This window comes from Melanerpes formicivorus, unplaced genomic scaffold, assembly GCF_026170545.1.
Source record: "Melanerpes formicivorus ecotype bairdi unplaced genomic scaffold, bMelFor1.0.p_v2 SCAF_37, whole genome shotgun sequence".
NCBI classification, from domain to species: domain Eukaryota; kingdom Metazoa; phylum Chordata; class Aves; order Piciformes; family Picidae; genus Melanerpes; species Melanerpes formicivorus.
In genome coordinates this window covers 7,235,849-7,379,613 of record NW_027142389.1, presented here as the reverse complement: position 1 = coordinate 7,379,613, position 143,765 = coordinate 7,235,849, and the positions used below count along the sequence as shown (strand labels likewise).

At 49.8% G+C, this 143,765-nt stretch overlaps 4 long non-coding RNA genes across 4 annotated transcripts; all 4 read right to left on the bottom strand.

Annotated features, from left to right (window-relative positions):
• Positions 1–12,321: 12,321 nt before the first annotated feature.
• On the bottom strand, positions 12,322–15,372 carry LOC137450683 (uncharacterized). The gene is made up of 4 exons (XR_010989618.1): positions 15,194–15,372; positions 14,913–15,069; positions 13,388–13,549; positions 12,322–13,294 (listed from the first exon to the last, which is right to left on the bottom strand). It is a non-coding gene; the product is annotated as an uncharacterized lncRNA (long non-coding RNA).
• Positions 15,373–38,373: 23,001 nt separating this feature from the next.
• Positions 38,374–47,604, bottom strand: LOC137450781 (uncharacterized). Its single transcript, XR_010989636.1, has 3 exons — positions 47,566–47,604; positions 47,337–47,462; positions 38,374–38,825 (listed from the first exon to the last, which is right to left on the bottom strand). It is a non-coding gene; the product is annotated as an uncharacterized lncRNA (long non-coding RNA).
• A 25,265-nt stretch (positions 47,605–72,869) lies between these two features.
• On the bottom strand, positions 72,870–81,442 carry LOC137450780 (uncharacterized). Its single transcript, XR_010989635.1, has 5 exons — positions 80,503–81,442; positions 80,196–80,378; positions 79,714–80,025; positions 79,308–79,433; positions 72,870–78,931 (listed from the first exon to the last, which is right to left on the bottom strand). It is a non-coding gene; the product is annotated as an uncharacterized lncRNA (long non-coding RNA).
• Positions 81,443–86,158: 4,716 nt separating this feature from the next.
• LOC137450682 (uncharacterized) lies at positions 86,159–88,547 on the bottom strand. Its single transcript, XR_010989617.1, has 3 exons — positions 88,419–88,547; positions 87,712–87,897; positions 86,159–87,055 (listed from the first exon to the last, which is right to left on the bottom strand). It is a non-coding gene; the product is annotated as an uncharacterized lncRNA (long non-coding RNA).
• Positions 88,548–143,765: the final 55,218 nt, after the last annotated feature.

Genomic DNA, 143,765 nt, shown 5'->3' with positions numbered 1-143,765 from the left:
GCACTCAGCTGCTCCCCACACACAGGGGCAAGAGAAGCCCCTAACTGGTCAGTGTTGCCACCCCTCTTAAGGGGATCGGTTGGCACCTAAGGTGCACCTGGGGGTATCAAAGGGGAATTTGGGGGCACATAGAGGGATCAGGAGGGCCTCTGGAGAGTCTCCCAAAGGATTAGTTGGATATTTAGGGTTATTTGGACCCCCGCCACAAAGGCCACTACTGCAAAGCTTTCCCCCCACCACCACAACTAACCCTAACCATCCAACTAAAATACCCACAGGAGACCTTCCATTGGGCCCCACATGCCTCTATATTCCCCTTGACTTCCCATTCAAATTAAGAAACTAAAAATAAAACCAGTGATGTTTCTTTTGTGTGTCTTGTGGGGTTTTTTAGTTTGCAAATAAGAGTCATTTCAAAGCCTTTTTGCATCCACATTACTACTGTTCTGCAATCTCTCGATTAAGAGCACAGCTTTTTCTCTGCTGGAATACCTCAGACTAACATTTTTTTCATGGGTTTTCATCCCCTCTGAGAGCATTCAGGCAGCTTTTTTGGGCAGCATCCCCCGCCCCTCACTCACCTGCTCCTCTCCTGCATCATCACCCACCCCCATATGGTATCATGGAAGGAAAGAGACAGCTGAGGGGCTTTTTATCACCCTGACCCACGGACACCCTTCTGGGTAGGATTTGCACCTTCAGCACACAGCTGAGTTTTTGCTGCGCTTCCCTCCTCTGTGACAGCTGCTGCGCAGGTCTGCATCTCCAAGCGTGTCACACCTTCTGGGATTTACTACCCCAAAATCACCTTGCAGTTGGTGCATTTCTTGCTGGCAATCAACCCATCTCTTCCATCTGTTGCTCTCATTGTTTTGTTTCAGCTTTCTGAGCCTGTGTCGGTACAAGTCCTTCTCAGGGCACCGCAAACAGAGACAGACAAAGCTTCCTTTTCTCCAATAGTTCCAGGAAGATTTCTGGCATTCCTAGGCAAACACCGACAGAGTGACGGCTGTGAGGTGACATCAGCCTGGCACTGGAGCTGGGCATTCTGAGCAGATGAGGAACCCTGGGCAACACCTGCAGAGAAATCTTGGTTCCTCTGCAGAGAAGCACTGGCCTTAGAGACAAAGCTGTCTTTGATCTGGGCACCAGCTGCAGCCCAGAGTTCCAGGTATCTCTGGGTACAGTTGAGGCAGCAGCCGCCACCCCCACAGAGCCCCGCCAGCCGAACCCGGACACCCCCCGCCGGCCGCCACCTCCCCAAAGCCCCGCGCTGCCCCGCTGGCAGCCACCCCCAAAGCCCCGCGCAGCTCCAGCGGCTGCTATAGAGAAACCCCACAAAGCAGCAGAGACTAGCACTGACCTGGGACACAGAGGAGGAGCTCCGACCTCTACCAGCCACAACCCTGCACTGAGCCGTTTTAAAGCATCCGGCGCCATGTTGTTGAGGGCGGCGCTGCCACGCTGGGGGGGGCGGTGCCTGCGTTGTCACCTCACGCTCAGCTTTCCATGGGTTTTATTCCCCGCCAAGGCAACATGTTGAGTTCTGAGCACCTGAGGAGCCCTGGGGAACACCTCTACAGAAATGTTCCTCCAAGAGCTGTCAGAAAAACATTCGTTCCCCCAGCAGGCAGCTCTGGCTTCAGAGCAAAAGCCTTCTGTGATCATTCTGTTTAGCTCAGCACCAGCTGCAGCCGTCAGTATTACCAAACTACACAGTAATGGCCTCCTCTCGGTGCCCTCCCGGTCCCAACAGTTTCCTCCCACCAAAGGACTGGGAGAGAACTGGAAGCAACTGGGAAGAAACTGGGAGGGACTGGGAGGGCACGAGGTGGAATCTGGGAGGGAAGGAGGAGGAAACTGTCAGAGACTGAAAGAAAACTGGGAGGAAACTGGTAGAGACTGAGAGGTAGTGGAGGCTCAAGTGGGAGGCACTGGGGAGAACTGTGAGAGAGCTCCGAGGGAACTGGTAGGGACTGGGAACAACTGGGGAAAAAGTCCCAAAGAGGATCCTAAATGGGCCCAAATGGCCCCAAAGTAAACAGAGCCCAAACTGGGGCGATCTGGACCAATGGAGCCAGTGGAAGCACTTCCCACCTAAACTGTACTGACCAAAGGGAGCGCGGCTCTGCTTTCCCACTCCGGGAAATCTGCCATGCTGCAAGATGAGAAGGAGACTGGGAGGGATTGAGAGGAACTGGGAAAGGACTAGGAGAGACTGGGAGGGGACTGGGAGTGACTGGGATGGGACTGGGAGGACACTGGGAGAGGATTGGGAGGGATGGGGATGGGGACAGGACTGAGAAGGGACTGGGAGAGACTGGGAAGGGACTGGAAGGAGATTGGGAAGGACCGGGAGGGACTGTGAGGAATTCCAAAGGGAATGGGAGGGAATGGGAAGGAAACGGGAGGAACTGGGATGGAAATTGGAAGGACTAGGGGTGACTGAGAAGGACAGGGAAAGAACTGGGAGGGACTGAGATACCACTGGGACCCTCACAAGTCTATGGCACCAGATGGGATCCATCCCAGGGCAGAGAGCTCTGGCAGATGAGCTCCTAGCCACTGTCCAACATTTGCCACCAGTCCTGCCCTAAAGGCTCGGGCCTCTGATCTAATCCTCAACAGCCACCAGTGACACCAGAATGGTGAGAAATGCTATTTCCCCAATAGATGGAGTCACCTGCTCAGACAGCAAAAAGCAGTCTCGGGGACAGGAGGCTCTTGGCAACAGCCAGCCTGCTCTTCTGACCCGAGTGCCACAGAAGGGTATAAGAGTAGATCACCTTGAAGGCCACCGCACGGACCGCAGAGGACATTCAGGTGCTCGTGCCTAACAGAAAAGATGTGTGAAAAGCAGGTGTTGCATCACTAACCTAATGTCCCTCTGTGACCAGGGGACCTTCATCCCAATCCCATCATGGGGTGGAAAAGATTTCCTGCTGGTCGCTGTAAGGCAGGACTTTAACGCTTTCCCTAGCAAGTTTCTCTGAAAAGAAAATGGGGAATGAGACTTGAAGGAGTAAGGAGGAGATGAAGAAGATGGACTGTAGCACAGGCCATCTCACCAGCTACAGACATTTTCCCCTGCCCATGTGCTCTGTGGACTAAGAAGAGTTCCCTTCTTTTGGCGTGAAAGCACTGGCTTCAATGAAAGAGCTGGCTCCTCCTGAAGGGCAAGTATGAATGGAGCTCTCAAAGTACCACACTTCAGAGCCTCCTACTTGCTAGCACTAAGACAACTGTTCATGTAGAATGACTGGCCACTCACTTCAACAAACCCCACAGAACTGGCTCCTATCAACTCTCCAGAAGACACTGCTGCACTAGCTTGGCTGCCTGACCGGCTCAGTTCAGGTGGCTTAGGATCTCACAGAGGGTACCACAATGTAGTGGTTTGAGCCTTAACTGAGAGTTAAAAGCTCAAATGGGGAAAAGGCTGAGAATCTCTTCCCCACTTCCCCCCCACCTCCTCCCTCCAAACAGGGAGAGGAGGGAAAAAAAAGGTAAGGAGCAAACCCACTAAGCAACAATCTGGAGTCAGCTTGGAAGTAGAGAGGCAAGTAATTTTTTTTTTTCCTTCAAAATATATATATATATATAGCAATAACAGGGAAAAAAGGTTCACAAGGGCAAGGAACAAAAATGGATGGGAGGGGGATAGAAAAAGAATAATACAAAACCAGTCTGTCTCTGAGAAGGCGCAGAGGCAGCAGGGAGAAGGATCAGGTCCGGCCACGTGGCTGAGGATCAGGGGAGCAGCTGCAGTAGCTCTCATCCAGCAGAGGCAGGAGCCAAAAAGGAGATCCAACAGCTATGAGGTCCTGCTTTTTTATACCCTTGCTGGGCAGGGAGGGGGAAGTGGAACATACTCAGCTTTCCTAGGGGGAGACGCCCTTCAGGGAGTGTAAAGTACCCGCAAGCTCTCCACCCTGCTTTCTTCTTTTGTTTTCAGAAAAAGGTGTTAACCCACCACAATCCACCCCTCTGTTCCACTTCCTCTCTCCTGCCACAGCCCCTTTATGTGATTTTGACACATGGTATTTGAATCCTTGGTGCAAGTCTCTTGCTATCCCGGCTTGCTCTCTCCCAGGGCAGTCTCTCTCTCTGCTGATGGTCACTGTAGGTGGTGCTTGAACTGGGCAGGCATGTGGAGAAGAATCAGGAATCAGTCTGTCTTTGAAAGGGAAAGGAAAAAGTCAGGAACAGTCTGTTGCTGTATGGACATAGGGAACAGTCCGTTGCTGTAGGGACATCAGGAACGGGTACAGGTGAGATGATGCTCTTTGGGTTGGTGTGCAGTGGGTACGTTGGGTCCTGGATGCTGGGCTGGTGTTAAACTAGGATGGAGAAACTTAGAACAACTTATAACTATTCACATAATTACATTGATGAGTGTTGCCTCCTCTGAGTTCATCCTCTCTCAGCCAGAGTCACGTTCTGCTGTGGGATACACTGAATGTCCCCAGTTTCTAACATAACCCAGTACGTGTGACCAGGCCCCTCAGCCGAGACCACCCCTCAGGTTGGTTTGCCCCCACCAGCAGCAGGGAAAACCCACACTGACTTCCCCAGCAGGTTCTTCTCAGTAATCACAGGAACTCCATCTCCATCCACTGTTTGCAGCAGGTCGGACTGGGCAGGACCAGCTCGGTTCACAGATCCTCTGCTGTTCATTAACCAAGTGGCTTGAGCTAGGTGCTTTTCCCAGTTCCTGAAGGTTCCACCCCCCATGGCTTTTAGGGTGGTCTTTAGCAAGCCATTGTAGCGCTCGACCTTCCCTGCAGCTGGTGCATGGTATGGGATGTGGTAAATCCACTCAATCCCATGTTCCTTTGCCCAGTCCCTTATGAGATGGTTCCTGAAGTGGGTTCCATTGTCTGATTCAATCCTCCCGGGGGTGCCGTGTCTCCACAGGATATGTCTCTCTAGGCCCAGGATGGTGTTGCGAGCAGTGGCATGAGGAACTGGATAGGTCTCCAGCCACCCTGTACTTGCCTCCACCATGGTCAGTACGTACTGCTTGCCACTGTGAGACCGAGGAAGGGTGATGTAGTCGATCTGCCAGGCCTCTCCATATTTATATTTCGACCATCTCCCCCCATACCACAAAGGCTTCATGCGCTTGGCCTGCTTGATGGCAGCACAGATGTCACACTCATGGATGACCTGTGAGATGGCCTCCATAGAGATGTCCACAGCTCTGTCCCGAGCCCACCGGTATGTGGCATCTCTCCCTTGGTGGCCAGAAGTGTCATGGGCCCAGCGAGCTAAGAACAGCTCACCTTTGTGTTCCCAGTCCAAGTCTATTTGGGAGATCTTAGCAGCCAGGTCTGCTTGGTGGTTGTGCTTGTGCTCCTCTGTGGCTCTGCTCTTGGGGATGTGTGCATCGATGTGCCGTACCGTGGTTGGCAGCCTGTCCAGGCGGGCGGCGATGTCTTGCCACAGGTCAGCGGCCCAAACAGGCTTCCCTTTTCTCTGCCACCCGTTCCTCCTCCATTCCTTCAGCCACCCCCACAAGGCGTTGGCTACCATCCAGGAGTCAGTGTAGAGGTACAGCACTGGCCAGTTCTCTCGTTCTGCTATATCCAGGGCCAGCTGGACAGCTTTTACCTCTGCATACTGACTGGATTCACCTTCTCCATCCCTTGCTTCTGCCACTTGCCTTGTTGGGCTCCAGACAGCTGCCTTCCATCTCCGCTTGCTTCCTACAAGCCGGCAGGACCCATCTGTAAATAAAGCATAGCCCTTCTCGTTGTCAGGGAGATCGTTATATGGGGGAGCCTCCTCAGCACGGGTCACTGTCTGCTCTGGTGGCATTCCAAAGTCAGCACCCTCTGGCCAGTTGGTGATCACTTCCACTATGCCAGGGTGTTCGAAGTTCCCCATCCGAGCTTGCTGAGTTATCAGGGCCATCCACTTACTCCAGGTAGCATCTGTGGCATGATGTGGGCTTGAGCCTCTCCCTTTGAACATCCAGGTCAGGACTGGAAGTCTCGGAGCTAGAAATAGAGGTGACTCAGTCCCAATTACCTCAGAGGCAGCCCGGACGCCCTCATAGGCAGCTAGGATTTCCTTCTCTGTCGCGGTGTAGTTGGCCTCAGAGCCTTTGTACCCCTTACTCCAGAAACCTAGGGGCCTGCCCCTGGTTTCACCAGGAGCCTTCTGCCACAAGCTCCATGTAGGACCATTCTCACCAGCCGCAGTGTACAGCACATTCTTGATCTCTGGCCCAGTTCGAACAGGTCCCAGAGCCATAGCATGGACCACCTCTCGTTTGATCTGGTCAAACGCCACCTGCTGCTCAGGTCCCCACACAAAATCGTTTTTCTTCCTTGTTACATGGAAGAGAGGCTTCACAATTTGACTGTACCCGGGAATGTGCGTTTTCCAGAAGCCCACAAGCCCCAAAAACGACTGTGTCTCTTTCTTGTTCGTGGGCTGCACCATAGTGGCTACCCTGTTCACCACCTCCTGAGGGATGTGGCGACGGCCATCCTGCCATTGAACACCCAGGAACTGGATCTCCCTGGCAGGCCCTTTCACCTTGCTTCTCTTGATGGCAAAGCCAGCCTCCAGCAGGATGTCAATTATCCTCTTACCCTTCTGGTAAACTTCCTCTGCTGTCTCACCCCATACAATGATGTCATCAATGAACTGCAGATGCTCAGGAGCTCCACCTTTCTCCAAGGCAGTCTGGATCACCTCATGGCAGATGGTTGAGCTATGGACCCAGCCCTGAGGTAACCGATTCCATTGATACTGTGCTCCCCTCCAGGTGAAAGCAAACTGTGGCCGGCATTCTTCTGCAATGGGAATGGAGAAAAAGGCATTAGCAATGTCAATTGTGGCATACCACTTGGCCGCCTTCGATTCCAGCTCGTACTGGAGCTCCAGCATGTCTGGCACGGCAGCGCTGATCGGAGGAGTCACTTCATTCAGGCCACGGTAGTCCACAGTCAGTCTCCATTCCCCATTTGCCTTCCGCACTGGCCATATCGGGCTGTTGAAGGGGGAGTGAGCCTTGCTGATCACGCTATGGCTCTCCAGTCGTCGAATCAGTTGGTGTATGGGGTGCAGAGAGTCTCTGTTGGTCCTGTATTGCCTGCGATGTACTATGCGAGAGGCAATAGGTAACTTCAAATCCTGCACCTTATGGCTGCCCACTACGGAGGGGTCATCTGAAAGCTCGGGCATGGTGGACAGCTGTTCTTTGCCTGCAGTCTCCACAGCTGCCACCCCAAACGCCCACTTGTGCCCCCTAGGGTCCTTGAAGCATCCCTCCCGCAGAAAGTCAATGCCAAGAATGCAAGGTGCATCTGGACCAGTCACTATGTCGTGCTTTCCCCATTCATTCCCGGTCAGGCTTATCTCAGCTTGCAGTACAGTCAAGTCTTGTGAGCCTCCTGTGACTCCTTGAATGCTTATGGACTCAGCCCCTTTGTACCCCGATGGTATCAGGGTGCATTGGGCCCCTGTGTCCACCAGAGCTCGGTACTTCAGGGCTTCTGAAGTGCCAGGCCATTTCACGTACACATCCCAGTATACTCTGTTATCCCTGGCCTCCACCTGGCTGGAGGTAGGGCACCTCTAATGCTGGCGGCAATGTCCACACTTGTCACATGGTCCTGTGTTACTAGGGGAAGGGTCTCTTGAGCGAGAGCGACCACTCCAGGAAACTGGGGCAGCTCTTCTCCTAGATGAGTTATCCCCGTGGTGCCCACCTTGCAGTTCCCGCACCCTGTTCCAGAGGGCAGAGGTGGGTTGGCCATGCCAGGTGTCCATGTCCTCTCCATGGTCACAGAGGAACCTCCACAGAGACCCCCTTGACATTCCCCGATTGGCTTGGGGTGATCTCCTAGGGGAAGGTCGCCTGTTCCTGATTGCTGAAACCTGGACCCATTCTGAAGGAGAAGGGGAAAAGGAGGCATCGCTCCCCTTTTTCAGTTCAGACATGGAGGTCTTGATCTCTTTGACAATGTCTTTAGCCATAGTTTCTATGGCTGAGATCAGGAGTTTCTGATTTACGCTGTCCTCATATTCCCTTAAATCATTGGCAAACTCACAGACAGTTTTAGGACTTCCATCCTGTCCAGTCAAGAGTATCCCTCCTAATGTGTGAGCATATTTCTGAGGAGCAGTCTGGGTGAGTTTCTTTACGAAGGGCCGTCTCATGGGCACCTCATCTGGGTCCGAAGGGAGCTGGCCATCTCCATAAATTATTTCCATCACGGCCATCTGCCTCAGATACCGAATGCCCTGTTCCATAGTTGTCCATCTAACTGGGGCCCAGGGCAGGTCATCTCTTGAGCGGTACCGGCTCTTGATGGCGTTCAGAATCCGGGCCCAGAGAGTGTGTATTCCATCAAGTTTGGCTAACTCTTTGTCCAGACCAGCATCACGAGTCAGGGAGCCTAAAAGCTTTGCCTCCCTCTTATCCAGGTCCACTGTGTCCACCCCCTCGTCCCAGCATCTCAGGGCCCAGCTTAGTATTGGCTCACCCTCTTTCCTGGCGTAGTCCAGACGAGTTTGCCTTAGTTCCTTTCTGGGCAGCGATGTAACAGTTATTTCCTGGTCTGAATCATCTTCATCCACCGCTGGATTCTGTGAGGTGCTGGGGCCTGCTGAGATTCCTTCCTCACCATCCGTGCTTGGCGATGATTTTTGATTTCTTTTCCTGTGTGTGGTGACCGGTGCTAGAGAGACTGCATTGGCAGGAGCATCAGGGGTCAACTGTGGGACTGCTGGTGGTGGGGCAAACCCTTGTGCCTGGGGCTCAGGCTGAGAGCTGGCACAGTCATTACAACCCGACCCCTCCCTCTTTATGTCTACAGAGTGCTTACAATGCCCACAACAGACACGCCCCCAGTCATTAAAGAGCACAAAGGAGTGTGTTATCACCCTCCAAACAGCTCTTAATGGGTTAGCTAGTCCTCCACCCAACACGGTCCCAGCAAATGCCACTATAAGGATTACATTTAGGCATATGGAGCATATTGCAACGTAGAGCAATTTTCCATCACAGGCACTTTTATCTACACCATTGGTTTCATAACTTGCTTCAGGAAAGTTTCCTATGTTAGAAAAGTTACCACTGACAGTGAAATTCAATGGATTCAAGAGATACATGCCTAACTTAATTGGTAAAGTTTTTATCCACTTGATCAGCATCTCTATCATTAACCACACCACGTGGTAAGTTATTAATTTGTAGATGTGGGTCCAAAAGATCCAGCCAAAAGCCCATGAAAAGGCTTGGACCATCAGGTTCTTTAAAATTGCCATTTCTACTTCAAGCTCCTTTTTCAGAAAAAAGTATTGCTTTCCCAATACAAGATCAATTTCCAAGCCCCACGTTGGAGGCGCCAAAAATTGTAGTGGTTTGAGCCTTAACTGAGAGTTAAAAGCTCAAATGGGGAAAAGGCTGAGAATCTCTTCCCCACTTCCCCCCCACCACCTCCCTCCAAACAGGGAGAGGAGGGAAAAAAAAAAGGTAAGGAGCAAACCCACTAAGCAACAATCTGGAGTCAGCTTGGAAGTAGAGAGGCAAGTAATTTTTTTTTCCTTATATATATATATATATATATATATAGCAATAACAGGGAAAAAAGGGTTCACAAGGGCAAGGAACAAAAATGGATGGGAGGGGGATAGAAAAAGAATAATACAAAACCAGTCTGTCTCTGAGGAGGCGCAGAGGCAGCAGGGAGAAGGATCAGGTCCGGCCACGTGGCTGAGGATCAGGGGAGCAGCTGCAGTAGCTCTCATCCAGCAGAGGCAGGAGCCAAAAAGGAGATCCAACAGCTATGAGGTCCTGCTTTTTTATACCCTTGCTGGGCAGGGAGGGGGAAGTGGAACAGACTCAGCTTTCCTAGGGGGGAGACGCCCTTCAGGGAGTGTAAAGTACCCGCAAGCCCTCCACCCTGCTTTCTTCTTTTGTTTTCAGAAAAAGGTGTTAACCCACCACAACCACAAACAGAGACAGACAAAGCTTCCTTTTCTCCAATAGTTCCAGGAAGATTTCTGGCACTCCTAGGCAAACACCGACAGAGTGACGGCTGTGAGGTGACATCAGCCTGGCACTGGAGCTGGGCATTCTGAGCAGATGAGGAACCCTGGGCAACACCTGCAGAGAAATCTTGGTTCCTCTGCAGAGAAGCACTGGCCTTAGAGACAAAGCTGTCTTTGATCTGGGCACCAGCTGCAGCCCAGAGTTCCAGGTATCTCTGGGTACAGTTGAGGCAGCAGCCGCCACCCCCACAGAGCCCCGCCAGCCGAACCCGGACACCCCCCGCCGGCCGCCACCTCCCCAAAGCCCCGCGCTGCCCCGCTGGCAGCCACCCCCAAAGCCCCACGCAGCTCCAGCGGCTGCTATAGAGAAACCCCACAAAGCAGCAGAGACTAGCACTGACCTGGGACACAGAGGAGGAGCTCCGACCTCTACCAGCCACAACCCTGCACTGAGCCGTTTTAAAGCATCCGGCGCCATGTTGTTGAGGGCGGCGCTGCCACGCTGGGGGGGGCGGTGCCTGCGTTGTCACCTCACGCTCAGCTTTCCATGAGTTTTATTCCCCGCCAAGGCAACATGTTGAGTTCTGAGCACCTGAGGAGCCCTGGGGAACACCTCTACAGAAATGTTCCTCCAAGAGCTGTCAGAAAAACGTTCGTTCCCCCAGCAGGCAGCTCTGGCTTCAGAGCAAAAGCCTTCTGTGATCATTCTGTTTAGCTCAGCACCAGCTGCAGCCGTCAGTATTACCAAACTACACAGTAATGGCCTCCTCCCGGTGCCCTCCCGGTCCCAACAGTTTCCTCCCACCAAAGGACTGGGAGAGAACTGGAAGCAACTGGGAAGAAACTGGGAGGGACTGGGAGGGCACGAGGTGGAATCTGGGAGGGAAGGAGGAGGAAACTGTCAGAGACTGAAAGAAAACTGGGAGGAAACTGGTAGAGACTAAGAGGTAGTGGAGGCTCAAGTGGGAGGCACTGGGGAGAACTGTGAGAGAGCTCCGAGGGAACTGGAAGGGACTGGGAACAACTGGGGAAAAAGTCCCAAAGAGGATCCTAAATGGGCCCAAATGGCCCCAAAGTAAACAGAGCCCAAACTGGGGCGATCTGGACCAATGGAGCCAGTGGAAGCACTTCCCACCTAAACTGTACTGACCAAAGGGAGCGCGGCTCTGCTTTCCCACTCCGGGAAATCTGCCACGCTGCAAGATGAGAAGGAGACTGGGAGGGATTGAGAGGAACTGGGAAAGGACTAGGAGAGACTGGGAGGGGACTGGGAGTGACGGGGATGGGACTGGGAGGAGACTGGGAGAGGATTGGGAGGAATGGGAATGGGGATGGGGACAGGACTGAGAAGGGACTGGGAGAGACTTGGAAGGGACTGGAAGGAGATTGGGAAGGACCGGGAGGGACTGTGAGGAATTCCAAAGGGAATGGGAGGGAATGGGAAGGAAACGGGAGGAACTGGGATGGAAATTGGAAGGACTAGGGGTGACTGAGAAGGACAGGGAAAGAACTGGGAGGGACTGGGATACCACTGGGACCCTCACAAGTCTATGGCACCAGATGGGATCCATCCCAGGGCAGAGAGCTCTGGCAGATGAGCTCCAAGCCACTGTCCAACATTTGCCACCAGTCCTGCCCTAAAGGCTCGGGCCTCTGATCTAATCCTCAACAGCCACCAGTGACACCAGAATGGTGAGAAATGCCATTTCCCCAATAGATGGAGTCACCTGCTCAGACAGCAAAAAGCAGTCTCGGGGACAGGAGGCTCTTGGCAACAGCCAGCCTGCTCTTCTGACCTGAGTGCCACAGAAGGGTATAAGAGTAGATCACCTTGAAGGCCACCGCACGGACCGCAGAGGACATTCAGGTGCTCGTGCCTAACAGAAAAGATGTGTGAAAAGCAGGTGTTGCATCACTAACCTAATGTCCCTCTGTGACCAGGGGACCTTCATCCCAATCCCATCATGGGGTGGAAAAGATTTCCTGCTGGTCGCTGTAAGGCAGGACTTTAACGCTTTCCCTAGCAAGTTTCTCTGAAAAGAAAATGGGGAATGAGACTTGAAGGAGTAAGGAGGAGATGAAGAAGATGGACTGTAGCACAGGCCATCCACCAGCTACAGACATTTTCCCCTGCCCATGTGCTCTGTGGACTAAGAAGAGTTCCCTTCTTTTGGCGTGAAAGCACTGGCTTCAATGAAAGAGCTGGCTCCTCCTGAAGGGCAAGTATGAATGGAGCTCTCAAAGTACCACACTTCAGAGCCTCCTACTTGCTAGCACTAAGACAACTGTTCATGTAGAACGACTGGCCACTCACTTCAACAAACCCCACAGAACTGGCTCCTATCAACTCTCCAGAAGACACTGCTGCACTAGCTTGGCTGCCTGACCGGCTCAGTTCAGGTGGCTTAGGATCTCACAGAGGGTACCACAAGAACTGAGTGCCGCAAGAAGGGGCCGCTTATTCGACCAATTTGATCAGCGGAATCCAACTTTATTGAGCATCAGACACATCTTATATACAGTCTGCTATAATTATGCCCACTTGGCAACATACTATTGGTTGCTCTCTAAAAGGTTACATCATTGTTTTCACAACTCTGTGGAATTCTTCTATCCGGTCTAATTGCTCTCTTCCCCAGATCTCGCCTCCTCCTTATCTTGCTTGCCTCCCATCTCAGAGGCAGCTGGACTTCAGCATACCAAGCAATCAGCACTTTCTCACATCTCTTACTCCGCCACTATATTATCACAGAGAATTCTTCAAGGCCTGAATTGCACAGGCGTTCCTGGCACCCAAGGCCCCTCTTGCTCAAAACAATCCTCAACAACTGAGGGGACTGCAATCTTTGCAGCTTCAACTTTCCTTCTCTGCTACTTCTTTTTTCAGATGGATTTTTTTTCAAAGGGACTGCTGGACAGCAGAACAGGATGGATGGCTGGGCCCCAAGAGCAGTGGGGAACAGAGTTAAACCCAGCTGGTGGCTGGCCCGGCAGAAGTGGTGTTCCCCAGCACACAGAGGTGAGAGAGTGTCCCCAGAGAAGGGCCACAAAGCTGGTGAAGGGTCTGGATAACAAGTCTTATGAGGAGTGGCTGAAGGAACTGGGACTGTTTAATCTGCAGAAGAGGAAGCTGAGGGAATTAAGGTGTGGTCTGGCTTCAGCTCTCAACTAGTTCCACGTTGAACAAGAACAGCTTGTACTCACAGAAGGCACTGGCTGCTTGGGTTCAAGGTTCCTGTAGAGCTCAGGCTATCTCTCTTCTTTAGTGAGGTCATTCTCTCACCTAGGCAGAGAGAAGAAAATGCAGCTATAAAATTAGACCACTGGAATCGTGAGACTCGTTCTGTGTGCGACTCCAGGAGAATCCAAACCTAACCTTGGAGCTGCCCTTAAGAGCTCCTCTTTGGAAAACTCTCGCTGCCGGGCCCCACAAACCCCACACCCTCTGTCAGCAAACCGGATGTACGAGCTGAAGAGTGTCAACAGAAACCGTACGTGGACAGCTCAGGAAAATCCTGCCAGTCCCAGCACACCAGACCTGGAATGATCAAAGAAAGTCTGTTAACAACTGTCTGTGTGTCTGCTCATAGCTTGAGGAGTAACAGAGCAGGAACAATTCTCAAAAGGTTTTCACTGCATTCCTAGGGCACTTGAAGGATTGCCCTGGCTGTAGTTAATACCTAGAAATTCCTATCAAAATCTTTGCAGCACAGCAAGGAAACTAAAACAACCAACAAAGCACAGACTGCTTTATATTATCAAGCAGGAACTTGAAATCCTACAGGAATTGTGGGGTTTTTATGACAAATTGTGATGAATATACTGGTGATCTATGTTTAAAATTATAAGACTTAGAGTGCCCTGGGATTAAGGGTCAGGATCTTGTGAGGCCTGTTTTGAGAGCAAAGGGAAAGAAACATATCTTGCAGACTTGCAAGGATACTGTCTGGTTAGTTGGAGACATCACGGCTGAGGCGGAGCTTATCTTAAAGATAAACATTCAGACCTAGGAATTTGTTTTCTTCAGATAAGAAGCCTGCAAAATTGCGCACGTGAGAAAATGGATACATTGACCCTTACCACCCAAATGTGGGGAGAAGGGATTTGACCGCCTACTCTAAGACTCATTATCACATGCCTGCCTTCTGTTTAGCATAAGTTTGCTTATGTAGATGATGTAACTATAGAAGATGAAGAAAACTATTGTAAGGCTGCTATGGAGGTGGAGTTTTGTCCCCTCTCAAGCCCAGCGCGCTGCTTTGCTTGCCTTTTATTGCACTTTATTCCCTTTTTATGATCTTTTAGTGCCAATAAAACTGTTACCAAAAACTTTTACCTGGAGTCATCTATAACGCAAATTATTCCTGTTCTTTTTTCCTTCTTTTGGTGTCGTACCACCTAGTACACATTCACCACCTAACCGAACGTCACAGTTGTGATTCAAAGCCAAGCAAGACAAAGTGTATCGAGGGAAAGAAAAGAGAGAGAAAGCTAAAGAGTTCTCCTCCTCTTCACTTTTCCCCTTGAGAGATCCAACACTACAGGAAGGCAGGCCTGAATTTCATGAGCTCTGGGATTCAGATGAGCTCAGGAAATCATTTGGTTTGCACTTCACGGCTGTACACACACAGCTGTGTTCAGCTGTAGAACGACCTCCTTGCAACATGAAATACAGGCTTCCGAAACTGGAGCGTCTGTCCCACTGAGACTTCCACGACCCTCTGTCCAAACCCTACTGACATGTCAATTCAATTGTTCACAGCTTTTACCACAGGTCACTCTTAGCACCTGAGTTTCTGAGCCTAGATGAGACATCCTGCTGTCTGGCTCTGAGTTCAGGAGAACATGCCAAGCTGCTGGCTACCTGCAGACATCACATTGCTAGGACTGAATTGGCTCACCTTTATCTTTCCAACAGGCAGCGCCTCTCTGAATGCTGGATTCACATGAGTGTGCCTAAGGCAGATGACACAAGCAGGCTCTGTGTCCGGCACAGCCCTGAGGGCACTCGCCAGCTAGCAAACAAGCATCACACAGCAGGATGTGGGGGGAAGACAACTGGAAGGGGGAAAGTGAGAAAACTCAGGGGTAGGAATAATAGTAATACCAATAATAAGAGCAATAATAACAATAGCAGAAGTCCTAAGGAGGATAAGGAATGGAAATTAAGGCTATTGCTCACCATCAGCTGAGTGAGGTCAATCCAGTCCTGGAGAGTAGTCCACCGGCCAACCTGCCCTCCAGTCTTCTGGCTGAGCATGTGACATAGCCTTGCTAAATTAGAAAATCCTTGCTGAATATGCAATGCGCTCAGTGGGAATTAAAACGTCCCTGCATTATCAACGCTGTTTGCAGCACAAACCCAAACCCACCCCGAGACACCCCCAGCTCCCACGGGAGCCTGCAGAGACCTCCCAAAGGGTCCGTCGGAGGTGCCCAGCTGCCTCTCCACGACCCTTGATCCTTTCAGATGGCCCCACCAGAACTTTACATATCCCCAGACCCTTTGAGGTGTCCCCAGACCTCCTCCGTCACCCCCAAAAGCCCTGCCGATGGCCCCAGACCACCTTCAGATGCCGGAAGGAACACACCTGGGAGTCCCGGGCCGGCAGCGACACCGGAAACCGCACTGCAAGCTCCCCGAATGCGCCAGGACCCCTTGCCCCGCCAAAGGACGGCGGTTCGCAGGCACCCTGGGGCACAGAACGGCATCATGCGCCGAATCAGGGCTCTCCGCGACCGGTCCGGCTCCAAAGCTGCTCTGCGCGGCGCCCGCCCCCCCGGCCAGAAAAGCGGGGCGCAGCCCGCGAGGAGGGCGCGTGCGCGGGACCAGACCCGCTGCGGCGCAGGCGCCGTATCCATAGCGACCACCGGGACGCTGCCCCCCTGGCGCGAGCAGAGCCGGGCTAGGGCGCAGGCGCCGTATCCATAGCAACCACCGGGACGCTGCCCCCCTGGCGCGAGCAGAGCCGGGCTAGGGCACAGGCGCTGGATCCATAGCGACGCTCGAGTCAAGCTCTCCGCTCACCGCTCTTCCCCTAAGAATTTTCGAGCATTCAGCGCAGTTAGGCTGCAGAAATTAGCTCCCCCGGGGCGGCACACGCCGCAGCACGGCTGCACTGCCGGCCATTACACACCGGGTGGCAGCATTGAGATCCCCCGGGGCGGCACACACCGCGGCACGGCAGCACTGGCCTTAGAGACAAAGCTGTCTTTGATCTGGGTACCAGCTGCAGCTCTCAGCAGTGCCTAGCTGCAGAGCAATGGCCTGCACCTTCATCCTGATCCAGGTGGAGAGAGAACTGCCAGGAACACAGCTTCTCTGCTCCGGTTGCAGCATCCCCAGGGGCCGAGCGCAGCCTTGCTGTTAGTGAGGAACACAGCCCCTGTGAGAAGCTTCTGGGGTCAGGGGACAAACAAGGGGTTTTCCACACTGGAAACAAGGGAAGTCTCTTTGCCACCCCCTTTGCCACCACCCCTAACCCTAACCCCCTAACCCCAACCCCCTAACCCTACGTCTGCCGGCCCCTGCACCCTCACCCTGGTGCTGTCCACGACGCAAACCCTAAACCCCCTGACCACCACACTATCGTTAACCCCGACCCCAAACGCAATCCTCACCCGGACCCTAAGTTGCCCATCCGCCCCTTTGCCCATCCGCCCCTTGCCCTAATCTCCACCTGAATAATCTCTCCTCCCTACCTCCATACTCACAAATGCTATTACTGGGCATTTAGAAAGCTTTAGCTAGCACCCCTGTCCTTCTCCTCACTTACCTGCAAAGGCTTCTAGCATGTAAAAACAAATTGCACATACTACAACACACAGTTTAGAAATATGCCATGTTCTTCCCTTAGGCAGGGGACCTTCCTTCATTTGTTTTCAGAAGGATGTTGCTACTTCCTTGCCCTGCTTTTGTTTCTTAGTTTATTAGTACTAGAAACCATATACGCATCCTACACCAAACCACAATGAAGTGCAACAAGCACTAATGCTGCAGATTCCGTGACTGGCCGTGCTCCCATTGACACCTTTCGCTTCGTCCGTCTCTGGCCACGCTCCTCAAGAAGACGTGGAACCGCAGATCGGGACTCCCACTCGCTTCGTAGGTATTATCTACGTCTCAGTCTTGCACACGCTCCCACTGACATCTTTCGCTTCGTCCGTCTCTGGCCACGCTCCTTGCGAAGACGTGGAACCGCAGATCGGGACTCCCGCTCGCTTCGTAGCTATTTTCTACGTCTCAGTCGTGCCCGCTCTCACTCGCACGCTCAAAGCATCAACAGAGTGTCAAACATAGGAGGAACCTCCCCTGCCTCCACACAAGCCATCCTACAATTCATTACGTCCCTAAGGGACACAGGGTTTAGGACCAACACAGTCAGTTTACAAGGTTCAGCGGCAACACTGTCAGTTCACAGGGTTCAACAGCAACACCATGAGTTTACAGGTTTCAGCAGCAACACAGACCGTTTACAGAGTTCAGCGGCAACACTTTCACTTTACAGAGTACAACGGCAACACAGTCTGTTTACACAGTTCAGCGGCGACACTGTCAGTTTACAGAGTTCAGCGGCGACACTGTCAGTTTACAGAGTTCACCGGCGATACAGTCCACTTACAGAGTTTGGCGGCAACACAGTCCGCTTACAGAGTCCAACAGCAACACTGTCCGCTTACAGAGTTCGGCAGCAACACTTTCAGCTTACAGAGTTCAGCGGCAACACAGTAGACTTACAGAGTTCGGCGGCAGCACAGTCCGCTTACAGAGTTCAGCGGCAACGCTTTCAGTTTACAGAGTTCAGCGGCAACACAGTAGACTTACAGAGTTCAGCGGCAACACTTTCAGTTTACAGAGTTCGGCGGCAACGCTTTCAGTTTACAGAGTTCGGCGGCAACACGGTTTGTTACCGCTGAGCGTGGGAAGGAGCTTAGCCAGCTTCTGTTCAGATGGCTTACCATTCTAATAAAAGACAGAAAACCAGAGACGCCCAAGTCAGTGAATACTTAATAACCCTACAACGCATGCAAAGGAAAAAGCGTTCCTTGCATATTAGACAGACACGCTGCAAGCTTACGTATTCCGCAACCCCGTGGAGCTCGTTTCGAAGCCCCTTTTCGGGCAGATGAATACCACACTTCCACACCTCTTAAACAAGAGGGCCGTGGAGTTGGAGGAGAGGGGTCAGGGTTAGCTGGCCTACTAGGGGTCATAATCCCCTCCAAGAACATACAGGCATTTCAAACCTTCTAGGTTGATACAGAAGAACCCCAGAGAGCAGAAGAGGCTTGGACTTACCTGGAGGGGAACCCAAGGACATCCAAAAAGCCGAGCAGAGAGCCGACCTCAACGGAGCCGCCGAGGGGAACTGAGCCCGGCCGAGCCCAGTCTAAAGTAGCCGGGCTTGACGGAGCCGACATCCTTCTAGGGAAAGAAAATGCTCTCTCTTTACTGACCAGTCCTACACATACAATTACTAGCCACACACCCATTCACAACTTTCGCTTCGTCCGTCTCTGGCCACGCTCCTCACGAAGACGTGGAACTGCAGATCGGGACTCCCGCTCACTTCGTAGCTATTTTCTATGTCTCAGTCTTGCACACGCTCCCATTGACAACTTTCGCTTCGTCCATCTCTGGCCACGCTCCTCGCAAAGACGTGGAACCGCATATCGGGACTCCCGCTCGCTTCGTAGCTACTTTCTACGTCTCTGCCGTGCCTGCTCTCACCCACACGCTCAAATATCAACAGGGTGTCAAACATAGGAGGAACCTCCCCTGCCTCCACACAAGCCATCCTACAATTCATTACATCCCTAAGGGACACAGAGTTCGGCAGCCCCACAGTTTGTTAGCTTACAGCGTTCGGCAGCCCCACAGTGAGTTTACAGCATTCGGCAGCAACACAGTTTGTTACCGCTGTGCATGGGAAGGAGCTCAGACAGCTTCTGTTCGGAAGGCTTTCCAGTCTAATAAAAGAAAGAAAAACAGACACGCCCAAATCAGTAAATATTTAATAACCCTACAACACACGCAAAGGAAAAAGCACTCCTTGTGTATGACACGGACACGCTGTAAGCTTACGTATTCCAGAACCCCGTGTAGCTCATTTCAAAGCCTCTTTTCAGACACATGAATACCACACTTCTACACCTCGTTAAACAAGAGAGCTAGGGAGTTGGAGGAGAGGGGTCAGGGTGAGCTGGCCTCCTAGGGTTCTTAATCCTCTCCAAGACCATGCAGGCATTTCAAACATTCCAGGTTGATACAGAAGAACCCCAGAGAGCAGCAGAGGCATGGACTTACCTGGAGGGGAACCCAAGGACATCAAAAAAGCTGAGCAAAGAGCCAACCTTGGCAGAGCTTGGCACCACCAAGCCCCACCTAGCCCGGTCTAAAGTAGCCAGGCTTGACGGAGCCACCATCCTTCTAGGGAAAGAAAATTGTCTCTCTTTACTGACCGGTCCTACACATACAATTACTAGCCACACGCCCGTTGACAACTTTCACTTCGTCCGTCTCTGGCCACGCTCCTCGTGAAGACGTGGAACCACAGATCGGGACTCCCGCTCGCTTCGTAGCTATTTTCTACGTCTCAGTCGTGCCCGCTCTCACTCGCATGCTCAAAGCATCAACAGGGTGTCAACCATAGCAGGAACCTCCCCTGCCTCCACACAAGCCATCCTACAATTCATTACGTCCCTAAGGGACACAGGGTTTAGGACCAACACAGTCAGTTTACAAGGTTCAGCGGCAACACTGTCAGTTCACAGGGTTCAACAGCAACACCATGAGTTTACAGGTTTCAGCAGCAACACAGACCGTTTACAGAGTTCAGCGGCAACACTTTCACTTTACAGAGTACAACGGCAACACTTTCACTTTACAGAGTACAATGGCAACACAGTCTGTTTACACAGTTCAGCGGCGACACAGTCTGTTTACAGAGTTCAGCGGCGACACTGTCAGTTTACAGAGTTCACCGGCGACACAGTCCACTTACAGAGTTTGGCGGCAACTCAGTCCGCTTACAGAGTTCAACAGCAACGCTGTCCGCTTACAGAGTTCGGCAGCAACACTTTCAGCTTACAGAGTTCGGCAGCAACACAGTAGACTTACAGAGTTCGGTGGCAGCACAGTCCGCTTACAGAGTTCAACAGCAACACTTTCAGCTTACAGAGTTCAGCGGCAACACAGTAGACTTACAGAGTTCGGCGGCAACACAGTAGACTTACAGAGTTCGGCGGCAACACAGTAGACTTACAGAGTTCGGCGGCAGCACAGTCCGCTTACAGAGTTCGGCGGCAGCACAGTCCGCTTACAGAGTTCGGCGGCAACGCTTTCAGTTTACAGAGGTCGGCGGCAACACGGTTTGTTACCGCTGAGCGTGGGAAGGAGCTTAGCCAGCTTCTGTTCAGAAGGCTTTCCATTCTAATAAAAGGCAGAAAACCAGACACGCCCAAGTCAGTGAATACTTAAAAACCCTACAACGCACACAAAGGAAAAAGCGTTCCTTGCATATTAGACAGACACGCTGCAAGCTTACGTATTCCGCAACCCCGTGGAGCTCGTTTCGAAGCCCCTTTTCGGGCAGATGAATACCACACTTCCACACCTCTTAAACAAGAGGGCCGTGGAGTTGGAGGAGAGGGGTCAGGGTTAGCTGGCCTACTAGGGGTCATAATCCCCTCCAAGAACATACAGGCATTTCAAACCTTCTAGGTTGATACAGAAGAACCCCAGAGAGCAGAAGAGGCTTGGACTTACCTGGAGGGGAACCCAAGGACATCCAAAAAGCCGAGCAGAGAGCCGACCTCAACGGAGCCGCCGAGGGGAAGTGAGCCCGGCCGAGCCCAGTCTAAAGTAGCCGGGCTTGACGGAGCCGACATCCGTCTAGGGAAAGAAAATGATCTCTCTTTACTGACCAGTCCTACACATACAATTACTAGCCACACACCCATTCACAACTTTTGCTTCGTCCGTCTCTGGCCACGCTCCTCGCGAAGACGTGGAACTGCAGATCGGGACTCCCACTCGCTTTGTAGCTACTTTCTACGTCTCTGCCGTGCCTGCTCTCACCCACACGCTCAAACATCAACAGGGTGTCAAACATAGGAGGAACCTCCCCTGCCTCCACACAAGCCATCCTACAATTCATTACATCCCTACGGGACACAGCGTTCGGCAGCCCCGCAGTTTGTTAGCTTACAGCGTTCAGCAGCCCCACAGTTTGTTAGCTTACAGCGTTTGGCAGCCCCACAGTGAGTTTACAGCGTTCGGCAGCAACACAGTTTGTTACCGCTGTGCATGGGAAGGAGCTCAGACAGCTTCTGTTCGGAAGGCTTTCCAGTCTAATAAAAGAAAGAAAAACAGACACGCCCAAATCAGTAAATATTTAATAACCCTACAACACACGCAAAGGAAAAAGCACTCCTTGTGTATGACACGGACGCGCTGTAAGCTTACGTATTCCAGAACCCCGTGTAGCTCATTTCAAAGCCTCTTTTCAGACACATGAATACCACACTTCTACACCTCGTTAAACAAGAGAGCTAGGGAGTTGGAGGAGAGGGGTCAGGGTGAGCTGGCCTCCTAGGGGTCTTAATCCCCTCCAAGACCATGCAGGCATTTCAAACATTCCAGGTTGATACAGAAGAACCCCAGAGAGCAGCAGAGGCATGGACTTACCTGGAGGGGAACCCAAGGACATCAAAAAAGCTGAGCAAAGAGCCAACCTTGGCAGAGCCTGGCACCACCAAGCCCCACCGAGCCCGGTCTAAAGTAGCCAGGCTTGACGGAGCCACCATCCTTCTAGGGAAAGAAAATTGTCTCTCTTTCCTGACCGGTCCTACACATACAATTACTAGCCACACGCCCGTTGACAACTTTCGCTTCGTCCGTCTCTGGCCACGCTCCTCGCGAAGACGTGGAACCGCATATCGGGACTCCCGCTCGCTTCGTAGCTACTTTCTACGTCTCTGCCGTGCCTGCTCTCACCCACACGCTCAAATATCAACAGGGTGTCAAACATAGGAGGAACCTCCCCTGCCTCCACACAAGCCATCCTACAATTCATTACATCCCTAAGGGACACAGAGTTCGGCAGCCCCACAGTTTGTTAGCTTACAGCGTTCGGCAGCCCCACAGTGAGTTTACAGCATTCGGCAGCAACACAGTTTGTTACCGCTGTGCATGGGAAGGAGCTCAGACAGCTTCTGTTCGGAAGGCTTTCCAGTCTAATAAAAGAAAGAAAAACAGACACGCCCAAATCAGTAAATATTTAATAACCCTACAACACACGCAAAGGAAAAAGCACTCCTTGTGTATGACACGGACACGCTGTAAGCTTACGTATTCCAGAACCCCGTGTAGCTCATTTCAAAGCCTCTTTTCAGACACATGAATACCACACTTCTACACCTCGTTAAACAAGAGAGCTAGGGAGTTGGAGGAGAGGGGTCAGGGTGAGCTGGCCTCCTAGGGTTCTTAATCCTCTCCAAGACCATGCAGGCATTTCAAACATTCCAGGTTGATACAGAAGAACCCCAGAGAGCAGCAGAGGCATGGACTTACCTGGAGGGGAACCCAAGGACATCAAAAAAGCTGAGCAAAGAGCCAACCTTGGCAGAGCTTGGCACCACCAAGCCCCACCTAGCCCGGTCTAAAGTAGCCAGGCTTGACGGAGCCACCATCCTTCTAGGGAAAGAAAATTGTCTCTCTTTACTGACCGGTCCTACACATACAATTACTAGCCACACGCCCGTTGACAACTTTCACTTCGTCCGTCTCTGGCCACGCTCCTCGCGAAGACGTGGAACCACAGATCGGGACTCCCGCTCGCTTCGTAGCTATTTTCTACGTCTCAGTCGTGCCCGCTCTCACTCGCATGCTCAAAGCATCAACAGGGTGTCAACCATAGCAGGAACCTCCCCTGCCTCCACACAAGCCATCCTACAATTCATTACGTCCCTAAGGGACACAGGGTTTAGGACCAACACAGTCAGTTTACAAGGTTCAGCGGCAACACTGTCAGTTCACAGGGTTCAACAGCAACACCATGAGTTTACAGGTTTCAGCAGCAACACAGACCGTTTACAGAGTTCAGCGGCAACACTTTCACTTTACAGAGTACAACGGCAACACTTTCACTTTACAGAGTACAATGGCAACACAGTCTGTTTACACAGTTCAGCGGCGACACAGTCTGTTTACAGAGTTCAGCGGCGACACTGTCAGTTTACAGAGTTCACCGGCGACACAGTCCACTTACAGAGTTTGGCGGCAACTCAGTCCGCTTACAGAGTTCAACAGCAACGCTGTCCGCTTACAGAGTTCGGCAGCAACACTTTCAGCTTACAGAGTTCGGCAGCAACACAGTAGACTTACAGAGTTCGGTGGCAGCACAGTCCGCTTACAGAGTTCAACAGCAACACTTTCAGCTTACAGAGTTCAGCGGCAACACAGTAGACTTACAGAGTTCGGCGGCAACACAGTAGACTTACAGAGTTCGGCGGCAACACAGTAGACTTACAGAGTTCGGCGGCAGCACAGTCCGCTTACAGAGTTCGGCGGCAGCACAGTCCGCTTACAGAGTTCGGCGGCAACGCTTTCAGTTTACAGAGGTCGGCGGCAACACGGTTTGTTACCGCTGAGCGTGGGAAGGAGCTTAGCCAGCTTCTGTTCAGAAGGCTTTCCATTCTAATAAAAGGCAGAAAACCAGACACGCCCAAGTCAGTGAATACTTAAAAACCCTACAACGCACACAAAGGAAAAAGCGTTCCTTGCATATTAGACAGACACGCTGCAAGCTTACGTATTCCGCAACCCCGTGGAGCTCGTTTCGAAGCCCCTTTTCGGGCAGATGAATACCACACTTCCACACCTCTTAAACAAGAGGGCCGTGGAGTTGGAGGAGAGGGGTCAGGGTTAGCTGGCCTACTAGGGGTCATAATCCCCTCCAAGAACATACAGGCATTTCAAACCTTCTAGGTTGATACAGAAGAACCCCAGAGAGCAGAAGAGGCTTGGACTTACCTGGAGGGGAACCCAAGGACATCCAAAAAGCCGAGCAGAGAGCCGACCTCAACGGAGCCGCCGAGGGGAAGTGAGCCCGGCCGAGCCCAGTCTAAAGTAGCCGGGCTTGACGGAGCCGACATCCGTCTAGGGAAAGAAAATGATCTCTCTTTACTGACCAGTCCTACACATACAATTACTAGCCACACACCCATTCACAACTTTTGCTTCGTCCGTCTCTGGCCACGCTCCTCGCGAAGACGTGGAACTGCAGATCGGGACTCCCACTCGCTTTGTAGCTACTTTCTACGTCTCTGCCGTGCCTGCTCTCACCCACACGCTCAAACATCAACAGGGTGTCAAACATAGGAGGAACCTCCCCTGCCTCCACACAAGCCATCCTACAATTCATTACATCCCTACGGGACACAGCGTTCGGCAGCCCCGCAGTTTGTTAGCTTACAGCGTTCAGCAGCCCCACAGTTTGTTAGCTTACAGCGTTTGGCAGCCCCACAGTGAGTTTACAGCGTTCGGCAGCAACACAGTTTGTTACCGCTGTGCATGGGAAGGAGCTCAGACAGCTTCTGTTCGGAAGGCTTTCCAGTCTAATAAAAGAAAGAAAAACAGACACGCCCAAATCAGTAAATATTTAATAACCCTACAACACACGCAAAGGAAAAAGCACTCCTTGTGTATGACACGGACGCGCTGTAAGCTTACGTATTCCAGAACCCCGTGTAGCTCATTTCAAAGCCTCTTTTCAGACACATGAATACCACACTTCTACACCTCGTTAAACAAGAGAGCTAGGGAGTTGGAGGAGAGGGGTCAGGGTGAGCTGGCCTCCTAGGGGTCTTAATCCCCTCCAAGACCATGCAGGCATTTCAAACATTCCAGGTTGATACAGAAGAACCCCAGAGAGCAGCAGAGGCATGGACTTACCTGGAGGGGAACCCAAGGACATCAAAAAAGCTGAGCAAAGAGCCAACCTTGGCAGAGCCTGGCACCACCAAGCCCCACCGAGCCCGGTCTAAAGTAGCCAGGCTTGACGGAGCCACCATCCTTCTAGGGAAAGAAAATTGTCTCTCTTTCCTGACCGGTCCTACACATACAATTACTAGCCACACGCCCGTTGACAACTTTCGCTTCGTCCGTCTCTGGCCACGCTCCTCGCGAAGATGTGGAACCACAGATCAGGACTCCCGCTCGCTTCGTAGCTATTTTCTACGTCTCAGTCGTGCCCGCTCTCACCCGCACGCTCAAAGCATCAACAGGGTGTCAAACATAGGAGGAACCTCCCCTGCTTCCACACAAGCCATCCCACAATTCATTACGTCCCTAAGGGACACAGGGTTTAGGACCAACACAGTCAGTTTACAAGGTTCATCGGCAACACTGTCAGATCACAGGGTTCAACAGCAACACCATGAGTTTACAGGTTTCAGCAGCAACACAGACCGTTTACAGAGTTCAGCGGCGACACTGTCAGTTTACAGAGTTCAACTGCCACACAGTCCACTTACAGAGTTTGGCGGCAACACAGTCCGCTTACAGAGTTCAACAGCAACACTTTCAGCTTACAGAGTTCAGCGGCAACACAGTAGACTTACAGAGTTCGGCGGCAACACAGTAGACTTACAGAGTTCGGCGGCAACACAGTAGACTTACAGAGTTCGGCGGCAGCACAGTCCGCTTACAGAGTTCGGCGGCAGCACAGTCCGCTTACAGAGTTCGGCGGCAGCACAGTCCGCTTACAGAGTTCGGCGGCAGCACAGTCCGCTTACAGAGTTCGGCGGCAACGCTTTCAGTTTACAGAGGTCGGCGGCAACACGGTTTGTTACCGCTGAGCGTGGGAAGGAGCTTAGCCAGCTTCTGTTCAGAAGGCTTTCCATTCTAATAAAAGGCAGAAAACCAGACACGCCCAAGTCAGTGAATACTTAAAAACCCTACAACGCACACAAAGGAAAAAGCGTTCCTTGCATATTAGACAGACACGCTGCAAGCTTACGTATTCCGCAACCCCGTGGAGCTCGTTTCGAAGCCCCTTTTCGGGCAGATGAATACCACACTTCCACACCTCTTAAACAAGAGGGCCGTGGAGTTGGAGGAGAGGGGTCAGGGTTAGCTGGCCTACTAGGGGTCATAATCCCCTCCAAGAACATACAGGCATTTCAAACCTTCTAGGTTGATACAGAAGAACCCCAGAGAGCAGAAGAGGCTTGGACTTACCTGGAGGGGAACCCAAGGACATCCAAAAAGCCGAGCAGAGAGCCGACCTCAACGGAGCCGCCGAGGGGAAGTGAGCCCGGCCGAGCCCAGTCTAAAGTAGCCGGGCTTGACGGAGCCGACATCCTTCTAGGGAAAGAAAATGCTCTCTCTTTACTGACCAGTCCTACACATACAATTACTAGCCACACGCCCGTTGACAACTTTCGCTTCGTCCGTCTCTGGCCACGCTCCTCGCAAAGACGTGGAACCGCAGATCGGGACTCCCGCTCGCTTCGTAGGTATTTCCTACGTCTCTGCCGTGCCCGCTCTCACCCACACACTCAAACATCAACAGGGTGTCAAACATAGGAGGAACCTCCCCTGCCTCCACACAAGCCATCCTACAATTCATTACGTCCTTAAGGGACACAGAGTTCAGCAGCCGCACAGCTTGATAGCTTACAGAGTTCAGCAGCCGTACAGTTTGATAGCTTACAGAGTTCAGCAGCCACACAGTTAGTTTACAGAGTTCAGCAGCCGCACAGTTTGTTAGTTTACAGAGTTCAGCAGCCGCACAGTTTGTTAGTTTACAGAGTTCAGCAGCCGCACAGTTTGTTAGTTTACAGAGTTCAGCAGCCGCACAGTTTGTTAGTTTACAGAGTTCGGCAGCCGCACAGTTTGATAGTTTACAGAGTTCGGCAGCCGCACAGTTTGATAGTTTACAGAGTTCGGCAGCAGCACAGTTTGTTTGTTTACAGAGTTCGGCAGCAGCACAGTGAGTTTTCAGAGTTCGGCATCAGCACAGTGAGTTTACAGCGTTCGGCAGCAACACAGTTTGTTACCGCTGTGCATGGGAAGGAGCTCAGACAGCTTCTGTTCGGAAGGCTTTCCAGTCTAATAAAAGAAAGAAAAACAGACACGCCCAAATCAGTAAATATTTAATAACCCTACAACACACGCAAAGGAAAAAGCACTCCTTGTGTATGACACGGACACGCTGTAAGCTTACGTATTCCAGAACCCCGTGTAGCTCATTTCAAAGCCTCTTTTCAGACACATGAATACCACACTTCTACACCTCGTTAAACAAGAGAGCTAGGGAGTTGGAGGAGAGGGGTCAGGGTGAGCTGGCCTCCTAGGGGTCTTAATCCCCTCCAAGACCATGCAGGCATTTCAAACATTCCAGGTTGATACAGAAGAACCCCAGAGAGCAGCAGAGGCTTGGACTTACCTGGAGGGGAACCCAAGGACATCAAAAAAGCTGAGCAAAGAGCCAACCTTGGCAGAGCCTGGCACCACCAAGAGGAGCTGAGCCCCACTGAGCCCGGTCTAAAGCAGCCAGGCTTGATGGAGCCACCATCCTTCTAGGGAAAGAAAAATGTCTCTCTTTACTGACCGGTCCTACACATACAATTATTAGCCACACACCCGTTGACAACTTTCGCTTCGTCCGTCTCTGGCCACGCTCCTCACGAAGACGTGGAACCGCAGATCGGTACTCCTGCTCGCTTCGTAGCTATTTTCTACGTCTCGGTCTTGCACACGCTCTCCGCACGCTCATAACATCAGTGTCAAACATTTAAAGTACTCTGAGGAACTTCCCCTGATTCCACACAAACCATCCTACAATTCATTAAGATCTCAAGGGATCCATTTCACAGAGCGCACCACTGTTTCACAGAGCGCACCACTGTTTCACAGAGCGCACCACTGTTTCACAGAGCGCACCACTGTTTCACAGAGCGCACCGTATGAGCCGCCACAGGGAACCGAGACACGCTGCCCTCTAAGACAAAAAATCAAAGTGAAAAAAAAAAGCCCTCTCTTTATAGATAGTCAAGAATGGTATTAATTGCTATGACAAAAGGCTTTGAAATCACCCCCACTGGATCTCTTCCATTAGATGCAAAAACTTCTAGAGTTGTAGAAGCACATTCTAAGTAGAACAAAACGGATATTGCAGACATACCTATAAAAGGTGTATGAATTAAAAACCAGGGACCTTCCCTTGTGTGTAATCAGGAAGGCATTTGTCATTTTTTTTTTTAATTTGTCGTGGACTTACTTGCTCTTTTGTTTTTATTTTGAACGCAAAGCCCTCTGAACAGAGCCCAGCAAAGCTGCTTCCCCATGCACGAAGGCAGGAGAAGCCCCTAACTGGGCTGCCACAATACCTTTCAAGGGGTTCTGATGGCATCTGAGATAGCGCCGAGGAGCCGAGCCGCCGAGCCAAGCCGAGGAGCCGAGCAGCCGAGCCGAGGAGCCGAGCCGAGGAGCCGAGCCCAGCCGAGGAGCCGAGCCGAGCCGAGCCCAGCCGAGGAGCCGAGCCGAGCCCAGCCGAGGAGCCGAGCCGAGCCCCGCACCATTTCACTTCAGAGGGCCCCGCACCATTTCACTTCAGAGGGCCCCGCACCATTTCATTTCACATCAGCATTGCAGTGCTTCATCATTTCAGAGAGCCCCACACCATTTCATTTCAGGTCAGCATTGCAGCATTTCACCTCTTTTCAGTTCAGAGAGCCCCACACCCTTTCATTTCAGGTCAGCATTGCAGTATTTCAGCATTTCATTTCACAGAGCCCCACACCATTTCATTTCACTTCAGCATTGCAGCATTTCATTTCACAGAGCCCCACACCATTTCATTTCACGTCAGCATTGCAGCATTTCATTTCAGAGAGCCCACCGTTTCATTTCAGGACATCGTTTCATCATTTCATTTCACAGAGCCCCACACCATTTCATTTCACATCAGCATTGCAGCGCTTCATCATTGCAGAGAGCCCCACACCATTTCATTTCACTTCAGCATTGCACCATTTCATTTCAGAGAGCCCACCGTTTCATTTCAGGTCATCGTTTCATCATTTCATTTCACAGGGCCCCACACCATTTCACTTCAGGTCACCATTGCAGCATTTCACCTCTTTTCAGTTCAGAGAGCCCCACACCATTTCATTTCAGGACAGCATTGCAGCATTTCATTTCACAGAGCCCCACACCATTTCATTTCACGTCAGCATTGCAGCATTTCATTTCAGAGAGCCCACCGTTTCATTTCAGGACATCGTTTCATCATTTCATTTCACATCAGCACTGCAGCGCTTCATCATTTCAGAGAGCCCCACACCATTTCATTTCAGGTCACCATTGCAGCATTTCACCTCTTTTCATTTCAGAGAGCCCCACACCGTTTCCTTTCAGGTCAGCATTGCACCATTTCATTTCAGAGAGCCCACCGTTTCATTTCAGGTCATCGTTTCATCATTTCATTTCACAGGGCCCCACACCCTTTCATTTCAGGTCAGCATTGCAGTATTTCAGCATTTCATTTCACAGAGCCCCACACCATTTCATTTCACTTCAGCATTGCAGCATTTCATTTCAGAAAGCCCACCGTTTCATTTCAGGACATCGTTTCATCATTTCATTTCACAGAGCCCCACACCATTTCATTTCACATCAGCATTGCAGCACTTCATCATTTCAGAGAGCCCCACACCATTTCATTTCAGGTCACCATTGCAGCATTTCACCTCTTTTCAGTTCAGAGAGCCCCACACCCTTTCATTTCAGGTCATCGTTTCATCTCGTGACGTCCCACACCTGAGCCGCCGCATGTCGTCTGTTTCTTAGTTTTTAAATAGAAACCCTTTTCCCCTCCAAACGCACACCAAAACCAAATAAAACAACAATGACCGGTCCTAAACACACAAATAGTGGCCACGCTCCCATTCACAAGTTTCACTTTTAGGTTCTTTTAGCAACTTCCCCTGCTTCCCCACAGACAATCCTACAATACATTACGTTGTTACGGGATCCCCCGATCCCACACACTTTACCCTTATTCCTCTTTTCTGCCGAGGGGAGCCGAGCCGCCTCTCGCGTCTCTCAGAGCGCTGAGGCAACTCACCCCAAGACTAAAAATCGAACTGAAAATCTCTCCCCTTTATATTGATAGACAATAATGGTATTAATTGCTATTTGAAAAGGTTTTGAAGTCATCCCCACTGGACCTCCTCTATTAGATGCAAATGCTTCTGGAATGCAGAAGCAAATTCTAAAGTAGAGCAAAACAAATGTTGAGAACATACCTACAAAAGGTGTATCAATTAAAAACAGGGGACCTTCCTTTGTGTGTATCAAGGGACATCTGTCTTTATTATTTCTTGTTTTATTTGTTGTGGAATTATTTGTTCTTTGTTTTTAATTTGAATGGAAAGCCCTCTGAACAGAGCTTAGCAAAACTCCTTCCCCCATACACAAGGGCAACAGAGGCCCCTAAGTGGGCTGTTAACACGCCTTTTAAGGGGTTCTGATGGCAACTGAGGTGGGTCTGGGGGTATCACTGGAGAATTTGGGGCCATATGGAGGGATGTGGGGAGCCTCCAGAAGGCTCCAAGAGAATCTTTTAGTCGGACCTTTAGGGTTACTTGCCGACAGCCAACCACAACAACCAGAACAGCTACTACTACTACGGTGCCTGCCACCAGCCAACCACAACCACGACAACCACCACCACAACAACAAATACTATGGCACCTGCCGCCAGCCAACCACAACCACCGCAACGGTGCCTGCCGCCAGCCAACCACAACCACGACAACCGCCAGAAAAACAGCAACTGCTACGGCGCCTGCCGCCAGCCAACCACAGCAACCACCAGAAAAACAGCAACTACTACAGCGCCTGCCACCAGCCAACCACAACCACGACAAATACCAGAACGACGACGACTACTACGGCTCTTGCCGCCAGCCAACCACAACTAGCCCTAACCATCCCACTAGAATACCCACTGGAGACCCTCCATTGGCATCCACACGCCCCTAAATTCCCTTTGGGTAGCCCCACACCCACCACAGATGCACAGAGACCCCCTTAGGAGAGGTGGCAACACTGACCAGTTAGGGGGCTATCTCATGCTGCTGTGCATGGGAAGCGCCTCAGCCGGCCTCTGTTCAGAAGGTTTTTCATTCAAATTAAAAAAAAACAAAAAAAACAAAAAAAAAAACCAACCCACACACAAACAAAAAAAACCACAAACAACCAAGCCAATGAATATTTAAAAATCCTAGAACACACACAAAGGAAAATCCATTCTTTGTGTATTATAGACATACACTGCAAGTTTACGTAACACAGAACCCCATGTAGCTCATTTCAAAGCCTCTTTTGAGACTAATTCTGTATTTCTACACCTCGTTAAACAGGACAGCTATGGAGTTGGAGGAGGGTCAGGGTTAGCTGGCCGCTTAGGGGTTTTAATCCCCTCCAAGAACATGCAGGCATTTCAAATGTTCCAGGCTGATACAGAAGAGCCCCAGAGAGCAGAGGAGGTTGACACTTACCTGGAGGAGAGCCCAAGGAAGCCAGAAAAAAGCTGAGCAAAGAGCCATCCTCAGCAGAGCCGGGCACCACCGAGGGGAGCTGAGTCCCACTGGGCTCAGTCTGAAGTAGCCAGGCTTGCAGAGCCACCATCCTTTCAGGGAAAGAAAATGCTCTCGTTTTGCTGAAAGGTCCTAAACATACAATTAGTGGCCACGCTCACATTTAAAATTTTCACTTCGTGTGTCTCTGGCCATGCTTATCACAGAACTGCAGGTCAGGACTCCAACTCGCTTTGGAGATTTTTTTTCTACATCTCAACCGTGCCCACGCTCAGCTGCACGCTCCACACAAACTACGTTTCTAACATTTTAAGGTCTTTTAGGAACTTCCCCTGGTTCCACGCAGATAACACTACGATACCTTAAGTTCTCAGGGGATCCCCCTGTTCCCATATGCTTGGCCCCAGCTTCCATTTTGTATAATGCAACACGGTACCACCTTTTCAGCATAGAAAATAAGCAAAAAGCCCTATTATACACACAAAAGAAAATCCACTCTGTATTACGGAAGCACACTGTATACTTATATATTTCAGAACCCCATGTAGCTCATTTCAAAGCCTCCTTTCATACAAATCAATACTATTCTTCTACATCTACTTGAACAGGAGAGCTATGGAGTTGGATGGATTGAGACTCCCTCTCGCTTCATAGTTTTTTGGGTTTTTTTTCCTTCTGTGTCTCGATCGTGCACACTCAGCCACACGCTCTAAACAAGGTTTCTAACATTAAGTTCCTTCGGGAACTATCCCTGCTTCCCCACGGACAATGTCTACAATACTTTAAGTTCTTAGAGGATCTGCCGACCCCATACACTTAACATCTGTAATACTTCAAGTTAAGCAGTACCTGTAATAAAAGAATAACAGAAACAATGCTTATAGTACTTTTGGAACTCCCTGGTTCTGACCCAAGAGCTCTTTTACCTCGGACAGCAGTTTGCCTCTCCCGTGTAAGGGGTCCCGTTACAGCTTATGCATTGCCCCTTTCCCTTCAAAGCATACGTTTTTCTGCCTGGTGGCCCTTGTCCGTTCCTGCGCTGACCTGAGAGAGTTTAAGGAGCTCTGCCCGAGAAGCCTCGGAGGGGGCACCCGGAGAGATCCCGTTCCTCGGCAGGTCCCGCTGCGGTGGCAAGAAAATGATCTGTGGAAAAAGACAAACTCCACAACTCAAATAAGTTGGAGTTTTACATGCTTTATTACAGTGCTGGACAGACGTGGGATCTCTCCTGAAGCCATGTGCCAAACAACTTCACATGCTCAGGTTATTTCTATAATACAGGAAGTGGTAGTGTTTCAGTGCCAGAAATCTACTGCCTTTTTTTGTGTTTTCTGTGGGTTACTGCGTATGTTTTTCATCTTTTTTTTAAAATCAGTCACTTAACTATCGCTTGTTGTTATTTTGCTCCTTTGATGCTCACAGTTTACCATTCTTATTTCATATAAAAGGTTAATCTTTTCCCATGTTAATTCTTATTTTATACAAAAAGGTTAATTTTTCTTATCAGGCTCAGCCAGCCTCCGTTCAGAGGGTTTTCCTTTCACATAAAAAACAATCGACAACAAAATCGATACGTTTTAAAAAGCCACTCTTTGCATATTATAGATACACACTGCACATTTATATATTTGAGAACCCCACGTACCCCATTTCAAAGCCTCCTTTCTTACAAATTAACACTGTAGTATAGATGTTTTACTTACTTTGAGCAGTGCTTTCTGGGCCAGATGTAAGCAGCTGAAGACATTTATTACATTATACAGCAAAGTTATATAGTCTAATCAGAAGGCACACGTGGCACATCTCAGTTGGGCATTTTCTGCTGGCATACGTGTAATTAAGGCATACAGTAGGTCATAACAACAAAACTATTTTAACACGTCCAACCAAACTCTGCCTAGTTTCTCTCCTTCGGTTCCAAAGTGTTTACATTACTCTCAGAGTCAAAGGCAAAACATAGCTTTCTCTGACTCGAGCAAAGGCAAATCTTCCCCGTAGTCTTCCAAAGCTATCCCAAAACACCTTCCCACATCATACTATTCTTCTACATCCACTTAAACAGGAGAGCTTCTGGAATGTAAAAGCAAATTCTAGGGAGAGCAAAACAGGGTTTCAAAGCATAAATATAACATGTGTATCACATAAAAACAGTAGACCTTCCTTTTTGTCTGTCATGGGAGGGGGGGTTGCCCTTCTTTGTTCCTTTGGGGTTTTTTTCTTTTTGTTTCTTAGTTTTCAATACAAATGGAAAAACCTTCAAAGAGGGCCGCACTCAGCTGCTCCCCACACACAGGGGCAAGAGAAGCCCCTAACTGGTCAGTGTTGCCACCCCTCTTAAGGGGATCGGTTGGCACCTAAGGTGCACCTGGGGGTATCAAAGGGGAATTTGGGGGCACATAGAGGGATCAGGAGGGCCTCTGGAGAGTCTCCCAAAGGATTAGTTGGATATTTAGGGTTATTTGGACCCCCGCCACAAAGGCCACTACTGCAAAGCTTTCCCCCCACCACCACAACTAACCCTAACCATCCGACTAAAATACCCACAGGAGACCTTCCATTGGGCCCCACATGCCTCTATATTCCCCTTGACTTCCCATTCAAATTAAGAAACTAAAAATAAAACCAGTGATGTTTCTTTTGTGTGTCTTGTGGGGTTTTTTAGTTTGCAAATAAGAGTCATTTCAAAGCCTTTTTGCATCCACATTACTACTGTTCTGCAATCTCTCGATTAAGAGCACAGCTTTTTCTCTGCTGGAATACCTCAGACTAACATTTTTTTCATGGGTTTTCATCCCCTCTGAGAGCATTCAGGCAGCTTTTTTGGGCAGCATCCCCCGCCCCTCACTCACCTGCTCCTCTCCTGCATCAGCACCCACCCCCATGTGGTATCATGGAAGGAAAGAGAGACAGCTGAGGGGCTGCCCCGCTTTTTATCACCCCGACCCACGGATGCCCTTCTCAGTAGGATTTGCACCTTCAGCACACAGCTGAGTTTTTGCTGCACTTCCCTCCTCTGTGACAGCTGCTGCGCAGGTCTGCATCTCCAAGCATGTCACACCTTCTGGGATTTACTACCCCATAATCACCTCGCAGTTGGTGCATTTCTTGCTGGCAATCAACCCATCTCTTCCATCTGTTGCTCTCATTGTTTTGTTTCAGCTTTCTGAGCCTGTGTCGGTACAAGTCCTTCTCAGGGCACTGCAAACAGAGACAGACAAAGCTTCCTTTTCTCCAATAGTTCCAGGAAGATTTCCGGCACTTCTAGGCAAGCACCGACAGAGTGACGGCTGTGAGGGGACATCAGCCTGGCACTGGAGCTGGGCATTCTGAGCAGATGAGGAACCCTGGGCAACACCTACAGAGAAATCTTGGTTTCTCTGCAGAGAAGCACTGGCCTTAGAGACAAAGCTGTCTTTGATCTGGGCACCAGCTGCAGCTCCCAGCGGTGCCTAGCTGCAGAGCAATGGCCTGCACCTTCATCCTGATCCAGGTGGAGAGAGAACTGCCAGGAGCACAACTTCTCTGCTACGGTTGCAGCATCCCCAGGGGCCGAGCGCAGCCTTGCTGTTAGTGAGGAACACAGCCCCTGTGAGAAGCTCCTGGGGTCAGGGGACAAACAAGAGGTCGTCCACACTGGAAACAAGGGAAGTCTCTTTGCCACTCCCATTATACCCATCAGAGGACTTCTGCTTGCTTACCTACCTGCTCGGTTGGAGTCTACACTGGAAGAAGTTTCAGCTCCTCGGTAAAAGCGTGGACTGAGCAGTTTCTTTTTCAGCCTTTCCTTCCTGACTGACAGATCAAACCCTACCTGGAGCCCACACAAGCCAAGCAGGAGATCCCCTGCTAGGCTGGCAGGGCGAGGCTGTACCGTCACAGCAGCCGTAGCCCTTGTGCCGACCGTGTCACTGCTGCACGTCTTGCTTGCTCAGTTAATGAAGTGGAAAGCAAAGAGTCAATCTGTAAAGAATAAAGCAAAAAGCAAAGAACAGATCTCAGTTACTCACATTGTAAAGCTGTGAGGAGGTTAGCATGCATTCAATAAAAATACCACAAAATCATTTGTTCTCCCTTCAGCGTTCATTTAACTCACAGAGCTGTGAACTGATGCTGTCCCAAAACACACAGTCAGCATCTGGTGGTACTTGGAGCACCAAGAAGAGAGTTTGGCATGCTGGGAGAACACTTCCCCACTGAGGGAAGATCTGGGGCCCCACTGGGAGACTTGGGAAGGCACTGGGAGCACTAGAAAAGGATTTTGGAGTTACTGGGAAGAAGAGGGAGAACACAGGGGCCATGCTGGGAGCAATCGGGAAAGCAGAATAGAATACAGACTTAACCAGGTTGGAAAAGACCTTCCAGAACACTGAGTCCAACCTATCACCCACCACCATCTAATCAACTAAACCATGGTACTCAGTGCCTCATCCAGTCTTACTTTAAACGCAGTGATGGTGACTCCATCACCTCCCAGGGCAGCTCATTCCTCATAAGTGCAACACAAAGCAGACTTACTTGTGGTCTTGTTCTCCAAAGCACAACGTATAGACTGCTCCTGATGTAGACATACACACACACCCCACATGTGGAGAACAGCAAGAGTCCTGCAGACAAGACTCCTAACAGGAGTGGGGAAACACTGGGTGTACTAGAAAAGAAAAAGAGATAAAGGGCCAATTCTGTTATCACTTACAGCTCCACACTTCCGTCATTATTGCATGCATTAGAAGCACAGAGTTACAGGTATCTCTGGGTACAGTTGAGGCAGCAGCCGCCACCCCCCCAAAGCCCCGCGCAGCACCGCCGGCGGCCACCCCCCCAAGCCCCGCGCAGCTCCAGCGGCTGCTATAGAGAAACCCCACAAAGCAGCAGAGACTAGCACTGACCTGGGACACAGCAGAAGAGCTCCAACCTCTACCAGCCACGACCCTGCACTGAGCCGTTTTAAAGCATCCGGCGCCATGTTGTTGAGGGCGGTGCCACGCTGGGGGGTGGGGTTCAGGCTAGGGGGGCGATGATACGCTGAGGGGGCGGTGCCACGCTGGGGGGCGGTGCCACGCTGGGGGGCGGTGCCGCGCTGGGGGAGGCGGTGCCGCCCTGGGGGGCGGTGCCGCGCTGGGGGAGGCGGTGCCACCCTGGGAAGGGCGGTGCCACCCTGGGAAGGGCGGTGCCACCCTGGGGGGGGCGGTGCCACCCTGGGGGGGGCGGTGCCACCCTGGGGGGGGCGGTGCAACCCTGGGGGGGGCGGTGCCACACTGGGAAGGGCGGTGCCACCCTGGGGGGGGGCGGTGCCACCCTGGGGGGGGGCGGTGCCTGCTTTGTCACTTCACGCTCAGCTTTCCATGGGTTTTATTCCCCTCCAAGATTGTTGAGTTATGAGCAGCTGAGGAGCCCTGGGGAACACCTGTACAGAAATGTTCTTCCAAGAGCTGTCAGAAAAATGTGACTGAGAAGGACTGGGAAAGAACTGGGAGGGACTGGGATACCACTGGGACCCTCACAAGTCTATGGCACTAGATGGGATCCATCCCAGGGCAGAGAGCTCTGGCAGATGAGCTCCAAGCCACTGTCCAACATTTGCCACCAGTCCTGCATGACCACAGAGGTCCCAGGTGGCTGGAAGCTGCCAGTGTGATGCCATTCACAAGAAGGGCTGGAGGGAAGAACCTGGGAACTCCAGGCCTGTAAGCCTGACCTCAGTGCCTGGCAAGACTATGGAGGAGATCGTCCTGGGGGCAATCACAGCAAACCTGCAGGATGGGCAAGGGCTCAGGCCCAGCCAGCAAAGATTTGGTGGGAGGGGCAGGTCCTGCCTCACCAACCTGATCTACTTCTCTGCCCAGGTGACTGCCTGGTAGGTGTGGGGAAGGCTGTGGATGTAGTCTGCCTGGACTTCATCAAGGCCTTTGACACTGTCTGCCACAACAACCACCTGGCCAAGCAGAACAGCCCACATCCTGGACAGGAGCACTCTGTGCTGGGTTAGGAACTGGCTGGAGTCCTGGGCCCAGAGAGTGGTGGTGAATGGTGCCACATGCAGCTGGCAGCCGGGCACTAGTGGTGTCCCCCAGGGATCAGTGCTGCGTCCCATCCTGTTCAATATCTGTATTGATGATCTGGATGAGGGGAGCGAGTCCATCATCAATAACTTTGCAGATGACACCAAGCTGGGGGCAGGAGTTGATCTGCTGGAAGGTAGGAGAGCTCAGCAGAGGGACCCTGACAGGCTGGACAGATGGGCAGAGTTTGGAAAGCATGCATGGACTCCCTGGTTGGTGAAGCAGCAATTGTTTAGTGGTACAGAACAAGCAGTGTATGTAGGAAAAATCAAGCAGGCTAAGCAATTCCCTGGCATTCTTGCACCACTGCTGCTAATTGAGTTTTCTCCTTTGATATGCAGCTCTCCATTATTATCTTCATCCCATAGCAGGTTGAGCTTCTCCGGCACGGAGGCGAGCATCCTTCTGTCTCGCGCTTCAGGCTGTTTACTGCAGTCAGCTCTTCTTTATCATCAGACCGTTCTTCCGTCGTCAGCAGCCTGTTGTTCTTTCCTGTCCTGAAACCTTCCATACATACTTTCTGCTTTCCTCCAGGCAGAGTCCAAGGGCATGATATTGAACACATGCAAGTGCCAGGTTCTACACATTCCCACAACAACCCCAGGCATTGCTACAGGCTGGGGTCAGACTAGCTGGAGAGGAACCAGGCTGGAAAGGGAGCGGTAAGGGAGTGGCAAAGGGCTGGGAGGGGCTCAGGACAGTACTGGGAGGTACTGGGAGGCTGTGGAAGGACTCTGGGGGGGAGGGTTACTGGGGGGGAGTGAGGAGGCACTGGGAAAAGTCTAAGGGTTAACTGGGAGGTAGTGGGAAGGGCTCTGAATGGCACTGGGAAGAACTCAGAGACTGTGGAAAGACTCTGGGGCAGTGTGGAGGGGCTGAGGGGGGCACTTGGGGTTATGAGTAGATACTCACAGTGCTCCCAGTGCTCTCCCAGTTGTCTCCCAGTTGCTCCCAGTTGGGTTCCTGCTGCTTCCAGTTGTCTCCCATGGCTCCAGAACTGACTTCAGCTGCTGCAGGTATGGCTCCCAGTCCCTCCCAGTGCCTCTCAGCCCCTACCATCTTCCTCCCAGACTGGGAAAGGACTGGGAGGCACTGGGAGGGGTTCAGGACAGTACTGGAAGGTACTGGGAGGCTGTGGAAGACCTGTGGTGGGGGTAAGGTTACGGGGGGGAGAGTAAGGGGATACTGGGAAAATTCTAAGGGTTAACTGGGAGGTACTGGGAAGGGCTCTACATGGCACTGGGAAGAACTCGGAGACTGTGGAAAGACTTTGGGGCGGTCTGGAGGGGCTCAGGGGGGCACTGGGGGTCATGGGGAGATACTCCCAGTGCTCTCCCAGTTGTCTCCCAGTTCCTCCCAGGGACCCCTAGTGCTCCCAGTTGGGTTCCTGCTGCTTCCAGTTGTGTCCCAGGGCTCCAGCAATGCCTCCAGCTGGTCCAGGCGTGTCTCCCAGTGCCTCCTGGTCCCTACTGGTCTCCTCCCATACTGGGATAGGACTAGAAGGGATTGGGAGGTACTGGGAGGGACAGGAATAAACAGGGGGGGACTGTGAAGGGAGTGGGACAGTGTGGGAGGGGACTTGGAGGGACAGGGAGGGGACATAGTGGGAATGGACTGGGAGGCTGTAAAGGGCTGTGGGAGGGAAATGGGGGACTGAGGGGGGGTACTGGGAATTCCTGGGTCATGCTCCCAGTGCTCCCAGTTGTCTCCCAGTGGGGATGCTACTGCTTCCAATTGTCCACCAGGGCTCTTGCCAGGTAGTGCAGGTATGACTGGGAGGGGACTGGAAAGGGATGGGGAAGGCACTAGTTGGGGACTGTGAAGGGACTGGGATGGAATGGGAGGAACTGGGATGGAGTGGGAGGGGCTGGGATGGACTGGGGGGGCACTGGGAAGAGACTGGGATGGGAGTGGGAAAGGACAGGGAGCAACGGGGTGTAGTGGAATGGGAATGGGAGGGAACTGGGAGAGACTGGGAAGGACTGGGAGTGCACTGCGACGGGACTGGGAGGGGAGTGGGGAGCCAGTGGGAGGGGATTGGGAGGGAACTAAGAAGGGAATGGGAAAGGAAAAGAGTTGGAAGGGACTGGGAAGGGACAGGGAGGGGATTGGTAAGGGACTGGGATAGAGTGGGATGGATCAGGGAGGGAATTGGAAAACGACTGGGAGGGTACTGGAAAGGGCTCAGGACAATAGTGGGAAGGACTGGGAGGCTGTTAACAGCTCTGGAGGGGAATTGGGGGGGGCTGTGGGAGGCTGTGGAAGGATCTGGGGTAGGGAGGGTTACTGGGGGGGAGTGAGGGGACACTGGGGAAGTCTAAGGGTTAACTGGGAGGTACTGGGAAGGGCTCTACATGGCACTGGGAAGAACTCAGAGACTGTGGAAAGACTTTGGGGCGGTCTGGAGGGGCTCAGGGGGGCACTGGGGGTCATGGGGAGATTCTCCCAGTTGTCTCCCAGTTCCTCCCAGGGACCCCTAGTGCTCCCAGTTGGGTTTCTGCTGCTTCCAGTTGTGTCCCAGGGCTCCAGCAATGCCTCCAGCTGGTCCAGGTATGCCTCCCAGTGCCTCCTGGTCCCTACTGGTCTCCTCCCATACTGGGATAGGACTAGAAGGGATTGGGAGGTACTGGGAGAGACAGGAATAAACAGGGAGGGACTGGGAGGGGACTGGGAAGGGAGTGGGACAGTGTGGGAGGGGACGTGGAGGGACAGGGAGGGGACATAGTGGGAATGGACTGGGAGGCTGTAAAGGGCTGTGGAGGGAAATGGGGGACTGAGGGGGGGTACTGGGAATTCCTGGGTCATGCTCCCAGTGCTCCCAGTTGTTTCCCAGTTGTCTCCCAGTGTTCCCAGTGGGGATGCTACTGTTTCCAATTGTCCACCAGGGCTCTTGCCAGGTAGTGCATGTATGACTGGGAGGGAACTGGAAAGGGATGGGGAAGGGACTGGTTGGGGACTGTGAAGGGACTTGAAGAGGACTGGGAGGGGCACTGGGAGGGGAGTGGGAGGGCCACTGGGCAGGACTGGGAGGGACTGGGGAGGAACTGGCAGGGACTGGCAAGGACTGGGAAGGGACTGAGAAAGGATTGGGAGGAAATGGGTTGAATGGGAGGGGATTGGGAAGGACTGGGGAAAACTAGGAAGGGACTAGTAGGGGACATGGAAGGGACTGGGATGGAATGGGAGGAACTGGGATGGATGGGGAGGGAACTGAGGGGAATGGGAATGGACTGGGACAAACTGGGAGGGGACTGGTTTGGGAACTGGATGAACTGTGAAGGGACTGGGAAGTGACAGTGAAGGGACAGGAAGGGACTGGGAAGGGACAGGGAGGGCACTGGGACAAACTGGGAAGGGACTTGGGGGGGGACTGGGAGGGGACTGCTTAGGCACTGGGATGGGAATGTAAAAGGGACAGGGAAAAGAGTTGGAAGGAACTGAGAAGGGACAGTGCGGGGAGTTTGAGGGACAGGGTGGACCAGGAGGGAATGGAAGGGACTGGAAGGGTACTGGGAAGGGTCTGGAAAAAGCCTGGGAGAAACTGGGAGGGGACTTGGAGGGAACTGGGAGTGGACTGGGAGGGAATGGGAGGGCACTGGGAAGGACTGGGCGGACTGGGAGGGGACCGGGAGGGAATGGGTGGAACTGGGATGGAGTGGGAGGGAACTGGGAGGGCCTGGGAAGGGACAAGGAAGGGGAGTGGGAAGAGATTGGCACAAACTGGGAGGGGACTGGGAGGGAACTGGGAAGGGAAAAGGAGGGCAGTGCAAAGGGACTGGGAAGGGACAGGAAGGGACTGGGACGGGACTGGGAAGGGCCTGGGACAAATTGGAAGGGGACTTGGAGGGAACTGGGAGGACCCAGGAAGGGACAGGGAGGGGAGTGGGAAGGGACAGGGACGGGACAAGGAAGGGACAGGGAGGGGAGTGGGAGGGAGTGGGAGGGAACTGAGAAGGGAATGGGACGGGCCTGGAACTAACTGGGAGGGGACTTGGAGGACCTGGGAGGGCACTTGGAAGGACTGGGAGGGCACCAGGAGGGAGTGGGAGGAAACTGGGAGTGCCTGGGACTGGAAAGGGCCTGGGACAAATTGGAGGGGACTGGGATGGAACTGGGAAGGGAAAAGGAAGGGACAAGAAGGGTAGAAGGAGGGGACAAGGAGGGGACTGGGAGGGGAGTGGGAGGACAAGGAGGGTACTGAGAAGGGACAGGGACAAACTAGGAAGGGCCTGGAACGAAGTGGGAGGGGACTTGGAGGACCTGGAAGGGCACTTGGAAGGAATGGGAGGGGACCGGGAGGGAGTGGGAGGAAACTTGGAGGGCCTGGGAAGGGACTGGAAAGGGCCTGGGACAAACTGGGAGGGGACTGGGATGGAACTGGGAAGGGAAAAGGAAGGGACAGGGAGGGGACAAGGAGGAGACAAGGAGGGGACAAGGAGGGGACAGGGAGGGGACAGGGAGGGGACAGGGAGGGGACAGGGAGGGGAGTGAGAAGGGACTGGGAGGGGAGTGAGAAGGGACTGGGAGGGGAGTGAGAAGGGACTGGGAGGGGAGTGAGAAGGGACTGGGAAGGGGAGTGAGAAGGGACTGGGAAGGGGAGTGAGAAGGGACTGGGAAGGGAGTGAGAAGGGACTGGGACAAACTGGGAAGGGCCTGGAACTAAGTGGGAGGGGACTTGGAGGGAACTGGGAGGGAATGGGAGGGCCTGGGAAGGAACTGAAAAGGGCCTGGGAGGGACTGAAAAGGGACTGGGTAGGTCCTGGGACAAACTGGGAGGGAACTGGGAATGCACAAGGAAGGGCAGTGGGAAGGGAATGGGAGGGGATTGGGATGGGACTGGGAGGGACCTGAGAAGGGACTGGGACAAACTGGGAAGGGACTGGGAAGGGCCTGGAACTAACTGGGAGGGGACTTGGAGGGAACTGGGAGGACCTGGGAGGGCACTGGGAAGGACCGGGAAGGAATGGGAGGGGGTGGGATGGAGTGGGAGGAAACTTGGAGGGCCTGGGAAGGGACTGGAAGAAACTGGGTGGACTGGGAGGGGACTGGAAGGGGACTGGGATGGAACAAGGAAGGGACAAGGAAGCAACACGGAGGCGACAAGAAAGGGACAGGGAGGGGAGTGGGAAGGGACAGGGAGGGGAGTGGGAAGGGACAGGGAGGGGAGTGGGAAGGGAACTGAGAAGGGACAGGGAAGGGCCTGGAACTAAGTGGGAGGGGACTTGGAGGACCTGGGAGGGCACTTGGAAGAACTGGGAGGGGACCGGGAGGGAGTGGGAGGAAACTGGGAGGGCCTGGGAAGGGACTGGAAAGGGCCTAGGACAAACTGAGAGGGGACTGGGATTTAACTGGGAAGGGAAAAGGAAGAGACATGGAAAGGACAAGGAGAGGAGAAGGAGGAGACAAGGAGAACAAAGAGAGTACAAGGAGGGGAGTGGGAAGGGACTGGGAGGGGAGTGGGAAGGGACTGGGAGGACCTGGGAGGGGACCGGGAGGGCCTGGGAAGGGACTGGAAAGGGACTGGGAGGAAATGGGTGGACTGGGAGGGGACTGGGAAGGGACAAGGAGGAGACAAGGAGGGAATTGGGGAGGGACGGAGGGGAGTGGGAAGGGACTGGGAAGGGACAGGGAGGGGATTGGGATGAGACTGGGACAAACTGGGAAGAGACTGGGACAAACTGGAAGGGGACAGGGAGGGAAGTGGGAGGGAACTGGTAGGGTAATGCAAAGGGACTGGGAGGGGAGTGGGAGAGACTGGGTGGAGTGGGATGGACTGGGATGGAACTGAGTAGGCACTGGGATAAACTTTGAAGGGACTGGGAAGGGCCTGGAACTAACTGGGAGGGGACTTGGAGGGAACTGGGAAGAACTGGGAGGGAATGGGAGGGAACGGGAGGGACTGGGAAGAGACGGGAAAGGGCCTGGGAGGAACTGGGACAAACTGGGAGGGGACTGGAAGGGAACTGGAAAGTAACAAGGAATGGACAGGGAGGGGATTGGGAAGGGACTGGGACAAAGTGGGAAGGGACTGGGACACACTGGGAAGGGACTGGGACACACTGGGAGCAGACTTGGAGGGAAGTGGGAGGACCCGAGTGAAATGGGAGGGCACTGGGAGGGACTGGGAGGGCACTGGGAAAGACTGGGTGACCACTGGAAAGGGAATGGGAAGAGACTGGGAGGGGCCTGGGAGGAACTGGGTGGACTGGGAGGGGACCGGGAGGGAATGGGAGGGACTGGTAGGAAACTGGGAGGACCAGGAAAGGGACTGGGACAAACTGGGAGGCGACTGGGAGGGCACTGGAAGGCTAATGGAAAGGGAGCGGGAGGGGAGTGAGAGGGTATTGGAAAGGGACTGGGAAGGGAGTGGGGGGGAGTGGGAGGGAATGGGTGGACTGGGTCAAACTGGGAAGGGACTGGGAAGGGCCTGGAACTAAGTGGGAAGGGACTTGGAGGGAACTGGGAGGGAATGGGAGGAATCTGGGAGGGCCTGGGAAGGGACTGGAGGAAGTGGGTGGACTGGAGGGAAATGGGATGGAGTGGGAGGACACTGGGAACGGCCTGGGAAGGCCCTGGAACTAAGTGGGAGGGGACTTGGAGGGAACTGGGAGGGAATGGGAGGGCCTGGGAAGGAACTGGAAAGGGCCTGGGAGGGACTGAGAAGGGACTGGGTAGGTCCTGGGACAAACTGGGAGGGAACTGGGAATGCACAAGGAAGGGCAGTGGGAAGGGACTGGGAGGGGATTGGGATGGGACTGGGAGGGACCTGAGAAGGGACTGGGACAAACTAGGAAGGGACTGGGAAGGGCCTGGAACTAACTGGGAGGGGACTTGGAGGGAACTGGGAGGACCTAGGAGGGCACTGGGAAGGACCGGGAAGGAATGGGAGGAAACTTGGAAGGCCTGGGAAGGGACTGGAAAGGGACTGGGAGAAACTGGGTGGACTGGGAGGGGACTGGAAGGGGACTGGGAAGGTCCTGGGACAAAATGGGAGAGGACTGGGATGGAACAAGGAAGGGACAAGGAAGCAACACGGAGGAGACAAGGAGGCGACAAGAAAGGGACAAGGAAGCAACACAGAGGCGACAGGGAAGGGACAGGGAGGGGAGTGGGAAGGGACAGGGAGGGGAGTGGGAAGGGACAGGGAGGGGAGTGGGAAGGGACAGGGAGGGGCCTGGAACTAAGTGGGAGGGGACTGGGATGGGAACGGGAAGGGAACTGGGAAGGGAACTGGGAAGGGACCTGGGAAGGGAACGGGAAGGGAGTGGGAGGGAACTGGGAAGAGACTGGGACAAACTGGAAGGGGACTGGGAGGGAAGTGGGAGGGAACTGGAAGGGTAATGCAAAGGGACTGGGAGGGGAGTGGGAAGGGACAGGGAGGGGAGTGGGAAGGGACAGGGAAGGGCCTGGAACTAAGTGGGAGGGGACTGGGATGGAACTGGGAAGGGAAAAGGAAGGGACATGGAAAGGACAAGGAGAGAAGAAGGAGGGAACAAGGAGAGAACAAGGAGGGGAGTGAGAAGGGACAGGGACAAACTGGGAAGGGCGGGCCAAGAACTAAGTGGGAGGGGACTTGGAGGACCTGGGAGGGCACTTGGAAGGACTGGGAGGGGACCGGGAGGGAGTGGGAGGAAACTTGGAGGGCCTGGGAAGGGACTGGAAAGGGACTGGGAGGAAATGGGTGGACTGGGAGGGGACTGGGAAGGGAACTGGGAAGGGAACGGGAAGGGACCGGGAAGGGAGTGGGAGGGAACTGGGAAGAGACTGGGACAAACTGGAAGGGGACTGGGAGGGAAGTGGGAGGGAACTGGAAGGGTAATGCAAAGGGACTGAGAGGGGAGTGGGAGAGACTGGGTGGAGTGGGATGGACTGGGATGGAACTGAGTAGGCACTGGGATAAACTTTGAAGGGACTGGGAAGGGCCTGTGACAATCTGGGAGGGGACTTGGAGGGCACTGGCAGGGGACTGGGGGGGGACTGGAATGAGACAGAGAGAAACTGGGAGGTGACTGGGAGGGAACTCTGAAGGGACTGGGAACGGACAGTGAGGGCACTGGGACAAACTGGTAGGGGACCGGGAAGGCACTGGGAGGGGACTGGGATGGAACTAAGAAGGGACTGGGAAAGGCCTGGGACAGAGTGGGAGGAGACTGGGAGGGGATTGCGATGGGACTGGGAAGGAACTGGGAGGGGATGGCGTACTCTGCAAAGGGTATGGGAAGAGAGTGGGAGGGCCTGAGTAAAATGGGAGGGGATTGGGAAGGGACTGGGATGGATAGCGAGGGGCTTGTAGGGACTGGGAAGGACTGGGAAAGCACTGGGTGGGGAATGCGAAGGGACTGGGAGGGGACTGGGAAGGGCCTTGGAGGGCACTGGGAAGGGAATGGGAACAGACCGGGAGGGGACTGGGATGGACAGGGAGGGGCTTGGAGGGACTGGGAGAGAATGGGAGGGGTCTGGAAGAGAATGGGAGGGGTCTGGAAGAGAATGGGAGGGGTCTGGGAGTGCACTGGGAAGGGACTGGGAGTGCACTGGGAAGGGACTGGGAGGGGACAGGGAGGAAAGTGAGAATGGACTGGTAAGGGCCTGGGACAAACTGGGAGGGAACTGGGAGGGGAGTGGGAGGGACTGGGTGGACTGGGAGGGAATTGGGAGGGACAGGGCAGGACTGGGAGCTTGCTGGGAGGGACTGGAAAGGGCCTGGGTGAAACTGGGAGGGAACTGTGAAGAGACTGCGAAGGTATGGGGAGGGCACTGGGACGGACTGGGAGGGAACTGGGAAGGGACAGTGAGGGGAGTGGGAGGGACTGGGTGGAACAGGAGGGAATGGGAGGGACTGGGATGGAGTGGGAGGGACTGGGAAGGGGCTGGGAAGGGACAGGGAGGGAAGTAGGACAAAGTGGGAGGGGACTGGGAGTGCACTGGGAGAACCAGAGTGAAATGGGAGGGGACGGGGAGGGAATGGGAGGGCACTGGGAATGGACCAGGAGGGGACTGAGAGGGAATGGGAGGAACTGGGAATGACTGGGAGGGCACTGGGCAGACTGGGAGGGGACGGGGAGGGAATGGGAGGGGCTGGGAGGGACAGGAATGGGGGGGGAGAGACTGGGAAGGACTGGGACGGAATGGGAGGGAACTGGGAAGGGAATGGGAAGGGACTGGGAGGGAGTGGGATGGACTGGGATAGGACGGGGAAGGGACTGGGTGGGAATGGGATGGACTGGAAAGGACCTGGAGGGAACTGGCAAGGGACTAAGAACTGGGAGGTAGTGGGAGAAATTGGAAGGGACTGGAAGGAAACTGGGAAGGGACTTGGCTGGGAATGGGAGAGTACTGCGAAGGGACTGGGATGCAGTGGGAAAGGACTGGGAATGAAACTGGGAAGGGACTGGGAAGGGACTGGGACAGTGTGGGAAGGGACTTGGTAGGGATAGCAAAGCGATTGTTACAGACTGGGACAAGCTGGGAGGGACAGGGACAAACTGGGAAGGGACTGGGAAATACTGGGGGAGACTGGGAGAACACATTGCAGTACTGGGAGCCCTTGAGGGAGATCTTGGAGTTCCTGGGAGCACTGTTGTTGCTGCGAGGTCACCAAGAATGGGATCGGAGAGGTTTTACTGGCAGCACCGCATGGGACAGGAGGTCACTCACTGCGTTCCTGGGAGGACTGGAGAGGGATTTTGCAGTTCCCGGGAGCACTGGCAGAGACTGGGAGGTGCTGGGTTCACCCTGGGATCGCTGGGCCAGTCTGGGGGTATTGGGGTCAGCCTGCAAGAGCTGGGAGAGACAGGAGAACAGCTCGTGAACTGGGAGCAGACTGCTCCTGACCGCGGCAAATCGACACCCACCCCCGCCCCCTCGCTGCTGCCCACCCCCAGACCCGTGGCAGAGTCCTGCAGCAGGGACAAAACAACTCCAGAGAGCAGCAGAGTCTACACTGAGCTGATGCGGAGCGGAGAAAGCAGAGGGGACGAGGGTTACGCTGGCTAGGTCAGAGCCGAGGGGGCGAGGGCGGCGCCATCTTGGGAAGGGCAGGCGCCGTCACGGGGAGGGCGGCGCCGAAGGGAGCCGAGCCGAGCCGAGGAGCCGAAGGGAGCCGAGCCGAGCCGAGGAGCCGAAGGGAGCCGAGCCGAGCCGAGGAGCCGAAGGGAGCCGAGCCGAGCCGAGGAGCCGAAGGGAGCCGAGCCGAGCCGAGGAGCCGAAGGGAGCCGAGCCGAGCCGAGGAGCCGAAGGGAGCCGAGCCGAGCCGAGGAGCCGAAGGGAGCCGAGCCGAGCCGAGGAGCCGAAGGGAGCCGAGCCGAGCCGAGGAGCCGAAGGGAGCCGAGCCGAGCCGAGGAGCCGAAGGGAGCCGAGCCGAGCCGAGGAGCCGAAGGGAGCCGAGCCGAGCCGAAGAGCCGAAGGGAGCCGAGCCGAGCCGAGGAGCCGAAGGGAGCCGAGCCGAGCCGAGGAGCCGAAGGGAGCCGAGCCGAGCCGAGGAGCCGAAGGGAGCCGAGCCGAGCCGAGGAGCCGAAGGGAGCCGAGCCGAGCCGAGGAGCCCAAGGGAGCCGAGCCGAGCCGAGGAGCCCAAGGGAGCCGAGCCGAGCCGAGGAGCCCAAGGGAGCCGAGCCCAGCCGAGCCGCCGAAGGGAGCCGAGCCCAGCCGAGCCGCCGAAGGGAGCCGAGCCCAGCCGAGCCGCCGAAGGGAGCCGAGCCCAGCCGAGCCGCCGAAGGGAGCCGAGCCCAGCCGAGCCGCCGAAGGGAGCCGAGCCCAGCCGAGCCGCCGAAGGGAGCCGAGCCCAGCCGAGCCGCCGAAGGGAGCCGAGCCCAGCCGAGCCGCCGAAGGGAGCCGAGCCGCCGAGGGTTATATAAAAGGTTAATCTTTTCCCATGTTAATTCTTATTTTATACAGAACGGTTAATTTTTCCTATCAGGCTCAGCCAGCCTCTGTTCAGAGGGTTTTCCATTCACATAAAAAACAACCAATCGACAACAAAATCGATACTTTTAAAAAGCCACTCTTTGCATATGATAGATACACACTGCACATTTATATATTTGAGAACCCCACGTACCCCATTTCAAAGCCTCCCTTCTTACGAATTAACACTGTAGTATAGAGGTTTTACTTCGAGCAGTGCTTTTTGGGCCAGATGTAAGCAGCTGAAGACATTTATTACATTATACAGCAAAGTCATATAGTCTCATCAGAAGGCACACGTGGCACATCTCAGTTGGGCATTTTCTGCTGGCATACGTGTAATTAAGGCATACAATAGGTTGCAATAAAACTATTTTAACACATCCAACCTGTTATAAAATATGCATCTTTTTTTTTTAATATATATAATCCTTCTCTTAAAACGATTTTGAATACAAAGAAACAAAAATCTCATTCTATAATATCCCTATATCAAACTCTTATCCTAACACCTTAGTACCTTAGTACAATCACTCATTACTTAATACTTATAAATACTAAATACTTACTATTCATTATGCTTACAGGTAAAACAACTATTAAAAACAAAAAAAAAAAAAGTCTCTAAAACACATCACAATCAGAAATAATGAAATAATCATTGTTGCTTTAAATCAGAACACAACTTTCATAGACTAGAGAGGTTATCAGAAAGGGGGGGAGAAATGGGGGGCGGGAGGTGGCTGGCTAGCAAAGGCACCATAGGTACAGAGAGAGGGGGGGAAAAGGGGGGTGGGGAGAAAGCCACCGAATTCACACCAGCTGCCCTTCCAGGCAGCCTCCAGGTCAAATATAGGATTCCCTGAAGGCATGGAGACTTCCATAGGAGGTGATAGCAGCAATTTTGAGCTACATTGATGTTTTTGAGCCTAAAACTCAAGGTGCTTGTAGCAGATGCCACTGTCTCTTCTCCACTCCATATTGCTGGATGTCAGTGCATACAACTTACAGCAGCAGTTCCTAAAGTACACAAAAGTATCTGGCAATCAGTGTTTCTTACAGGCTTCTAGGACAGTCATCTTCTCCCAAGTCATGCTTTTTGCCTAAAGTGTCCCTTCTGTCCACAATTAAAACACATGGAAAAACTTTTAAGAGTTAGTGGGAGGGTGTCCAGCAGCAGGGGGGGAGTGGGCTGCTGTTGCTATTGGCCAGGTGCCAGTGACTGCAGCTCCAGGGGTGCAGGTGAGCTTAGTGGCCATGGTGGGGGAGAGGGGCTGAGGGGCGTAGATGTCAAAGAAGAGCTTTGTTCTGGTGAAATGGCATTACTATTGTAACAGCTTTATAATGCTCTGCTAATTGATCTAAAGAATCTTTAATTAGTCCCCGTGTTGTAAGGGAAGATGTAACAATTTTGTTTACTTTTGTTGCCGCCATCCCTCCCCGCTCCCATGTCTTTTCATTCTACATTGTTGCCTTTTTTTTTCCCTCCAAGATGTAAGTAAATGACTCTGAGTATCAAGTTATCTTCTTTTGTTCTTTGATTACCCATACGTGCTCCTCAACAGGAGGCACCGACCCTCAGTTTCCCCAGTCGCTTACCTCTGTCCGGGGTGACCATTTGTTGTAGTATTGATGTTTTAATTACTTCGAGCAGTGCTTTCTGGGCCAGATGTAAGCAGCTGAAGACATTTATTACATTATACAGCAAAGTTATATAGTCTAATCAGAAGGCACACGTGGCACATCTCAGTTGGGCATTTTCTACTGGCATACGTATAATTAAGGCATACAGTAGGTCGTAACAACAAAACTATTTTAACACGTCCAACCAAACTCTGCCCAGTTTCTCTCCTTCGGTTCCAAAATGTTTACATTACTCTCAGAGTCAAAGGCAAAACATAGCTTTCTCTGACTCGAGCAAAGGCAAATCTTCCCCGTAGTCTTCCAAAGCTATCCCAAAACACCTTCCCACATCATACTATTCTTCTACATCCACTTAAACAGGAGAGCTTCTGGAATGTAAAAGCAAATTCTAGGGAGAGCAAAACAGGGTTTCAAAGCATAAATATAACATGTGTATCACATAAAAACAGTAGACCTTCCTTTTTGTCTGTCATGGGAGGGGGGGTTGCCCTTCTTTGTTCCTTTGGGGTTTTTTTCTTTTTGTTTCTTAGTTTTCAATACAAATGGAAAAACCTTCAAAGAGGGCCCCACTCAGCTGCTCCCCACACACAGGGGCAAGAGAAGCCCCTAACTGGTCAGTGTTGCCACCCCTCTTAAGGGGATCGGTTGGCACCTAAGGTGCACCTGGGGGTATCAAAGGGGAATTTGGGGGCACATAGAGGGATGAGGAGGGCCTCTGGAGAGTCTCCCAAAGGATTAGTTGGATATTTAGGGTTATTTGGACCCCCGCCACAAAGGCCACTACTGCAAAGCTTTCCCCCCACCACCACAACTAACCCTAACCATCCGACTAAAATACCCACAGGAGACCTTCCATTGGTCCCCACATGCCTCTATATTCCCCTTGACTTCCCATTCAAATTAAGAAACTAAAAATAAAACCAGTGATGTTTCTTTTGTGTGTCTTGTGGGGTTTTTTAGTTTGCAAATAAGAGTCATTTCAAAGCCTTGTTGCATCCACATTACTACTGTTCTGCAATCTCTCGATTAAGAGCACAGCTTTTTCTCTGCTGGAATACCTCAGACTAACATTTTTTTCATGGGTTTTCATCCCCTCTGAGAGCATTCAGGCAGCTTTTTTGGGCAGCATCCCCCGCCCCTCACTCACCTGCTCCTCTCCTGCATCAGCACCCACCCCCATGTGGTATCATGGAAGGAAAGAGAGACAGCTGAGGGGCTGCCCCGCTTTTTATCGCGCTGGGGGAGGCGGCGCCGCGCTGGGGGAGGCGGCGCCGCGCTGGGGGAGGCGGCGCCGCGCTGGGGGAGGCGGCGCCGCGCTGGGGGAGGCGGCGCCGCGCTGGGGGAGGCGGCGCCTGCTTTGTCACCTCACGCTCAGCTTTGCATGGGTTTTATTCCCCTCCGAGGCAACACGTTGAGTTCTGAGCAGCTGAGGAGCCCTGGGGAACACCTGTACAGAAATGTTCCTCCAAGAGCTGTCAGAAAAACGTTCGTTCCCCCAGCAGGCAGCTCTGGCTTCAGAGCAAAAGCCTTCTGTGATCATTCTGTTTAGCTCAGCACCAGCTGCAGCCGTCAGTATTACCAAACTACACAGTAATGGCCTCCTCTCGGTGCCCTCCCGGTCCGAACAGTTTCCTCCCACCAAAGGACTGGCAGAGAACTAGAAGCGACTGGGAAGAAACTGGGAGGGACTGGGAGGGCACGAGGTGGAATCTGGGAGGGAAGGAGGAGGAAACTGTCAGAGACTGAAAGAAAACTGGGAGGAAACTGGTAGAGACTAAGAGGTAGTGGAAGCTCAAGTGGGAGGCACTGGGGAGAACTGTGAGAGAGCTCCGAGGGAACTGGAAGGGACTGGGAACAACTGGGGAAAAAGTCCCAAACAGGACCCTAAATGGGCCCAAACGGCCCCAAAGTAAACAGAGCCCAAACTGGGGTGATCTGGACCAATGGAGCCAGTGGAAGCACTTCCCACCTAAACTGCACTGACCAAAGAGAGCGCGGCTCTGCTTTCCCACTCCGGGAAATCTGCCACGCTGCAAGATGAGAAGGAGACTGGGAGGGATTGAGAGGAACTGGGAAAGTACTAGGAGAGACTGGGAGGGGACTGGGAGTGACTGGGATGGGACTGGGAGGACACTGGGAGAGGATTGGGAGGGATGGGGATGGGGACAGGACTGAGAAGGGACTGGGAGAGACTTGGAAGGGAGTGGAAGGAGATTGGGAAGGACCGGGAGAGGAATGGGAGGGACTGTGAGGAATTCCAAAGGGAATGGGAGGGAATGGGAAGGAAATGGGAGGAACTGGGATGGAAGTTGGAAGGACTAGGGGTGACTGAGAAGGACTGGGAAAGAACTGGGAGGGACTGGGATACCACTGGGACCCTCACAAGTCTATGGCACTAGATGGGATCCATCCCAGGGCAGAGAGCTCTGGCAGATGAGCTCCAAGCCACTGTCCAACATTTGCCACCAGTCCTGCATGACCACAGAGGTCCCAGGTGGCTGGAAGCTGCCAGTGTGATGCCATTCACAAGAAGGGCTGGAGGGAAGAACCTGGGAACTCCAGGCCTGTAAGCCTGACCTCAGTGCCTGGCAAGACTATGGAGCAGATCGTCCTGGGGGCAATCACAGCAAAGCTGCAGGACGGGCAAGGGCTCAGGCCCAGCCAGCAAAGATTTGGTGGGAGGGGCAGGTCCTGCCTCACCAACCTGATTAGAATAAACCTTTATTAGAATAAACCAAACCAGGTTGGAAGAGACCTTCAAGATCATCGTGTCCAACCCATCAACCAATCCAACCCACCCAAACAGCTAACCCATGGCACCAAGCACCCCGTCAAGTCTCCTTCTGAACACCTTCAATGACGGCGACTCCACCACCTCCCCGGGCAGCCCATTTCATAGCGCAATCACTCTTTCTGTATAGAACTTCTTCCTAACATCCAACCTGAACCTCCCCTGGCGCAGCCTGAGACTGTGTCCTCTTGTTCTGGTACTGGGTGCCTGGGAGAAGAGACCATCATCCGCCTGTCTACAACCTCCCTTCAGGTAGTTGTAGAGAGTGATAAGGTCACCCCTGAGTCTCCTCTTCTCCAGGCTAAGCAGCCCCAGCTCCCTTAGCCTCTCCTCATAGGGCTTGTGTTCCAAACCCCTCACCAACTTTGTTGCTCTTCTCTGGACTCGTTCCAGAAAGTCAACCTCCTTCCTAAACTGAGGGGCCCAGAGCTGGACACAGGACTCGAGGTGTGGCCTAACCAGTGCAGTGTACAGGGGCAGAATGACCTCCCTGCTCCTGCTGGCCACACTGTTCTTGATGCAGGCCAGGATGCCATTGGCCCTCTTGGCTGCCTGGGCACACTGCAGGCTCATGTTAAGCCTACCATCAACCAGCACCCCCAGGTGCCTCTCTGCCTGGCTGCTCTCTAGCCACTCTGACCCCAGCCTGTAGCACTGCATGGGGTTGTTGTGGCCAATGTGCAGAACCCGGCACTTGGATGTGTTCAATCTCATGCCGTTGGACTCTGCCCATCTGTCCAGCCTGTCAAGGTCCCTCTGCAAAGCCTCTCTACCCTCCAGCAGATCAACTCTTGCCCCCAGCTTGGTTTCATCAGCAAATTTACTGATGATGGACTCAATGCCCTCATCCAGATCATCAATAAAGATGTTAAAGAGCACAGGGCCCAGCACTGACCCCTGGGGCACACCACTAGTGACTGGCTGCCAGCTGGATGTGGCACCATTCACCACCACTCTCTGGGCTCGGCCCTCCAGCCAGTTCCTAACCCATCGCAGTGTGCTCCCGTCCAAGCCATGGGCTGACAGCTTGGCCAGCAGTTTGCTATGGGGGACGGTGTCAAAGGCCTTGCTGAGGTCCAGGTAGACTACATCAACAGGCCTCCCCACATCCACCAGGCAGTCACCTGATCATAGAAGGAGATCAGGTTGGTCAGGCAGGACCTGCCCTTCCTAAATCCATGCTGGCTAGGCCTGAGCCCTTGGCCATCCTGTAAGTGTTGTGTTATTGAACTCAGGATGACCTGTTCCATGATCTTGCCTGGCACTGAGGTCAGGCTGACAGGCCTGTAATTCCCTGGCTCATCCAACCGGCCCTTCTTATGGATGCGCACCACGTTGGCCAGCTTCCAGTCCTCTGGGACCTCGCCAGTGAGCCAGGACTGCTGGAAAATGCTGGAGAGTGGCTTGGCCAGCTCATCTGCCAGCTCTCTCAGCACCCTAGGATGAATCCCATCTGGTCCCATGGACTTGTGGGGATCCAAGCTGCTAAGGAGAGTTCCAACCACCGCCTCATGGAACATAGGGAAACTGTGCAGCTCCCTGGCTCCTTCTGCTAGCTCTGCAGGCCAGCTGTCAGGAAGACGTTCTGCCCTTCTAGTAAAAATTGAGGCAAAGAAGGTGTTAAGTATCTCTGCCTTTTCCTTATCCTTGGTTACAATGTTCCCCTCCGTATCCACCAAGGAGTGGAGGTTTTCCTTCCCCTTCCTCTTACTATTAATGTATTTATAGAAGGACTTTTTGTTGTCCTTCACAGTAGAGGCCAGTTTAAGCTCCAAGTGTGCTTTTGCCTCCCTAATTCTCTTCCTACAAGACCTAGCAACATCCTTAAACATTCTGTGGGTTGCCTCCCCTCGCTTCCAAAGGTGATACACCCTGTTTTTTTCCCTCAGTTCCATTAAAAGTTCATGAACCATCCAGGCTGGCCGTCTGCCCCGGAGGCTCATCTGGCACATTGGCACAGCCTGTCCCTGAGCCTTCAACAATTCTTCATTGAAGTAGGTCCAGCTCTCCAGATCTCCTTTTATGCCCAGGTGACTGCCTGGTAGGTGTGGGGAAGGCTGTGGATGTAGTCTGCCTGGACTTCAGCAAGGCCTTTGACACTGTCTGCCACAACAAACTCCTGGCCGAGCTGACAGCCCACATCCTGGACAGGAGCACTCTGTGCTGGGTTAGGAACTGGCTGGAGTCCTGGGCCCAGAGAGTGGTGGTGAATGGTGCCACATGCAGCTGGCAGCCGGGCACTAGTGGTGTCCCCCGGGGATCAGTGCTGGGTCCCATCCTGTTCAATATCTTTATTGATGATCTGGATGAGGGGATCGAGTCCATCATCAATAACTTTGCAGATGACACCAAGCTGGGGGCAGGAGTTGATCTGCTGGAAGGTAGGAGAGCTCAGCAGAGGGACCCTGACAGGCTGGACAGATGGGCAGAGTTTGGAAAGCATGCATGGACTCCCTGGTTGGTGAAGCAGGAATTGTTTAGTGGTACAGAACAAGCAGTGTATGTAGGAAAAATCAAGCAGGCTAAGCAATTCCCTGGCATTCTTGCACCACTGCTGCTAATTGAGTTTTCTCCTTTGATATGCAGCTCTCCATTATTATCTTCATCCCATAGCAGGTTGAGCTTCTCCAGCACGGAGGCGAGCGTCCTTCTGTCTCGCACTTCAGGCTGTTTACTGCAGTCAGCTCTTCTTTATCATCAGACCGTTCTTCCGTCGTCAGCAGCCTGTTGTTCTTTCCTGTCCTGAAACCTTCCATACATACTTTCTGCTTTCCTCCAGGCAGAGTCCAAGGGCATGATATTGAACACATGCAAGTGCCAGGTTCTACGCATTACCACAACAACCCCAGGCATTGCTACAGGCTGGGGTCAGACTAGCTGGAGAGGAACCAGGCAGAAAGGGACCTGAGGGTGCTGGTTGACACCAGCTGAACATGAGCCAGCAGTGTGCCCAGGTGGCCAAGAAGGCCAAATACATCCTGGCCTGCATCAGGAACAGTGTGGCCAGCAGGAGCAGGGAGGTCATTCTGCCCTGTGCTCAGCACTGGTCAGGCCACACCTTGAGTTCTGGGTCCAGTTCCTGGGCCCCTCAGTTTAGGAAAGATGTTGAGATGCTGGAAGGTGTCCAGAGAAGGGCAACAAAGCTGGGGAGGGGTCTGGAGCACAGCCCTGTGAGGCAAGGCTGAGGGAGCTGGGGTTGCTTAGCCTGGAGAAGAGGAGGCTCAGGGGAGACCTTCTTGCTCTCTACAACTACCTGAGGGCAGATTGTAGCCAGGTGGGGTTTGGTCTGTTCACCCAGGCACCCAGTACCAGAACAAGAGGACACAGTCTCAAGCTGTGCCAGGGAAGGTTTAAGCTAGAGGTGAGGACAAAGTTCATCCCAGAAAGAGGAACTGGCCATTGGAATGTGCTGCCCAGGGAGGTGGTGGAGTCCCCATCCCTGGAGGTGTTCCAAAAAAGAACTGGATGTGGCAGCTGGAGCCATGGTTTAATTGTGAGGAGGGGATAGGGATGCAGACATAGGAGGGAATTGATGAGATCTGAGGTCTCTTCAAACCTGGTTGATTATGTGAGACTGGGAGGTACTAGGAGGAACTGGGGGTTACTGGGAAGTACTAGAAGGTACTGGGAGGCTGTGGAAGGACTCTGGGTGGGGAGGGTTACTGGGGGGGAGTGAGGGGGCACTGGAGAACTATAAGGGTTAACTGGGAGGTACTGGGAAGGGCTCTGAATGGCACTGGGAAAAACTCAGAGACTGTGGAGAGACTTTGGGGCAGTCTGCAGGGGGTGAAGGGGTCACTGGGGGTTATGGGGAGATACTCACAGTGCTCCCAGTGCTCTCCCAGTTGTCTCCCAGTTCCTCCCAGTGCTCCCAGTTGAGTTCCTGATGTTTCCAGTTGTATCCCAGGGCTCCAGAACTGACTCCAGGTGCTGCAGGTATGGCTTCCAGTCCCTCCCAGTGCCTCTCAGCCCCTGCCAGCCTCCTCCCAGACTGGGAAAGGACTGGGAGGCACTGGGAGGGGCTCAGGACAGTAGTGGGGAGGTACTGGGAGACTGTGGAAGGACTCTGGGGAGGAATTGGGGATGCTCAGTGGGGTACAGAGGGTCACTGGGAGGCTGTGGAAGGACTTCCTCGGTGGAACTGGGAGGGCTCAGGGGGGCACTGGGGGTTACTGGAAGGTACTGGGAGGTAGTGGGGAGTACTGGGAGGCTGTGAAAGGACTCTGGGAGGGGAGGGTTACTGTGGGGGGAGTGAGGGGGCACTGGGGAAGTCTAAGGGTTAACTGGGAGGTACTGGGAAGGGCTCTGAATGGCACTGGGAAGAACTCAGAGACTGTGGAAAGACTTTGGGGCAGTCTGGAGGGGCTCAGGGGGGCACTGGGGGTCATGGGGAGATACTCCCAGTGCTCTCCCAGTTGTCTCCCAGTTCCTCCCAGGGACCCCTAGTGCTCCCAGTTGGGTTCCCGCTGCTTCCAGTTGTGTCCCAGGGCTCCAGCAATGCCTCCAGCTGGTCCAGGTATGTCTCCCAGTGCCTCCTGGTCCCTACTGGTCTCCTCCCATACTGGGATAGGACTAGAAGGGATTGGGAGGTACTGGGAGGGACAGGAATAAACAGGGAGGGACTGGGAAGGGAGTGGGACAGTATGGGAGGGGACATGGAGGAACAGGGAGGGGACATAGTGGGAATGGACTGGGAGGGACTGGCAGGGACTGGGAGGGGACTTTCACAGCTGTCTCCCAGTTTTGTCCCAGTTGGGTTCCTGCTGCTTCCAGTTGTCTCCCAGGGCTCCAGGTCTGACTCCAGGTGCTGCAGGTACGGCTCCCAGACTCTCCCAGAAACTTCCAGTCCCTACCAGTCTCCTCCCAGACTGGGAAAGGTGTAGGAGAAAATGGGGTGGACTGGGAGGCTGTAAAGGGCTGTGGGAGGGAAATGGGGGGCTGAGGGGGGTACTGGGAATTCCTGGGTCATGCTCCCAGTTGTCTCCCAGTGGGGATGCTACTGTTTCCAATTGTCCACCAGGGCTCTTGCCAGGTAGTGCAGGTAGAACTGGGAGGGTACTGGAAAGGGATGGGGAAGGGACTGGTTGGGGACTGTGAAGGGACTGGGATGGAATGGGAGGAACTGGGAGGGGCGGGGATGGACTGGGGGGGCACTGGGAAGAGACTGGGATGGGAGTGGGAAAGGACAGGGAGGAACTGGGTGAACTGGAATGGGAGGGAACTGGGAGAGACTGGGAAGGACTGGGAGTGCACTGCGACGGGACTGGGAGGGGAATGGGGAGCCAGTGGGAGGGGATTGGGAGGGAACTAAGAAGGGAATGGGAAGGGAAAAGAGTTGGAAGGGACTGGGATGGAGTGGGATGGATCAGGGAGGGAATTGGAAAGGGCTCAGGACAGTACTGTGAAGGACAGGGAGGCTGTTAAGGGCTCTGGGGGGGCACTGGGAGGTACTGGGAGGCTGTGAAAAGATCTGGGGGGGGAGGGTTACTGGGGGCAGTGAGGGGGCGCTGGAGAACTATAAGGGTTAACTGGGAGGTACTGGGAAGGGCTCTGAATGGCACTGGGAAGAACTCAGAGACTGTGGAATGACTCTGGGGGGGTCTGGAGGGGCTCAGGGGGGCACTGGGGGTCATGAGGAGATACTCACAGTGCTCCCAGTGCTCTCCCAGTTCCTCCCAGTTGCTCCCAGTTGAGTTCCTGCTGCTTCCAGTTGTCTCCCAGGGCTCCAGAACTGACTCCAGGTGCTGCAGGTATGGCTCCCAGTCCTTCCCAGTGCCTCTCAGCCCCTGCCAGCTTCCTCCCAGACTGGGAAAGGACTGGGAGGCACTGGGAGGGTCTCAGGACAGTACTGGGAAGGACTGGGAGGCTGTGGAAGGTCTCTGGAAGGGAGTTGGGGGGGCACTGGGAGGCTGTGGAAGGATCTGGGGCGGGGAGGGTTACTGGGGGAGAGTGAGGGGGCACTGGGAAAATTCTAAGGGTCAACTGGGAGGTACTGGGAAGGGCTCTGAATGGCACTGGGAAGAACTCAGAGACTCTGGAAAGACTTTGAGGAGGTCTGGAGGGGCTGAGGGGGGCACTGGGGGTTATGTGGAGATACTCACAGTGCTCCCAGTGCTCTCCCAGTTGTCTCCCAGTTGAGTTCCTGCTGCTTCCAGTTGTCTCCCAGGGCTCCAGCAATGCCTCCAGCTGGTCCAGGCATGTCTCCCAGTGCCTCCTGGTCCCTACTGGTCTCCTCCCATACTGGGATAGGACTAGAAGGGATTGGGAGGTACTGTAAGGGACAGGAATAAACAGGGAGGGACTGGGAGGGGACTGGGAAGGGAGTGGGACAGTATGGTAGGGGACTTGGAGGGACAGGGAGGGGACATAGTGTGAATGGACTGGGAGGGACTGGCAGGGACTGGGATGGAGTGGGATGGGACAGTAAGGGGATTGGGAAGGGACAGGGAAGGGACAGGGAGGGGATTGGGATGGGACTGAGTGAACTGGGAAGGGAATGAAAGGGACTGGGATGGACTGTTAGGGGCTTGGGTGGACTGGGATTGACAGGGAGGGCAGTGGTAGGGAATGGGAGGGGACTGGGAAGGAACTGGGAAGGGCCTGGGTCAAACTGGAAGGGGACTTGGAGGGAACTGGGAGGACCTGAGTGAAATTGGAGGGGACTGGGAGGGAGTGGGAGGAAACTGGGAGGGAATTGGTAGGGAACAGTGAAGGGACTGGGAGGGCACTGGAAGGGTTTTGGAAAGGGAGTGGGAAAGGACAGGGAGGAACTGGGTGTAGTGGAATGGGAATGGGAGGGAACTGGGAGAGAATGCGAAGGACTGGGAGTGCACTGCGATGGGACTGGCTGGCCACGCCCCCTCCCAAATAAGGGAGGGAGAGTGAAACGGAGGAGGGCAGCTGGCCACACCCACAAAGGGAGGGCAGTGAAGAAGCAAGGTGGGGGGCTGGCCACGCCACCCCCCCAAATAAGGGAGAGAGAAAGTGAAGCGGAGGCGGGTGGCTGGCCATGCCCCCTCCCCCCACCAAGCTAAAAGGGGGAGGGAGCTTCTGGCACAGTGCGGCCAATAGGAGGGAGGGGAAAGCGCAAAGGCAGGAAAGGGGTTAGGGGTGGGCAGCAAAAGGGGAGGGGAGGGTGGGAAAGGAATAAGGAAGGGGAAGGGAGGAGAGAGAGGAAGAGAGGGGGAACCAGTATGTACCAGTATGAAGCCAGGGCTAGACCGGTCTGGACCGGTCTGGACCATTTTGGACCAGTTTGGAACAGTATGGATCAGTTTGGACCAGTGTAGACTGGTTTGGACCGGTTTGGACCGGTTTGGACCGGTTTGGAGTGTTTTGGACCGGTTTGGACCGGTCTGGACCGGCTTGGACCGGTCTGGACCAGTCTGGACCGGTTTGGACCGGTTTGGACCGGTCTGGACCAGTCTGGACCGGTTTGGACCGGCTTGGACCGGCTTGGACCGGTCTGGACCGGTTTGGACCGGTCTGGACCGGTCTGGACCGGTTTGGACCGGTCTGGACCGGTTTGGACCGGTCTGGAACAGTTTGGACCGGTTTGGACCGGTCTGGACCAGTTTGGACCGGTCTGGACCAGTTTGGACCGGTCTGGACCAGTTTTGACCGGTTTGGACCGGTCTGGACCAGTTTGGACCGGTCTGGGCTGGTCTGGACCAGTTTGGACCGGTCTGGGCCGGTCTGGACCGGTTTGGACCGGTTTGGACCGGTCTGGACCGGTTTGGACCGGTTTGGACCGGTCTAGGCCGGTCTGGACCAGTTTGGACCGGTCCGGGCCGGTCTGGACCGGTCTGGACCGGTCCGGACCAGTTTGGACCGGTCCGGACCGGTCCGGACCAGTTTGGACCGGTTTGGACCGGTCTGGACGAGTTTGGACCGGTTTGGACCGGTCTGGACCAGTTTGGACCGGTTTGGACCGGTCTGGACCAGTTTGGACCGGTCTGGACCGGTTTGGACCGGTTTGGACCGGTCCGGACCGGCTTGGACCGGTTTGGACCGGTCTGGACCGGTCCGGACCGGTCTGGACCAGTCTGGACCGGCTTCGACCAGTCTGGACCGGTCTGGACCGGCTTGGACCAGTCTGGACCAGCTTGGACCGGTTTGGACTGGTTTGGACCAGTCTGGACGAGTCTGGATCAGTATCGAGCTTGGGTGGCCACTAATGACCCCCCCCAGCCTCTCCCTCCCACCCCTCCTCCTCCTCTCCCCTCCCATTCTCCCTTTTCCGCGCTCCCCGCGGCCCCACTCCACTCTCTGATGTCACCGCGCTGGGCAGCCCTGGTGCCCTCCTCCCAACTCCCGCCTGGGCGCTCCGCCCCCTTGCTCTGACGTAATCAGCAGCCATCGCCTCTCTGCCCCAGCTGCTCAGGCCACGCCCCCCGTGACATAGTCTGCACTATTCCCCGCCCCCCCATAGCCATCCTGCTGCCCTCCTCCAGCCCCGCCCCCTCCTATAGCCATCCAATTGTCGCTCTCCAGCCCCGCCTCCAGTCCTCCAGTCCCACCTCCTGCAACCTCCCTCAGCCCTTTCCCCGCCCCCCTCCATAACCATCCTATTTCACTCAAACCCCGCCCCCTTGTGACGCAGCTGTCCTCTCGTTCCCGCCCCCTCCCTTAGCCATTCTATTGCCGCCCGCTAGCCCCGCCTCCAGTGACGTAACCTGCACGCTCTTCCCCGCTCCCCCTCCCCTCTAGCTCCCTTCCCACCCTTTCCCTTTCCTATCCCCTCACAGCGCCGCCGCCGCTTTCTCTGCTCCCCGCCCCTCCTTTGCGCGGCCCCTAATCACGTGACGATAGCTGGGCGAGTCTGGGTGCTGCGGGGTTCACCCTGGGATCGCTGGGCGAGTCTGGGGGCATTGGGGTCAGCCTGCAAGAGCTGGGAGAGACAGGAGAACAGCTCGTGAGCAGACTGCTCCCGACCGCGGCAAATCGACACCCACCCCCCCCCCTCGCCGCTGGTGTTTCTCGCCCCCCCCCCCTCGCTGCTGCCCACCCTCAGACCCATAGCAGAGTCCTGCAGCAGGGACAGAACAACTCCAGAGAGCAGCAGAGTCTACACTGAGATGATGCGGAGCGGAGAAAGCAGAAGGGACGATAGTTACGCTGGCTAGGTCGGAGCCGACGGGGCGAGGGCGGCGCCATCTTGGGAAGGGCAAGCGCTGTCACGGGGAGGGCGGCGCCATCTTGGGAAGGGCAGGCGCTGTCACGGGGAGGGCGGCGCCGTCTTGGGAAGGGCAGGCGCTGTGACGGGGAGGGCGGCGCCATCTTGGGAAGGGCAGGCGCTGTCACGGGGAGAGCGGTGCCGTCTTGGTGCCCTCACTTCCGTCTACATGCCCCCAGACCTCCTTTGTCACCCTCTAAGGCCCTTGAGGTGCTCGCAGCTCGCCTTGAGATGCCGGGGGAGATGTGGCTGGGGGGTCCTGGGACTGCAGGACACCCAATACCGGAGTGAGACCACCCCAATCCTGGGGGACCCCAAAACCTGGAACCCCCCAGAGACCTCTAACACAGCACCACCACTCCCCGCCCCCTCAGCTGCTTCAGGACCCTCCAGAGACCCCGCCCGGAGACCCTCCAGAGGCCGCCAGACACCAATCGATGCCCACAAAGCCCCTCTAGACGCCCCAGAATACCTCTCTGCGCCTCCCTTCAGAGGCCACTCACACCCTTGGCAGCAGGCAACAGCAAGCAGTACCTGGCCGTGCCCACAAGGTGGGAGCAGTGAGCAGAAGAGTCAGCGGCGCTAGGGACACCGAGACTCCAGCAATGCCACACAGCAACCCACACGCTGTGGGGACCCGACACAGAGACCCCGAAACCACACTGAGGCACAGACCCCCCCACTCCTCCCTGACCCTCCAGACATGACCCAGGAGCCCCTCCAGAGGTCCCCAGACACCTCTAGATGCTCCCAGAACCCTTCACATGCCCCCAAATTCCCCTTTCATACCCCCAAGCCCACTTCAGATGACAGCAGACCCTCCTTAACAGGCCCCCAGCGCTCAGCAGGTCCGGTGCTGCTGTGCCTTGGGAGCAGATCAGCTGGTATCCCTGCAGAGCTTTTTCCAGTCAATGAAAAAACAGCACACCACAAACACACACGAAAGACAATCCACTGTTTTAATTGAGAGACAGTTGCTATTTCTGTTTCAAACCACACCCCACACCCCCCCGTGTCTCTGCTCAGGATGTGCTTTTCTCCTCTAGAAGCCTTTCTACAGAACAGAGGGGGGTCACGTCAAGGCCTTTCTGCACACAAATCACTGCCCTTCTGCAATCTCTCAATAAGCAGCACCGCTTTTCCTCTGCTGGAACACCTCACACTCACTCTTACACTTTCCCGGGGCTTTCCCTCCCCTCCAAGAACGTCCTGGCATTTCAAACATTTGGCATTTCAGGTCTGCAAGCAGCCTTTGTGGGAGGCTGCCCTCACCCCTCCCTCACTGCTCCTCTGCTGTATCCTCGCCCACCCCCCTGTGGCATCATAGAAGGAAAGACAGCCGAGCGGCTACGCTCCTGTTCTTTTTATCACCCCGAGCTGGGGACAGCCTTCTGGGCAAGGTTTGCAGCTTCAGCACACAGCTGAGCTTTGCTCTCACCCATTAAACCCTTTGGTGGTTTCAGCTTCCCGAGGATGTGTCGGCACAAGTCCTTGTCGGGGCACCGCAAACAGGGAGAGACAAAGCTCCGAGATCCAGGAAGAGGACGGCTGAGCAGACACTCCTAAAGAGAGAAACTTCATCAGCTGAACCTCACACTTCTCCCAGCTTTGCAACAGCAAAGAACTTTGTGAACAACACAGTGGTGCTCCTAAGGAGGTCACCAGCTTGCAAGTTACAGGAGAAATAAAAACCTTTTTATTACAGAAGCACTGGCAAAAATTTACGGACAGGAACAGCAGACGAGGAAATTCTGCGATTGAGCTAACGATAGACATCAGGCCTAGGATCTGGCTACCCTGACAAAGGATGCCAACAGGACAGAGTGAGGCCTCAGCAGCACTCCCAAAAAGCCCCACAGAGAGCCACAGGCTCTGGCCCGTGCCCCACCTACGGGCCGGCCCTCCTGGCAGCAGTGCAACACCACCTCTTCAGGAGCCCAGGGACTGACCTCAGCCCCCTAAGGGCCAGGCAAGGTTGGTTCCTGTTAGCTGCCTAAAGCAGCCTCCCCAGCCCTGCTTACAGGGACCTTGGGCTGCTGCTGGGGACAGAAGGGGGATGGAGGGCTCCACAACTTGTCACACAGGCCCCGAGTACGGGGCTGTTAAGCTGACAGGGCGCCAAGGGAACAGGCTGCCATGAAGGCAGAGACCCAGGCCCTGAACTACAGGGTGGGTCACCTTGCCGCAGCAACACGACCGAGCGGCTCCGCTGTGTCCGACGAATAAAAGGAGGAAGTTCCACAGGAACAGAAGGGAAAACCTTTTCACTGTGTGTGACAGAGCCCTGGAGCAGGCTGCCCAGAGAGTTAGTGGAGTCTCTGGAGACATTCAAAACCTGCCCCAGGTGATCCTGCACTGGCACAGGGGTTGGACCGGATGCTATTTTGGGGTCCCTTCCAACCCCTAACACTCAGTGATTCTGTGATTAGCTATGCTGGTGACAGAGTCTCACTGAGTGCTCTTTAAAATGTTTTTCTTTTCTTTCAGCCTAGGAGTTTCATATTTAAATAGACCTTCTGCTCTGTCTTCCCCCTTCCTTCTTCCATCTTGCGTCTAAACACTAGGAGAGCTTGATGAGGTGTATCCTGGGCGTCCCAACGTAACACATCTCAACTGCATACATGGATTTTGTAATCTTTTGCCCCATTGCTCGCACAGGGTGGATTAAGTTCATTACTTAGAGCTCGTCAGGACAGCTGTTGAAGTGTCCTGTGCAATGCAGGAGGAGTTGAATCCCATAGGAAACCACATTACTGTGCTTTGTCAGCCTGGTTATGGTCAGAAACCTCCTTCATTTTTTTTTCTCTTAAACAGATATATCACATGAGTCCCCAGAATTAATTTGCCTCTTCTCATAATTATTTCTTTAAAACTGTCTTAGAAGAGTCTCTGTCCTTCCCTCTCTCTAGATACTGGCCTCCTGAGCCCATGGCAGACTTGCACAGAGCTACTGCGAGCACCACTCTGCACGGCCTCTGGGGGGCTTTCAAGCACAGGCACCCCAGGAGAATCCAAACCTAACCTTGCAGCTGGCCTTAGAGCTCCTCTTTGGAAAACTGTCGCTGCCAGGGCCCACAAACCCAACATCCTCTGTCAGCAACCTGGATGTAAGAGCTGAAAAGTGTCAACAGAAATTGTACTTGGACACCTCAGGAAGATCCTTCAATGAAAGAGCTGGCTCCTCCTGAAGGGCAAGTATGAATGGAGCTCTCAAAGTACCACACTTCAGAGCCTCCTGCTTGCTAGCACTAAGACAATTGTTCATGTAGAACGACTGGCCACTCACTTCAACAAACCCCACAGAACTGGCTCCCATCAACTCTCCAGAAGACACTGCTGCACTAGCTTGGCTGCCTGACCGGCTCAGTTCAGGTGGCTTAGGATCTCACAGAGGGTACCACCAGAACTGAGGGGACTGCAGTCTTTGCAGCTTCAGCTTTCCTTCTCTGCTACTTCTTTTTTCAGAAAAGGAAGCTGAGGGAATTATGGCGTGGTCTGGCTTCAGCTCTCAACTACCTCCATGTTGAACAAGGACAGCTTTTACTCACAGAAAGCACTTGGGGGTTTGTGTGCGAAGTTCCTGTAGAGCTCAGGTCTCTGAGACTTCTGAACAGCTGTGCTTAGCCCAAAATCAGACAGTTTCACATCACCCTGGGAAAAAAAAAAAAAAATCCAAGAATTCAGAAAGATTGTGCTTGAGCAAAAGAAAAGGTTTAACCGCTCCACAGCCTCCTGAGCCCATGGCAGACTTGCAGAGCTACTGTGAGCACCACTCTGCACGGCCTCTGGGGGGGGTTTCAAGCACAGGCACTCCAGGAGACTCCAGGCACTCCATAGAGACTCCAAAACCTCACTGAGAACCCCCCAACTCCTTCAGGACCCCCCCAGATTCCCCAACTTAGATGCCCACAAAACCCCTTTGGAGGCACCCAAACCCCCCATCTGATATGCCCAGCTCCATTGTAGGTACCCCCAGACGCTTCTAATGTCCCCAGACCCGCTGGTGGACCAGCCCAGAACCCCCTGACACTATCCCAGACCCTTTCAGGGGGCTCCACACCCCTTCTAGATGCCCACAAAACCCCTTCACATGCCAAAAGAAACCTTTACCTGCCTCCAAACCCCATTTGGGGGCCACTCAGACCCCTTAGCAGCGGGTGGCAGCAACCAAGTCTGTTGCTCTCACCAATTAAACCTGGATGTTAGGAAGAAGATCTTCATAGACTAGAATAGAGCAGGATGAAAGAGAGATTGGCCTTTGGAATGTGCTGCCCAGGGAGGTGGTGGAGTCACCATCACTGGAAGTGTTTAGAAAGAGACTGGATGAGGCACTCAGTGCCGTGGTTTAGTTGATTGGAATGGAATGGACCAGGTTGGAAGAGACCTTCAAGATCATCATGTCCAACCTATCATCCAACACCACCTAATCAACTAAACCATGCAACCAAGCACCCTATCCAGTCTCCTCCTGAACACCTCCAAAGATGGTGACTCCACCACCTCCCTGGGCAGCCCACTCGATTGGGCAATCACTCTCTCTGTGCAGAACCTCTTCCTAACCTCTAGCCTAAACCTCCCCTGCCACAGCTTGAGACTGTGTCCTCTTGTTCTGGTGCTGCTTGCCTGGAAGAAGAGACCAACCCCCACCTGGCTACAACCTCCCTTCAGGGAGTCGTAGAAAGCAAGAAGGTCTCCCCTGAGCCTCCTCTTCTCCAGGCTAAGCAACCCCAGCTCCCTCAGCCTCTCCTCACAGGCCTGTGCTCCAAACCCCTCCCCAGCTCTGTTGCCCTTCTCCGGACTCCTTCCAGCAACTCAACGTCTTGCTTAAACGGAGGGGCCCAGAACTGGACACGGGACTCAAGGTGTGCCCTAACCAGTGCCAAGTGCAGGGGCAGAATGACCTCCCTGCTCCTGCTAGCCACACTGTTCCTGATATTGGCCAGGTTGCCAGTGGCCTTCTTGGCCACCTGTGCACGCTGCTGGTCACGACCAGAAGACAGGGATCAGAAGAGTCTTTGGCCAAGCTGTAAACCACTTCCTAACATTCAGCCTAAACCTCCCCTGGCACAGCTTGAGACTGTGTCCTCTTGCTCTGGTGCTGCTTGCCTGGGAGAAGAGACCAACCCCCACCTGGCTACAAGCAGTTGAATTTAACATCCTCAGGGCAATCAGGAGGAAGTATTCCAAGCTCACGACCCTAGACTTTAGGCGTGCAGATTTTGATGGCTTCAGGGATCTGCTAGCCAAAGTGTCGTGGGACAAAGCCCTGGAGGGAAGAGGGACCCAGGACAGCTGGTCAGTATTCAAGGACCACCTCCTCTGTGTCCAGGAGCTCTGTGTACCAACAAAGAGAAAAGCAGGTAAGAATGCTAGGAGGCCTGCCTGGATGGGCAAGGAGCTACTGGACACACTATTACTTAAAAGGAAACTCTATAGGAAGTGGAGGGAAGGACAGCTAGAACAGGGGGAATACAAGGAAGCTGCCCGAGCAGCAAGAGTCCTGGTTAGGAAAGCCAAAGCAGAGTTTGAGTTGAATCTAGCCAGGGAGATTAAAGGGAATACTAAGAACTTTTACAGGTATATTAATGGGAAGAAGAAGACTAGGGAAGGTGTGGGCCCCCTCAGAAAGGAAAATGGTGACATGGTCACATGTGATGAGGAAAAGGCTGAGGTACTTAATAACTTCTTTACCTCAGTCTTCACTGCAAGGGCCTCTAGCCACACTCCTGATGTTATGGAAGTCAAAGCCAGGGACAGGGAGGAAGAACTGCCCATTGTAAGTGCAGATCAGGTTCGTGATCATCTGAAGAACCTGGAAGTGTTCAAGTCCATGGGACCCGACGGGATACACCCACGGGTGCTGAGAGAACTGGCAGATGAGGTTGCTAAACCCCTCTCTATTATATTTCAAAAGTCATGGCAAGCTGGGGCAGTCCCCACGGACTGGAAAAGGGGAAACATTGCCCCCATCTTCAAAAAGGGCAAGAAGGAGGAACCAGGGAACTCCAGGCCAGTCAGTCTCACCTCTGTGCCTGGAAAGATCATGGAACAGATCCTCCTGGAGTCACTACTCGCTCAAAAGAATAGTGAAGAGGTGATTGGGAACAGTCAGCATGGCTTTGCCAAGGGCAAATCCTGCCTGACCAACCTGGTGGCCTTCTATGAGCAGGTGACAAAATTAATAGATGAGGGGCAAGCAACTGATGTCATTTACCTGGACCTGAGCAAAGCCTTCGACACTGTCCCGCACCACATCCTGGTCTCCAAACTGGTGACACATGGGTGTGAGGGGTGACCACTAGATGGATAAGGAACTGGCTTGATGGCCGCACCCAAAGAGTGGCTGTCAATGGCTCCATGTCCCAGTGGAGGCCAGGGACAAGCGGAGTCCCTCAGGGATCAGTCCTGGGACCTGTCTTGTTCAACATCTTTGTGGGGGACATGGACAGTGGCATTGAGTGCACCCTCAGCAAGTTTGCTGATGACACCAAGCTGTGTGGTGCAGCAGACACGCTGGAGGGAAGGGAGGCCATCCAGAGGGACCTGGACAGGCTGGAGAGGTGGGCACAGGCCAACCTCATGAAGTTCAATAAGAGCAAGTGCAGGGTCCTGCATCTGGGTCGAGGCAATCCCAGGCACAAATACAGGCTGGGCAGTGACTGGCTGGAGAGTAGCCCTGAAGAGAGAGACTTGGGGGTGCTGGTGGACAAAAAGCTCAACATGAGCTCTCAATGTGCACTTGCAGCCCGCAAGGCCAATCAGATCCTGGGCTGCATCAGGAGAAGTGTGGATAGCAGGTCGAGGGAGGTGATCCTCCCCCTCTACTCAGCCCTGGTGAGACCCCACCTGGAGTACTGTGTCCAGTTCTGGAGGCCCTATTACAAGAGGGATGTGGAGGTGCTGGAACGTGTCCAGAGAAGGGCCACAAGGATGATCAGAGGGCTGGAGCCCCTCTCCTATGAGGACAGACTGAAGGAGTTGGGGCTGTTCAGTCTGCAGAAGAGAAGGCTCCGAGGTGACCTAATTGTGGCCTTCCAGTATCTGAAGGGGGCCTACAGGAAGGCTGGGGAAGGACTTCTCAGGATCTCAGGTAGTGATAGGACTAGGGGGAATGGAATGAAGCTGGAGGTGGGGAGATTCAGGCTAGATGTGAGGAGGAGGTTCTTCACCATGAGAGTGGTGAAACCCTGGAATGTGTTGTCCAGGGAGGTGGTCGAGGCCCCGTCCCTGGAGGTGTTTAAGAGCAGGCTGGATGAGGCTCTGTCCAGCCTGATCTAGTGTGGGGTGTCCCTGCCCATGGCAGGGGGGTTGGAACTAGATGATCCTTGTGGTCCCTTCCAATCCTGAATGAAACTATGAAACCAGAACTGAGGGGACTGCAATCTTTGCAGCTTCAGCTTTCCTTCTCTGCTACTTCTTTTTTCAGATGGATTGTTTTTCAAAGGGAGTGCTGGACAGCAGAACAGGATGGATGGCTGGGCCCCAAGAGCGGTGGGGAACAGAGTTAAACCCAGCCGGTGGCCGGCCGGGCACAAGTGGTGTTCCCCAGGACACCCCTTGTGAGAGAGTGAGTCCAGAGAAGGGCCACAAAGCTGGTGAGGGGTCTGGATAACAAGCCTTATGAGGAGTGGCTGAAGGAACTGGGACTGTTTAATCTGCAGAAGAGGAAGCTGAGGGAATTAAGGTGTGGTCTGGCTTCAGCTCTCAACTAGTTCCACGTTGAGCAAGCACAGCTTGTACTCACAGAAGGCACTGGCTGCTTGGGTTCAAGGTTCCTGCAGAGCTCAGGCTATCTCTCTTCATTAGTGAGGTCGTCCTGTCACCTAGGCAGAGAGAAGAAAATGCAGCTATGAAATGAGACCACTGGAATCGTGAGACTCGTTCTGTGTGCGACTCCAGGAGAATCCAAACCTAACCTTGGAGCTGCCCTGAAGAGCTCCTCATAGCTTGAGGAGTACCAGAGCAGGAACAATTCCCAAAAGGTTTTCACTGCATTCCTAGGGCACTTGAAGGATTGCCCTGGCTGTAGTTAATACCTAGAAATTCCTCTCAAAATCTTTGCAGCACAGCAAGGAAATTGAGGGATGGGAAGGCAATATGTACTTACACGTTAGGCAAGAATTGGCTTTGCAAACTAATCTCTCTAACTGTTGGATATGCACTGAACTTCCTCGAGGCCAAATGAGGACCCCTTTATTTGGGGAAGCCTCAATGAATTGGACTTGGGGGGCATCAGACTGGGTGACTACATCTGAGAGTAACTTCCACAAGTGTCAGCATGGGAAAGATAGCTCAGAAAGCCTGGGTCCAAAGTTTGCCTTAAGAAAATATAGTATAGGAATATACTGTTGGCTGTGAGAAAGGGGGGAACTGATGAACAGAAAAGTCTCATTAACAGAACCACAGAGTTGATAAGAATTTTCCGCTTGTTAGCTGAAATGCTGGAACGCAGGGAGGGGGAGAGGGGCTGGCAGACAGCCTTTGGATAGAGAAGGAATAACAGGATTTGTCAGTGATTCACTGCTGTTAGTCTTGGACAAGATGCTCTTTTGTATACGATAAAGGACACCTGCATGATATGTGTACTTCTGCTCTTTTAGATAGATAAGCTTTGTATAGATAGGCAGCATCTGGACCTCTGTCATTATAGACAGATAACTTTTTGTATAAAAGTTTGCCCAAACCTCTCTGAAGACACACAGCTCTTTTGAAATGATCCTACCTGTGTCAGGCGCCAGAATAGAAGCACGATACAAGAGACTTACTGAGTCTCTTGTGTGTCTTTCTCTAAGTCATTATCAACGCTGTTTGCAGCACAAACCCAAACCCAAACCCACCCCGAGACACCCCCAGCCCCCACAGGAGCCTGCAGAGACCTCCCAAAGGGTCCGTCGGAGGTGCCCAGCTGCCTCTCCACGACCCTCGACCCTTTCAGATGGCCCCACCAGAACTTTACGTATGCCCAGACCCTTTGAGGTGTCCCCAGACCTCCTCCGTCACCCCCAAAAGCCCTGCCGATGGCCCCAGACCACCTTCAGACGCCGGAAGGAACACACCTGGGAGTCCCGGGCCGGCAGCGACACCGGAAACCGCACTGCGAGCTCCCCGAATGCGCCAGCACCCCTTGCCCCGGCATAGGACGGCGGTTCGCAGGCACCCTGGGGCACAGAACGGCATCAGGCGCCGAATCAGGGCTCTCCGCCACCGCTCCGGCTCCAAAGCTGCTCAGCGCGGCGCCCGCCCCCCCCGGCCAGAAAAGCGGGGCGCAGCCCGCGAGGAGGGCGCGTGCGCGGGACCGGACCCCCTGCGGCGCGGGCGCCGGATCCATAGCAACCACCGGGACGCTGCCCCCCTGGCGCGAGCAGAGCCGGGCTAGGGCACAGGCGCCGGATCCATAGCGACGCTCGAGTCAAGCTCTCCGCTCTCCGCTGTTCCCCTAAGAATTTTCGAGCATTCAGCGCAGTTAGGCTGCAGAAATTAGCTCCCCCGGGGCGGCAAACGCCGCGGCACGGCTGCACTACCCTAACCCTAAACCCTAACCCTAACCCCCTAACCCTAACCCCCTACCCCTAACCCTACCCCTAACCCTACTAACCCTACTAACCCTAACCCCAACCCCCTAACCCTAACCACCACATTATCATTAACCCCGACCCCAAACGCAATCCTCACCCAGACCCTAAGTTGCCCATCCACCCCTTCCCCTAATCTCCCCCTGAATAATCTCTCCTCCCTACCTCCATACTCACAAATGCTATTACTGGGCATTTAGAAAGCTTTAGCTAGCACCCCTGTCCTTCTCCTCACTTACCTGCAAAGGCTTCTAGCATGTAAAAACAAATTGCATGTTCTTCCCTTAGGCAGGGGATCTTCCTTCAGTTGTTTTCAGAAGGATGTCGCTACTTCCTTGCCCTGATTTTTTTTCTTAGTTTATTAGTGCTACAAACCACATACGGATCCTACAACAAACCACAATGAAGTGCAACAAGGACTAATGCTGCAGATTCCGTGATTGGCCGTGCTCCCATTGACACCTTTCGCTTCGTCCGTCTCTGGCCACGCTCCTTGCAAAGACGTGGAACTGCAGATCGGGACTCCCGCTCGCTTCGTAGCTGTTTTCTACATCTCAGTCGTGCCCGCTCTCACTCGCATGCTCAAAGCATCAACAGGGTATCAAACATAGGAGGAACCTCCCCTGACTCCACACAAGCCCTCCTACAATTCATTATGTCCGTAACGGACACAGGGTTTAGGACCAACAGAGTCAGCTTACAGCGTTCAGCCGCCGCCGCGCAGTCAGCCAGCTTACAGCGTTCAGCCGCCGCCGCGCAGTCAGCCAGCTTACAGCGTTCAGCCGCCGCCGCGCAGTCAGCCAGCTTACAGCGTTCAGCCGCCGCCGCGCAGTCAGCCAGCTTACAGCGTTCAGCAGCCGCGCAGTCAGCCAGTTTACAGAGTTCAGCCGCCGCGCAGTCAGCTAGCTTACAGAGTTCAGCCGCCGCGCAGTCAGTCAGCTTACAGAGTTCAGCCGCCGCGCAGTCAGCTTACAGAGTTCAGCCGCCGCGCAGTCAGCTTACAGAGTTCAGCCGCCGCGCAGTCAGCTTACAGAGTTCAGCCGCCGCGCAGTCAGCTTACAGAGTTCAGCCGCCGCGCAGTCAGCTTACAGAGTTCAGCCGCCGCGCAGTCAGTCAGCTTACAGAGTTCAGCAGCCGCGCAGTCAGTCAGCTTACAGAGTTCAGCAGCCGCGCAGTCAGTCAGCTTACAGAGTTCAGCAGCCGTGCAGTCAGCTTACAGAGTTCAGCAGCCGCGCAGTCAGCTAGTTTACAGAGTTCAGCAGCAACACAGTTTGTTACCGCTGTGCATGGGAAGGAGCTGAGCCAGCTTCTGTTCAGAAGGATTTCCATTGTAATAACAGAAAGAAAAACAGACACAGCCTTATCAGTGAATATTTAATAACCCTACAACACACGCAAAGGAAAAAGCACTCCTTGTGTATTGCACAGATACACTGTAAGCTTACATAGTCCGGAACCCCATGTAGCTCATTTCAAAGCCTCTTTTCAGACATATGAATACCACACTTCTACACCTTGTTAAACAAGAGAGCTAGGGAGTTGGAGGAGAGGGGTCAGGGTGAGCTGGCCTGCTAGGGGTCTTAATCCCCTCCAAGACCATGCAGGCATTTCACACATTCCAGGTTGATACAGAAGAACCCCAGAGAGCAGCAAAGGTTGGCACTTACCTGAAGGGAGCCCAAGGAAACCAGGAAAAACCTGAGCAAAGAGCTGATCTCAGCAGAGCCAGGGACCCATACCATTCCATTTCAGGCCAGCATTGCTCCATTTGATCATTTCATTTCAGAGAGCCCCACATCGTTTCATTTCAGGCCAGCATTGCTCCATTTGATCATTTCATTTCAGAGAGCCGCACACCGTTTCATTTCAGGCCAGCATTGCTCCATTTGATCATTTCTTTTCAGAGAGCCCCCACTCCGTTTCATTTCAGGCCGGCATTGCACCATTTGATCATTTCATTTCAGAGAGCCCCCACACCGTTCCATTTCAGGCCAGCATTGCTCCATTTGATCATTTCATTTCAGAGAGCCCCCACTCCGTTTCATTTCAGGCCAGAATTGCACCATTTGATCATTTCATTTCAGAGAACCCCCACACCGTTTCATTTCAGGCCAGCATTGCACCATTTGATCATTTCATTTCAGAGAGCCCCCACACCGTTTCATTTCAGGCCAGCATTGCACCATTTGATCATTTTATTTCAGAGAGCCCCCACTCCGTTTCATTTCAGGCCAGCATTGCTCCATTTGATCATTTCATTTCAGAGAGCCCCCACACCGTTTCATTTCAGACCAGCATTGCACCATTTGATCATTTCATTTCAGAGAGCCCCCACTCCGTTTCATTTCAGGCCAGCATTCCGCCATTTCACCTCTTTTCATTTCAGAGAGCCCCCACTCCGTTTCATTTCAGGCCAGCATTGCGCCATTTCACCTCTTTTCATTTCAGAGAGCCCCCACACCATTTCATTTCAGGCCAGCATTGCACCATTTGATCATTTCATTTCAGAGAGCCCGCACACCATTTCATTTCAGGCCAGCATTGCTCCATTTGATCATTTCATTACAGAGAGCCACCACACCGTTTCATTTCAGACCAGCATTGCACCATTTGATCATTTCATTTCAGAGAGCCCCCACACCATTTCATTTCAGGCCAGCACTGCTCCATTTGACCATTTCATTTCAGAGAGCCCCCACACCGTTTCATTTCAGGCCAGCATTGCACCATTTCATCATTTCATTTCAGAGAGCCCCCACACCGTTTCATTTCATGCCGGCATTGCACCATTTGATCATTTCATTTCAGAGAGCCCCACACCAGTTCATTTCAGGCCAGCATTACACCATTTGATCATTTCATTTCAGAGAGCCCCATACCGTTTCATTTCAGGCCAGCATTGCACCATTTGATCATTTCATTTCAGAGAGCCCCATACCGTTTCATTTCAGGCCAGCATTGCACCATTTGATCATTTCATTTCAGAGAGCCCCACACCGTTTCATTTCAGGCCAGCATTGCACCATTTGATCATTTCATTTCAGAGAGCCCCACACCAGTTCATTTCAGGCCAGCATTGCACCATTTGATCATTTCATTTCAGAGAGCCCCACACCGTTTCATTTCAGGCCAGCATTGCGCCATTTCACCTCTTTTCATTTCAGAGAGCCCCCACACCATTTCATTTCAGGCCAGCATTGCGCCATTTCACCTCTTTTCATTTCAGAGAGCCCCCACACCGTTTCATTTCAGGCCAGCATTGCACCATTTCACCTCTTTCCATTTCAGAGAGCCCCCACTCCGTTTCACTTCAGGCCAGCATTGCACCATTTGATCATTTCATTTCAGAGAGCCCCCACTCCGTTTCATTTCAGGCCAGAATTGCACCATTTGATCATTTCATTTTAGAGAGCCCCCACACCGTTTCATTTCAGGCCAGCATTGCTCCATTTGATCATTTCATTTCAGAGAGCCCCCACTCCGTTTCATTTCAGGCCAGAATTGCACCATTTGATCATTTCATTTTAGAGAGCCCCCACACCGTTTCATTTCAGGCCAGCATTGCACCATTTCACCTCTTTTCATTTCAGAGAGCCCCCACTCCGTTTCATTTCAGGCCAGCATTGCACCATTTAACGTCTTTTCCTTTCAGAGAGCCCCCACACCGTTTCATTTCAGGCCAGCATTCCGCCATTTCACCTCTTTTCATTTCAGAGAGCCCCCACACCATTTCATTTCAGGCCAGCACTGCTCCATTTGACCATTTCATTTCAGAGAGCCCCCACACCGTTTCATTTCAGGCCAGCATTGCACCATTTCATCATTTCATTTCAGAGAGCCCCCACACCGTTTCATTTCAGGCCGGCATTGCACCATTTGATCATTTCATTTCAGAGAGCCCCACACCAGTTCATTTCAGGCCAGCATTGCACCATTTGATCATTTCATTTCAGAGAGCCCCATACCGTTTCATTTCAGGCCAGCATTGCACCATTTGATCATTTCATTTCAGAGAGCCCCACACCAGTTCATTTCAGGCCAGCATTGCACCATTTGATCATTTAAATTTCAGAGAGCCCCACACCAGTTCATTTCAGGCCAGCATTGCACCATTTGATCATTTCATTTCAGAGAGCCCCACACCGTTTCATTTCAGGCCAGCATTGCGCCATTTCACCTCTTTTCATTTCAGAGAGCCCCCACACCATTTCATTTCAGGCCAGCATTGCGCCATTTCACCTCTTTTCATTTCAGAGAGCCCCCACACCGTTTCATTTCAGGCCAGCATTGCACCATTTCACCTCTTTCCATTTCAGAGAGCCCCCACTCCGTTTCATTTCAGGCCAGCATTGCACCATTTCACCTCTTTCCATTTCAGAGAGCCCCCACTCCGTTTCATTTCAGGCCAGCATTGCACCATTTGATCATTTCATTTCAGAGAGCCCCATACCGTTTCATTTCAGGCCAGCATTGCACCATTTGATCATTTCATTTCAGAGAGCCCCACACCAGTTCATTTCAGGCCAGCATTGCACCATTTGATCATTTAAATTTCAGAGAGCCCCACACCAGTTCATTTCAGGCCAGCATTGCACCATTTGATCATTTCATTTCAGAGAGCCCCACACCGTTTCATTTCAGGCCAGCATTGCGCCATTTCACCTCTTTTCATTTCAGAGAGCCCCCACACCGTTTCATTTCAGGCCAGCATTGCACCATTTCACCTCTTTCCATTTCAGAGAGCCCCCACTCCGTTTCATTTCAGGCCAGCATTGCACCATTTGATCATTTCATTTCAGAGAGCCCCCACTCCGTTTCATTTCAGGCCAGAATTGCACCATTTGATCATTTCATTTTAGAGAGCCCCCACACCGTTTCATTTCAGGCCAGCATTGCTCCATTTGATCATTTCATTTCAGAGAGCCCCCACTCCGTTTCATTTCAGGCCAGAATTGCACCATTTGATCATTTCATTTTAGAGAGCCCCCACACCGTTTCATTTCAGGCCAGCATTGCACCATTTCACGTCTTTTCCTTTCAGAGAGCCCCCACACTGTTTCATTCCAGGCCAGCATTCCGCCATTTCACCTCTTTTCATTTCAGAGAGCCCCCACACCGTTTCATTTCAGGCCAGCATTGCACCATTTGATCATTTCATTTCAGAGAGCCCCCACACCGTTTCATTTCAGGCCAGCATTGCACCATTTCATCATTTCATTTCAGAGAGCCCCCACACCGTTTCATTTCTGGCCAGAATTGCACCATTTGATCATTTCATTTCAGAGAGCCCCCACACCGTTTCATTTCAGACCAGCATTGCACCATTTGATCATTTCATTTCAGAGAGCCCCCACTCTGTTTCATTTCAGGCCAGCATTGCGCCATTTCACCTCTTTTCATTTCAGAGAGCCCCCACTCCGTTTCATTTCAGGCCAGCATTGCGCCATTTCACCTCTTTTCATTTCAGAGAGCCCCCACACCGTTTCATTTCAGGCCAGCATTGCACCATTTCACCTCTTCATTTCAGAGAGCCCCCACACCGTTTCATTTCAGGCCAGCATTGCACCATTTGGTCATTTCATTTCAGAGAGCCCCCACACCGTTTCATTTCAGGCCAGCATTGCACCATTTGATCATTTCATTTCAGAGAGCCCCCACACCATTTCATTTCAGGCCAGCATTGCTCCATTTGATCATTTCATTACAGAGAGCTCCCACACCATTTCATTTCAGGCCAGCACTGCTCCATTTGACCATTTCATTTCAGAGAGCCCCCACACCGTTTCATTTCAGGCCAGCATTGCACAATTTGATTATTTCATTTCAGAGAGCCCCCACACCGTTTCATTTCAGGCCAGCATTGCTCCATTTGATCATTTCATTACAGAGAGCCCCCACTCCGTTTCATTTCAGGCCAGAATTGCACCATTTGATCATTTCATTTCAGAGAGCCCCACACCAGTTCATTTCAGGCCAGCATTGCACCATTTGATCATTTCATTTCAGAGAGCCCCCACTCCGTTTCATTTCAGGCCAGCATTGCACAATTTGATCATTTCATTTCAGAGAGCCCCACACCAGTTCATTTCAGGCCAGCATTGCGCCATTTCACCTCTTTTCATTTCAGAGAGCCCCCACACCATTTCATTTCAGGCCAGCATTGCGCCATTTCACCTCTTTTCATTTCAGAGAGCCCCCACACCGTTTCATTTCAGGCCAGCATTGCACCATTTCACCTCTTTCCATTTCAGAGAGCCCCCACTCCGTTTCATTTCAGGCCAGCATTGCACCATTTCACCTCTTTTCATTTCAGAGAGCCCCCACACCGTTTTATTTCAGGCCAGCATTGCACCATTTCACCTCTTTTCATTTCAGAGAGCCCCCACACCGTTTCATTTCAGGCCAGCATTGCACCATTTCACCTCTTTCCATTTCAGAGAGCCCCCACTCCGTTTCATTTCAGGCCAGCATTGCACCATTTCACCTCATTTCATTTCAGAGAGCCCCCACAACGTTTCATATCAGGCCAGCATTGCACCATTTGATCATTTCATTACAGAGAGCCCACACACCGTTTCATTTCAGGCCAGCATTGCTCCATTTGATCATTTCATTTCAGAGAGCCCCCACACTGTTTCATTTCAGGCCAGCATTGCACCATTTGATCATTTCATTACAGAGAGCCCCCACACCGTTTCATATCAGGCCAGCATTGCACCATTTGATCATTTCATTACAGAGAGCCCCCACACCATTTCATTTCAGGCCAGCATTGCAACGTTTCGTCATTTCGTTTCAGAGAGCCCCACGCTGTTTCGTCAACAGAAAATCCTGCTAAAAATACCTGCTTTTTCCGTGGATAGTCAAGAGTATTACCTATTGCTACATAAGAAGCTTTGCAATCGTCCCCATTGGATCTGTCCCATTAAATACCAAGGCTTCCGTAATGTAAAAACGAATTCCAAGTACGGTAATGCATGGCTTGGAAACATCTACGAAATGTGTAATGATTGCTCAGGAACGGGGGGGTCTTCCTTTGTGCTGCGAGGGTCGTCGCTTTGCTTTGGGCTTTTTTACGTCATCTGGGATTTTTTGGCTCCTTAGTTTACATGCCGATAGGAACCGTTTTCCCCCCGCGCCCGCCGATTGCGCAACACATACCCTACGACTGAAAAAATAAAACAACTGTTTACATCGACAGGAAAGAATGGGATCGATTGCTACGTAGATACTTCGCAATCGCCGAGCCGAGCCGCCGCGCCGAGCCGCCCTTTTAGGGGAAGAAAACCCTCTCGTTTGCCTGAGAGCGCCGAGGCGACTCGCCCCGAGACTATAAATCCAAGTACAATCCTCTCCTCTCTATAGAGATATTCAGGAATGGTATTCATTGCGACGGTAAAGAGGCTCTGAAGGTACCCCCCCCACCGGATCTCCTCTCTGAGATGCAAGTGATGCCGGAACGGAAAAGCGATTTGCGCGTAGAGCAAAGCCAATTTTGGCAACGTACCTACCAAAGGGGAATCGATTGAAAGCGGCGGACTTACGCTGAGCGGTCGGGGGGGCGTCTCTTGCCGCCGCGCGTGGGAAGCGCCCCGCCGGCCTCCGCTCGGAAGGTTTTCCGTTCCGAGAAAGACCAACCCGACGCCGTAACCGGTGAGTGTTTAAAAACCCTACAACGCAAAGGAAAATCCGTGAGCTGTTGTGTACTAGAGATACGCACTGTAAGTTTACGTCTTTCAGAACCCCATGCAGCGCATTTCAAAGCCTCTTTTCAGACAAATTAATACCAGACTGCTGCGCCTAGTTAAACAGCAGAGCTATGAAGTTGCAAGAGAGGGGTGTCAGGGTTAGCTGGCCTCTTAGGGATTTTAATCCCCTCCGAGAACGTGCAAGCGTTTCTAACGAGCTGCTATGTAAGAACCCCAGAGAGCGGCAGAGGCTGGCGCTTACCTGGAAGGGAGCCTGAGGAAACCGGGAAGAATCTGAGCGAGGAGCGAGCCCCGCCAAGCCCCCAACGTGCCGGTTCCGTCCGCCTCGCCTCGTCTCGGGGAGCCCCGCGCCAGTTCCGTTGCGTCCGCCTCGCCTCGGGGAGCCCCGCGCCAGTTCCGTCCGGTTCCGTTCGCCTCGGTTCGCCTCTCCTCGTTTCGGGGGCCCCGCGGGTGAGCTGCCGCGGGGAGTTTGAGCCGCCGCCGGCTGAGGCGAGGAAAAAACTTTTCCTTCGCTGAAAGCACTATGCCGACTCACCCTAAAACTGAAACTCTCCTGTTTACATGGATAGTAAAGAATAGGGTCAATTGCTATATGAAAACCTTTACAGTCTCCCCCATTGGAATGCTTACTGGAACCCCCTGGTTCAACCCCGAGGGCTCTTCCCTGGGGCAGCGATTTGCCTTTCTCCCTTGTGGGACGCCCCCTTAGGGCTTACACGTTACCCCTTTCCCTTGACAGCAGTCCTTTTCCTGCCTGAAGGCTCTTGTCTCTTCCTGGGGTGATCTGACTGAGTTAAAAGAGCTCTGCCTGAGAAGCCTCTAAGGGGGCGCCCGGAGAGGTCCTGCGCCTTGGCGAGCCCCGCGGCCCAACTGAGAGGGGTCCCGCCGCGGTCCTCGGAAACCGATCTGGGGGAAAAGACGAACACCACGGCTCGGTTAACTGCCGGAGTTCTATAGGGCTCGCTACAACCCTGGACGGCTGTGGGATCTCTCCTAAAGGTCTCGGAGCCGAGCGGTTTCACAAACTCACCTTACTTCTGTGAAAGAGGAGGTTGGACTATTTCCCAGAAGTCTGCTGCACGTTTTCCTGGTTTCTGCAGATAGTTTTCCTCCTTTTCTTACCAGCGACTTATGTGAAGTCTTAGGGCTTTTAATCCCCTCCTAGAACATTCAGGCGTATCGAACCTTCGGAGCACCTACACGGGAACCGCGGACAGCGACAGAGGCTGGCACTAACCTGGTGTGGAGCTCAGCCGGACGAAGGGAACCCACGGAACCTAGAGGAAGCCGAGCGGAGAGCAGACCTCGGCGGAGCCGGCTGGCGCCCGGGGGAGCCGAGCCCCGGCGCGCCTGGTGAGAGGCAGCCCGGCCGGCCGGAGCCGCCGTCTCTTCGGGGGAAGGAAATCCTCCGGCTTCACAGAGAGCCGAGCCGACTCGCCCTAAGACTGCCAATCTCTCCTGTTCATATAGGTAGTCAGGACTGGCACTAAATGCCAGGTAACAAGGCTCTGAACTCACCCCCGCTGCGTCTCTTCCGTTACACGCAAAGGCTGCTAGAAGGTAGAAGCCGATTGCAAGCAGAGCAAAGCAGTTTGAAAACAGAACTGCGAAATAGGTCTCAAGGAATTAAAGACAGGGAACCCTCCTCGGTGTGTGTCGGGGGGGGGGGGATCCTTTGTTTCTTTTGCCTTTATTCTTTGTCCTGAGGTTTCTTTGGGTTTTGGTCTCTTTAATTTGAATGGAAGTAACCTCTGAGGAGAGCCCAGCGAAGCCTCCCCCCACACACAGGGGTGAGAATCCCCTACCTGGTCAGTGCTGCCCCCACTCTTAAGGGGCCTGCTGGCATCTAAGGTGGGTCTGGGGGTATCAAAGGGGAATTCGGGCACACAGAGAGGGATATGGGGAGGCTCTGGAGGGGCTCCAAAAGGACCATTCAGTTGGATCCAACTGAGGCCACCACCACCAAGCCACGCCCCCCAAACTGAGGCCGCCGCCAAGCCAGCCCCCCCACCCACCCAAACACATAGGCCGCCGGCAAGACAAGCAACCCCCCCACACCCCCCCCCAGCAACAGAAGCTGCCGCCAAGCCATCCAAACCCCCACCCTAGCAACAGAAGCTGCCGCCACCAAGCCAGCCACCCCCCAACCCCCCCAAACCACAGAGGGCGCCGCCACCAAGCCAGCCACCCCCAACCCCCACCCAATAACAGAGGCCACCGCCAAACCAGCCACGCATCCCACCCACCCCAGTCACAACAGAGGCCGCTGCCACCAAGCCAGTCCCCCCCCCTCCCAACACAGGCCACCGCCACCAAGCCAGCACCCCCCCAACCACAGAGGCCACCGCCACCAAGCCAAGCCAGCCCCCCTCCACGGCCCACCCAGTAACAGAGGCCGCCGCCAAAAAGCCAGCCACCCCCCACACACCCGAAAACATGGGCTGCCGCCAAACCAGCCAACACCCCTACCCCCCACCCAACAACAGAGGCCGCTGCCAAGGCAGCCACGCATCCCACCCCCCACCCAGCAGAGGCCGCTGCTGCCAAGCCAGCCAAACCCCCAACCAACAAACGCTGCCGCCACCAAGGCAGCCAGCCCACCACCCCATAACAGAGGCCGCTGCTGCCAAGCCAGCCACCCCCCCACCCAACACCAACAGAGGCCGCCGCCAAAAAGCCAGCCACCCCCCCAACCACATAGGCCGCCGCCGCCAAGACAGCCGCCACCCCCCCCACCCCTCCCACCCAATAACAGAGGCCACCACCGCCAAGCCAGCCACCCCCCCACTCCCCCACCCAATAACAGGGGCCGCCGCCAAGCCAAGCCAGCCCCCCCCCCACGGCCCACCCAGTAACAGAGGCTACTGCCAAAAAGCCAGCCACCCCCCTACCCACCCACAACCAACAGAGGCTGCCACCAAAAAGCCAGCCACCCCCCCCACCCCAGCAACAGAAGCTGCCACCGCCGCACCAGCCACCCCTCAACCCCACCAAACCACAGAGGCCGCCGCTGCCAAGCCAGCCAAACCCCCAACCAACAACAGATGCTGCTGCCGCCGCCAAGGCAGCCGGCCCACCACCCCATAACAGAGGCCGTCGCTGCAAAGCCAGCCACCCCCCCCACCACAGAGGACGCTGCCGCCAAGCCAGCAAATCCCCTCATGCCCCCCAGCAACACAGGCTGCCGCCAAGCCAGCCAACCCCCCCCACCCCAGCAACAGAAGCTGCCGCTGCCAAGCTAGGCACCCTCCAAGCCCCCCAAAAAACAGAGGCCGCCACCACCAAGTCAGCCACAGCCCCCCCACCCAACCACATAGGCCGCCGCTGCCGCCAAGACAGACACCCCCCACCCAATAACAGGGGCCGCCGCCAGGCCAAGCCAGCCCCCCCCACGGCCCACCCAGTAACAGAGGCCACTGCCAAAAAGCCAACCACCCCCCTACCCACCCACAACCAACAGAGCCCACCGCCAAAAAGCCAGCCACCCCCCCAACCGACCACATAGGCCGCTGCCACCAAGCCAGCCAACCCCCCCACCCCAGCAACAGAAGCTGCCACTGCCGCACCAGCCACCCCTCAACCCCCCCAAACCACAGAGGGCACCGCCACCACGCCAGCCACCCCCCCAACCCCCACCCAATAACAGAGGCCGCCACCAAACCAGCCACGCATCCCACCCACCCCAGTCACAGCAGAGGCCGCTGCCGCCAAGCCAGCCACAGCCCCCCCACCCAGCCACATAGGCCGCCACCAAGACAAGCAACCACCCCATGCCCCCCAGCAACAGAAGTTGCCGTCGCCAAGCTGGCCACCCCCCCCAAAAAACAGAGGCCGCTGACAAGCCAGACACGCATCCCACCCACCCCAGCAACAGAGGCCGCCGCTGCCAAGCCAGCCACCCCCCAGCCCCGCAACAGAAGCTGCCGCCACCAAGCCAGCCATCCCCTAACCCCCCCAAAAAACAGAGGCCGCTGCCACCAAGCCAGCAAATTGCCCCACACCCCCCAGCAACAGAAGCTGCCGCCGCCAAGCCGGCCACCCACTAACCCCCCCAAAAACCAGAGGGCGCTGCCACCAAGCCTGCCCCCCCCAACCCCCACCCAATAACAGAGGCCGCCGCCAAACCAGCCACGCATCCCACCCACCCCAGTCACAACAGAGGCCACCGCCACCAAGCCAGTCCCCCCTCCACCCAACACAGGCCACCGCCGCCAAGCCAGCACCCCCCCCCCCCAACCACAGAGGCCACCGCCGCCAAGCCAGCCCCCCCCCACAGCCCACCCAGTAACAGAGGCCACCGCCAAAAAGCCAGCCACCCCACACACACCCAAAAACATGGGCTGCCGCCAAACCAGCCAACACCCCTACCCCCCACCCAACAACAGAGGCCGCTGCCAAGGCAGCCACGCATCCCACCCCCCACTCAACAGAGGCCGCTGCTGCCAAGCCAGCCAAACCCCCAACCAACAACAGATGCTGCCACCGTCAAGGCAGCCGGCCCACCTCCCCATAACAGAGGCCATCGCTGCAAAGCCAGCCACCCCCCCACCCACCCAATGCCAACAGAGGCCACCGCCAAAAAGCCAGCCACCCCCCCCAACCACATAGGCCGCTGCTGCCAAGCCAGCAAGTCCCCTCATGCCCCCCAGCAACAGAAGCTGCCGCCACGCCAGCCAACCCCCCCACCCCAGCAACAGAAGCTGCCGCCGCCAAGCCGGCCACCCCCCAAGCCCCCCAAAAAACAGAGGCTGCCACTGCCCAGCCAGCCACCCCCCCCACCCAACCACATAGGCCGCCGCCGCCAAGCCAGCCACCCCCCCACTCCCCCACCCCCCCCACCCAACAACAGGGGCCGCCACCAAGCCAGCCCCCCGCCACGGCCCACCCAGTAACAGAGGCCACCGCCAAAAAGCCAGCCACCCCCCTACCCACCCACCGCCAACAGAGGCCGCCACCAAAAAGCCAGCCCCCCCCCCAACCAACCACATAGGCCGCTGCCGCCAAGCCAGCCAACCCCCCCACCCCAGCAACAGAAGCTGCCGCCAAGCCAGCCAACCCCCCCCACCCCAGCAACAGAAGCTGCCGCCACCAAGCCGGCCATCCCCTAACCTCCCCAAAAAACAGAGGCCGCTGCCACCAAGCCAGCAAATTGCCCCACACCCCCCAGCAACAGAAGCTGCCGCCGCCAAGCCGGCCACCCACTAACCCCCCCAAAAACCAGAGGGCGCTGCCACCAAGCCTGCCCCCCCCCAACCCCCACCCAATAACAGAGGCCACCGCCAAACCAGCCACGCATCCCACCCACCCCAGTCACAACAGAGGCCGCCGCCACCAAGCCAGTCCCCCCCCCCTCCCAACACAGGCCACCGCCACCAAGCCAGCACCCCCCCCAACCACAGAGGCCACCGCCACCAAGCCAAGCCAGCCCCCCCCCACGGCCCACCCAGTAACAGAGGCCGCCGCCAAAAAGCCAGCCACCCCACACACACCCGAAAACATGGGCTGCCGCCAAACCAGCCAACACCCCTACCCCCCACCCAACAACAGAGACCGCTGCCAAGGCAGCCACGCATCCCACCCCCCACCCAACACAGGCCGCCGCTGCCAAGCCAGCCAACCCCCCAACCAACAACAGACACTGCCACCACCAAGCCAGCCACCCCCCAGCCCTGCAACAGAAGCTGCCGCCACCAAGCCGGCCACCCCCTAACCCCCCCAAAAACCGGAGGGCGTTGCCACTAAGCCTGCCCCCCCCCCCAACCCCCACCCAATAACAGAGGCCACCGCCAAAAAGCCAGCCACACCCCCACACCCAAAAACATGGGCTGCCGCCAAACCAGCCACCACCCCTACCCCCCACACACAGAGGCCGCTGCCAAGGCAGCCACACATCCCACCCCCCACCCAACACAGGCCGCCACTGCCATGCCAGCCAACCCCCCAACCAACAACAGACACTGCCACCACCAAGCCAGCCAGCCACCCCCCCACCCACCCAACACCAACAGAGACCGCCGCCAAAAAGCCAGCTACCCTCCCCAACCAACCACATAAGCTGCTGCCGCCAAGCCAGTCAACCCCCCCACCCCAGCAAGAGAAGCTGCCGCCTCCAAGCCAGGCACCCCCAAAGCCCCCAAAAAACAGAGGCCACCGCCGCACCAGCGAATCCCCCCACACCCCCCAGCAACAGAAGCTGCTGCAGCCAGCCGCCACCCCCCCAACCCCCCTAAAAAACGGAGGGTGACGCCGCCAAGCCAGCGACCCCCCCCAATCCCCACCCAATAACAGAGGCCGCTGCCAAACCAGCCACGCATCCCACCCCCCCCAACCAATAACAGTGGCTACTGCCAGGCCAAGCCCCGCCCCCCACACCCCACCCAATAACAGAAGCTACCGCCAAAAAGCCAGCCACCCCCCCCACACACACCCAAAAACATGGGCTGCCACCAAACCAGCCAACACCCCCCACCCAACAAAGACTGTGGCCAAGCCAGCCACGCATCCCGCCCCCCACCCAACAGAAGTCGCTGCTGCCAAGCCGGCCAACAACAGACACTGCTGCCGCCAAGCCAGCCACCCCCCTGCCCAATAACAGAGGCCACCACTGCCAAGCTGGCCAACCCCCCACACACACCAGAGGCTGCCAGCAAGCCAGCCCCCACTCCCCCCCCCCCAACTAACCCTAACCATCCAACTGAAGTGCCCCCAGGTGACCCTCCATTGGCTCCCACATGTCCCTGAATTCCTCTTTGATACTCCCCACACCCACCATAGATGCCCACAAACCCCCTGAAGTGGGGGGGGACGCTGACCGGTCGGGGGGGGCATCGCCTCCGGGTGCGTGGGGAGCGACTCAGCTGGCCTCTCTTCAGAGGCCTTTCCATTCAAATTAAACAACTGAATATAAAACCAGTGGGGTCTCCTTTGTGTGTGTTGTGTGGTTTTAATTTGCCGCTCAGGGCCATTGGAAACCTTTTGGCATACACGTCACTACTGCTGTGCAACCTCTGGAGGAACGGCATGGCTTTTCCTCCGCTACAATACCTCACGCTAATACTTATGTTTTGTCATGGGTTTCCGTCCCCCCCGGGAACGTTCGGGCAAGCGGTCCACCAGCAGCGTTTGGGAGAGGCTGCCCCCGCCCCTCGCTCGCCCGCTCCTTGGCTGTGTCGTCGCTGCAGCGATTTGAGCCTTACCTGGGAGCTCAGAGCTCGGATGGTGTTGAGGCTGAGAATCTCTCTCCTGCTCCCCCCCTCCTCCCTCCCAACAGAGGGGGGAAAAAAAAAAAAAAAGGAAAGGACCAAATCCAGCAAGAAATAATTTGGAGTCAGCTGGGAAGCAGAGAGTTTAGTAGAACACTCGCAAGCCCTCCACCCTGTCTTCAGAATGGGCCTTCACCCGCCACAAGCCACCCCTCCATTCCCCTCCCGCTCCCCTGTCACAGCCCTGTCGTCCGCTCCTGGCACGTGGTATTCGACTCCTCGAGGCGAGTCCCTGGTTATCCCGGCTCGTTCTCTCTCAGGGCAGTCTCTCTGGTGCTGGAACTGGGCAGGGATGTGGAGAAGAATCAGGAATCAGTCTGACTTTGAAAGGAAAAGAAAAAAAGTCAGGAACAGTCCATTGCTGCAGGGACAGCAGGAACAAGTACAGGTGGGATGACCCAGGAGCTCTGTGGGTTGCTGTGCAGTGCGTATGTTGAGTCCTGGACGCCAGGCTGGTGTTAAGCCAGGAGGGAAAGAGGTTAGACCGACTTCTAACTATTCGCACAGTGACTATAATGCATTGATGTGTGTTGCCCCCTCTGAGTTCATCCTCTCTCAGCCGGAGTCACATTCTGCTGTGGGATACGCTGAATGTCCCCAGTTTCCAACATGCTCCACTAGGTGTGACCAGGCCTCTTGGCAGAGGCCGCCCCTGGGGTTGGTTTGCCCGGCGCTGGCAAGCCCTCCGCCCTGTTTTTGCAATGGTCTGTAACCCCCCACAATCGCCCACCCCCACGTGGCATCGCGGTAGGAAAGACAGAGACAGCTAAGGGGCTGCCCTGCTTCTGATAGCCCCGACCCACGGACGCCCTTCTTGGTAGGGTTTGCGCCTTCGGGACGCAGCTGAGTTTTTGCTGCGCCTCTCTGTGAGAGCTGTTGCACGGCTCTGCATCTCTAAGCGTGTTCCCCATTCCCCAGGATTTACTACCCCCCGATCACCTTGCAGTCGGTGCATTTCTCCCTGGCCATCAACCAACCTCTAATGCCTGTTGCTCTCTAATTCAATCTTTCGATGGTTTCAGCTTTCTGAGCCTGTGTTGGTACGACTCCTGCTCAGGGCACCGCGAGAGAGACAAACCCTCCTTCTGTCCTGTGGTTCCAGGAAGGGTCCTGGCACTCGCAGGCAGGCACCAACGGGGTAGCGGCCGTGAGGTGACATCAGCCTTGCTTGGTCGACCAAGTGGAAAGCAAAGAGTCAATCGGTAAGGAGTGGAGCAAAAAGCAAAGCTTAGCTCTCAGTTACTCACGTTGTAAAGCTGTGAGTAGGTTTCCCTGCACCCTAGAAAAACACTGCACAGTCATCTCCTTTTTCTCTGGCACTCATTTAACTCGCAGAGCTGTGGGGGAGTTACTGGGAGACTTGGAAAGGCAGTGGGAGCACTAGGAAGGGAATTTGGAGTTACGGGGAGGAACACAAAGACGACAGGTGCCACGCTAGAAGAGCACTTACTGTTACCGGGAGAAGACCCCTCCTGACTCTTCCTGACTGCTGCTCGCCCCGGCCCGCCCGCCCGCTCGCTCGCCCCGGCCCGGCCCGGCCCCGACCGGTAGTGCGCCAGTCCCCCACCCCGTCGCGGCTCCCAAACGGTCCCGGCTCGGCTCCGGGAACCCCCCCGCAAGCAAAGCCAGAGCGCGGTCCTGCAGCTGCCAGAGAAAAGCCCCGGAGAGCTGTGGAGGCACTCACCTAGCACGGAGCGAGCAGGAACCCGATAGCCCCGGCGGGCCAGTGAGCGCCGTTTTAAAGCCGCCAGCCCCGTGCGCGCGAACAACCCTCGCTGCGACGCATGCGCTGAACCCATGGCAACGATCGCGACGCTATCGCCCTGGCGGGACCGGAGCCTCACTGCGGCGCAGGAGTTGTACCCATGTCAGCGCTCGAGTCAGGCTCTCTCTCCCTTTTCCCTTCTCCCCCTAACAACTTTCCAGCATTTCAAGCGTTCAGCGCGGTTCGCTGCAGCGCTGAGCGCCCTCGGGGCGGCACGCGCCGCGGCACGGCGGCGGTGCCGGCCGTGACGCACGCGGGGGCGGCCCTGAGCCTGCCCTGGGCGTGGGCAGCAGCTCGGCCCGGCCCCATTCGGGATGTTTTGGCATTTAAATCGAAACCCTACACCGCGCGCAGGTAAAAGCCTCTGTTTATGATGGGTACGGCCGCAGGCTGTGCTTATAGCTCAAGCCCCTGTGTGACTTCATTACGATTCTCACAGCCTTTAAAACAGAGAGGGGAGACGGGGGGTCGTTTCCAAAGCTTTGTGACACAGCAGTCGCTCCAACTCCTCCCTCTCCAGCTGGAGAGGGTCTGCTCCGCATCGCCTCTCACGGCACTGACGCTGTGAAATGTTCTGTGGTCCCCTCCGAGACTTGTCAGCGGTTTAGGGAGGCGCCCCCAGCCCTCACCCGCTCCTCTGCTGCAGCATCCCCCTGCCCCATGTCCGTCCAGAATCCCCCCGCTCCCTTTGATTCTCCCCCCAAAAGGCAGAATGTGAAGCAAACTGCCCGGCCAGCAGCTCGGTCCTTTCCTAGTCAGATGTGTACACATCCCCTCTCCCCCCGAAGGGGAGCTCTGCTGCAGCAATGAAGGGGGGCAGGGAAGGGTCCCCCACAAACAGCTGCAGCTACTCCAGCCCCCGTGCTGCCGGCTGGTGGCTGCCCCACGGTGGGGAATGTGCCAGAGGTCGATGTCTCTCACACCCAGTTTGGGTTGGACCCCTGGGCAGCAATGCTCCGCCCGAGGCCTCCATCGGAGGCCGCAGGCAGGTTCCTCGCTGCTGCCTTTGCGCCTCAGACGGAGCCACCCTTGGATCCTCCTGAAGCCATGCGGCCTGCTGCGGTGCTCCGGCGCCCCACAGGCTACCCCGAAAGCTACTTCCTAGACTGACATGGAGCAGAAAGAGAGCAGAGTTTTCTCCTGCTAGGCACAGGAGACTCCCGTGTGGGAATGCATGCAGGAACCCCCCTGGTGCAGCAGGAATCATTTATTGGTGCAGCAGGAATCACTTACTGGTGCAGCAGGAATCATTTATTGGTGCAGCAGGAATCATTTACTGGTGCAGCAGGAATCATTTATTGGTGCAGCAAGAATCATTTATTGGTGCAACAGGAATCACTTACTGGTGCAGCAGGAATCATTTATTGGTGCAGCAGGAATCATTTATTGGTGCAGCAGGAATCACTGGTGCAGCAGGAATCATTTATTGGTGCAGCAGGAATCATTTATTGGTGCAGCAGGAATCACTTACTGGTGCAGCAGGAATCATTTATTGGTGCAGCAGGAATCATTTACTGGTGCAGCAGGAATCATTTACTGGTGCAGCAGGAATCATTTATTGGTGCAGCAAGAATCATTTATTGGTGCAGCAGGAATCACTTACTGGTGCAGCAGGAATCATTTATTGCTGCAGCAGGAATAATTTATTGGTGCAGCAAGAATCATTTATTGGTGCAGCAGGAATCATTTATTGGTGCAGCAGGAATCATTTATTGGTGCAGCAGGAATCACTTACTGGTGCAGCAGGAATCATTTATTGGTGCAGCAGGAATCACTTACTGGTGCAGCAGGAATCATTTATTGCTGCAGCAGGAATCATTTATTGGTGCAGCAGGAATCACTTACTGGTGCAGCAGGAATCATTTATTGCTGCAGCAGGAATCACTTACTGGTGCAGCAGGAATCATTTATTGGTGCAGCAGGAATCACTTACTAGTGCAGCAGGAATCATTTATTGGTGCAGCAGGAATCATTTACTGGTGCAGCAGGAATCATTTATTGCTGCAGCAGGAATCATTTATTGCTGCAGCAGGAATCACTTACTAGTGCAGCAAGAATCATTTATTGGTGCAGCAGGAATCACTTACTGGTGCAGCAGGAATCATTTATTGGTGCAGCAGGAATCATTTATTGCTGCAGCAGGAATCACTTACTGGTGCAGCAGGAATCATTTACTGGTGCAGCAGGAATCATTTATTGCTGCAGCAGGAATCATTTATTGGTACAGAACAGGCAGTTTACAGAGGGGAAATCCAGCAGCCCGAGCACTTCCCTGGCACTCCTGCACCACTGCTGCTCTCTGAGTTTGCTCCATCGTTATCTTCATCCCGTATCAGGTTGATCTTCTCCAGCAGGGAGGCAAGCGTCCCCCTGCCTCACGCTTCAGGCTGTGTACTGCAGTCCGCTCTTCTTTATCACCAGGCCATCCTTCCAGTATCAGCAGCCTGTTGTTCTCCCTTGTCCTGAAACCCTCCTGGGACCCTTTCTGCTTTCCTACGTTCCCAGTGCCCTTCACCCCTCCCCCGGAGGCACTGCACAGAGCCGGCGCTCGGTCCCAGAGAGACTGTAGAGCACAGCTGGATGGAAGATGCACCGCAACACACCCAGCACTCCTTTCTCTGCAGGAACAAGCAACAACCTCTCGGCAAGACTCAAGATGCTTACACAAGTGGCTCCATGACGTGTCTCAGATCCATCTCACCTCATCACCTGACCTGTGGAGTCCTTGTGTGAGCCAGAAAGAGAACCAGCCTTGGCCAGGGAGAGCGAGAGCGTCTCTTTCCCCCCGGAGCGGACGGCAGCTTGCAGGCATCAGGGCTGCTCAGCAGCCTGCCAGGCGTCCAGGCCTGGGCTCTGAGAAGGAAAGGGGAAGGGAGAGGAGAAGAGGGGAAGGGAGGGGAGGGGGCCTCAGGGATCGGCCAGTTCCAACCCCCCTGCCATGGGCAGGGATGCCTCACCCTGGATCGGGCTGCCCAGAGCCACCTCCAGCCTGGCCTCCAAATCGCCTGGGGTGAGGCTACCACCACCTCCCTGGGCAACCTGTGCCAGAGCCTCACCACCCTGATGGGGAAGAGCTTCCTCCTGGCATCCAATTGGAACCTCTCCCCTTCTGGGTTTTGTTCCATGCCCCCCAGCCCTGTCACTCCCTGACACCCTTGAAGTCCCTCACCTGCCCCACTTCCCCTCTTCATCCCCTCAAACCATCAGCACCTGGGCTCAGCTGGAGTCTCCTCCCACCCCAGGTGTGGCCACCTGGCCCCTCCCACCCACTCCCCTATTTAATCCCCTCCCCCAAGAAGAACAGCCCCCCTAGGATGAAGCTGCCTGGGCTGAGGATCCTCCTCTCATCCCTGGTGAGTGTCTCTGGTGCATGCTGGGTGATGGTGGTGGTGACAGAAGGTTGGGGTCCTGGCGGCCCCTTTGCTGTCAGGGTCAGGGCTGATGACCGCCCCAATCCCATCCAGGGGTGCTGGCTGGGGCTCCCTGCTGCGGCTGAGCTCCTCTGGGTGGTGTCCTGGCTGGTGAGGGCCTTGCCCCTGGTGCTGGGCTGGGGGCACAAGTGGTGGTGGTGGTGATGGAGCAGGAGCTGTGATGCTAACCGCACGGCTCTAACCTGGAGGCCCCTGGCATCTGCTCTCCTCCCCCCCATAGTCCTCTGCTGCTGTGCCTCATCTGCAGAGCCTCTCCTCCCCCTCACTGCCTCCCTCCAGAAAGAAGGGAAGGAGGAAACAGCCGTGAGGCAGATCTGGAACTGTTTCCCCTCACCCGTCAGCTCTGAGCAGGCAGCCCCCAGGAAGGGGCAGGGTGGGCAGGGAGAAGCACAATGCTGGTGAGAACAGCCAGGACAGGACTGCATCTCCCCCCCTGTGCTTCTGTTCAGGGGGGCAAATGCAGAGAGGGAAATAGTTCAGGCTGGCTGGGAAGCCTCTCTCACACCTCTGAAGAGGAGGAATCCCTGAGCAGAGAGACTGAGCAGGGACTCCCCGTCCTGAACACGCAGAAGCAGCACGAACCAGGCTGGGACGGGCCTCAGGGAGCGTCAGGTCCAACCTCCCACCCAGGGGAAGATGAAATAGGATGGGAAGAGAATTAACCAGGTTGGAAAAGGCCTCAGAGGTCCTTGAGTCCAACCTCCCACCCAGCCCCATCTGATCAACTCGACCATGGCACCAAGGGCCCCACCCAGGCCCCTCCTGGACATCTCCAGGGAGGGAGACTCCACCACACCCCCCCGGGCAGCACATCCCCAGGGCCAACCTCTCTTGCTGGGAAGAACTTCCTCCTAACCTCCAGCCTAAACCTCCCCTGGCATAGCTTGAGGCTGTGTCCTCTTGTTCTGGTGCTGGGTGCCTGGGAGGAGAGCCCAACCCCCACCTGTCTACAACCTCCCTTCAGGTAGGTGTAGAGAGCAAGAAGGTCTCCCCTGAGCCTCCTCTTCTCCAGGCTAAGCAACCCCAGCTCTCTCAGCCTCTCCTCACAGGACTCTGTGCCCCAGCCCCCTGCCCAGGGCTCTGTGCCCCAGCCCCCTGCCCAGCCCTGCTGCCCTGCTCTGGACCCCTTCACCTGCACCCTGCTTACCGTGGCACCCCGCAGAAGGCTCTCTGGTGGAAGACTCCTGGGGGGATGGCTCCCAGCTGGTGAAGAGCATCTGCAGCCCACACAGCTCCAGGCCTCTCAGGCTGTGCCTCTCTCTCTCCAGGAGTGAGGGCATCCTGTCCCCTAGGCAGGGAAGGAAACACAGCTGTGAAATCAGAGCAGTGGGGTCTGAGACCCCCAGGAGAACCCAAACCGAACCTTGGAGCTGGCCTCAGAGCTCCTCTGGGGGAAGCTATCGCTGCTAGGAGCGCAGAGCCCCCCCGGCGCGGCTCAGCCCTCGGCCTCCTGGAGGCAACACTCGCCGCTGCCCATCTGCAGTGCCGACCGTGACGCGCGGGGACAGCACTGAGCCACCGGGCGGCGGCACAGCTGCGCTGCCAACCGCTCGCGATGTGGCTGGGGGGGGGTCCCGGGAGGAGAGGGGGGGTCCCGGGGGGAGGGGGTGGTCCCGGGGCTGCAGGGACGACGAAAACCACAGTTGGACCTCCCCGAATCCTGCAGGACCCCAAAACCTTCAACCCCAGAGACCCCTAACCCTCACAGCCCCTCCCCAGCTCCTTTGGGACCCTCCAGAGGGCCCCCCCCAATTCCCCTTTCACGCCCCCGGGACCCCCGGCGCCGGCACCCCCGGGAGCAGCGCCAATCCCACCTCCCCCCCCTCTGCCCTCTCCCTTTTGGGGGTCCCTAAAGGACCGTGGGGGTCCTGAGGGGTCCCCAAGGGTCTGTAAGGGTCCTTGGCTGTCCGCAGGGTTCTGTGGGGGGTCCGTAGGAGTCCCCTAGGGTCTGGAGGGATATGTGGGGGTCCCCAAGGGTCTGTAGGGGCCCGTAAGAGACCCCCGCGGACCCCTACGGACTCTCAAGGACCATTCCAGACCCCTGAGGACCCCCGCAGAGCCCCACAGACCCTTGGCGACCCCTGGGGACCCCCGCGGAGTCTGGCGGACCCCTGCAGACCCTTACGGACCCCCCAGAGCCCCCCCAGACCCAGCCCCTCCCCCCAATTCCCATCCCACCTTTTTCTGCCCTTCTGCAATCCCCTTCAGACCCTCCCGGGACCCCTCCCCAACCCTTAGGAGCCCCTCCCGGACCCCCTCAAACCTTTTTGACCCTCCCCCGCGCGCCCCCCCCCCCCCCCAAAAAAAAACCATCCCCCTGCCCCCTCCCCTCGCTGGGGTCCTCAGGGGTCCGCTGCAGCCAGCGAGCAAATGGGAGAACCCCAGGGGCTGCACCCCTGCCCCACCCCACGGGGACCCTGCCCCACGGATCCCCGCCCCATAGCTCCTGGCCCCCGCCCCCCCCCCTCCTGGCCCCCGCCCCCCTCATTCACTGGCACCAGTTCGAGGCACTGGAAGCCACTGGAAGGTACAGGGATGGGCTGGGAGGGGGATCAGGGGGACTGGGAGTGCTGGGAGGGGGACTGGGGGGGACTGGGAGCCACTGGGGGGGTGGGGAGGGGGGACTGGGAGGTACTGGGAGGAGGTTACTGGGGGGACTGGGAGCACTGGTCCTAACCCTAACCCCCCCACCCCCTAACCCCAACGCCAACCCCTAACCCCCTTAACCCTAAACCCTAACCCCAACCCTAACCCTAACCCTCGGGTACTAACCCCACCCCTAACCCCAAGCCCTGCCCCTAACCCTAACCCCCTAGCCCCCTTGCCCCCTAACCCCCAACCCTAACCCCAACCCCTAACCCAAACCCTAACCCTAACCTTAAACCTGTTGCAAGAAGGGGCCGCTACAACGACCAATGTCATCAGCAGAATCCAACTTTATTGAGCATCAGGCACATCTTATATACAGTTTACTATAATTATGCCTACTTGGTAACATACTATTGGCTACAGATTACATGTCAACCCCACCTCTTCCGGTTTTAGCATCCTACTTCAGCTAGCCACACACATCTTGTTTGGATAAGCCCCCTACTTGTTTTACGACCCTCACGATTACACGACTACAGTGCCCTTGTGACACATCGTGATAATTCAGCTACATCCATCATGTTCTGTGGCATTCCTTATCTTGGCAGGGCGCCAGGCAGTCCTGCAGGTATCCCTTATCTTATCAGAAGGCCAGATGGTCCTGTAGGCCTTTTTCCTTTTCCCTTCGTACTACATAAACCCTAACCCCCCCACCCTAACCCAACAGAACAGTTGCTTTTTTCAAAGTTTCATCCTACTTACTCCCTTACTTCAAATAACTTACTTCTTTAACTGCTTAATCTGTCAACGACTTAGATCTTACTAGTTCAAGTTTTCACACTTCACTCCTCTTACCAACAGAGATGACTTCATCAGGCCCAAATACGTCTTACACAAGGATCAAGACACAATGATCTACAAACACAGCAAACCCTATCCGCACCACTGTCTTTTACAATATACTTTAAAGGTATGTTACACCTTCTCTTGTCGAAGACACTCAAAAATCCTAAGTTGCTTTATGTTAGCAAGATTCTCCTTGATCTATAAAGATAAAGCTGGCCAGGCTCCATCTCCATAAGTAAAGAAAAATCTTGCACGTAAACAGCAAAAGTGAAAAGGCTTCTTTGCCGGGTCAAAGGTGACATCTTGACTATTCACGGTTCTGCCCGGTATAAAATTGACCGTAACCTAACAATCCATCCTTACTCATCCTAACAATGCTGCTCTTTTGATACTTTGGTTTTGCTAAGGCACCGAGTCCTATAGATACTATCTTTGGCCTAATGTTGTTTGTTCTTCTTTCAAATTTCTCCTAGCTAAAACTTCCAGAATTCTTATATCCTCCCTAAACTTTGTTAAATCACGCTTGAAACCGCACATAAAATGAAAGTTTGAGAATGTAATATACTTTAGCCATTTTTTTGGGGGGGATGTAACACCTGAATTCTCCCTTGTTTTTTATAACCTAAAATGCAAATGTATTTTGTGTTATAATCAGACTAACTATTTAAAATTAAGACAAACTGGTGAGTTAACATACAAGTCCATGACAACATATTCTCTAACCACACAACAACTAAGCAATTGTGATATTCAGTCCTAATACACATAGCTTTATGGTACATTCTCCCGATTGATGCTTTTGATCTCAGATTATCGTAACAGACATTGTGACCTGTGTTAGGTAGGTCTGCTGATTTTCAGCTTCATGTGAAATGCTATTTGTCCCATCCTTGTGATTCTTGTGCTGTTGTTTGTTGAGATGATTGCGGTACTGCGTTGCAGAAGTGATGTTTCCGGGTGTTGACATGGGTTAGCTATTTTTTGCTGGCATTACTAAAACCTTAGTTATAAAATATGCATCCTTTTTGTTTTAATATATAATCCCTCTCTTAAAACGATTTTGAATACAAACAAAAAAAAAATCTCATTCTATAATATCCCTATATCAAACTCTTATGCTAACACCAAAAATCTCTACAGAACTGAAAGACCTATGTTAAAATTAAATTATCAAATCAATGTCTAAAAAGAAACTAATAAAAAGTTAGAGCTCTTTCAAAATGCCATAGCACGAAAAAAAAAAAAAATAAAAAAAAGGTTTGAACCAAAAGTTAAAATTTGAACTCACAGAAAAATGAAAGTTTGAGCTCATTACTAAATGCTTATACCTTAGTACAATCACTAATTACTTAATACTTATAAATACTAAATACTTATTATTCATTATGCTTACAGGTAAAACAACTATTGAAAACAGAAAAAAAAAATCTCTAAAACACATCACAATCAGAAATAATGAAATAATGAAATAATCATTGTTGCTTTAAATCAGAACACAACTTTCATAGACTAGAGAGGTTATCAGAAAGGGGGGGAGAAATGGTGGGGGGGAGGTGGCTGGCTAGCAAAGGCACCATAGGGACAAAGAGAGGGGGGGAAAAGGGGAGTGGGAAGAAAGCCACCGAATTCACACCAGCTGCCCTTCCAGGCAGCCTCGAGGTCAAATGTAGGATTCGCTGAAGGCATGGAGACTTCCATAGGAGGTGATAGCAGCAATTTTGAGCTACATTTATGTTTTTGAGCCTAAAACTCGAGGTGCTTGTAGCAGATGCCACTGTCTCTTCTCCACTCCATATTGCTGGATGTTAGTGCATACAACTTACAGCAGCAGTTCCTAAAGTACACAAAAGTATCTGGCAATCAGTGTTTCTTACAGGCTTCTAGGACAGTCATCTTCTCCCAAGTCATGCTTTTTGCCTAAAGTGTCCCTTCTGTCCACAATTAAAACACATGGAAAAACTTTTAAGAGTTAGTGGGGGGGTGTCCAGCAGCAGGGGGGGAGTGGGCTGCTGTTGCTATTGGCCAGGTGCCAGTGACTGCAGCTCCACGGGAGCAGGTGAGCTTAGTGGCCATGGTGGGGGAGGGGGGCTGGGGGGCGTAGATGTCAAAGAAGAGCTTTGTTCTGGTGAAATGGCATTACTATTGTAACAGCTTTATAATGCTCTGCTAATTGATCTAAAGAATCTTTAATTAGTCCCCCTGTTGTAAGGGAAGATGTAACAATTTTGTTTACTTTTGTTGCCGCCCTGAACGATGCCATCCCTTCCCGCTCCCATGTCTTTTCATTCTACTTTTTTTTTCCCTCCAAGATGTAAGTAAATGACTCTGAATATCAAGTTATCTTCTTTTGTTATTTGATTACCCATACGTGCTCCTCAACAGGAGGCACCGACCCTCAGTTTCCCCAGTCGCTTACCTCTGTCCGGGGTGACCATTTGTTGTAGTATCGATGTTTTACTTAGTTCGAGCAGTGCTTTTTGGGCCAGATGTAAGCAGCTGAAGACATTTATTACATTATACAGCAAAGTTATATAGTCTAATCAGAAGGCACACGTGGCACATCTCAATTGGGCATTTTCTACTAAAATAGTATCAATAATTAGGCCTTTACTGTTGAATGTGTCAGATGCTGCACCAGTGTAGGAAATCATTGTGAAATACACCTGAGAGTATTCTGAGCTTAATACTAACTTTGGCGTTTCTCAACAAGTGAGGGCTCAAGACTTTGCTTTCTTAGCAAAGCCAGACTTCACCCCATAACTTCAACCCCCTTCAAATGGGACATCTGTTATTAAGGACCTAACGGAGCTGTGGACACAAGAACAGGAAGAAATACTGAACTAACCATGTGACCGATACAAACATTTTGAACAATAACACTTTGGGTCACAAAAATAATAGGTGCAAAAGCAGAAGCCTTATGTGGCTTCATGACCAGAACTGTTTTTTTCTGTCATAACAGAACTATCCCAAAGCTGCATTTGTGGTATCGGATTGCTGCTAGTCACTGTGCGCTGTACGGTGTTCGTTTTTATTTCTTGAGAGAGAAGTGGAAGGTAAGTCTGTTGCTTTATGTTCTGTGCTCTTCTGCATAAAACTGCTTGCTAGGAATTGCACAAAGTGAACTTAAGCTCTCACAGGGTGATGCATGCATGGAGCTGCAGAACCTTTGCTTGCTCATCACTCTGAAGACCAGCAGAAATGATTGTTCAGTGAAGTCAGTATCTTGAAGCAGCAGAGAATCCCTGCACAGAATATACTTAAGCGCTTCTTGTACTGGTGGCTAATGCCAAAAGCAGCTGCACAGTTGCTTATTCAAGCATGTTTCACCACTGTTAAATTTGTCATACTCATATCATGTTCATATTTGTATGAATTGCATCATTTTGGTGCATGCAGGTGTTTGCAGAGTGCAAAGTGGGCTTCTCTGTGATTCAACCATATTTAAATTGTGAGCAAGGTACCATATTTCAGCTGCTGATATGATCATTTATGACTAACCTATTACAATTTGTTAGCACAGACCTGACCTTTATCTTGTAAGCAAAGGGCACATTTTACAGCTTCCTGCACATGTCTTATCTACTTAGAAGGTTTTACAGAAAAGTAAGATGTAGTGACATTTAGTTTTATTCTAGTTCACTGCCATTAACCTCCTCCTACTGACTTTTACATAATTTTGTACAGTGCTTTAGCAAGAGAGTGCAAATTAGGCTGCTGTGCCTCGGACTGAAGCCTGTTTCAATGCTGCTGCGCTTTGCAGCACCGCAATATTTAAATGCTTGATAGCACACTGTGTGTGCTCCTGCCTGGGAGATGCATTTACAGACCTGCCTACAAAACACAGCTTCGTCAAGTAAATGATCACATTTCCTCCATCCTCTGAGCTATTATTCTCTTGAACACTCATTGACTAACCATGAGGAATCTCTGCTGACTGGCCTACACCCATGTGCTTGCGTGTACACTGGGAGCTAGGTGGGAAACCAGTTTACATAGTGAGGTTCTTTGGAATGTTAATATTTCACTCGGCTTGCTTTCCACTTATACCTGCCCTACTGTTTAGTATGCTCAGTGCTTTGATTTGCACCCCATGGATCAATTCAGCTATGAAGTTAACAAAGCATGGAAGGTTTCTGTGGCACATATTCAACCATGAATTTCTACTTTTTTCTTTTTTTTTTTTTTTTTTTTTCCCCTTCCCTCCAGCATATTTAATGGGTTTGGACATAAAATCCGGGCATTTCACAGGCTCTTTGATATGTATAAGAAGCTTGTTCAAAATGAGGTTTTCCTTTCAGTTAATTTAATGTTTGGTTACTGAAAGATGGGTAGTTTTACTGTGTGAGTAACGAAAGAATCATATCATCCCTCCTCCCCCTCTATGTTAGCCTTTCCTGAATGTGTTCATTAAACTGATAAATTAATTCAGCAAGGAACACTAGAAATGCTCCTGACTAAGAGAAAATGAAGTCAGAACCACACCGCTGTCTAAAGCAGATTGTGAGTCACATAAAGTTCTAACTGTTACTTTGGATTGATGTGTTTTTCTGGTGTTACTACAATTCCCAGTGTTTGACAGTGTTGGTGGATTTGGAAATAATAGCAAGAGTAGATACGAATTCAATCCAAATATGAATTATTCACTGCCAAATATGTACTGGTCCATATGAATGTTTCAGACTTCAGTCTTATCTGCACAGAGCTTTTTGCTAAACAATATGCAGTGCCATTCCCTGTGATGGATGACAGCTAGCAGAGGACTGCTCTTGCCTTGGAATACTTCTTTTGTCCTTTTAAGACATCTGTCTTGAAAAACTTTGAACATGTCTTTGGACTGCGAAGCTGAAATAATGTGAATGTATATTTGTTTGAGTGCAGGCAATCAATTAAGCCTGTCTCACTTGCCATTGGTCCTTGGGCTAAATTGGACTTATTCACAAAGAGGTTAATCCTTTTACTGTGTGGGTAGCTATCAATGTCCATAGCATGTTTCTTTTCCCAAGATGAGATTTCCTAAATGAAGAGACTTAGTGGCTTGTTCAGAGCCAAATTCATACTTCCAAAAGACCAGCCCAGCAAGTAAGGGAGTAAACTAAGAACACCAAAGCTGTCAAAGCTGGGAACCGCTAAGGCAATAGCTTTATTTTTATTTTTTTCCCCAAAGAAACTTAACTTGCTAGCATGTAGGTAGTGCAAATGCAACATCATGTAAAGAGAGCAGACAAAGGGTTATTTATGTGTTTTTGTCATTTAACTATTTTGTGTCAGAATGATGAGATTGACTTTTGTCGATTTGTCTAGAGGCAGAAGTTCCCTGCTTATTTACATAGTAGGAAAGAGATGGATCTCCATTGCAGCCTTTTTTAATTTGCTCCCTTTTGATTAGGGGCAATGACAGGGTCCTTCCATGAATTTTATGTAAGAGATTTTGCTTCCTACAGTGCTTTGGCAAAAATGAGATTACAGCAGATATCACCTTGATAAGTAGCTACAATAATTTGTCGCAACACAGATAGATCTGACAGCTCGTGTAGTTTAATATGTAATGCATTAGACACATTACTCACTAAAAATATCTGTGGCTAAATCTGGAAAGGACTACACAATTTATGGTCACATATTAATAACATCCAGATATATAACAATAAAGGAAAGTTGTTTTCTTTCTGTGTACAGAATTGCACAGTTTGCTTGGTATTGTTTGCTCTTTTCATGTCTAAGAGAGAGGCATATGGTATTTCTCCCCAACCGTATGTACTGTCTGTAATGTTCATCTATCCCAAAACAACTGCATGTGACTGAGTTAGATTTTCTTCCAGTGAGTTACTGAGAAATACCACAAACTAAGAGTTACTACACATCTTTGGAGCAGGGGAGCAGAGGTTCCTGGCTTGCCAGGCCAAAACCCAAGTGTTAGGGTGTCTCAGAGGAATGAAGAAGCAGATGGAGTGTTTTTTCTTTTTCCTTTGACCAGAACTTCTGCAGTAGAATAGAGAAGTCTTTTAGATGGGAATGTACATTTTGCTAAGATGAGGCTATTTATAGAGTTGTCATTTTCAGGCTTGTTACTAGAATAAGGCATTTTTTAGCAGAATGCTTCTTCAGGCAGCCAGTATCAGAACAAGAGGACACAGTCTCAGGCTGCACAAGGGGAGGTTTAGGCTGGAGGTTAGGAGGAAGTTTTATGCAGAGAGAGTGATTGCCCATCGGAATGGGCTGCCCGGGGAGGTGGTGGAGTCACCATCGCTGGAGGTGTTCAGGAGGAGACTTGACAGGGTGCTTGGTTGCATGGTTTAGTTGGTTGGGTGGTGTTGAATGATACGTTGGATGCGATGATATTGAAGGTCTCTTCCAACCTGGTTTATTCTACTCTATTCTATTCTATTCTAAATTGGAGCTTTGTTATACTGCAGAGATGTTAGCCTTACTGCATCAGGGCAGATATCTTTCAGACAGACACGTGCTTAGACTCCACTGAAATGGTTCCAATTATTATTATTATGAACGTATATCTCTTCCTCTGCTTAAAGGTTTACCTGTATCTTACTCTGTACTTATCTTTAGCCAGAGATAAAAGACAAGATAATTTTTCTCTTCTCTGTCTTTAAATATATTTGTATTACAGTATCTGAGATGGGGTTGGTGCTGAACTTAAATTTCTGGAAAACTAGGAAGTATAATGTACCTACTAGGCAGTTGGGGTTTTTCGCTTTCATGTCCACATTTCAAATAAATAGCTTTTTTTATTCAGTATTCTAATGTCACTGAAATACCCAAAGAATTACTTGAGATTAACGTCAGGCCCTAAAGTAGACTGCCTGTGTGTCAGGTGTAGAATGGAAGACTGGCAGAGAGCACAACACCTTGTACTTTATGCAGAAAAGCAAAGGGCATACTTGAGGGAGAGAAATATACATGGATTGGTGATTTTGTCTGATGGAAGCAGTAAGCAGTTGATGATCTGTCTTCCAAAAGTAATAGCAATGGCTGCATCCTCTTTTACTCATTTTACCTTTAAATTTTTAATTACTTTTGAATGTGCTTTGTTTAAGATGAGTGTGTTTGTTTTCCATTCCAGTGTCCTCAACCCTGGTTCAGGCATAAGCACTTCAGTTATCATTATTTATTCACCACGTTAATCTCTTGACTCTAATTTTTGACTGTTCTGTACTTGAGACATTGTGCCTCTGAATATTGCTTTAGATACTTTAATTTGAAAGCAGGTAGCACTGAAATACTCTTTTTCCTTTTCTGGTATATTACAAAGACAGTGATCAGTTAGCTGATCATTTTTCATAACAGAATCACAAGTTGCCACCAATTTAAGGCAAAACTACCTATCCTTTCAGAAGATACATCTCTGTCATTTCAATGAATATTTTGTAGACTAATCTGAATATTCTGAACTATCACCCACTGACACACACTCTGTGTAAACAGAGTGCTCGTCTAGCTGAGGGTTTTGTGTCTTCCATAGAAGCACACATCCTTTCAGACAGGAGATGTGCTGTCATGCAATGTGTAGAGGTCATGCTGATGAAGACAGAAGTTTTCTCGGCACAGGTTTCTGAAGGCTGTTCTCACCACGGTAGATGTTACTACAGAGTTCAGGTTTTGGACTCTTCCAGCTAACTCCAAGGAGTTGTAAATGTTCTGTGGTACAGCTGGTTCACACATTAACATTTAAAGGCAGGACTTAGAATATCCCGATACAGAAACGACTAATAGCAGACATCATACTTGACTGACCTAGCATCCTTCTGCAGTAATTTACTAGCTCAGAGGATGAGTGAGCAGTGGATGTTTTTTATCTCAGCTTTAGCAATGCTTTAAGCACTGCTTCCTTCACTTCCTTATGGACAACATGAACCACCACTGCACCTTCATGGCAAAGGAGGCCATACGTCCTGTGAATTATGATGTATATATAGTATAGCCAGCAGGTTGAGGGTGGTCCTCTTTTTGCTCTGTGCTGCCCTATTAAGAAAAATAAGGAGTACCTAGCCCGCTTCTGTACTCCTCAGTACAAAACAAACACTGGGGTGAGTCCAGCAAAGTCCACAAAGTTGACAAAGGCAACGAAGACTCTGACAGAGAAGGAGGGAGAGAGTTCACGCTGCTTGGCCTGGAGAAGAGAAGCCTCAGGGTATGGGGAAGGAGACATGGATTTATTTTTATGTCTATAAAAATACACACTTTGATAAATAACTGGTGGAAGAGAGCGAAGAAAACAGTCGGACTCTTCCCATGGTGCTTAGTGAATGGAAAAGACACAATGAATGCAAATATAAGCACAAGGAATTCCATTTGAATGTAAGCTGTTTCACAGTGGGGCTTGCCCAGATTGGTTATGGAGTGACTGACTTCACAGATACTCAAAACCCAAGTGGACAATGTCCTTGGCAAGTTGCTCTGTTTACCCCTGCTTTCAGCAGGGAGACTTGGACTCAGTGGTGCCCAGAAGCACTCTGGTTCTGTAATCCTGCTATGAGGCCTGGGTAGACTCTTCAGTGGCAATGGACATAAGCTAACTGAGTTGCGGTTCGTTTTCCATTTGTTAGCCCTCAGTAATGACACTGCTTACCCAGACAGAATTAAAAGCTTGTGGAGATTATTACTTAGAATTCAAAGCGTGGAAGAATATTGTTTCTGTGTTTTTTGTGATAGCGTCTACACAAGGAAAACTTCTGTCGTGTAGAAACGCCAAGATGAGTTTTTACCAAGGCTCTGTATTTATTTTAAAAAGCTGCTGATAGAGCACCCCGTGGCTCTATGAAGTTGTTTGGTTGGGGGCACTGAAGGAATACAGTGAATCATTGTATAATCTATGGCTATAGCAAGGATATAATAGGAAGGTGGTTTCAAAGTTCTCTAAAATAAGTTGAAGTACAGCAAAAGTTCTGCCCATGTGTCTACTTACTGAATATTAGAAATCCTTCTGAAAAGTCACTAATGGTAAGAATATGTGTGACTGCAAAAACTGGATTTGAAGGAGAGGTGGGGCTGTCTTTCCTTTCTGTTTCTACTCCCTGCCAAGACTGGTTTAACTGGCTACAAAACTCTTGAGAGTCTGTCTGCTTGGTATTACAGTTAAAAGTATCTGCTTTTTCTGTCCATTCTGTCACTCTATTAAAGTGTAGGAAATTTCAAGTTACATCAGTTGGCCAACTTCGCTTTTAAATCTCCTGCCTAATTAAAACACCCAGGGAAGCTCAAGAGTTAATACTTTTTTTCTTGAATGCTATTATTGCAAAAAGCTTTAGGAGTTACCTGAACTGATGTTGTTTTCAAAAGCAGAATGTGCCCTTTAAAACAAATCAAGGGCATGTCTGAACTCTTACATTTTTTTGAGCTATTACTATTGGAAAAGAGGTCAGATTAAGTGGAAGATGGCTCTACTGGAGTCCTGAAACTTTGGCTAATTTCTCACTTCAGACCTGCTTTAGAATAGTGATACACAAAGAAATGAAAGGATCTCGGGGGTTTTGTTCCTTTTGTTTTGTTTGTTTTGTTGTTGCTATTGTTTTGTTGTTTGGTTGGTTGGTTGGTTTTTTTTCCCTGAAGAATTATATGACCTTTTCAGGGAAAGAAGTCTGTAATGCCTGAAGTCACAATATATCCACAAAAATCTCTAACGATAATGGCTTAACACATTTTCTTTAATTTCCAGTCTGAATAGGTTGAAGATTAAGTTCAATAGGAATGTTACAGTTGCATATTTAAGTAAAAATGTGTACTGTAATTAAACAGTATGAGTTATGTGTTGTAATAAAATATTCATTAATTACAGAGTGAAAGAGGGAATGGTTCTGAGTAAATGAAGCAGTGAATTTCATTGCAGTAATAGTTTGTATCTGTGATTTTAAATATGCCGTTTGAAGGCTGCGTGCCCTTAGCAAAAACCCAGTGGAGAAAAAGGCGTAAGTTTGAAAGATGCCAGTGACCTTCTTTTTTGTCAAGGGCTGTCGTGTCTCAGTAAGGTTTGGCTGCGGTGTGGAACTGATGGTCACTATCTGGGGAGCAAATTTGTCCAGGGCTTCACTTCTCCTGTCTCTCATGGAAAATGCTGTTTGGGCATTAAAAGCAGAGTCTATAGGAGGCAAATCCTTACCAGTTGCATGAGACAGAGGGTTGTATCTCTAATCTTTGTAAAAGTATTGGTGATCTTCCAGAAATGGTCACAGGAAGAAAAGAGCTCCTCAGAGTTCAGGAATTGCAGTTGATTTTCTGTTATTTGAACAAAGAGGAAAACCTGTAAGGTTGGCTCTAGTTTTGAGTCTTTGGGCCAAGAGTTCATTGAAGTTCGAAATAAAACCCACACTGGAAAAGAACAATTTGAACTGAACCAGATAATTGGTTCTTTCTACTTAAATGTTGCTCCTGACACTTTGAGAGGAGAGAGTATCACCTCACTGCAGTATGATGTAATGGTCTGTCTGGAAATGGCTACGGTTACAAAGAAAAGGGAGTTACTGAACGTAAATGCCTGACTCCTTGGCATCTCTGAATTAGCTTGAAAACAAGCAGGATAGGATGAATCATTTCTCAGTCTGTTCTGTATGACCCATATTCTTAGTCAAGATGTCAGCAGCTGGTTTGTTCTATGCCTATATGGAATTCTATTTAGAAGTTAGTGTAGAACAGGCATGCATGCTGTTGGGTGTGTCTGCACTGTGCCTTGAAGCTGTCTCTGCTTGCTGATGCTGCCTGTTTGCTTTATGCCAGTTTTGTACCTGATATATCTGTAGCAACAAAATGCACCATAAAGATGAGGAGCAACAAAGAGAACCAGACTAGGCAGAATTTCTTTACATCAGAAAAATAGATTAGAAAAACAGAAAAATGTCTGGGGCCAGTCAGGCATTTTTTGGCAAAGCAGTATTTTCTTTTGGGAGGTGTGGGTTTTGCTGAGTTTGAAGTTTTATCTTTGAAGCATCTTGACTTCAGAATTTTTCATGTGCTAAGGGCTGGGAATTCTGGTTCATACCAAGTTTTTAAGGCAAACCTATCCAAGTGTGGCAATTGTGAAAAACAAGGAGTCTGAAGGACAGCACAAATCACCCTGTAAAACTGAGTTTAAAAAAGTAGCAAAAATTTTCTGTGAGTGGAGGATCTTAATATTTTCTACTACATCCTTTTCAAGATTATTTCAGTTGTTATTAACTAGCTACCTCTGTATGGAGGCCAGTTTCTTCAGAACAATACAGGACAGGAGGTTCCATTTAAGCATAAGGAATCTCTACAGTTTTTGCTCTGAGTAATTTGGTGAGCATTGTGATAGAGGTGGGAGCATAATAAATGACCAATATAATTAGAGAGTGTTTTCAGAGCCTGTATTTTAAGAACTGTTTTCCCTGAATTGCTTTGTTTTATTTTTACAAATGGAAATGGAAAAAATTTAACACCTAATTAAAACCTTTTCTTTTATAATTTAAAGGGCTAGGGAAACAAAAGAAGAAATAACAGTGAAAAGCAACCAACAGCTTGTGTTTTTGTCTCTATTGGGATGTGAAAGAATGGAATCATGTGAATAAAAAGTGCTTCAGGACTTGAAAAGTAGGGAAATACAGAAGTAGTTTATTGTATGAACAAGTTAGGTTGCTGTTTGAAAACAAGTCCATGTTATCGTTAGAAGGAAGCTGCTTTGTGAGGTTTCTGAGACCAGTTTATGTTCTTGTTGATACAAATCAAAGTTACACACTGGGGACATGTAGTGGAACAGAAGAGTGTCAGCCTCTTATATAGAGACGTGTCCATGGCCTTGCAGGTGAGAGACATGAAAGGAGATTCAGAACTGTAACATGTACTAGGTCACAAAGGTCATGTATGGAGGGAACAAAGACAATAAGAATGGATGAGAAGGCTGCGGACTTGATCAGCGTAATGCTGGTCTCAAAAAAATATTATAAGGGGGAAATACTGATGCCATCTTATTTGGAATACTCTTTACATCTTTTTTTCAGCTACACTACAAAAATAATTATTTTTGGTTGGCATATATTTATGATTAAGTGATCAGAAGAGTAGAATGAAAGAGCTCAGTATGGATGGTTGTTATTGACAAAATTATTATAAGATATTGGTGAGCTGTAAAATACGTAGGAAGAGGAGGGAATAAATTCTGTTGTGGTTTAAGCCTAGCCAGCAACTAAGCACTATACAGCTGCTTGCTCACTCTCCCCTCCCAGTGAGATGGGGAGGAGGATTAAAAAACCCTAACAACAACTGAAATAAGAAGGGTTTAATAACTACACTAAAATATAATAGTGTGGTAGGTTGAGAAACCAATTCTCCCATCACAGGCAAAAGAGAGACTCAGACAAAATGGATTGCAAAAATGGTGAAAAGTTTAAATGGAAAAACAATGAAAGTTTTACAGGAAAACCATGAGCACCATGACAAAAGAGAGAGATCCCAAACCATACCCAAGAACATCCCACCCCCACCTGGGGGTACACCCAACCCCCCCCCCCCCCCCCCCAGGGGCTCTTTCTTCCCCCAACCCAGCTTTGGCCCTAGGCAGGCCCAAGGGAGGCAGCTCACACCATTTACCTAGGCAGCGGCGAGGGAAGAAAGTGGAAGTGAGGGCCCCTCACTGATGTTTTATAGGAGAGCAGGGCATTGTGGGAGAAGAGGAGACTCAGGGGTGACCTTATTGCTCTCTACAACTACCTTAAGGGAGGTTGTAGACAGGCAGAAGTTGGTCTCTTCTCCCAAGCAACCAGCACCAGGACAAGAGGACACAATCTGAGGCTGCACCAGGGGCGGTTTAGGCTGGAGGTTAGGAGGAAGTTCTACACAGAGAGAGTGATTGCCCATTGGAATGGGCTGCCTGAGGAGGTGGTGGAGTTGCCATCACTGGAAATGTTCAGGAGGAGACTTGATAGAGTGCTTCGTTGCATGGTTTAGTTGATTAGGTGGCATCAGGGGCCGGCACCCAGCCTAAACCACCACAAATAGTAACAATAATAACAACCAACTGTAATACTAATAATAGTAATGAAAAGGAAAATAACAAAATAAGAGAGAGAAATAAAACCCAGGAAAGACAAGCGATGCACACAGCAATTTCTTGTCACTTGCTGACTGATGACTGAGCAGTAATCTGCCCCTCCCTGCCAGCTCCACTGAGTTTATTTACTGACCGGAACATCCTATGGTATGGAACATCCCTTTGGCTGGTCTGGGTCAGCTGTCCTGGCCATGTTGTCTCCTAGAGGACGATTAGAGGGCTGGAGCACCTCTCCTATGAGGACAGACTGAGAGAGTTGGGGCTATTCAGTCTGGAGAAGAGAAGACACTAAGGAGACAATCTTGTGGCCTTATAGTATCTTAAAGGGGCTACAAGAAAGCTGGGGAGGGACTTTTTGGGGTGTCATGTAATGATAGGACTAGGGGGAATGCAACAAATGGAGAAAAAGGTAAATTCAGATTGGATGTTAGGAAGAAGTGCTTCGGCATGAGGGTGGTGAGAAACTGGCACAGGTTGCCCAGGGAGGTGGTGGAAGCCTCATCCCTGGAGGTTTTTAAGACAAGGCTGGATATGACTCTGAGCAACCTGATCTGGTGTGAGGTGTCCCTGCCCATGACAGGGGTTTGGAACTAGATGGTCCTTGAGGTCCCTTCCAGTCCTAACAATTCTATGATTCTGTGAAGGAGGAGAGAGCCTGCTGTATCAATCTGCTAGAAATGAGAAGTGTCCTAACTGTCTTAATTTCTGCAAGAAGGTTAAAAAACGTGAGTGTGTTTAAGATGGCATTGTATGAACGTGAACAAAACCTAAATTCTGTGTCTTAGGTTTTTGTCTTGGAATAAGTGCAACAATGTATGCAATGGAAAATCAAATGCTATAAGCTTCTATTGTTTGTTTTTAATTCTGTTTTACTCAATGCATTTCTTCCAGAGGTGGATGCATACAACAAGTGACCTGTGAGGTTACAGAGAAAATGGCTACAGATTTATCCACTCTTTTGGAGCACTGTAAAGAAATATGTTGAGACATAGAAACAGTTTGGTATTGATAAAGGTTACAGACACCCATAATGTTTTCTGCCACACATCTGAAAGATCTGTGATTTGTGTATCACCGTGTGGTTAAAACATAATTGCCTTTTCTAAGTTGTCATATGTTTACCAGTTGTACCAGTTAAGTGAAATCTATGCTCTTCAGCGACAAAGCAGGATAGAATAGAAGAGCTGCTTGGAAACATCTGGCTGGATTAAAGATGCTGATATCTTTTCCAAATTAGTGGTCCAGGCTGAAGCACACAAAGTGAGTGACACAAGGATTTCTAATCTAGATGCAGAAGTGCAGCAGGTTGCCAGAAGGGATATGGAAAGTCTAGGTGGAAAACTACTTTGTGGTGATGTGTAGCTTTGATTTAGGAGATCTTTGATAGCTGAGAACAGAAATGCTATTCAGCTGCTCAAACTGTATGCAGACCAGCCTGGGCTACAAGGCCCTGGTGGAGCATGGACAGTGTGTCTGTGTGCCCACAGCAGACGAGACAGTGGGAGTTTCCACAGGCAGCACTCGTTTTCCTGGCAGAGAACAGGGTGAAATCCTACATCACAGTTTGCATAAAGGGTAAAGAGATGCCAGATTTGCTCATGCCACAGGGCTAGCACTATTCTGATTACAACAGTGCTTAATTTTTGTTCACAGAGTTTAAGGCAGAAGCAGCAACCCAGAGTGATTTCTGTTGTGAACTTTCATAAGATGACAGCTACTTTTCTGAGGATGCCAGTTTTCTGGTGCATTTCCCCATAATGGCAGGGAAGCTCACCTATTTTAAGCCTTCCCAACTTGTCTTTGTTTTCACTTTTTACCTGCTGTTCAGATTTCCAGACAAGGCACAGAGCTGCTCTTTGAGCTATAAGTGAAAATCCTTCTCTGCTTGACTGTTCTCTGCCAGACAGTGCTAACAAGAAGTCTTCACAACAAACTCTTAGTTGGAATAAGCTCCAATGGCCTTAAAGAGGATATTTTGTTGTGACACCTCTAAACTTCAGAGGTGTGGATTGGCTATTCCTCAAAGCACACATTCCTCTAATCCTGAAGAGGTTGGATCTTCTCTTCCTCAGAGAACACAGTTGAAGACCTTCTAAGAGAGAGACTCCTTTTTCAGTTCTTTGAGCACCTGGGAAATGGAAGCAGTGGGAACCAACATGCCAATCCTCAGGTGGAGTCTGCAGGTAGATTCTTTTCCAAAAGAGAGGATGAAGTTAATACATTTGCTTTACTGTTGCTGAAACCCAACCTCTGACAGCTCTGACACTGCCAGTCACCTGCAGTTTTATTCCTGCTGTGGCAGCACGGAGAGGTCTTATGCTCTTTCAAATACCTGGGGATGAGGAGCAGAGGGGAACATTACTGTTTGCAGACCAGGTCTGTGTGCTCAACCCAGTGCATCCAGATCCTAACCCTATGAAAGAGTTACTTGGTGCCTTTGGTATCAGTGTAGTAAGTTACAGGTAGACAAATGCTGAGTCTTTTCCCTTTTTTGTAGATTCTTTGTTAACTCCTGCCGGGGAGCTGTCTGGCTAGCATGACTTAAGTTCATGACACTCAGTTTTTTGTCTGTTTCTCTGTCTTTTTGAGGCCATCTTCTACTTAAAGGAGCTACAAAACTGAGGATAAAATGAAAATCACCCTTAAAAAAAAAAAAAAATACATTCATGGTTAGAGCCACCTGTGTAGAAATTAGTGAATGAAACCTGTATCTAGAATGAACCCTTAAAAGGCTATTATGCAAGCAGTAATTTTAATGTCTTTATTCAGCATATATTTTTATTAACAGAAATGAAGAGCTCTTCCTCAAAGTACACTAACCAGTCTGTTTGTGACTGTGCTGGATAAATTCTGCGTTCTAGAGTCTGCTGCAGCTTTAAATGGTTCGATGTATTGAGGCTCTGTCGGTTGTCAGTGCTGGAATCAATAGAAATCAATAGGTTTCCATTTAAATGAGAATATCTTGAGGCAGTAGTGAAGTGCAGTAGGAGGAGTCCTGCCAAACTCGCATAGAGGGGCTGGGAATTTAGACTGAATCTGTAAGGATGAGGATTAAAAGCAGGCCTTAAAGACAACAGAGCCTGATAAACCCAGAGAACTGGTTGTCTCAGCTTCCCACATCTGATATGTGAGAATTGCCACTGGGCAGTGACAGGTAAATACACCAGCTGTGTTGGATCGAGTAGTGAACTTCACCTTCTGTGAACTGTGTTGGAGAGAGGCTGCATGTGTAGAGGCAGGACCTGTGTGACGTCATAGGGAGGACAATTCCCAGCTTCAGCTTAGAGCTCTGGTTTCTCCAAACGGAGTCCGTGCCTGGCACACCCAGTCAGTGCCTGTGTTTGCCCAAGAGAGGCTCTGAGGTGGGATAAGAGGTCATATTGTGTAAACCTTGAACTCACAGTGTGGAATTTTCCTGCTTTAGGTCTGTGGAACCTCCAAGGAGTATGTTGGAATGTCTAGAAAAAAACCTAGGCACACACATGCCACAGTATGGAGCAATGTGGTAAATGTAATTTTGGAGTGGTGGAGAGGCACCTGTTCAACACTGAAAACTACCTTGAGATGAAAAATCAGTTGTGTATCTTCTTTAAAGTCTTCCCAAGAAGAACCTGGTCATTAGCTTGCTGCTGTTGTACTAGAGAGACAATTTATTGTTAAATGCCTGCCTGTAAAGAAAAATCTGCTTTTTCTGTGAGCTCTGACATTTACTCAGAGTAAATCTAACATGGATTCGCTCAGGACAGTACAGCTTGACAGACATGACATTTACTGCTGCCATACTTTAACCAATATTGTGATGATAAGGTCTTGGCTAGCCAATGGAATTGGTGAAATACAATATTGAACTTAATGGATAGTCTATTTACCCTTACAATAATCTGTAAGAAGGAATAAATTAAGGGTCTATCCATTCTTCTTGGTATACACTGAAAAAAAAAAAACAACCCATGAATTAAAATTCACCCTTATTTCCATTGTCTCCAGACATTAAAAGTATGAGTTAGTTTTTTCTGTCCTTTTTTGGACTTTGTAAATCTGTTTTCCACAACCTTACTAAACTGTAGTTTATACATGATGCTTAAATGCTGTATGTTTATTATGAAAAGGAAAAAGGCATTTGTTCACATTCTGTGCCATCCATAAAAATGAAGAAAGCTCTTGTTGCAAGTGACCTTTGGTAGTTTTCCAGACTTGAAAAATTCTTGAAAAAAGCCAAGCTCAAATAAAGGGTTTGCTTGTGTGCTTAGACCATTATGGCAACAGCAAGACTACCCAAATTAAGCTGAGTTTGGAGGGATGAAATTCCATATTTCTTTTACATATATTTTCCTCATACTTGACAGGTGGAAAGACAGTCTAAAGCAGCATGTATGTGCTATTTTGGAGGTGTGAGTAAGGACTGCCTTCCTCAACAATTCGTAATTGATGAGATTCCATTCAGATTTAATGATTCTTTCACGCTTCTGCTCCCCCTCCCTGGTTACCTAATGTCATTCAATTATCATTTGGGCATTGTTATGTCAAGTGAGCCTTTCCATACAGTAACAAGAAAGCCTTATGGACTGGAAAGTTAATTTATAGCGTTCCCTGGATAATGTGCTAGCTTTTCTAAAGATCACTGGAAAAGGACAATGATCATTCTACAGTCTGTTCTTTGGGAGCTTTGTTTTCTGCAAAAGGCTCTTTATGAAATACTTGAGATTCAGAAAACAAACAGGAACTGGGTGTTTTTCCCTGCAGTTTTAAACCTGGTTGTACATGGCTGGGAAAACCTCTGATCACGAAGTGGAGAACAGCCTGCCAAACTGGTTAGGCCACACCTTGAGTACTGTGTCCAGTTCTGGGACCCGCAATTTAAGAAGGACACTTGAACGTGTCCAGAGAAGGGCAACGAGGCTGGGGAGAAGCCTCGAGTGCGAGCCCTATGAGGAGAGGCTGAGGGAGCTGGGGTTGTTTAGCCTGGAGAAGAGGACGCTCAGGGGAGACCTTTTTGCTCTCTACACCTGAAGGGAGGTTGTAGCCAGGCAGGGGTTGGTCTCTTCTACCAGGCAAGCAGCACCAGTACAAGAGGACACAGTTTCAAACTGCACTAGGGGAGGTTTAGGCTTGAGGTAAGGAGAAAGTTCTTCACAGAGAGAGTAATTGGCCATTGGAACAGGCTGCCCAGGGAGGTGGTGGAGTCGTCATCCCAGGAGGTGTTCAAAAAGGGATTGGACGTGGCACTTGAAGCCATGATTTGGTAGTCATGAGGTCTTGGGTGACAGGTTGGACTTGATAATCTTTGAGGTATTTTCCAACCTTATTGATTCTAAAATTCTATGATTTTTTTTTTTTTTATATAAACATTAGAGACTGAAATACCTGAATGTAGAAAACTGTGTGTTTCTATGGGTCACTTTTTACCCATCATTTTTGTGACTTACACGTCAAAGCATATTAAAGCATTCTGACTGTGTGTGATGGAGCAGCAGACGTGAGTGATTGAAAGTTGGAAATGCAGGAAGTAATAGCCAGCAGTGGAAAATATGAAATGTCTTGAGCTGCACACTGACAGATATTGATGTAGCAAAGTTGTTAGGAATGGTGACTAGTGACATTCCAGTGGGAAGGTTCTGGCATGTAAAGGTGTTTGCCAAATCATTTGAAATCTGTGGCAGATCAAACTAAGGCACGTATGAAATGTCATTTTGGTACTGCAGAGCTGGAAGCATCTGACACTCTTGAAGACAGCTGCCACTACTGTATTAGTGTTACTTCTGAACATCAGCCACTCTTCCTTTAAAGAGTGAATGAGCTGCTTGGAAAATCTAAGTAACCTGCTTTTTTTCCACAATTGAGTTACCACCAATTAGCATGGTGCAGCATGAAACTGTCACACAGGGACTTTGCCCTGGGCTGCAAAACAGGAGGCAAATTCAGAGGATAACTGTTTAATGGTACTGTGGCACATCTGACTTGCTGTAATGTTTAGAGCCAGATAAGATCAGCTTGTGAAGGGCTACTAAGAAGAGAGACTGTGTGTCTTTAAAGGATTGAAAATTAGAATCACCTTTTTTCAGAATGTAGACAAATGGGATTGTTTCTGGCTTAAATGCTATTAATTCCAAACAAAATATCTGAAAAACAGATGAAATTTTGAAGGTATCTGCAAGGAGGATGTAACAGTGGTATTTTTCTTCCCCAAATATTGAAAGATTTCCAGGAGAGGATAAGAGAGAAGAGGCATCCATTATAATACTTTCTGGAGTCCAAGGGTTAACATTCCTCAGAAAACTTGAGGAAGAGCCCCGCGATGGAACAGATTTTGGATGCTGGCATCTTGTATGAGTGCCTTTTTTCCATTTGTGTGAAAACTGCAGATATTTTTACCGTTGATGATGAGTTAACTCATTAGAAGCAGGGAAAGCCTGAAACTGACAATGGGTTCCTGTGAGCTCATGGGAGGGGCTTCCAGGCAAGGCTTTGAAGTCTGTGAGAACCAACTTAAGCAAGCACTGTGTAAGATCCCTTTTGCTCATTAGCTGAAGTGCAGAGATAGAGAAAGTATTCTGTACTGAAAGAGAAAATCTAGCTTTATGTGGAGGTTCCCCTTTTTAAACCAAAACCTAAAGCTTAGCGACATTCCAGTGCTTTTAACAAAGTCATATTTTGCATTTAATGCCAGTAGTGTGACTTCAAAAGACATTCTGGAAACATCAACACTGTGTAACGAAACCCAGAATGTGTGTGATGAGGGAGACGTATTATTTATTTGGTAGCTAAATATTACTGTACTGGTTGATGTTGTTAACAATGGATGATGTAATTTGTGAGATGAATATTGTAGCTATTAGTTATATAACAAACTCATGATAGCCAGCATCCTAGGAATTGAAAGTTTCATTAACATTTTTAATCATGGGCTTTTGAACACCAGTGTAGGCTGAAGGTTAAGCAGAGCACTTTCATGAGTTCACCAGAGACCCTGAAAGTTATTACATTGTTAGGGACATGAAAGTGTTGGCTAGAAGTTGTCTTTTTACACTCTAGTAGTAGTCACTGAAGACTTTGTGATGAATGATTATTTCTACTTTGATAACCAAACTCTAATTAAATCATTACTTGATCAAATTATTATTATGTTGGGGGGAAAAAAAAAAAAAAAAGGCATCTTCTCTTTCCAGCAATATGTTGTATTGAATAAAATCTCCAATACAGCTGGAGTACACAACTTTAACAGTGCATATCCTCTGAATTTGTTGCATAGTTTTGCATGTAATTATGGTTGTTTTTTGCACTTACCAAAGGGATGGTTTTGAAATAATGTGGAAAAGTTTTCTACTACTTAGGCTACAGAGGTGTAGTTTCTGTTGCCATATCAAAATGAGAAACAGTTCAGTGGTTAGCAGCATTTACAAATTGCTGGCCTTTTGTACCCATGTTTATGTTTAATGCTCAGCCTGAATTTTCTGATGCATTATAGTAATAAAAAATGTGCTACATTTCCTCTAGCAGCTGGATCCTCTGACCCTCTTGGCATCAAGACATGCTAATAAGCAGAGTAGGAAAACAATATCTGCTTGCTACATTGTTAGGCTTGAAGTTGGCATCTAGTGGTGATGGAAAAAGTATTCAAAAGCAAGATCACCCCTGCTTTGAGATTGTATGCTCTTCAATGGCTCACAGTTGTGGAACATCTTCCTTCTGAGGAGAGACTGAGGGAGCTGGGGCTCTTTAGCTTGGAGCAGAGGAGAGTAAGGGGTGACCTCATGAATGTGTCCAAATGTGTAAAGGGTGAGTGCCAAGAGGATGGGTAGAAGTGGAGGCATAGGAAGTTCCATGGAAACACAAGGAAGAACTTTTTCACTGTGAGAGTGGTGGAACACTGGAACAGGCTGCCATGGGGAGTTGTGGAGTCTGCCTCTCTGGAGATACTCAAAACTCACCTGGATGTGTTCCTGTGTGATCTGCTCTAGGCGATCCTGCTCTGGCAGGGAGGTTGGACTGGATGATCTTTCAAGGTCCCTTCCAGCCCCTGACATTCTGTGATTCTGTGGAAAAAAAATGAAGCATGCAGGGTTCTGTGTCTTCTCCTTGTTTGGAGCATGAGAGAAGTGGTGAAAGCAAATTTTTCAATTTGGTCTTTAACAGCATAGTTACAGATGTACAAAGCCACATTATCATCAGTGATAACTTGGGGGTCACAAAGAGATTTCAGCTGTCGCATCTTCCTCATGCTCAGTACTAATGTTACCTTCTGGTATGCAGAAGGTCAAAACCACCTGCTGAGTGCTACTTTGAAAGAAACTGATTGAGGAAGCTTCTCAAGTACAGGTATGTGTTAACCTGAACCTAAGCAAATAACGTGCAGAAAAAGTCTTTCAGAAAACTGTGACTTTCCATTGCTGTATATAATGGTCATGAACGAAAGGTTTTTGCAGTAACAGTTCAAAAACACAAACAGAGCTAAAACAACCCCCAGAACCTAAGAAGCATCTCAAGGGGCAGAATTCTTGCAACTATTGAACACAAAATACACTTTTATTTTGCAAAACTTTGGTAGATTACTTTTTCTCCAAGGAATTCACAGTGCCTTACAACCAAACAAGAGAGTAACACAAATCCTGCTCCAGTTGCTGCTTTTGTGTACAGCACATGAGTCTGTGGAGGGACTACCTATGTCAAAATTAATATGCAAGGAAATGTTGTCATTTTTAAAATTCCAGTAGGCATCTTATTTGTAGGGATAGCAAAGTGATAACTAAAAGAATTCTGGTTGCTTGTACTTCTGTGTTCAGCTTTTGCATTCAGGTGTTTTGTTAGGTGGATTGAGAGCCTGATCTTTTTTTATAGCAATAATTTTTCAGTATTCACAAGTGATGAAAATAAGTTTCTTGTGCAAAATGACAAATTTCTTGAAAATAAATATGGTTTGTTTGGATCATATTCTCTCAGCAGTGTTTGAAATGATGGAAGTGACTTCTATCAACCAAAGCTTCCATTGAAAATGGAAGCTGATATCTCAGAAATGGGGATTTGAAAAGGCTGCGACTGAGTATTGAACAGAGTTGAGGATTCATGGAAGGAAAATCCATCAGAATTATTCAGGAGAGGATGGATGAGGCTCTTGCCAGCCTGATCTAGTGTGGGATGTCCCTGCCCATGGCAGGGGGGTTGGAACTAGATGATCCTTGTGGTCCCTTCCAACCCTGATACTGATACTATGATACTATGAGAGCAGTCTCTCTGGCTCATACAGCTTTTGAGATGTTGTGGATATCTGAATGCTGGCAGCATGCCCTTAGCTTTACCCTTTCAGGGTACTGGGTTACAACTGCTTTTACTAGATAAAGCTGCTCTTATTTGAACCCTGCATGCTTTGAGGAAAAAAAGGTTAGAAATGGAGGAAAAATTATCTGCAGAGGTATGTATTTACTACCCACTGCTGGTCTTTCAGGTGGGCAGTGACGATGTAACAATGAGAGGCTCACAATCTATTAAGAAAGACTTCAGAACCTTAGGGCAAATGCTAAAGGGATCAGGGGCTCAAGTCGTGTTCTCTGCCATCCCTCTAACGTCAGCAATGGATGAGGACACACTGAGGAAGGGCCGACAGATCAATTCATGGCTCAGGGGCTGGTGCCATCGACAGGGCTTTGGGTTCCACAATCATGGATTGGTTTTCAAGGCACCTGAGCTGAAAACAACTCATGGGACACACTTGTCCCAGAGTGGGATAAGAATCCTGGGGCAGGAATTGGCAGGGCTCATTGATAGGGCTTTAAACTAGATTTGAAGGGGGAAGGGGTTAATAGTCTCCTGCTGGCTGGTGACAAACAGAGGGGCAGCTCACCAGCAGTAGAGAGAAGGAGAGCTGGTAAGGGCTCTCAACTTGCTACCCTGAGGCAAGCCACGAATGATCCACCAGGACATTCTGTGGAAACCGAGGGGATTTGTCACAAGAGGAGGACAGGGCCAGCCCAGCTGAAGTGCTTCTATGCGAATGCGCGCAGCTTGGGCAATAAACAGGATGAGTTAAGTGCCACTGTGCTGCTGGGATGCCACGACATAGTGGCTGTTACTGAAACTTGGTGGGATGAATCCCATGACTGGGATGTAGGCATAGATGGGTATAAACTCTTTAGGAAGGATAGGCAGGGAAGGAGGGGAGGAGGTGTTGCCCTCTATGTCAATAGCCAGTTGGAATCAGTGGAGCTCCAACTGGGGAGGGATGATAAGCTAGTTGAGAGTGTATGGGTCAAAATTAAAGGCAGGACAGGGGAAGAAGATATTACTGTGGGAGTCTCCTACAGGCCACCTGACCAGCAGATCCAAGCAGATGAGGCCCTCCATAGGCAAATAGAAGCAGCTTCCAGGTCACAAGCCCTGGTCCTCATGGGTGATTTCAACCACCCGGACATCTGCTGGAGGGACAACACAGCAAGGCACCAGCAATCCAGGATGTTCCTGGACTGCATAGAAGACAACTTCCTCCTCCAAATGGTGGAGGAACCAACAAGAAATGGTGCTATGCTGGACCTTGTTCTCACCAACAGGGAAGGGCTGGTAAGCAATGTGAGGCTCATAGACGGCCTAGGCTGCAGTGACCATGAAGCAGTTGAATTTAACATCCTCAGGGCAATCAGGAGGAAGTATTCCAAGCTCATGACCCTAGACTTTAGGCATGCAGATTTTGATCGCTTCAGGGATCTGCTAGCCAAAGTGTCATGGGACAAAGCCCTGGAGGGAAGAGGGACCCAGGACAGCTGGTCAGTATTCAAGGACCACCTCCTCTGTGTCCAGGAGCTCTGTGTACCAACAAAGAGAAAAGCAGGTAAGAATGCTAGGAGGCCTGCCTGGATGGGCAAGGAGCTACTGGACACACTATTACTTAAAAGGAAACTCTACAGGAAGTGGAGGGAAGGACAGGTAGAACAGGGGGAATACAAGGAAGCTGCCCGAGCAGCAAGAGTCCTGGTCAGGAAAGCCAAAGCAGAGTTTGAGTTGAATCTAGCCAGGGAGATTAAAGGGAATACTAAGAACTTTTACAGGTATATTAATGGGAAGAAGAAGACTAGGGAAGGTGTGGGCCCCCTCAGAAAGGAAAATGGTGACATGGTCACCTGTGATGAGGAAAAGGCTGAGGTACTTAATAACTTCTTTACCTCAGTCTTCACTGCAAGGGCCTCTAGCCACACTCCTGATGTTATGGAAGTCAAAGCCAGGGACAGGGAGGAAGAACTGCCCATTGTAAGTGCAGATCAGGTTCGTGATCATCTGAAGAACCTGAAAGTGTTCAAGTCCATGGGACCCGATGGGTTACACCCACGGGTACTGAGAGAACTGGCAGATGAGGTTGCTAAACCCCTCTCTATTATATTTCAAAAGTCCTGGCAGTCTGGTGAAGTCCCCACAGACTGGAAAAGGGGAAACATTGCCCCCATCTTCAAAAAGGGCAAGAAGGAGGAACCAGGGAACTCCAGGCCAGTCAGTCTCACCTCTGTGCCTGGAAAGATCATGGAACAGATCCTCCTGGAGTCACTACTCGCTCAAAAGAATAGTGAAGAGGTGATTGGGAACAGTCAGCATGGCTTTGCCAAGGGCAAATCCTGCCTGACCAACCTGGTGGCCTTCTATGAGCAGGTGACAAAATTAATAGATGAGGGGCAAGCAACTGATGTCGTTTACCTGGACCTGAGCAAAGCCTTCGACACTGTCCCGCACCACATCCTGGTCTCCAAACTGGTGACACATGGGTTTGATGGGTGGACCACTAGATGGATAAGGAACTGGCTTGATGGCCGCACCCAAAGAGTGGCTGTCAATGGCTCCATGTCCCAGTGGAGGCCAGTGACAAGTGGAGTCCCTCAGGGATCAGTCCTGGGACCTATCTTATTCAACATCTTTGTGGGGGACATGGACAGTGGCATTGAGTGCACCCTCAGCAAGTTTGCTGATGACACCAAGCTGTGTGGTGCAGCAGACATGCTGGAGGGAAGGGAGGCCATCCAGAGGGACCTTGACAGGCTGGAGAGGTGGGCACAGGCCAACCTCATGAAGTTCAATAAGAGCAAGTGCAGGGTCCTGCATCTGGGTCGAGGCAATCCCAGGCACAAATACAGGCTAGGCAGTGACTGGCTGGAGGATAGCCCTGAGGAGAGAGACTTGGGGGTGCTGGTGGACAAAAAGCTCAACATGAGCTCTCAGTGTGCACTTGCAGCCCGCAAAGCCAATCAGATCCTGGGCTGCATCAGGAGAAGTGTGGCTAGCAGGTCGAGGGAGGTGATCCTCCCCCTCTACTCAGCCCTGGTGAGACCCCACCTGGAGTACTGTGTCCAGTTCTGGAGCCCCTATTACAAGAGGGATGTGGAGGTGCTGGAACGTGTCCAGAGAAGGGCCACGAGGATGATCAGAGGGCTGGAGCACCTCTCCTATGAGGACAGACTGAAGGAGTTGGGGCTGTACAGTCTGCAGAAGAGAAGGCTCCGAGGTGACCTAATTGTCGCCTTCCAGTATCTGAAGGGGGCCTACAGGAAGGCAGGGGAAGGACTTCTCAGGATATCAGGTAGTGATAGGACTAGGGGGAATGGAATGAAGCTGGAGGTGGGGAGATTCAGGCTGGATGTGAGGAGGAGGTTCTTCACCATGAGAGTGGTGAAACCCTGGAATGTGTTGTCCAGGGAGGTGGTCGAGGCCCCGTCCCTGGGGGTGTTTAAGAGCAGGCTGGATGAGGCTCTGTCCAGCCTGATCTAGTGTGGGGTGTCCCTGCCCATGGCAGGGGGGTTGGAACTAGATGATCCTTGTGGTCCCTTCCAACCCTGAATGAAACTATGAAACTATGTACATGGGTGTAGTCCTTCATGAATGCAGTGGCAGCAACCTGAGGATTTTTCCTGTCTCTGCTGCTTGGAGGACCTGATGGCACACATACCAAAATTACTATCTTTTAATAATGCTTTAACAGGATGATTCTCTAGCAGCTTATAGCTAATGACCAACACAACAATAATTTTTGCAGCTTCCTAGAAAGGACATGGTAATCATATAAAGTGAATGGCCAGTGTTTCAACTGGTTTATTTTGCTCTTCCCAGAAGAATCAGTTATAAATATGCATCCAGAGTCAGCATTTCTTTCCTGTCAGACTCAAATCATTAGCGTTACACATTCTTCCCCATTTCAACAGCTCACGTGTTTTGTTATCCACCAAGGTCAGAGGCTCTGGGCTAGCAAATCTTCCAGAACCTTTTATTTTTAGAGCTGCCAAGTCTGGAAAATACTCATGACTCTGGGAAGTGTTGTCTGTGTATTTATGATCCCCAAACTATAGGGAATTTGTTGTCCTTCAGCAAGCTTTTAAATATGCCTCCTCTGTAATTTTGGGATATGATACTGACTACTTGGGGAATTTCTTTTGGCAGGAGCAGTGCAGCTTGTGCTTTGAACATCAAAACAACCTTCAGGGGTTTGGTCTTTCTCCACTATTGATACCCTTTGTGAAAAGGCATGCAAAGCAAAGATAATATTTTTTCTGTCTTCATTCCTTCATATTGGAGATGGAGTGTTTAAATTGCAAACTATAATCATGATAGTGCTCATACTGCATAGTATGCTGTATTAGGAGAATAGCTCTCAGGGTAGGTCTGTTCATTTTAAGCAGCAGAAATATTACCTGAAACTCCTAGGGAAGGTCACGTCAGGAACTCATATAAGCCAAACAAAAGATTGTCATGATCCTTTCCAAGAAGTGGTCACTGTTGTAAGTTGTAAGATTGGGGGGGGGGGGGGGGGGGGGTTGCTTGTGGTTTTTGTTTGTTTTGGATTTTTTTTCCTCCAAAGTGCTTTGCAAACTGTAGAACCTTTCAGATCTATTCATGTTAGGGGAGGTGTTGATGAGGGAAGTTGGTTGTCTCCACCATGCAGGTCTATTTGTTTTAATGCTGTGTATGTTCTTTGGTATATTGCTCTTAGAACCAAGGACACGTGGATACACTCATTCTGGCTTTGCCTTCCTTCACTTGCTACCTTTCCTCCTTTGTATCTTATTTCTCTTCCACTCTCTACAGATACAAGCATATGCCTGTGGACTAATAAATTTGATGGCTATCCATTAATGACTAATATGCTGTGGGTTGAAAATAGGTAACTGGATATAAAGTAGTGTCAAAATTTGGGTTTATTTGGTACAATATTTCTATTTCAATTATAAAATTCCTGAGCACGTTCCTAACTTTATTTGTAACTCACTTTGGAGTTGCCTGCTGAACTCGTTTGGCAGAAGGTGTGTAATGTTACACAAAAATGCTTGGGCTACCCACCCTTACCATTGAGTGTCAAACTATCATTAACTCCTCTAGAGAAAGCAGATGTCTGTTACAGTGCAAGCAGCTCAGGAAAAGATAGGTTCTTGACTGTGCCTCAGAACACTTAGATAACAACACTCAAGGTGCTGCTGCTGAATATTTAACAAGTAACAAAACATTTTCAGGGTTGGAGCACTCGTTCTTAAAATATGGAAGCAACTAGCCATAATTATTTTCAAACTGCATAGCTTCTATCATCTGATTCTGTTCAGCTGATTATTAAAAGTTGAATAGTCTTTGTACAAAGTAACTTGAGAAATTATAATATTTAGCAATAATATTTTAATTAGCAAAATCTATGTTCTTGAGAACAATTATTTAACCTATTGAGTTTAATTAACAGCTGTATTATTCCACCTTTCATGCCACAATGATTAATACATTACTAATTCTGTTGGCACAGATAGAAAATACTAATTACTTCAAATTTTCATGCCTATAAAGAGACAAAATTCATTACCGTTACCACTGGAGTTTTAACAGGGTTTTGGGTAACTAATGTTCTGGTTTATTGTGGGGGCTTTCACCTTTTTCTTTCATTGTTGTTGGGTGAGAGTTGTCTGTTGTTTTGGGTTTGTTTGTTTTTTAAGCATAAAGTTATAAAAGGATAATATTTTAAAAAAGAAAATGATACAGAAAAATTCCATAACTTAATTAAAGTGTGTTATAAATGAAAATCCTGGTTTTTGTTCTATTCCAAAAGCTTGCATTTTACAGTTTTCAATATATGATATTTGGCCAATATGGTTTTTAGTGTTACATTTATAAGCAGGGCTGCTCCCTGTTAAAATTATGCCATGGTGAATTATATACCTACCGATAAAAGGGCATAACAAACTCAGAAACAGCATAGTTTATTTCAGAATTATTTATGGCTTTTAGCTCTGTTACGTGTGATTAGTTTGTTACTAATGTGTGCATAGGTGCAGAGCACTTCTGTCAGTAAGTGTAAGGTTGGATGATGTAATCCTTGTCTGTGAATTGTGATGCCAATGCTAGTGTCAGGAGTAAAATCCTAGAAGATGCCTTTCTGACCAGTGAGAGAGTCAGGATGCTCAACTGTGCCTGGAATGATGGAAGGAGGAGGCAGTGAGGAGAATGTGGCGGGGGGCTGAATGTTAGAAGCTCTGTTGCAGTGATAGACTGTGACTGAATACCTCAGGGAGGGGATGGCATTCTGAAGAATTTATTCTCCAGGGCTTTTTGCAGCATCAGATGCTGAGCAACCTGAAGCTTCCACAATTATGGGAGTGGAAATGGTGTCACGCGTGTTGGACATGTTAAGGAATATGCCACTAAGGAACAGAATCTACTTGTTTGAATCCAGCAGATAAAAAGAATGTGCAGGGCATCTGTTTGTATGGCTGCTGTGCTATGCACAACAGATATTCCTGTAAATTTGTTACAGTCTTACTTCTCTTTCTGTCCTTCAGTGTTTCTGAGTTCACAAGAAACATAGATTATTTTTGTGATGAACTAATGATATGGCAATGTAAGAGTGATAAGAGTCTCCTAGAGTTCAAAGAACCACAGAGTATTTGGACTTAGTTTGAATGGTAGCCCAGTGCCCACTGGTTTAAAGTGGGCACTTTTATGTAGGCTATTGAGGATTTTTTAAGATCTACTCTGTCAAATGGAGAAATATAAGCAAGGGAATATGGTTCTGTGTTCTCACAATGCTGACATTTTATTCTTTAATTATACTGGAGCAGAAAGGGTCAATAGATTCTTACTGGGACTGAGTCACTATAACAGTGACACAGTCAGCCTGTAAGTTTTGCTCATTTCAATCCCTCAATAGGCAGCTGTAGGGGAAATTGTGTGGTTTTCTCATCTCTCTCTCTCTTTTAAAGACTGTCTTTATCAAGCAGCGTGAGTTCTGGTTGATAGAGAGCTGCACCATTAATGGAGTGGCTTAATACATGAAACTCTTCCTCAGAAACTTGGGTGCAGTTTCTCAAGGAATATCAGTTTGTTAAACTTCATCCTTTGTCTAAAAAGATAGGATCAGATCTTGTATGAAGTTCAGAGCATGGCAAAGGCACGGAAGTGCCAATTAAGCATTAACAAGCCTGTGTGACCCATTTCTACATTACTTGCCCATTGCTATTTTGCATTTAATTGCAGGCTTCTCTTCCAAGGTCCTACTCTCATTTTGCCTTGCAGTCACCCGTGCATTGGATAGCTTGTTTACAAAAGCTGCTGTTCTTCTCAATTTTGGCTCAACTAGGAAGGAGGACGCTTACAGTGGAGATTGTTGCAACTTCTCTCCTGCTCTTACCATGTCTAACAATTTAGAGGAACATTTTTTGGGAGCACAGGTCTTTCTGAGAATGTGTTTGCTCATCTCAGCATACTGTTTTGATGCCTTTAAGTGAAACATCTGTAAGATTCTAATTGAAGAAAGTTCAGGAAAGTTACTAGAGTCCCTCGGGTATCAAGGCTGTTTTAAGTTCTTCAATTGTGAAGTGTGGTACGAGGACAAGGTAGGTAGGAGGTGCTCTTTCCCACAAAGCCAGCTTCCCTTTAATTTACTCCTTTCCATGACAAGGATGCTGGAACATATCCTTGAGGATATTTCCACTTCTGGTATGTGTGACTGTGTCCAGCTGCCATTGGCTGCCTGGACCTGCTCAGAATTAGGGCCTGCTGTGGATTTGAAGCTTCAGTATAACACATTACTGATGTTTATTGCAGCATTTTAAAAATACTTCCTTTTGGTAAAACTGAGTTTTCCAAACTGAAATGCTGTCACAATTTGGCCTAAAACCAAATGGGAAAACTGTAAAACTTTCACTTTTGGAGGCTGTTAAAGTTTTGTAGGTACTGCCAGGCTTCTGGAAGTGCCAGGCAGCAGTTAGAAGCTCGCAAAGAAGTGAGATGGAATTGTCACCTCTGGGTGTCATTAGGGCATCTTACCATAAGTCTGATGCAGAGTTTAAGTCTTTGTCAGTATGAGCAAGAGGTGTGCTCTCTGCATGTTCCCGAGGGCTGGTCTGGATCTCCAGCTCACCTGCCCTGAGGGTGATCTTATCCTGCTTCTGTGGTAACAGGCTCCTAATGTAGACATTAAGTGGGAATCTGTCAATCTTGTGCTACAACTGCTAATCAATAATACATTCTCAAGACTTTTTCTTGTTGACATAGGGATTAAAAAACTTTGCTAACTGAGCCAGTAGAAATACTAATGAGCTTGTTACCTTTCAGAGAAATGAGACTGTTTGATTATGTGACTAGAAGCCACCATGACTCGGAATAGTTTTATGGGGGACTAATGAGCACCTTTTTGCTAGTATTAGTCATGTCTATTTTTTGCATGAAATTCTGGCAGGAGGGTTGGTTTGGGGGCTTTTTTGGTTGCTGGTATCTCAGGGGGTTTTGTTTGTTTTGGTTTGGTTGGTTGGATTTTTTGGTTACTTGCTCTGCTCTTTAATATACAGCTGTTAATGGACAAAAATAACTTACACATATCAAAACGTGTTTCTGTCATACTGCATATTTAGCTGCTAGTGATGAGAAAGCTTCTTTTTAATTTACTCATATTCTTCATATATCTACAAATACAGCAAATTATTTTTCATCTCTAATTATGTCCAAGTATCTGTAAAGAATTTTGTAAGCATATTATTGTATGACTTGAAACTCGGCTATCTTCAAAGCCTGGGAAAAAATTAGCTTTTTTTGAACTGAATTCCAGTCCAAGTTCTTTTCTACAGGAGTAAAACATGAAAACAATGGCCAAGATAGTGGAATCCATTGTTGTTCATGAAGTAGGTCACCTTACAATAGTATCTACTTTCTTCTTACCTTCAATAGCTGCTGAAATCCAGCCACTGTTAATCCCTTGATTTTATTTATTTATTTATTTGCTTGTTTTATTATAATAGAATAAATATCATGCAGCATTACCATCTGAAAAGATTTTGTTACTGTACCTTGCTATATGCAATGGTTGTGCCTGTGGTGTTTTCCATACGTGCATGGCAATGTAGGCTGTGGAACAACATGTATCATCTAATAGTTTCTGTAGCGAAATGTCAGGAACAAGAAAAAAACACAGGTGTTTGCATTGATTTGCTTCCAGGAGTTACTGTATTCCTTGACAGGCATTTCTAATGGGATGGCCAGACTGCTTTATATTGTTACCCTATATAATGAAATTTCTAAGTCGTCATCATCTGAAGAGAACTGTGATCCATACTGGCAATTCATGGAGAATTATAAAGCATGGGGAAGGAATGAGCTCTTAGCATGCTGGTGGCTCTTCAGTGCTCTACGTATTACAAAGAAATATCCTTCTGTGCTTTCTTTTGGCACCAAATTCAAAAGGCATATAAACAGTCAATAGTAATAATTGTGTCTGGAAATCAGATCTCGGTATCTCTATAAATGCTTCTTAGTTTAGTATTTTGAATGTTTATTCAATATTTGTCTTCCATTAGTAGCAAATAATAAACAGGTGTTTTGAAAATCAAACAAAACTGTGTTGATTCTCTCATCTTTTGGTGAGGATTCAGTTGGATGTGAATGGGTAGAATTGATAATCAGGTTGCTCCATGTCACTGTCTTCACTGCCTACCCTGCTGAATGCTCAGAACCTCTGGTAATAAAACTTACTATTGTTTGCCATGTATTTCAGCTACTATGAAGGATTTCAAGCTACTATCAAGGACTGGTATTGCTACCTTACCGTGCCCATTAGATGTGTCCTTTCACATAAAGAAGTAATGCTTACTGTTGTTTCTGTAAGTAACATCACACATGCCAAAATATCACCAGGAATTTAGTATTGGTATAGACTTCAGCTTACGTATAAGACAGACTTTGATAGGAACTAGTAACATATTTGTTGTCTGCAGTTGCGTGCATGGTAAGAATTTTATGTGAACATGTTTTTGTAGATGGTTTCATTGCAGTGAGAGGCACCACGGGATGGCACTCTTTAATCAATTGTACCAAAGGAAGTTGATTGCTACAATATGGAAACTGTAGGTTTAGAGGACATTATAGAAAGGACATTTAGAATTGCTAAATATATTGTGTCCGTCATCCTTTTTTAATGGAGAACACAAAACACATTGGTCCAATGAGCACAGGACATGGCCAGTGAGGCTATCTCAGCAACATGTGTTTCATATGAAACTAGGTGCCTGTGTAGTAGCAGAGGTCTGCCAGCTAATACATTTTATATTTTATTCAGATTCTCATCCCGACCTCCTCAGAAACACATGAATTTTTTAAAAAACATAAATGGTTCTTTTTTTTTTTCCCTTTATCAGGAGAAACTGATTTTAATGCACTCTTGATGATGATGATGCAGAGTGTTGAGGTCTGCTTCCATTTTATTATTCCTTCATATAAAATGTCAGCAGTTACCATACCTGTTGTATGTTTTTAAGAGTGAGCTGAACTGAAAAGTTGGTTTATAGACTTGGGCAGTTCACTGAAGAAAGGTTCCAGAGAAGAATGAAATGCATTTCTGTGTGACCTGTGCTGGATTCTACAATGCTGCTCTGGCAGGGGAGTTGGACTTGATGATCTCTCAAGGTCCCTTCCAAAGCCTAACATCCTGTGATGTTGTGCAATCAGTTTCATTTGTAGAAAGTAAGAATGTTGGAATGTTTTTTCCAGTTCTTGAAATATGATTGAGTAAGAACTGAGACCGCAAATAGACAAACCTGAACTCTGTATTTAGAAAGGAAATTAATATTTTAAAGAATTAATTTAAGGACATGTCAAGCTTCATTGACAGGGAAACAAGAAATTCAGTAAGGGAATTAAAGGCAACTATCCTAGCATCATAATATGGCAAGGATGTGCGGAAATACAGGAAGAATGAAGATAGTATAGGCTCTGCTTTCTTTTCCTGCCCAGTTGGTTTGATGAACGCAGTTTCTGCTGACAGATGTTCACTATATAGAAACAATACCTTCTGTTTCCAGAGAGCAGTGCTGAAGGTAGAAATAATCAGGATATAGCCTTGTGTTTTGCTGTTCACATTTATTCCTTCCACCATGCTGACTCTCAGGTGATCTCACTATAAGCTCTGCATCTATGACAACAGCTAAAATTTCCCTGAAGCTGCAAATTTTGTGAAGAACTGAATCTGTAGTGCTATCTTCCCATGCATTTAATATGTTGTGTATAGCACCAATTGTGTTCCTTAGGGCATGAGAAAGAAACTGACAAATCATGGAAAATGTTTACCAAACTGAACTTCAGCCTTTTAATTTTTATTTTGATGAGCGTTTCAAAGGATTTTGACTGGCATGTAACACCCATAAGGGAAAAGCCCTCTTCTTCAGTAGTGCTGCCCCTGCACATTCTTCCTTCTACCATTGTAATGTTGTGAAGACCTTCCCCTGAGCTCTGGGAGAAATCGATTGCTATTACAGTAATTGTTAGTCTATGACAACTTGCTATCATTTCTTTATTAGTCATGTTTCTTAATATGAAAAAACCTCATCTTTGTGTGTTTGATTTCAGCTGCCCTGACAAAGCTAATTGTTCCTCAGGAGATGCCATTCTGGGCTTTGCTGGGAGTAGGAAAAAGAACAACTGCTGACTTTGGTAACTTCTTTTCTCAGTGATTTAATATTTTTTATATAATTAGCTCTTGTGTTCTTATATCAGATCTGCTGGTAACATTGTGCTTTAAAGGCTACAAACCAAGGAGAACATAATGTAGAGCATATTCAGAGTGTTAGCTCATTACACTGCCAGGTTTGATAAGTACAACATAGTTAACTTTTAACCTCCACAAATGCTTAAATACATTTGAAATACATTTACTATAAGTTTATAGATTTGTGTTTTATTTGAGTACCAATCTGCTGAAATGAGCTTGCTGATAATTTTGATTGCAATCAGGTTGTTCCCAAAAAGAAGTTACAGTTTGTTTGTATCCTCTACTTCATAAACTCAAAATCTAACTAGAGGGAAAGGGGAATACCTCATAAATATCTCTGTGCTGAGACAGATAAAGAGATGCACACATGAATGTATAGATATGGAACAGGAATTTGCTCAGGTGGCTCAGTTGGTAGCGCATCAGACCCTTAATAGGAAGGTCATGAGTTCAAGCCTGCAGTGGGCAGTAGTGTCCTCCCTACTCTAGTCATGAGGTCTGTGGTGACAGGTTGGACTCGATGATCTTTGAGGTCTCTTCCAACCTTAGGAATACTGAAACACAGCCAGGCAGTGTGTGCTGGCACTGGATGAAGCAGCTGGTCAAAGAGTTTAATGTGGAGGTGTTAGTAAGAGTTAAAAGGTGCATTGTGGTTAGTCAAGTTAAACCCAATGCTTACTTTTGTCTAGACTGATGATTAAGCCATGTGCTTTTTTTCTGACATCAGTCATCATTTGTACTGTTTTCACTCAGCTGAGCCAACAGGAATTCTTGAGGGAGAGTGGGATTGATCAGAATGTCATAAAAAAAAGAGCATTTGCCATGTTGTTTATCAGCCACTCATGTGTCAGTATTCGGACAGAAATCCTAGCCACAGTGATGGTGTTAAAGCTCCCCAGGTTTATGTGTGAACAGAAATTCAGGCCATAGTTCTGCTTTTGATTCCAACACAATTTTCTGGTACAGTTCTTGTATCAATAGCACTATCTTTCAAAGAGTAGCGATCCACCCTGTGACATCCTGTTGGCTTGTGTCATGCAGTGAATCAGAGCCTGGAAAGCTGTCCTTAAAAACTGCCTTGCACAGCATGTTGAGTGTAACTATTTTGTCAAAGCAAAGTAAGACAAGCACTCTGGAGGGAAAGCTCTGGTTGATATTTGGTCTGTTTATCAGCTGCTGCTGTGAAGTATGTCACAGGTTCAAGATGTAGTACAAATTACATCTATCCTGTGTATTAGTATAGTCTCAAAGCCACTTTTAAATCTAAATTATTTTCATACTGGAATTGCAGTGAAGGTTTCAGCTCAAATTACTTTAAGAGGTCCATAAGCACATGCCTGCATCACTGTATGTGCCCACGATGTGTCCTGCTGCAGGGAGGTTCCAGCTCTGTGTGCACATGCTCCAGGTGCTTTCTGGCTGGTGAACCATCAGTATTGACTTGCTGCCTGGGGATGACACATGGCTATATCCAAAGTAAAAATGCACTGTGGGCTGCATGACTAGAGTCAGATTGTAGGTCACATCAATACAGTTCAGAAACAGAGCTGTTTGGAATCATAGGATGCATTGTGTTGGAACAGATTTTCATATGAAATTATCATATTTCAGTGGTTGCTGCATGTGGTATTATTGTCACAGCTCAATAAATACAATTTTGACACTCTTCTTCGTTCTGTCAAGGTACGATGCTTTATTCTGCATAGTCTGGGATAACTGACCAGAGTAAATTTGTGTTCCTGCCTTTCACAGGAACATAGTCTTAAAGGAGAAACAAGATTTTGGTTTTAACTTTTGTGGTCTTTATTATTGAAGTTGTTCCTTTTAATGGTTTTCAGTCCAGTTTAAGCCTAAGAGAGCAGAGAGAAAAAGTACTACTGTGCAGGACTTTGAGTTGGCAGATGATGCTTTGTCACTATAAAACACAGAAAAAAAGGTTAAAAGGATATAACAGCTTATAAGAGTGCCCAAGTGTATTTTTGGTGACTGCCCAAATATGTACTCCCTAGAGAGCATTGAGCTGAACGTGGCTGAGTCACTCCATCAGCAGTTTCTGTTGGATACCAACTGAGGAAGCTGTTGTTGAAGATAACCTTTTTGGAACATTTACCCCTTGTTGAAGAAGTATTTTGTGTGAAGATGCTCATAACAGTTCTCTTTCTGAATCAATATATGTCGCCTCCTAAATGCAACCATGCATAGCTCCTTAATGTTTGCAACCACCTTACTCATTCTAAAACTAAAAGTTGTTCAGGTGGAAGTAGAGATGTTAAGGTGTAGAGAGCAGGAGTTTTGCTGACATTAGTGAACAATTCAAAACTGTTCACAGCAGTAAATACATTTTTTTCTTTGTATTAAGAAAGAAGAAAGGAGTTGAGCAATTCTGTTGGAATTTCTATGCATTAATTCATTTGGATGAACATGGCATAAGTTCATTTGAATATCTCAATGTTAATTACATTGACATTGTTATTAAAGCAATTATCAGCTATTTTCAACTATGGCTAATCAACTACAGTACTGTGGCATTAAACTTCATGGAACTATATTCACAGAGTGATGGCCAGATTGCTCTCTGTTAGGGAAGACAAGAGGGATTTATTGATGAATATTAATTTAAATTAGTACATATTTGTTGAGAAGCAATTCAGCAATCAACCTTAGCAATATGTGATCCTGCTTGTAAGCTGTCTGTATATATACACCACTGTGTGTAAGCTGAAGGCTTTATTAGATAAATAGATTAATGTTTTAAGTACTGGGTTTCAGTAATAATTTACTGTTTACCCATTAAGGAGAGACATTGGTCTGTCTTAACACACTGAAAATCTAATTTATTTAATTTTTTTTAATTAATTATTCCTCCTAGCCAAAAAAGGAGGAATAATCCTTAACCCCAAACAAATTATAATAAACAAAAATCATTTAAAAGCTTTATTAAGTTCAATTAATTGGTTGTAGCAGACTAATTTTGTCATGCCTTGCTAGACAGTGTATTGTAAATAATTTTGATGATCTCCAATTGAGTTGGGCAAACAAATCCTGCACACTATGGCAAAAATGGAATTGTCTTGGTAATTACAAAACCCATTGACTTGTTTGGTATTTGTGATGAATGGGTTAATTAGCTACTTTATTACAGCTAGACTTTCAGTGCAGTAGAACAGGGGTAATTTATTTTACTGTGCAAACTAGTATAGTCAAAATTGTATTGTTCTGATTTGTTCAGGATAAAAATCTTCAGAGCTACTTGATTTAACACTAGATAAGTATGACTGTGGATGCAGCAATATATTACACTCATGGGTGAAAAAGGTAAGGTCCTGCTTTAATTTTGCTGCTGTTGAGCTTGAGCTACTTTACAGAGTTCTGAAGCAGATCTCTCAAAATAAAAGTAGTCATTTCAGCTCAGAGGAAGGTACTGTGCTGATCCAATGTTTTGATAATGTTTAAGGGGTTTTGTTTGGTTGGGTTATTTTGCTGTTGGTAGCAGCTTTTTGTCTGTTTGGGTTTTTTTCTCAGGCCTCTGAGAATAAAAATTGGGGGTTTTCCCCCAAAAAGTTACCCTGTTCTCTCAGTGAATGTATGATGCTGTGTCCCCAAAACCACTTCCTTCAGTTCTGCTTAGAGAATATCTTTAGCTCTATTCCTGAGAAGAAAAAGTGTTGGAATGTAACATACTTACAAGAGATTTTCTTATTCCTTTTCCAGATCATACTCTGAGGAATTTGGGAGCGTATTCTATGTACTCACTAAAAAATAATGGAAAATTAATTATTTTTAAAAATTAAAGTCTGGTATTTTTATTTTATTAAGTCTCTGATGCTTAGCTGAGATGCTAAGTTACTCTAATTTTGTCATAACGAAATTACATTCTTTTTACTTTAAATGTTTTCTTTTTCAGTTTTGACTGCCATTTTCCTTACATTTAGCGCTGTGTTGTTTGGATCCATTGCATTGTCTGTCAATTCTTTCTTCAGCAAAATCTTCATCATCATTATTTTCTCCTTGTGCTATTGTCAGACTCTAAAGTGTTTTGGCATGTAACAATTGGCTTGAATTCTGCTTTGTTTCAAAGACAGGAAATTTTCAAACTGAACACTTATTTTTGTGCTCAAGTAAGGTTATAGCTGTAGAAATTTTTTTTTTGGTGTGTTTTTGACATGGTTTGTGGCCATTTGTACAAACCAACAAAGTCTTTTCAGGAGTCCTGCTATACAGCTTTTCCTCTGAGCCATAAACAATGGGAAATATATAAATCATTCATTCAAATTATAGTTCACTAGAAGTATCATAACGATTCATTCTGATTATTTGTCGTCTTGCATTTGCCAAGATACTATTTTGATCAGTCAGTTTGTTTAGTATTTGTTTAACTGCATTGGGCCATAAAGAATGTCATACGAACTGCAACTCCTTAGCTTGGTGTCCTCGTAGTCATTGTTCAGCAATGAATGATGATCTTGGTCCTAGAAAAATATTTTGAAGGTTGAAATAATTTGGTTCTTTCCTGCAACATAATTTTGATATAAAAACAAGGACTTGCAGAAGTTTTCATTTTGGATCTTTCCAAATGCCTTTCTAAGATGCCTTTTCCAGCTCCTTTCTTAGATGTTGCTTTTGAAAGTTTTGTCATTTTTGTGGGGGATTTGTTTGGTTTAGAATCTCATTTTGACAGTAGGTTTCTGTTTCTTGGCCATGTTCTTTTTGTCAGTATGTGAGGCTATGTTTTCATACATGTGTTTTGATTGAGCAGTTCTGCTGAGAGACAGCATGGTACTACACAGCAGAAAGGGAATTAACTTGCTCTAACAATTTCTAGTGTTACATGTAGCCTGCTGGATGGGCAGAACTGTTGCACTGTGCTTCTGTTTTGGGCTGAGACAGGCCTCCAGTATGTGCAGGTATTTTTATCATGACAAAACTTCTTGGGCAAGTCAAGAGTGTGCCTGTTAGATCGCCTCCACAAGGCTGGGGACTTGGAGAAAGGAAGGGATGGCACAATCTGTGTGTGTCACCTCTTTTAGAAATAAGCTGGTTAGAGCCTCTGCTGCTTGGTGTTGCTCATACATTGAGGAGCAATGGTCATGCTTCCTGAACATGCCTCCTTTCTTTTAAATTACTCTGCTTCTTGCATGCATGTAAATAATCTCTTCAGTTATTTCATGTGATGGATTTTTTCCTTCATTGTGAAGCAGGCTTCCAAAACCCAAGAGGAATGGCACTTCCTTCTCCTCTCTGTATACAGCCACTTTTTGTTTTTTTTTTTCAAACAGATATTTTCATAAATTTTGCAGGCATTAATATAGTATTGTGATGGTTTAACCATTTGTTTAGAATAATCTCTTGTTTTTCTTTTTACACCCCACTGTGGATTTGTTTATATTTCTCCATTCTTCTGCTCGAAAATCTGCATCTAAATTTTAATGGCATAGCCTGAAACTGTCACAAGTATTTATGATAAAAGTCTGAGGGAAAGCATTTGATGTTATCAAGAAGATGTTACTTGTTTCAATTTGCTATATGCCTGACAACACGTGAGTTTACTCTGTGCGAATGAAGTTTGGGCGTGTATTTATGTAAGCAAATAACGTACCTTTCATGGCAGGAACAGAGGAACGTCCTTTCCCTCTTTGGACATAAGAATTGAGATTGATTTATTGACTAATATGGCCTGCTGTTAAATACTATTTTAAAAACTTCTGAATTCATCAGGAAATAGTTTGTGTATGTTGAATAAGGAGAAAACATTGAAGAGATTATCCGGTGTTGAATAAAGAACTGTTTTATATACAACTCTAAAGATCTGAATTTAATAGTATAGATTAATTTAATTCTGATTTTTAGGAAATGAGCATGATTTGACATAATTTTTTAATAGTGTTTCTGATCGTTATCATTCTTCTCAAAAAAAAGTCATGAAAACATCACTGAAGTGTTTTAGAAGTTCCTGCTGTGCTTCTAAACGTCACTTTCTATATTTAGTTGCTCTTTCAGATGTGGGTCACGTGGGCATGTGTTAATGAGGAATCACTTTAATTTGTGTATACCTGAAATCTATGTTCAATGCACAGTGAAAGCAAAATTCTGCTCCTGATCACATTCCACAGCTGTGTCTAAAAACAGCAGTCATAATTGTTACACAGTAAGGATATTTTGTGTTTCCTGAGAAATTTTTGCATTCAGAATCAATTTCATAGCAAAACAACATCTGAACAACATTCTGTCTTTCCCCGATCTCCACCTTTGCTGTCCACCTCCATTACAAGGTCTCCTTAGCAAGTTCTTCCACTGACTGAAATTGTAGCATACACAGCTGAGCCTTTGAACTCTCAGGGCGCTGTGCAGCTCTAACACCAATTGGCAAACTGGCAGACATTAGGCAGCCTTCTTTCTACTGCAAACAGTTGTGCAAGTTATGTATCCTAAGTTATGTGCAAGATATGTATCCTAATGCAGTGGAGCCCTTTGAGCCTGATAGGCATGGCCGAGCTACACTACATTCTGTGGCTCAGTTACCTCTGCATGCTTGTATGGTAACAGCAGCATGTGTAGAAGTAAAAATAATGTGTAGAAAAGCAACATTTCCTGGCACACAATTACTAGTTTTCACAAACACAAAAAACCCCAAACCAAACCAAAAATCTCCAGAAAACCCAGAATTTTGAGTGTTCATGTCTATGTCAGGAGCACAATGACAATCAGTGGAACTGTTACCTACCTTTGGATTTACTAAAAAGAGGTTTTGGGGGAGAAGATATGACTCAGACATTCCCTAACAATTCTTACTCTTGCTCCTGTGTACATTGCAATGTGCTTCTCACTGAGGTTAAAGATCTGTAAGATGTTTTAGTTGATCTAAAAACTCACCAGTGTGAAAATACATAGTTGTACCCCTCCCTATCTGCCTTTCCCTCCGTTACTCTTCCTCTGTTGCTGGCTCTTCATTTCTGTTACCTTTGCACTGGATCTGGTGTTTGTCACAGCCTTCACACAACCAGTTCAGGAGTAACATGGACATTATTTTTTTCCATTTTAGTTTTCCTGGATAAATTGATTGAATGACTTCACAAGGAAAGAGCTAAAATATTATTAATAATGAGCAGAATTCCATTTCAGTGCAACCTGCTCTGGTTCTTACATTGTTGAGCTTTACCCTAAGAAGCCAGGTAAGATTAAATCTGTTTCTGTTTCTTACTAGCAACTGACCTATCAAGCTTCCTCACTCCCACTTTTGATCCATTCTCCTTGGAACAGGGACTGTTTCTCAGTGGATGTTAAGGCTGGCACAGTAGTGCCTGGAAGCATTCATCTACTGTAAATTTCTTCAGTGAGTGCAGAAAGTTTACCTTTATACTTGCAGTCAACAACAAAATAAAATCAACATTCTGTATATTTTTGGTGGGTTTTTATTTTTTTTTTCCAAGGAGAATTAAGTTTTGAGATCATTAAAAGAAATCCATGACCCTTTGCCCCTTCCCTGGCAAACCTATGTGCTCATTAAGTTTAATAGCATTTTTGAAAGTGATACTATTTCCAGATACTCTGATTCTCTCCATTACAACTTTTAAAGGATTATTCAAATATTTTATAGTCCTAACTGCACAGAGCACTTTAATCCTATGGTTTGCAGACTGTCATTCTCCTGCCTTCCTTCTGCATGCAGTCTCCCATTAGACACTACAGGCACATCCTGGTAATCTCCAAATCCAGCAAATTGCTATCTGGCAGTCAATGCCTGCCTGCCCCTTCTATTTATGTTCCATTCCTTGCATATTTTAAAATAAAAGAACCAGACTCACAATCTTCTCTCTAGCACAGTATAAGCGGTGACTTAAAAACACATATGGAATTGATGTCTGTCCTCCTTAGTCCTGAGCTTGTCAATGCCATCTCCTTATCCTTTACCTGACTTCTGATAGCTCCGATGGATTCACCTCTTTGCTTTCAGACAGGCGTGATGCCCTGAAGTGTTAAATGAGTAAAACAAGATTCCAGTCTCTTAGGTAAAAGGGGGAATGATACATCTCCAAGTAACAGGGACGAAGTAGCAGCTCCTGAAGCTCTGTGTAAGATGCTAAAGTGAAAGTGCCATGAATTTGCAAGAGCGGTAAGCCTCCATTCAGTACTTGCTCCCTGGCTTCTTGAAGAAAGGCACAGTCGGGTTCCAAGCGCTGGTGTCTGCAAGTTGAAAACCGTTTGGATCCATGTCTGATGGAGGCATTGTAGCCTGTCTCTATGTGATCCTTTGGATGTGTGGCTGTGCCAGTGATTGCAGAACAGTCCTTCTGTCAAAATTCCACAAGAATTTCCAGGCAGCTTCTATTGCTCAAGGTGTTCTTCACCCCTGTGCAATTGCTGCATTTTGTTTGTAAGGGGAGTCTAAGAGTTGTGTGAGTACATAACCATTTATGTTTATGCATTCTGTATGTAAATCACATCTATTTTAGTGTAGAAAGAAACTGCCATAGTTTGTAAGAGGATTAAACACATGAGAAGTGATTCATGAAGAGATGGATGTGTAATCTTCTTCTGGGAAGATGATTTTTTTTCTTTACAGAGAAAGTGCCATGGTCTGCTAATGATGGCAGTAGATCTTGCACAGATGGCAGAACACAGAACATTATCTTCTGCAGTAAAATTTGGTCCTTTTGGCTGCTACCAGTTCTGCCAAATGACTCTTTATATTGTCACCAGTCCGGCTGAACTGGTGCAGAAAATATTTTGTCTGGGATTTCCATGAAGTGGTAAGGAAGGAGAGTTTCCAGAGAAATATTTGGCTTTTTGCAAACTTTGTACTATAAAGAAAGAGGGAGGCGATGCATGTAAGAGTCACATTGCTCCGGTCCTCACTAACTGCTGTGTAGCTCAGGAATCATAAGTGCGTATTTGCTGTTCAGAGTCATCCTTGGCTGTCACCATGGAACTGGTTTTCAAGCAATAAGTTCCTTTCTCTGGGAGAAAGGGACATTTACTCTGTGGCACCACGTGGCTGCCATTTATCACACAATTGGGATTAACTGAAGCCTTTTTCACGCCATCATATCTTGCTGTATCATTATATATAATATCAGCTCCTGGGGATTTTACCTATTCTGCTAGAGCAAATTAAGCAAATGAAATTAAGGAGATCATTCCTCATTCCCTAGCAGCCTTTGAAATTTGTGGGAATTGGCTAAAACACTGCTGTAGACTTTACTTTTTATAGTTCCACTGTTCATCAGCTGCATTGCCTATTGTGCTCTGTCAAAAATCAGCTTATTTCTCTCTGTGCTTCTGAAAATAAGTGTTTGATGCCCAGTGTGTGGTTCCAGGTTTTTCACATTATATGAACTCTAGCCTCTCCCATTCCTTGACTAATAAACCAGTCTGTTTTCCCAGTCTGACAGATTTGTTTCACAAGTACATTACCAAGTGAGAAGCATTCACAAGCAGCTTTGCTGGCAGGGGAAAAGGCTACCAGAGCAGATTTTACAAATATGGAGCTTATGCCACCTGTATTGTTTGGAAATTTAAGGAGCCGGCAGACTGGTCAGTTGACTTGTTACAAGGCCTTCTGATTGCCATCTGCCACACACACCTTGAGTGGAAATATACCAGTAGGGATGAAGTCTCCAAATAGATTTACAGCTGGCATATACTTTTTACAGGAATGCACAACACCTGCTTTTCAGGTAAGCACCAGAAATGCTTTTTATTTTATTTCATGTTTTCTTACAAGGTGTGAATCAGTCAAACACCCATTGTGAAATGTGTAGTAAGTGTGACCTGGTTGATAGTATATAAGCACTGCAGATCCAAACATGATTCTTGTTTGCTTGGAATCGGTCTGTCCAAACAATGAGCCCTGTTCCTGATTCAAAGGAGCTTTTGTTTGTCGCAGTCTGTACATAGTTTTGTCTGTGTTAAGGAATTCAGGTGACTTGCACTCTTTTGCACCTCTCAGATTTTACCTGTTGTACTGGACCAATTTAAGTAGATAAGTTGCTGGTGGTTGTTTTTTCTCCAAGCAGCAGAGGGGAATGATTGTGGCTACCATCCATGATAGGAGAAATGTTGTGAAGAGGCAGTGCTGTAGTCACTGGATACATCTCTGTCATTAGCCAGTCTGACATCCCCTGTGGTAGCCTGTACTGCCCAGGGCTTTTGATGGAAGAAACAAAACATGAAATTCCCTACTGAAATGCTTTACTTTCATCTATAGATTGTTCTCCAGTGGTAACAGAACAGTTAAGTTCCCTCTGTACATCATTTTCTCTTGCATATTAGTAAAGAATATGCATATTATCTCAAACATCTCTCAAACTTCCAACCTGCCAGACAACTTAATTTAATTTATGGTGGTTTTTAAATTATTATTTTAGAGGTACACTACTTTGGAGGAGGTGTGTTACTTTAAAAATTGGTTTGTTCTTTCATTATTAGAATGGGACTTCCAAACCATGAATATGTGCTGAAGGATGAATGTTGAAAGACTTGAATGTCCATCAGGTTAAGCAGCTGTTAGAGCTGTACCACTGAATATTCTGCCTGCAGTCAATGTTAAGGGATTGTTTGTCCTTTACTTAGCATAATATATTAGCATTATGCATGAGAAATACTGTGTCTCTTGTATTTAGTATTTTCAGTATTTTAGGTTGTGATTAGATATCTGCTTTGCTTGTTGGCACTGTTACATGGGTTACAAAAAGCTGGGGAGAGTTGTGTAATGATCTGTGTTGAAATTATTCTGTACCATAAGGGGCATTGTTTTGTATACTGCATAGAATATCTTGCTATCTTTCACAGGATTTCTGTTGGGAAAATTGGGTTACCTCAATAAAACCATAACCTAAAACTGTGCCATGTGAATCCAATTAGGAAGAAGTTCTACACAGAGAGAGTGATTGCCCATTGGAATGGGCTGCCTGGAGAGGTGGTGGAGTCAACATCATTGGAGGTGTTCAGGGGGAGACTTGATGGGGTGCTTGGTGCCATGGTTTAGTTGTTTAGGTGGGTTGGATTGGTTGATGGGTTGGACATGATGATCTTGAAGGTCTCTTCCAACCTGGTTTATTATTATTATTATTATTAATTTTCAACATATGACACTGTCCAAATTATTTCAGAGCTGTGAAGATGGCAACATGAGAAGTTTCCAGGGATGTCTAATGCCTCATATTTGAGATATTTGGTAGTGTATTGGTGTCATGCAGAGCAGAGTGAGTTGGGGGGGGGTGGGGGTGGGGGTGTCCTCATTTTTCCATTTAAATGAGAATTGCTAATAATGTTGCAATGCTGCCACACATTTTTCCTAGTTTGTTTGCTTGAAGGACAGGTCTGACTATCGAATGATGCCTTAATTTTTCATTAAGAAAAGAAAAATTGATTTATAGCAGGTAAGCATATGGCCCAGAATTTCCTGCAGTCAGGAAGCAGTCAATACATAGGATTGCAACTCTTTCCTTCCTTTATTTCCTCTTTTTTCTTTTGAATGTAGGGAAACTCATCTTTATGTTCTCCTTTCTGCCCTAGCATTTTTGTATGATCACAGAGCTTTGAAGCTGTCCCTGTGATTCTTTAATTTTCTGTTTTCTGGTAGGCTGTAGGGCATGTTAGACTGGTGTGATATTAATGGGCCTAACTGAGATAAAGTTTAATGGCTTTTCTCACACACTTCATCATTAGGCCAGTGGCACATTTCATTGTCATCTTTTGTCTGTGGTCATTGTGTTAGCTGGTCCTAATTATCATTGTTTCAAAGATAGATAGAGTAACTTTTTTTCTTGGATACCTGAGTCTTGCCTCAGCCCCCTCCTCCTTCTTTTCCCCTCTCATCATTGTAAGAGAGTTTAGTCCATCCTGCTTACCACCATCTGGAATAAAATGTTTCTATTTACAATCTATTTTCACTCATCAAGTTCATGTCTGTGACCGGTTGACATTGTCCCCTTAAGAAAGGTGATATGGTGGACGGAAGTTGGTAAACGGAAAGAACGGATCTAAACTATTTCATTGGTGAAGTGGGAGGAAGCACCTTCTGAACTGGGACAGCAGGAAGGTATACTGGGCTTTCCAGCACTTTTCTGCAGTCTTGCTTCCGCCTCCTCTTCAGGCAGCAGCTTTCTGTGCTGGGCTTTCTGCCAAGGCTTCGGCCTTCAAACTGACAAACCTGATAAGGCCTGTATTAACTGCTTCCAATTAACACAAAACTGCTTTTAACTTCTTTCTTTCTCTTTCTCCCCCTTTTCTGACCTACTCTGGGGAAAGGGGGAGAGAGAGGGGAGAGCAGAGGTGGGGAACCCCCTCGGACAGAGGGGGGAACACTCATTTCTGTGTTACTTTATTGTATATCTTTGTATATATTGTAAATATTGTAAATTTTTATATATTCCCCTGCATATCCTACATTGCTTTGTAAATATACAGCTCCACTGCTTTGCTAATTCAGCTTGTGAGTTTTTTTTCCCTTTCCCTTCAATTTTTTTTCCCTTTTACTTTACAGGGGGGAAGGGAGGAGGCTTCTTGGCCTTACCCTTCCAAACCCTCAACAATGTCCAAACCAAATTGCATAGAGCTCAAAATATGTTAACCATCTTTGACTAATGCTGTTTAAAGTCTACTTTAGGCAATCACCAGAATGAGTATCATGACTGTATCTCATGGACATTTCTAGCCTCTTAACCCCCCTGATATCAAGGAAGGAATACTTCTTGAAGGAAGGAATACTTCTTGAAGGAAGGAAGAAAGAATTCTTCTTTCTAAAGCCATCATTCATGTATGTAGTGGCCTTTAAGATGTGGAAGTAAAAAAACTTTCACAATTTATGCTCATGCTACTGGTTCTGATTATTTGAGTAATAGTACAGCTCTACAAGTTTAGAGGAGATAATGTCTCCCAATGGGTAAATTTACTTTTTTAAATCTGCAACTGAATGCACCTTGTGCACTCAGCCCTGTTTTTCTTGCAGTTATTTTATCTGTGTAGTAGAATGGTTGAATAAAAAATGTGAGGTGTCTGTTTCACAGTAACAGAATTTGTTTTCTGGGGAAGACTGTAATATTAAAAGGTGCCTTGAGAGAGCAGGTGCTGAACTGATGAGAAGTGAAGGGGCTGGTGAGATGATACTTGTAGATGATTACTGCTGTGTATTCCTGAGTTAGCAGTCCTGCGGTATTTCCACTGTGGGCAGTAGTGCAGCTCTGTTTGTGATGCAGATCATTAAATAGATTAAGGGTAAAACTTGTCTCTGGTCCTATGCAGAAAAAAATAAATAAAACCAGCCCCATGACAGGTTATGTATCAACATTTAATTAAAACATTAGTGAAGACTTACCTGTGTCATTATGGGGCATAATGATTATACCTTTGAGTAGTCCTGAAGGAATTAATAAACTTGTCACTGCACTGAGTATGAGTCAGCTGGGTCATTGTGCAGATGATGACACAAAACTTGTGTGTGTCTGTGTGTGGCTGACACCTGTCAGGCTCTGCTGCCATCCAAGGAGATCTGGACAGGCTGAGAACTGAGTGAAGGGGAACCTCATAAAGTCCACTAAGGACGAGTGCAGAGACCTGCATCTGGGCAGGATTAACACTAGATACCAATACAGACTAGGGGTGGTCCTGCTGGAAAGCTGCTCCATGGAGAAAGACCTTGGAGGGCTGGTGGGCAGCAAGTTCTGCATGGGACAGCAATGTGCCCCTGGGGCCAGGAGAGCCAATGGGATCCTGGGGTGCATCAAGAAAAGTGTGGCCAGCAGGGCTAGGGAAGTTCTCCTGGCCCTCTGCTCTGCCCTGGTGAGACCTCGCCTGCAATACTTTGTCCAGTTTGGGGCTTCCCAGTTCAAGAGAGACAGAGACCTGCTGGAGAGAGTCCAGTGGAGGGTATGAGTGTGACTGGGTGACTTGAGCATCTCTGCTATGAAGAGAGACCTGGGGCTGTTTTGTCTGGAGAAGAGAAGGCTGAGAGGGGATCTGATCAATTTCTATAAATAGCTGAAGGGTGGGCATCAAGGTGAAGGTGCCAGGCTCTTTGTGGTGGTGCCCAGTGATAGGACAAAGAACAATGGCTCCAAGCTAGAACACAGGAGGCTCCATCTCAATAAGAGGAGACACTTCTGTATGGGGAGGGTGACAGAGCCTTGGAGCGGGCTAGCCAGAGAGGTTGTGGAGTCTCCTCTGGAGCCTTTCAAAACCCACCTGGATGTGTTCCTGTGTGACCTGCCCAAGGTGACCCCGCTCTTGCACGGAGATTGGACTGGGTGGCCTCTGGAGGCCCCTTCCAACCCTTAATGTTCAATGATTCTGTGATCTATTGCAACAGCCACAGACTCTGTAGTACATCAGAAAGGGTCAAAAGAAGGTGAAGTACACAGTCAGGGAAAATGCTACTGTATTTCACCACCACACAGCATTTTTGTGTGTTTCCTGTA